The sequence below is a fragment of the Puma concolor genome, chromosome D2 (assembly GCF_028749965.1).
Source record: "Puma concolor isolate L17-30 chromosome D2, mPumCon1.1.hap2, whole genome shotgun sequence".
NCBI classification, from domain to species: Eukaryota; Metazoa; Chordata; class Mammalia; order Carnivora; family Felidae; genus Puma; species Puma concolor.
The window spans coordinates 12041895-12177629 of record NC_141677.1 but is presented as its reverse complement, the minus strand read 5'-3'; the positions used below and the strand labels follow the sequence as shown (position 1 = coordinate 12177629).

General features: G+C 43.9%; 1 protein-coding gene and 1 non-coding gene across 4 annotated transcripts; one reads left to right on the top strand and one right to left on the bottom strand.

Annotated features, from left to right (window-relative positions):
* The first annotated feature begins 61346 nt into the window (after nt 1-61346).
* On the top strand, nt 61347-134190 carry ACTN2 (actinin alpha 2). Of its 3 annotated transcripts, none has more exons than XM_025915083.2 (21): nt 61347-61685; nt 90468-90582; nt 91508-91627; nt 92423-92509; nt 96520-96607; nt 98371-98449; nt 102246-102327; nt 106621-106706; nt 108568-108660; nt 110434-110664; nt 113399-113546; nt 115284-115434; nt 118985-119093; nt 120773-120913; nt 123339-123521; nt 125327-125461; nt 126591-126770; nt 127411-127557; nt 131002-131067; nt 132165-132323; nt 133976-134190. In XM_025915083.2, the coding sequence occupies exons 1-21, from the start codon at nt 61560-61562 to the stop codon at nt 134132-134134; spliced, it is 2685 nt and encodes an 894-aa protein (XP_025770868.1). In that variant the 5' UTR covers nt 61347-61559; the 3' UTR covers nt 134135-134190. The 3 variants fall into 3 exon arrangements, with proteins under 3 accessions (XP_025770868.1, XP_025770869.1, XP_086535718.1); XM_025915084.2 differs by lacking the exon at nt 106621-106706 and adding an exon at nt 105394-105479 and having other exon boundaries at nt 61412-61685; XM_086679592.1 differs by lacking the exon at nt 106621-106706 and adding an exon at nt 105394-105479 and having other exon boundaries at nt 61412-61685; nt 113399-113570.
* Nucleotides 119881-119965, bottom strand: TRNAQ-UUG (transfer RNA glutamine (anticodon UUG)). The gene has a single exon. It is a non-coding gene; the product is annotated as a tRNA-Gln (tRNA).
* Nucleotides 134191-135735: the final 1545 nt, after the last annotated feature.

The following is a 135735-nucleotide window of genomic DNA, read 5'->3' as shown; positions in this document are numbered from 1 at the left end:
CAAGCCAATTGTGTGGACATCCTGAACTTTTTTTTCAGAACACGATTGGGCACAGCTAGTTAACTTCAGGGAGTCTGAGAAGACTGGAAAGTGCCAGAACTTGGAACCAGATCTGTCCACTGGGATGGCGCAGGCTCTGGAAAGACAGGAACAGGTGCACTGGACTCTGAGGGTGTTCAATGCAGCCAACAGGAGACATTGTCCTGAAGGCAAGGGCACAGGCAGCAGGTAGCATTAGAGAGGGACCAGAGGAAACTGTGTGACCCCCCACGGGGAGGTAGACTTTAGCAACTGGTCACCTAGGAGCAGTGATACTTAAAAAACAACTTTATTGAAAAACACAGTGAAAACAGAGCAAAAGCAAGCCAAAGAATAGAGAAACTATTTGCAATGCATATGTCTGACAAGTGCTTAATGTTTTAAAAACCAAACATGTAAAGAACTGTTTCAAATGGAAAAGAAAGACAACCTAATAGAGAAATGGGGAAAAGGCTTTAATAATCACTTCAAAAAATGCAACATCTGAATGTCTAATAAACATATGAATATGTCCTCAGCCTTAATTATAAGCAGCCAAATTAAGGCCACAGTGAGATTTTTCTACGTACCACCAGAAGGGCTAACACGAAAAGGACCAACAGAAGCAGGTGTTGGTAATGATGTGGAACAATTGAAACTCTCTTACACTGCCAGCAGACGTGAACATTGGTACAGATGCTTTACAAATTCGATGTTTCATAATTGCGGACCTCTCAGGTATAAACGCAACAGATACGTATGCCCCAGAGGCTTGTCCAAGAATGTTCATAGCAACATCATTTGTAATAGCTTAATCTGGGAACAATCCAGATGTTTATCAACAGATGAAGGAACACATACATTGTGTAATTGCCACACAACAGAACACCATTAAGAAATGAAAATAAATAAACCATCATTACACACTGATTGATACGACTGATTCTCTCATGCATAATGTCAAGCAGGAAGAAGCCAGACAAAAAGAATACATATAATTCTAGCTACATAAAGTTCAAAAACAGTCAAAATTGACCTGTAATATAGAAAATAATAGTTATTTTTGTAGAGCATAAATAGTTAGTAACTGGGGCTTGGGGAGGTGTGAGGTGAGGGTTTCTGGGGCAATGGCAATGTTCTACTTCTTGATTTGGGTAGTAAGTACATTTTGTAAAAAAAAAAGTCATCAAGCTATACATTACTTATACTTTTCTGTATGTATGGTATAGTTCAATAGAATATGCATTTAATTTTTTTAAAGTTATTTATTTATTTTGGGAGAAAGAGAGAATGAGTGGGGAGGGGCACAGAGAGAGAGGAGGACAGAGAATCTGAAGCAGGCTCTGAGCCAACAGCCAAGAACCTGATGTGGGGCTCGAACTCACAAACTGTTAAGATCGTGACCTGAGCTAAAGTTGAATGCTTCACTGACTGAGCCACCCAGGCACCCTTGTATTTAATTTTTTATTTTTTTATTTTTTTATTTAAAAAAAAATTTTTTTTTAACGTTTTTATTTTTGGGACAGGGACAGAGCATGAACGGGGGAGGGGCAGAGAGAGAGGGAGACACAGAATCGGAAACAGGCTCCAGGCTCCGAGCCATCAGCCCAGAGCCTGACGCGGGGCTCGAACTCCCGGACCGCGAGATCGTGACCTGGCTGAAGTCGGACGCTTAACCGACTGCTCCACCCAGGCGCCTCTAATTTTTTTTTTTTTTTAAAGCAAGAAGGCACGGGGCCTACATTAGGAAAGGTCTGGGCACACAGCAGGGCCCCAACTTTGCGCAGGGTTGAGGAATTAGAACGTGATTCAGGTAAGGGGAATTGACAGACTTCTGCAGTGCTACAGCCCAGGAAGAGAGTAGAGCTTTGGAGTTATGCCGACAGTTTTAACCCAAACAACCTAGGCTCCAGTTCTTGTTCTGCCATTTACCACTTTGGGCCACCAAACTAACATTCTGAATTCAAGTTTTCTCCCTTGCAAATCAGAAATGATGCAAAGCTCTCCAGGTTTGCTTGGTACCAAGAATGGGTTTAATACATATTAGCTGTTAATAATAACAGTCATTTTGTTCTCAACAGGAGCAAGAAAGAGATTTCACTACCATACCCGTGACTGAGTTCAAGCTTTGGGTATTAGGAACAATGCAGAAACCTGTGAATGCAAACCCATGAGTGCAAGCATGCATCTGAAGGGACTCAGATGAGTTCCTGAATCCTGACCAGAGATGCTCAGGATTCTGCAAGGCCTCAGGGGAGTGAATAGGAGGGATACAGAGGGTAGGTTGAAACTGACAGGGGAATTTTTCCCATAAACATGACTCCTAACAATTTCTTCCATCTGGACATGCTCCTCCCTTCTGTTTTGCTTCTCCTGCATCAGTGTTGGTTCTGGCACTTGGTTTGACCAACAGACTAAAAAAGCAGTGATGCTGTGCCTGCTAGTTTGCACTTGGCTTTCTTGGAACCCAGTGGCCAGACCCAAGGCAGTCTGCTGGAAGGAGAGGCCACATGGAGCGGCCCTGGGGGATGAAATGCCACACAGAGAGGGAGGCCAGGTGGAGGAGAACCAAGGCGCCTCAGCTGATGGTCAGCCCAATGTCCCAGACATACAAAAGAAAAAGAAGTCTCCTCTTCAGGAAAGCAAGGCCACCGGCTGAATGCAGACACATGAATGAGATTTGGCCAACAACCTGGAAAGCGGAAGAATTGCTCATTCAACCCACAGAATTGTGAGAAATAATAACTAATTGTTTTAAATCATTAGGTTTGGGGCTGGTTTGTGATTTATTGATAGGTAACAGATACAGAAATGGGTACCTGAACTGGGGATGCCACTGTAACGAAAAACCTAACGTGTGTGCTGTTGGCTGTGGGGTCAGGCAGATGAAGACCACAGGGATGGTGAGGAGCCTGTGGGGGAGGCTGGAAGAATAATGAAGTAGCTACCCTGGAAGCTGGAGAAAGGACAATGCATGCTACAGAGAGCAGAAAGTACTCAGCTAAAACATATACCTAATGTATTTGTCAAGCTTGCCAAAGAGATTTTCCAGCTGAATGTGGAAAGTGCCAGTTGACTTATTTTAACTGTCTGTGATAAAGAAAGGGAAGAGAGAGATGAGCTAAAGAAGGAATGGTTCCGTCTCAAGCAAAAGTTGGGAGATATAGTTGTGATCCAGGAATTGATGAGTTAGGAAATGAAAACTATTTTTTATTTTTGGCAGGTCTAGATGAGCAAAGATTCTTAAAGGAAGAATACTCTTAAGACAAAGATCAAATCCAGTGTACTGCTAATTACACATGGCCTTCAGATCAAGATAAACACGGGGTGCCTGGGTGGCTCAGTCGGTTAAGCATCCGACTTTGTCTCAGGTCATGATCTCACATCTTGTGGGTTTGAGCCCCGGGTCGGGCTCTGTGCTGACAGCTCAGAGCTTGGAGCCTGCTTCGGATTCTGTGTCTCCCTCTCTCTCTCTGCTCCTCTCCCTGCTCATGCTCTGTCTCTCTCTCTCTCTCAAAAATAAATAAATAAACATTAAAAAAAGAGATAAAGACAAGAGTCTCTATAAGACACTTTGTTAAGGTCTCATAAAACTGTAAGGTGATGCCCCTCCTAGATCCTTTCTCTGAGGCTTATGAGAACCATAAGAACATTGCTCCACAGCACCCTGACTGGTAGCCCAAAATGGAGAAGAGATTGTCTTGAAAAGAATTGTGAATGTGGTTTTTGTTTAATGTGATGGATTGTAAGTTGATAAATAAAAGCCCACAAAGAGTTTAAAAGAGTTGTACCTGTTTAGACTAAAGGTGACAGAGACAGTTCAAGATGGAAAGAGACTTTGTAGCCCAGTCTTCTTTGGGTGGGAAAAGAGCTGAAAGTGGGACCATTGTGAGCTCACCAGTGTGAGCATGCTCTGTTACCATGGAAAAGGGAAGACGACTCCGAGAAGAGTCAAGAGCTCAGAGGGCGGAGCTAAGAGCAATGGGAAATACTGGATCAGGTAGTCAATCCCAGACTGCAGAAAGGGGCCGTAAGTGAAGATCTTCCTGTGCCCTTTCAGTCCTGCACTGGAGTCAAGGGAGCTCATGATATGTGCTTGGCTGGATTTCATAATTGCTATGGACCAGAGATTGCTGTGTATCAGACATAGCAACTAACTCTGTCTCACTATTCAATAGTAGATGTATGGGAGGTAGATAACTTCTATCAGTTTATTTATTTATTTTTTGAGAGAGAGAGAGAGAGAGAGAGAGAGCGGGGGCGCGGCAGAGAGGGAGGGAGAGAAAGAATACCAAGCAGGCTCCGTGCTGTCAGCACAGAGCCCGACACAGGGCTTGATCTCACGAACTGTGAGATCATGACCTGAACTGAAATCGAGAGTCAACTGACTGAGCCCCGGTGTCCCGGTAGATAACTTATATGATTCATAGGTATCTAGATCAAGAGGAGTCATACCTGAAGAGCTTCTTTTACATCCAGATATGAAGTAAACCACAAGATAGTAGGCTTCAAGCCTTGTACCATAATTGGATGAGACTTTGAAGAGTATCGGGGGGGGGGGGGAGGAGGCGGGGGGGGGGGGTGAATAGTTGTGGCCAGAAGGAGGACTGTGATAGATGAGTCCTGAAGATTTGTGTCAACAATTTCTCCCAATGATGTATGCCACTCCTCCCATCAAGAAGTAGAATCTAATTGCTTTCCTTTTAATATAGGCAGATAGAGTGGAAGAGACATTCTAGGACTGCTGGTCATAGGACTTATGAAGAGTCATTATAACTTCTGCTTTCACCCTCTTGGGATCAAGTTGTCAAAGAGTAGTTGAGGAGAGATTACTAAATCATGGGTCACCGCATGGAGAGCAAAAGGCCCAGCCGGTCCCCAGCCATCCCAGCTGCCATGGCTGAGGTGTATGGTCCCTGACATACATTAGGGAAGACATCTTTGTTGTTCCAGCCTCAGGTAAGACCCCAGCTGAGCACAGCTGCATGTGCGACCTTCACCAAGATCTCATGGGGTAAGGTCCAGTTGTCCCCACCAAGCCCTGCTCAAATTGCAAAATCATGAGGAAATAAACAGTAGTGGTTGTTCCAAGACACTAAGTTCTGGGATGGTCTTTATGCAGCAAGAGACAACTGGAATGCTGACATTAACCAGCACACAGAAGACAATGATATGATGTTTTCACATTTCTTACCCCAAGGCACGAAGTCCTAAAAGATCTGTTTCCCTGCCTGCTTTCATTACTTTTTCTGATATTACTCCTGTAATTACTCAGGCTGCCATAATTACCCAGTAGCATAAGCTGGGTGCTCTGAATGACAGGCATGTACTGTCTCACAAAATTAGAGGCTGGAGGTCCAAGATCAAGGTTCCAGCATGGCTCGGTTTCTGGTGAGGACTCTCTTCCTTGTTTGCAGATGGCCACCTGTGCCCTCACTGTGTGGCTGTGTCCTCACATGACAGAGAGATTAAACACACAAGCTCTAGCATGTCTCTTCTTATAAGGGCACTGACTCCATCATGAGGGTCTCTCTTTCACGACTTCATATAAACCTAATCACCTCCCAAAGGCCACCTCCTAAATACCATCACACTGAGAGTCAGAGCCTCAACATATGAATTTGGGGGGGGGGCGGATATAATTCAGTCTATGGCACTCCATCTCTTACTTTTCTCCAGTAACACTTTTTAGTTTCTTGAAGATGACAGGCTCATTCTTACCTTGGGCTGTGTAATTGCTGTTGCTTGTCTGGAATGTTCTCTTCCTGGAATGTTCCCAGATGTTCACCATCACCCTCCTACCATTCAGTCTTAGAGCAAAAGTTACTAATGTTTCCTCAGAACGGCCTTTCCTGACCACTCAGTGTAATGTATGCTACCTGGCTATGCTATCTCATCACGCTGTATTGTTTCATTCCCAGAATTGAAAACTCTCAGAAATTATTATATTTATTTACCTCTTTACTTGTTTATTTGCCCATCTCCCACCATATGATGTCTATGACTGTAGGAACCTCATCTGTCAATTTTATGGCTGCAACTCTGGCGTCAAGAATAGTTTCCAGCATGTGGTAGGTGTAAAATTGTTTTTGTTTAATGAGTAACCTATAATTCACCTACATTGTAGAACTGATAAATGATACGTCATATATTTGACTCTGCTCATCAAATACAGCAGTTTGCCATTCAGTAGTTAGGTAGGCATTAAAGATGGTTCAGGTATGTTCTTTGGGGGACGCCTGGGTGGCTCAGTCAGTTAAGCATCCGACTTCGGCTCACATCATGATCTTGCAGCTCATGGGTTCGAGCCCCACATCAGGCTCTGTGCAACAGCTCGGAGCCTGGAGCCTCTTCGGATTCTGTGTCTCCATCTCTCTCTGCCCCTCCCCAATTTGTGCTCTGTCTCTCTCTCTCAAAAAATAAATAGGCATTAAAATTTTTTTTAAAAAAGAAGAAATTAAAAAATATATATGTTCTTTGGTTTTCCAAAAACTTCCCCTTGAATGCATATGTCGCATGGAGGAGGACAAAACATAAACAAAAACTTTAATATAATGTGACAAAGGCTCGCATAGAAATGTGCAGAAGAATGGAAATTCCGTTAGGGAGCAATAATTCTGCCTGGAGGGAGAGGGAGAAGCAGGTCGTGGAGACCAACAGAGAACATTTTAGTTGCTCCTTGAAGAACGAGCAACAAATAGGCAAGAGGCAAAGGGCAACCATTCTGTGCAAGAGAAAGAACATGAGTGAAGACAGAAGTGGTGTGGTACCTTGAATGAAAGATGGGTGCAGGGGGGCGCCTGGGTGGCGCAGTCGGTTAAGCGTCCGGCTTCAGCCAGGTCACGATCTCGCGGTCCGTGAGTTCGAGCCCCGCGTCAGGCTCTGGGCTGATGGCTCAGAGCCTGGAGCCTGTTTCCGATTCTGTGTCTCCCTCTCTCTCTGCCCCTCCCCCGTTCATGCTCTGTCTCTCTCTGTCCCAAAAATAAAAAAATAAAAAAATAAAAACGTTGAAAGATGGGTGCAGGAAGGAGGGAGGCCAGATACAGCTAGGGAAGAAGGGAGCTAGGTTATAAAAGGCACAGGGTCATAATGGAATTTGTACTTGATCTTATAGACATTGTGGAAATAGAGCAAACCCCACTGTGAGAAGGTTCTAACTCTGGACGTCAAGAATTTATGTCTACACTGCTGCAATCCTGGAATTGGACTAAGAACCTCTTGAGTCTATACCACCAGGAGCAATCCCATGGCTCAGGGCAGACTTTGCTGAGCCTTAGAGGCTGGGAAGGAGTGGAGAACAAGGACTGTGGATCCTAAAGAGCAAAGGACTATGGGAGGAGGCGTTGGCACGGAGCAGGGATGGGAGCAGTAGGGCAGGGAGAAGCAGGTAGTGGTGTGGTCCAGGGGTCAGGAGCGGTGAGGGACAGACTGGGCCCCATTCTCTTAGGGTCAATCCTTGCCCTATCTTCCTTATTCTTCTCACCACGGATATGCAGGGGAGTGAGGTAGTGGGGAGGAGAGGGAGGTGCAGGGCTGGACATAGGAACCAGATGAGGGTCTTTCAATTTTTCCTCTCCCCTCTCTATATTCAATACCAGGGACTAGTATTGGTGTGGGAGAAGCAGAGCGGCTGCAGGGAGGTGGAGAGGAAACTCTTTCTGTCTCTGTCTCTCCCTATCTTCCACTGAAGGTCTTATTTCCATCAGATATTCTTACCAGAACCAGGAGAGGAGGTTGGGGAGGAGGTGTCATGTGGTAGACAGGACTGGCTGAGCTCAGACACGGTCCCATGCCACAATGAGCCTGCAATGGCAAAGGAACAGAACAAGAAAGAGCAAAGTATGTGTGTGTTTATGTGTGTGTGTGTGTGTGTGTTGTGTGCGTGTGCATGTGCGCGCACGCACGCATGCACGCACATGCACATAAACCGCTCCAGGGTTATGGAGCAAGGGAAAGGGAATCTCTGGAATTACTCAGTTTGGAGGGGCAGGCACAGATGAGCAGCATAGGTCAATGTACTGCAGGCAGGGGCCAGCAGTGCATGACGGGAGCCTCCCGGCAGACAGGAAGGCAGAGAACCTAATGTCGTGGTTCTATCACAGTGACTTCTGAGGTGCAGAGCCAAGTGCTGACGGGCTCCCATAGGAGTGGCACTGGCCGTTAGTGGGAAGAATGGCTCCCACACGGTGTGACCAAAAGAGTGGCCACAAGTTTGCTAGTCATTTTTTTTAAGTATTAAGAAGTTTAGAGGACATATTTCAAATTTGTTTTCAAGACATCTCACCAAACTTCTAGAAAAGTTCTGCATTGTTTTCCTAAGACAGCACGATAGAGGTTTCGGATTGCACACTCCCCTTCTCCACCACAATCTCATTTTGTTATTATTAGAGGTAACTCCTTAGTCAGTTAAGCACTTGGCTCTTGATTTCAGCTCAGGTCATGATCTTACGGTTCGGAATCAAGCCCGGCATCCAGGTCTGCTCCGACAGGACGGACACTGCTCCGGATTCTCTCTCTCCCTCTCTCTCTGCCCCTCCCCCATTCACACGTGCACATGTTTGCACTCTCTTTCTTTCAAAATAAACATTAAAAAAAAGAAGTAACTGCTTGAATTTAATTTATGGAGTCAATTCAATTATTAAAACCTTGTAACTGAATAGCATGATGTAAAAATAACACTTGTAAGGGTGCCTGGGTGGCTCAGTCCGTTAAGTGCCAACTTAGGCTCAGGTCATCATCTCACAGTTTGTGAGTTCAAGCCCCACATCAGGCTCTGTGCTGACAGCTCAGAGCTTGGAGCCTGCTTCAGATTCTGTGTCTCCTCTTTTCTGCTCCTTCCTCACTCATGCTCTGTCTTACTCTCTCTCTCTCTCTCTCTCTCTCAAAAATAAATAAATGTAAAAAATAACCCTTGTAGATATTTTAAGAGGTTTAAAATATGAAAATGATTTGGTTATGCAGCACCAGTATTTTTTCATAGAATTGAAACACTGAAGTACTTACTGCCTTGGAGAAACCTTATACTTGACCATGTTCTCAGTAAAATTCGCATGTCTTGTTCTCACTTTATTGACAGAATCAACAGCCAAGAAAATCCCCCCATGTATCTCTGACTCAATGAATTTTCCATATTTGCATATCCGCTCTCCTCAGGCCTGGGATGGGTTGCAGGGAATGGTGTGGAAAACTAACCATTTAGGCGCGCCTGGGTGGCGCAGTCGGTTAAGCGTCCGACTTCAGCCAGGTCACGATCTCGCGGTCCGTGAGTTTGAGCCCCGCGTCAGGCTCTGGGCTGATGGCTCGGAGCCTGGAGCCTGTTTCCGATTCTGTGTCTCCCTCTCTCTCTGCCCCTCCCCCGTTCATGCTCTGTCTCTCTCTGTCCCAAAAATAAAAACGTTGAAAAAAAAAAAAAGAAAAAAAAAAAGAAAACTAACCATTTAGCTACAGAGAACCATGAATGGGCAAACCACGAGTTCCAGCTTCTTCTGCTCTGCCAACCCTGTAGAATTTCCTGCAGAATGACAAGGGTGTGTGTACTTACCTTACAGAATCCGCCATTGAGACATCATTCACTCAACTATATAAGGAGCTATAAATAAGCTTATAAATAGGGTCTGTTGATTTTTTTTTGAGCACTACACTTCACTATTTTGTTATACCAGCAACTAATATCTATTAAAAAGAAGGTTCTAGACTCTTTCCCTGGCTTCTGGAATTCTGGGGAGGGGGTTGGGATTTTCTGTGCATCCTGCATAAAAATCACCATATGCTATAGCAGCATTATCTATAATAGCCACCTTATGGAAACAAACTGAGCATCCATTGACTGATGAATAGATAAAGAATATATATATATATTATATATTATATATTGTATACATATATGTATGTATATATGTATGTATGTATATATGTATATATATGTATGTATATGTATATATATGTATATATGTATGTATATATGTATATATATGTATGTATATATGTGTATATATATGTATGTATATATGTATATATATGTATATATATGTATGTATATGTGTATATATATGTATATATATGTATGTATATATGTATATATGTATGTACGTATATATGTATATACGTATATACATATATACGTATACATATATATGTATGTATGTATATATGTATATAATGGAATATTACTCAGTCATAAAAAAGAATGAAATCTTGCCATTTGCAATGATGTGGATGGAGCTAGAGTGTATTATGCTAAGCTAAATATGGCAGTCAGAAAAAGATAAATGCCATATGACTTCACTCATATGTGGAATTTAAGAAACAAAACAAACAAGCAAAAGGGAAAAAAAGAGACACAGAAAAAATCAAGAAACAGACTCTTTTTTTTTTTTTTAATTTTTTTTTTTCAACGTTTATTTATTTTTGGGACAGAGAGAGACAGAGCATGAACGGGGGAGGGGCAGAGAGAGAGGGAGACACAGAATCGGAAACAGGCTCCAGGCTCTGAGCCATCAGCCCAGAGCCTGACTCGGGGCTCGAACTCACGGACCGCGAGATCGTGACCTGGCTGAAGTCGGACGCTTAACCGACTGCGCCACCCAGGCGCCCCAAGAAACAGACTCTTAACTACAGAGAACAAACTGATGGTACCAGAGGGGAGGTGGGTGGGGGGATGGGTGAAATATGGGAGGGGGATTAAGGAGCGCACCTGAGATGGGTGCCAGGTGTTGTCTGGAAATGTTGGATCTCTGTATGGTACACCTGAAACTGATACTACACTGCATGTTAACTAGCTGGAACTTAAAAAGTTTCAAAAAATCACCCTATTCGCGTATGTATGATTTATTCATTTCTACATAACTTACTGATTAGAAGGTACTGTGGCTGCTACGGGGAGACATTCAGCTGTAGAAATCTATATTTAAATGTGGACATGTAGAATAGCTCTTTATGTATATTTCCTCTCCTGCTTGCTTGCAATCCTCTTCAGGGCAGGTGCCATGTCAGTTTTATCTTTGTATATTTGTCTGACTTTAGCACATACCTTGACCATAGTAAAGACTCCATAGGTATTTGTTGATTCGTATATGGTCTGCTGAACAAACATGTTAAAGACAATCACAAAAGAGATGGGTTTGGACACATTTTGCTAAAATATATGCACCCTTTATTTACTTTTTAAATTTTATATTAAAAACATTTTTTTTAATGTTTATTTAGTTTTGAGAGAGGGAGAGACAGAGTGTGAGCCAGGGAGGGGTAGAGAGAGAGGGAGACACAGAATCTGAAGCAGGCTCCAGGCTCTGAGCTGTCAGCATAGAGCCCGATATGGGGCTTGAACTCACAGACCGCGAGATCATGACCTGAGCCAAAGTTGGATGCCCAACCAACTGAGCCACCCAGGCGCCCCAAAATTTTATGGTTTTTTTAGAGTGTAAGAGAGAGAGCATGAGCAGGGGAGAGGGGTGGAGGGAAAGAGAGAGAATTCCAAGCAGGCTTCATGCTCAGCATGGAGCCTGACTCAAGGCTCGATCCCATGACCCTGAGATCATGATCTGAGTCGGACGCTCAACCGACTGAGCCACCCGGGTGCCCCACGTACTCACCCTTTAAACCCATAAACTCTATTCTCTCCCAGGCCACCTTTCCGACATCAAATACTGATGAAGTTTGCAAGCTTTATTTTATTTCCTCCGTAACAAGTAGGCTCGCTAGACTGGGCACTTCAAGCTGGAACAACATGCGACTGCATAACATTGTCCGCGATGCCGTCACGAGCACCTCGTCCCAGTCCGTTTGGCTTGTGTAGCACTGGCTGTGAACATCCTCTGAGGTTACCCTATCACCCAGGCACCCACGTCATCACTTTCCATTCCATCCAGCTTCTAGAAGCTCATTTTAGCTGCGGAGATCACGCGGCATGGCATGTCTGTGTGACTAGAGATATCATGACTGTTTTGTCCCTCCTGTGCACTCCAATACCCCTCTATTACCAAGTGTCACGTACTGTGCGTGTGTGTGATTTAGAAGAGGGTCTACCCACAGGGCTTTGCCTGCAGCAAATGTTTCAAAAAGAAGGGGTGAGCAAGGTGGCTTCTCAGTGTTTGGCAACAATTCAGCCACGGTACCCACGCAGCTATAACCCACATCCCATTTTCCCCAGTGTGAGTGGCTAATAGAATAAAAATCCCCACTCTGAATGGCAAGAGCTCCAATTATCCTGTGAATCTTCCTGCAGAGTCTCCCAGACTGTCGTCTCATCAGTGGCGGCAGGGCTTGTAAGTGATCTGATTTTCCACCCAGGAACATCTCTTGAGGACAATCACTTTCACGTTATTGCCCTTCAGTTCCAGACCCATCAACGTAAAAGAGGGAAATACAGAAATAGAATGGGAGGGACAAAAAAAGAAAGCAGTGGAACAAAATACTTTTCAAACACTACATGGACTCTGTGGAATTTCCTTTCTTAATAATCCTCAGGATCATCAAAAATAGGCTCGGCTGCCCATTTGGGTCCTGAGGAGTCCTAGGTCGTGTGCCCCTTCTGACCCGAACACCAGGCTGGGCAGGTGGGAGTGGGCAGGGTGGGGGTCCCTTACGCGGCAGCTGCACAAAGGCTTTGGGAGCCGAAGTCTGCCTGCCAGGCCTCCGTTAGCCGGTTGCCAGGTTTCTGGGGTGTTAGAATAGTAAACAGTTGTTTTCCAGAAACAGAGATAGGGTTATCCACAACCTCGTCTGCTAAATTTAAATTTAATAAAGCTCTTTCCTAACAGCCTGGATCAGTGATTTCCAAACCACGGTGGGGGTGGGGGGAGATCTGACTCCAGGGGGGCGGGGTAGGAAGCAGCAAGTGCAGTTCGAGAAAGCTCCCCGGGGGGATTCCAAATCCCTGTCTACAAACACCCAGGAAGGCTCTTCACCACAGGGCTGAGAGGCCGACGGAGGGCCTCTCTAGCTCTCCTTGCTATTTGCCCACAGTGGTCTGATATTTCAGCATTAACCTCTAAAGCACTTGGGGGAGATCACACGGAAGATATCGGAAGTCCTGGGCCTGTGTCCCACGTGTTGCCCCGTGAACTCTCACAGGGTTATAAGGGACTGGCTAACGAGGATGAACAGTATAATGAGAATGAGCCGCATATAATTAAATGTTGACAACAGTTGACGGAGAGTCTTAGGTTTAATTCTTGGAGCTGTCGAAGATTTAGAGTGTGAATTTGGGTGTCATCAACCGTGCCTTCCATAATCCCCGTAGAATGGGATAGCTGCATAGACACACATCAAGAAAGCCTGGGGCAAAAGGATAAAGGCAGAAGTAGATTCATCCTTCCGGCGCCCACCTTTCCACTCATTGCCACCTCTTTCCTGGGCTGTGAGCCCAGGAGGGACCCTTACTTCTTGCAGGTACTCCTGGGAAGAGAACAAGCACAGACCTCGTTTGTTTGAGCCCTGACTGAAAAGACCCCATGACCTTTGAAATCTAAATGCGCATAAGGGGCACCAAAATTTTAGCCTGTGTTTCCAGAACTGCTGGCAGGTTTCTGTTTGGTGAGAACTACAAGAAGAATCACACATAACCGGGGAGAAGACGATTCCTGAATTCTGAGACTAACGCCCGAGTTGGCCATTTAGTTCTACAAATAAAAGGCAAAGCTCAAAGTTGGAAATGGGGACCATGGCAGATACTCTTCGTTGGTGAAATCGGGGCTTCTCAATGAATGATCAAGTCTGCACCGCGAGGGTTCTCGAAGTGATCCTGAGACCCTGTCTGGGGTCTGTGAGGTCAAAACTAGTTTTATAATAATATTAGTCGGTATTTGCCTTTGGCAAATGCATCTCTGCAAGTGTATGTGGAAGTTTTCTGGAAGCCTTATGGTGTGAGAAAATGAAACAGATCACAGGACCAGATAGGAGATTCCAATTGCCTTCCATTAAGGTATACGACAAAGAGATGTACAAAAATGCAAAACAATGCCACTGTCCCCACTAATTTCATATATATTTTTAAATGTTTCTTTACTTTTGAGAGAGAGATAGACAGAGCATGAACGAGGGAGAGGGAGGGACAGAGGGAGACACAGAATCGGAAGCAAGCTCCAGGCTATCAGCACAGAGCCTGACACAGGGCTCGAATTCATGAACTTCGAGACCATGACCTGAGCCAAAATTGGACGCTTCACTGACTGAGCCACCCAGGCTCCCCTGTACCTACCAATTTCTTTGGAAATAGAGTTATGTCTCATAAAAATATGTTCTTTGTGTTTAACTGATATTCATGTGTAGCGGGCTTATTATTGTGATTTTAAAACGAAGTAAGATAATTTCTCAGGTTCAATATCTAATATGGTAAATATTAACAGATACCAGCTAGATAAAGAAAAGTTCTTTATGATTCCTCAATTTTTAAGAGAGTACAAGGGGGTGGTCTTGAGACCAGAAAGTGTGGCAACTCCTGCTACCCTGTGAGCCCACGGAGGTGAACAAGGTTGGGCTTGAGGCCAGAAACCACTCGCCTGAGGCTCCGGTCAGCTGCCCTGATGGGTCACTGTTTCTGCACAGTAACTTGTGCCTTGGCCCCCCTGCGGGGGAGCCCTGGGACCCAATAGCTGCTCCCAAACCCCATCCCCTTGTCCGCTTCCCACTGTGGAAACTGGAGGAAACAAGCAAAAACAAGCAGATGTTCGCTTTCCTGGCCTACTTGGTAACCAGAAGTGCTCTTGTGTCTTAGTTCTCCCTAATGAGACATAAAAGGAAGTGGGTGGGAGTTGCTGCTGAGAAAGCTTTTGCTTCCCGGCCAAAGGTAGAGGTGGGAGAGACGACTACCCTGGTGTCACCCCCTCCTCTCCCTCTTGCCTTGAATGCCTGGAGCTGAGGCAGTCGTATGGCAACGGTGAGAGGCCAAGCAGGTGGCCCTTTTGGATGGTGGAGTGGGGAAACCGGCTTAGACAGCACCGTTGTGCAGACTCCCCATTATTTTTGTCACATTATGAAAATAAATGCTATCTGTTTAAGCTCTTGTTAGCGTGACTTTCTGTCCTCAGTGTCTGGAAGCATTGCTAATGGGTACAGTTACCCTAGAAGCTCAGAAAGCCCCGTACGTTGCAGGTGAAGTTTCGTGCCACAGATTCTGGTTGCGGGAGAAAAATGCGTTATTCCCTTTTTTCTCTACATATTCTCAGGGCTATGTGTGCCTAAAAACAACAGCAGCGACAACACATTCGACAACACGCAAAAAGCAAATACGTGCTGCGGAAGGAGTGTGTGTGTTTTGTTTGAGAGTTGGTGACAGGGCAGCTGGTGGGCAGAAGCTGGGGGAGCTGGCTCCCCACCCTGTGGCAAGAGTGGTCCCGTTTGGGCTCCAGAGACAGGCTGTAGGGCAGAGCAGAAGGAAGGGCTCTGGCCCCAACCCCCTCTTCCTCGCGCCCCAGCCAAACCCCAGCCCCTCTGGGAATGGCGACCTTCCCACGCAACCCTACCCATAGAACAACACTTCTGGGACCAGAAGCTCGAGGCAGTCCCTCACATCAGCCTCTCTTGGTCTGACCCTCGGCTGCTTTTGCTGGGACATGTGACTCTGGTTGGTGTCTGATTCTGTTGCAGGATTTTTTACCTCAATAGCCAGGATTCGTTTTCTCTCTCTCTCTCTCTCTCTCTCTCTCATGGCTTTTCGGGAAGGTTGAACTCTTGTGCACCGCATGAGCAAAGCCAAGGAGGAGCAGAAGGGTAAGCATAGCCTGTCTATGCAGACTGTTTTAAATACCGGATCTTTGCCAATTCCAGTGAGACACCTGAGGGAAGAGAGCCGCCCCTGGTGCTTCCCCTCCCTCCACCCAGGTGCTGATCCATTTAGCCTTCCCTCTTGCTTCCTTTCTCCTGGGAAGGTGGGTCTGGATTAAAAGCATGGAAATTAATGGGTCTGACTGGTGTACCTGGGAATCTAACCTAGGATGCTGGCCTTACTTCCTCCCCATGCCCCAGCCACACAAAGAAAAGAGTGGTAAGAGGACGGCAAGGATCCACTGAATTTCAGAACACTCAGGTACCAGCTTCCAGTGCCCTTCGAGGCCTTCCCAAACTCAAACCCGAGATTTATCTTGACCTGAGTTAGAACTGTTTTTTACATGTAATTTGGTATTGGAAAAAGGAAATAGTACAGAGAGGGGAAAAAAAACACTGGACAAAGAAAGGAGATTAAAGGGTTTCTTCTAGGTTGACAGGAGACACAGGCTAAAAGCTAATTCCCAGACCTAAGGGAATATTCTTTTATCTAGAAGGATTACTATAAGGAAGGGAGTCTCGGAACTTGAATACTCCTTTTATTATGGTTAATAATAGTAATGAAGAGGAAGGAGGAGGGAAACGAGGTGGAGGAGAGGGAGGAGAAGAGTAAGAGGAACAGGAAGGAGGATAAAAAGGTAAGAGAAAGCAACAGTAGCGGTGGAAGTGATGTATCTCATGTGTGGGAAAATTATATGTTCAATATAATTAGTAAATATGGTAATACGCTATAAATACATACTCTCGATCGGTGTGTAATTAGAAATGTCATTTGCTAGATGATTTGGTATCTATGTTTAATTAGAAAATATTTAGTTATCATGTATATAATTACATGTATAAAATTAATGATAGCTTTCCTATATCACGGAACTAGTAAAAATGCCATTATACAGAGATATCCTTTCAGTGTACTATTACAATGTACCAGGGGGCGCCTGGGTGGCTCAGTCGGTTAAGCATCCGACTTCGGCTCAGGTCATGATCTCATGGTCCGTGAGTTCAAGCCCTGCGTTGGGCTCTGCGCTGACAGCTCAGAGCCTGGAGCCTGCTTCGGATTCTGTGTTGCCCTCTCTCTCTGCCCCTCCTCGCCCCCACTCTCTCTCTCTTCCTCTCTATCTCAAAATAAATAAATAAATAAGTAAATTTTTTAAAAAGTTATTTAAAAAAGGTTTGCCATGCAAATTCCTCCCTATAGCACAACACTCCAAGCTCAAGTACTACAGTCTGCCTGTGTTGTGGTTTCTTCCTGCTCTGCAGCTCCTTGGGGAGTCATCCTAAGATGTGACTTAACATGTGTCACTTCCTTGGCCCACCTGGTCCAGGAGTTTGTATTTAAGAATTTTAGCTAAGAGGGGGCACCTGGGCGGCTCAGTCAGTTCAGCATCTGACTCTTGGTTTTGGCCCAGGTCATGATCTCACGGCCTCATGGGTTTGAACCCCGCATCAGGCTCTGTGCCAGCAGCACAGAGCCTGCTTGGGATTGTTTCTCTCTTTGCTCCTCCCCCACTCGTGCTGTCTCTTATAATAAGAATAATATAATATATATAATATATAATAATATATATAGTATAAATATAATATATAATAATATATACAATATAATAATATAATAAACTTTAAAAAAAGAACCATTTATATAAAAAAAAATCTGGGGGCGCCTGGGTGGCGCAGTCGGTTAAGCGTCCGACTTCAGCCAGGTCACGATCTCGCGGTCCGTGAGTTCGAGCCCCGCATCGGGCTCTGGGCTGATGGCTTGGAGCCTGGAGCCTGTTTCCGATTCTGTGTCTCCCTCTCTCTCTGCCCCTCCCCCGTTCATGCTCTGTCTCTCTCTGTCCCAAAAATAAATATACGTTGAAAAAAAAAAAATTAAAAAAAAAAAAAATCTGGCCACCCTATGAACAAATGACTGTGGATGGTGATGATGGTAAAGAACATTCTTCATGCTGCACTTTATACGGCTCCTTTTTTCACTCTCCCTTCCTTTTGCAATGTTGCAGCCAGATTTTTTTACGTTTGTTTATGAAAACAACAAAACCATTCATTAGTGGTTCTTTCACACAAAAACACAGAATTGCAATTTTCATTTCAACTCCAGCAGTCTGTTAGGATGAGATAATCATCTCCTGAAAAGCTGTATGCAAAATATTGTTTTTCTCCTTTTGGCTCGGCTCACAGAGACAAGGGCAGAGTCTGGTTGGCACCGGGATGACACGGAAAACAGACTCAACATTCTTCCGGCAGCCTCTGCTAACCCTCTGGGTCTGAATGTAAGAGCAGGTTAAAATCAGCAGGTGACACCACGAGACAGCAATCTGGTTACCTGATACTTTAAACATCATTATAATGAGTTGCATAAGGAAGGCGTGTTTTCAGATATGAATTCTCATTGCTATCAAGGAGAGTAAGAAGTTAAAACTTTTTTCTAGTTCCTAAGAACCAGTGAAGATGGGATCCACCACCTTCATGTGACTTGAGGGTTTAGATTATTCTTGTCTCCCTTCTTTTGAAAACAGCAGACATTGCCTGAATTTGATGTGAACACAGCTAACTTTCCTCTGCCTCCCAAATGACACCACAAAGTCAGCTTGCAACTTTCCTAACATATTCAACCTTTCCTCTGGGAGAACCGGAAGACAGCATTTGCTTTTATTCTCTCAGGAGCTATACACAGGCCAGGTCCTCTGTTTTTTCTCACCCTGTCCTCATTCTCAAATACACTGTCCACGTGTGGGAACAGGCATTGGGCACAATTTGTGAGAAGTCTCCCTTTGGGCCGTCTTCTGTATACAGAGGCTTATCTTTGAGTTTCAAAGCTGTTGCAGCATAAGAACCTTTTTTTTTTTTTAAACGTTTATTCACGTTTTGAGAGACAGAGAGACAGAGCACAAGCAGAGAGGGGGAGAGAGAGGGAGACACAGAATCTGACGCAGGCTGCAGGCTCCAAGCTGTCAGCACAGAGCCCGACACAGAGCTCGATCCCACAAACCATGAGATCAGGACCTGGGCCGGCCGGAGTCGGACGCTCAACCGACTGAGCCACCTAGGTGCCCCTGCTGCAGCATAAGAACCTTTAATGCAAGAAATGCATTGGGTTCTGACTCAGAGGAGACAAAACCGTTACAGGACAGGAGGAGTCAAAATTGTAACTCGTGGCCAGATTTCCCTTTCTGGAGTCTGTATATCTTTGGTACAAGTGATGCTGTTAATGCCCCGTATGCTTAGACATCTTTTGTTTTTTTTTTTGTTTTTTTTTTGTTTTTTTTTTTTGTTTTTATATATGAAATTTATTGTCAAATTGGTTTCCATACAACACCCAGTGCTCATCCCAAAAGGTGCCCTCCTCACTACCCATCACCCACCCTCTCCTCCCTCCCACCCCCCATCAACCCTTAGTTTGTTCTCAGTTCTCAACAGTCTCTTATGCTTTGGCGCTCTCCCACTCTAACCTCTTTTTTTTTTTTTTTTGTTCCCCTCCCCCATGGGTTTCTCTTAAGTTTCTCAGGATCCACATAAGAGTGAAACCATATGGTATCTGTCTTTCTCTGTATGGCTTATTTCACTTAGCATCACACTCTCCAGTTCCATCCACGTTGCTACAAAAGGCCATATTTCATTTTTTCTCATTGCCACGTAGTACTCCATTGTGTATATAAACCACAATTTCTTTATCCATTCATCAGTTGATGGACATTTAGGCTCTTTCCATCATTTGGCTATTGTTGAGAGTGCTGCTGTGAACATTGGGGTACAAGTGCCCCTATGCATCAGTACTCCTGTGTCCCTTGGATAAATTCCTAGCAGTGCTATTGCTGGGTCATAGGGTAGGTCTATTTTTAATTTTCGAGGAACCTCCACACTGCTTTCCAGAGCGGCTGCACCAATTTGCATTCCCACCAACAGTGCAAGAGGGTTCCCGTTTCTCCACATCCTCTCCAGCATCTATAGTCTCCTGATTTGTTCATTTTGGCCACTCTGACTGGCGTGAGGTGATACCTGAGTGTGGTTTTGATTTGTATTTCCCTGATAAGGAGCGACGCTGAACATCTTTTCATGTGCCTGTTGGCCATCCGGATGTCTTCTTTAGAGAAGTGTCTATTCATGTTTTCTGCCCATTTCTTCACTGGGTTATTTGCTTTTCGGGTGTGGAGTTTGGTGAGCTCTTTATAGATTTTGGATACTAGCCCTTTGTCTGATATGTCATTTGCAAATATCTTTTCCCATTCCGTTGGTTGCCTTTTAGTTTTGTTGGTTGTTTCCTTTGCTGTGCAGAAGCTTTTTATCTTCATAAGGTCCCAGTAATTCACTTTTGCTTTTAATTCCCTTGCCTTTGGGGATGTGTCGAGTAAGAGATTGCTACGGCTGAGGTCAGAGAGGTCTTTTCCTGCTTTCTCCTCTAGGGTTTTGATGGTTTCCTGTCTCACATTCAGGTCCTTTATCCATTTTGAGTTTATTTTTGTGAATGGTGTGAGAAAGTGGTCTAGTTTCAACCTTCTGCATGTTGCTGTCCAGTTCTCCCAGCACCATTTGTTAAAGAGACTGTCTTTTTTCCATTGGATGTTCTTTCCTGCTTTGTCAAAGATGAGTTGGCCATACGTTTGTGGGTCTAGTTCTGGGGTTTCTATTCTATTCCATTGGTCTATGTGTCTGTTTTTGTGCCAATACCATGCTGTCTTGATGATGACAGCTTTGTAGTAGAGGCTAAAGTCTGGGATTGTGGTGCCTCCTGCTTTGGTCTTCTTCTTCAAAATTACTTTGGCTATTTGGGGCCTTTTGTGGTTCCATATGAATTTTAGGATTGCTTGTTCTAGTTTCGAGAAGAATGCTGGTGCAATTTTGATTGGGATTGCATTGAATGTGTAGATAGCTTTGGGTAGTATTGACATTTTGACAATATTTATTCTTCCAATCCATGAGCAGGGAATGTCTTTCCATTTCTTTAAATCTTCTTCAATTACCTTCATAAGCTTTCTATAGTTTTCAGCATACAGATCCTTTACATCTTTGGTTAGATTTATTCCTAGGTATTTTATGCTTCTTGGTGCAATTGTGAATGGGATCAGTTTCTTTATTTGTCTTTCTGTTGCTTCATTGTTAGTGTATAAGAATGCAACTGATTTCTGTACATTGATTTTGTATCCTGCAACTTTGCTGAATTCATGTATCAGTTCTAGCAGACTTTTGGTGGAGTCTATCGGATTTTCCATGTATAATATCATGTCATCTGCAAAGAGCGAAAGCTTGACTTCATCTTTGCCAATTTTGATGCCTTTGATTTCCTTTTGTTGTCTGATTGCTGATGCTAGAACTTCCAGCACTATGTTAAACAACAGCGGTGAGAGTGGGCATCCCTGTCGTGTTCCTGATCTCAGGGAAAAAGCTCTCAGTTTTTCCCCGTTGAGGATGATGTTAGCTGTGGGCTTTTCATAAATGGCTTTTATGATCTTTAAGTATGTTCCTTCTATCCCGACTTTCTCAAGTGTTTTTATTAAGAAAGGGTGCTGGATTTTGTCGAAGGCCTTTTCTGCATCGATTGACAGGATCATATGGTTTTTCTCTTTTTTTTTGTTAATGTGATGTATCATGTTGATTGATTTGCGAATGTTGAACCAGCCCTGCATCCCAGGAATGAATCCCACTTGATCATGGTGAATAATTCTTTTTCTATGCCGTTGAATTCGATTTGCTAGTATCTTATTGAGAATTTTTGCATCCATATTCATCAGGGATATTGGCCTGTAGTTCTCTTTTTTTACTGTCTCTGTCTGGTTTAGGAATCAAAGTAATACTGGCTTCATAGAATGAGTCTGGAAGTTTTCCTTCCCTTTCTATTTCTTGGAATAGCTTGAGAAGGATAGGTATTATCTCTGCTTTAAACGTCTGGTAGAACTCCCCTGGGAAGCCATCTGGTCCTGGACTCTTATTTGTTGGGAGATTTTTGATAACCGATTCAATTTCTTCGCTGGTGATGGGTCTGTTCAAGCTTTCTATTTCCTCCTGATTGAGTTTTGGAAGAGTGTGGGTGTTCAGGAATTTGTCCATTTCTTCCAGGTTGTCCAATTTGTTGGCATATAATTTTTCATAGTATTCCCTGATAATTGTTTGTATCTCTGAGGGATTGGTTGTAATAATTCCATTTTCATTCATGATTTTATCTATTTGGGTCATCTCCCTTTTCTTTTTGAGAAGCCTGGCTAGAGGTTTGTCAATTTTGTTTATTTTTTCAAAAAACCAACTCTTGGTTTCGTTGATCTGCTCTACAGTTTTTTTAGATTCTATATTGTTTATTTCTGCTCTGATCTTTATTATTTCTCTTCTTCTGCTGGGTTTAGGCTGCCTTTGCTGTTCTGCTTCTATTTCCTTTAGGTGTGCTGTTAGATTTTGTATTTGGGATTTTTCTTGTTTCTTGAGATAGGCCTGGATTGCAATGTATTTTCCTCTCAGGACTGCCTTCGCTGCGTCCCAAAGCGTTTGGATTGTTGTATTTTCATTTTCGTTTGTTTCCATATATTTTTTAAATTTTTTTTTTTTTTTTTTTTCAACGTTTATTTATTTTTGGGACAGAGAGAGACAGAGCATGAACGGGGGAGGGGCAGAGAGAGAGGGAGACACAGAATCGGAAACAGGCTCCAGGCTCCGAGCCATCAGCCCAGAGCCCGACGCGGGGCTCGAACTCACGGAGCGCGAGATCGTGACCTGGCTGAAGTCGGACGCTTAACCGACTGCGCCACCCAGGCGCCCCTGTTTCCATATATTTTTTAATTTCTTCTCTAATTGCCTGGTTGACCCACTCATTCGTTAGTAGGGTGTTCTTTAACCTCCATGCTTTTGGAGGTTTTCCAGACTTTTTTCTGTGGTTGATTTCAAGCTTCATAGCATTGTGGTCTGAAAGTATGCATGGTATGATTTCAATTCTTGTAAACTTATGAAGGGCTGTTTTGTGACCCAGTATATGATCTATCTTGGAGAATGTTCCATGTGCACTCGAGAAGAAAGTATATTCTGTTGCTTTGGGATGCAGAGTTCTAAATATATCTGTCAAGTCCATCTGATCCAATGTCTCATTCAGGGCCCTTGTTTCTTTATTGACCGTGTGTCTAGTTGATCTATCCATTTCTGTAAGTGGGGTGTTAAAGTCCCCTGCAATTACCACATTCTTCTCAATAAGGTTGCTTATGTTTATGAGTAATTGTTTTATATATTTGGGCGCTCCGGTATTCGGCGCATAGACATTTATAATTGTTAGCTCTTCCTGATGGATAGACCCTGTCACTATTATATAATGTCCTTCTTCATCTCTTGTTACAGCCTTTAACTGAAAGTCTAGTTTGTCTGATATAAGGATGGCTACTCCAGCTTTCTTTTGGCTTCCAGTAGCATGATAAATAGATCTCCATCCCCTCACTCTCAATCTAAAGGTGTCCTCAGGTCTAAAATGAGTCTCTTGTAGACAGCAAATAGATGGGTCTTGTTTTTTTATCCATTCTGATACCCTATGTCTTTTGGTTGGCGCATTTAATCCATTTACATTCAGTGTTATTATAGAAAGGTATGGGTTTAGAGTCATTGTGATGTCTGTATGTTTTATGCTTGGCCTGCCAAGATGCTTAGACATCTTTTGAAAAGCACAAAACTTCAGAGGTGACTGGTGTGTTCAACTATCCCTGTGCTGTAGAATAAAAGCCAACTCTTGGATGGAACCAAAGTAATATCTTGTTGGCTTGGATGATACATCTTACCCAAGTGCAGACGTACTGATATAAATTTTTAATCCTCTTATGACTTGGTTTGATTGAATTTTGATTCTGGCTTCTATTTTTGGTCACCTTCTTTTGGAAAGTGTCTTACATTCTCCACAAATATCGTGTAGAGCCCACCTCCTGAAGTGGCTGTCAGTCTATGCTCCTGCCAAAGCCCTGTTGCTCCCCATGCTGAATTTAGGTGTTCTGCTGGAAAACTCAGAGAATAGTGACTATTTTTTAACTTTAAGAAAATGATAATTTAATGGATAGAACTGTCTAACTTTTTAGGTTTTTTAAAATAATTTTCTTTAAATTTGAGAACTTGGTGGGGGTCCCAACTGGCTCGGTTGGTGGAGCATACAACTCTTGATCTTGGGGTTGTGGGTTTGAGCCCCACGCTGGGTGTGGAGATTGGTTAAAAATAAAATCTTAAAAAAAAACAACAACTGAAGAACTTGGGTTGACCAGCGGCGCCTGGGTGGCTCAGTCAGTTAAGCATCTGACTCTTGATTTCAGCTCAGGTCATGAGTTCGAGCCCTGCATTGGGCTCTGTGCTGATAGCTTACAGCCTGCTTGGGATTCCCTTCCTCCTCTCTCTCTGCCCCTCCTCTGTGTGTGCACGTGCTCACACTCATGTGCTCTCTCTGAAAATAAATAAACATTTAAAAAAAACTTGGGTTGACCAAAACGAAAATGAATAAAAATTTATCAAATAAAAATAAGAAACTATACGCTAAGATAGGTTTCTGTTTGCCTTTGTTGTGTATATATTGTTATAATTTTATATTGCACCTGTTAAATAAAATTATCTTTCCTTTTTGTTAAATTGCCTTCGTTTTGATAAGGGGATTAAATGTAACAGTAGGTACCAAGGCCTACACGGTGTGTGTTGTGGGGCACCTGAGGGGCTCAGTTGGTTGAGCATCCGACTTCGGCTCAGGTGACGATCTTGCAGTTCATGAGTTCGAGCCCTGCATCATGCCAGTACTATAGGGCTGGGTAAAAGGTTGCGGTTAATTAGGCAAACAATGGAAACCACAGAAAAGTTTTGACGGGAGGAAGTGATATCTTTGGTGCTGCTCTTTGGGAAAGTCAGTTGGGTGGGGTTGTTCATTCTCCACAGGAAGTGGGTAGGATCCCACAATCATCCCGGGAGGAAGTAATGATTAACAGTGATTCTATGTTCCTTTGAGTCCTTATTCCACAACCATACAAAGGTCAATATGCGGTAATATTAATTCTCGGCAATGATCTGTAGATGTCACCCCCAAAGAGAGAGTAGCTAAAAGACGTATCTGTCAAAATCTCCGAGAGCCCAGATCCTTAGAGGGGGCCTGTATCTAAAGGCTGGCTAAGTTGTGCAAACACAGAACCGAGGAGGGTCATTTACTTTAGGGCACCACGAGTTGGTGTGCTCATGGGGGACATTTCCTGGTCTATGGCTGCAAAGTGTCCTAAGAAGAGGATCTCTTTTCTAAATCAAAAGTCTCCCTGTATACAAACAGTGGGGCCCTGGGTACACATCCCTCAGAGGAAAACAAGGTTGAATTGCTCAGTATCGTTTTGAGTGCCTTCTCCATGTCAGATGAGAGCTAACTAGTTCCTTCCTTTCTAGTCTGCCAACATCTCACGTTTCCACTAACCCCTCCCTAAAACTGGTGTCTCCACATTGGCCGGCCGTATCACTCCATTCTCAGTGCGTGTCCCCTGGCTACCACTTTGAAACCGAGAATCTTCCTCAGACAGTCTGATAAAATCTTAATTCAGGCCATGGCTCTTTCAGGCTCCCATTCTTTTTGTCTTCTTGGCCAAACTTGGCCAGGTTGTGTGTTTCTAATTAGGGAAATGCCAGGCATCCCGGGGAAGCAAAGTAAATGGATTTTGGGCTTTATACTGCCCTCCACTGCCGACGTGCACAAGGATGGGACCACATAAAACCCGTGTACTATTATCAGCTCTGACCAAAGGAAAACAAGTCGAGAGGTATGTCAGTGTAGGAAATCCCATCCTAAAAAAAGAAGTGGGTGTCTTCATTTTGCTTCCCTAGCTCTGACTCTGCTCTGCTAACGGTTGGCTTAGTTGTGTTGTTGGTCTCACTTGGGTGAACTTTTTTAAGTTAGGCTCCTAAAGGATCTCTCCTCTTATGGGTAAGATCGTGTGGCGGTCCGGTCTCAGAGACAGGCTGGGAAGGCAGCGCTCTGCGTGCTACGATTCAAAGGGCAAAGTCCTCTCTTCTCAAAAAATATGTATACTTAGATAGTGATATTGCTTTCTCCCTGGAGGTATTATTTTGACATGCAGACATTCCTGCTTGAGCCTTTTAAAGTATTTCCGCCTGGGGCAGTGAGGAAAGCCCACTGGGTGTGCAGAGGAATGGGAGCAGAAGAATGGGGAGAAGTCCTAACAGAAGGTGAATGACACAGGACCTCTCACCCTGCCCGGTTTTGGACAAGCCTGACGGCTTACCTGCTGGACTCTCCTGGTGGATCAGCAGACCGGCAAAATGCCTGTAACTAAATGAATAATTTCTTTTTTTTTTTTTAATTTTTTTTTTAATGTTTATTTATTTTTGAGACAGAGAGAGACAGAGCATGAACGGGGGAGGGGCAGAGAGAGGGACACACAGAATCGGAAACAGGCTCCAGGCTCTGAGCCATCAGCCCAGAGCCTGACGCGGGGCTCGAACTCACGGACCGCGAGATCGTGACCTGGCTGAAGTCGGACGCTTAACCGAATGCGCCACCCAGGCGCCCCTAAACGAATAATTTCTAAATAAGCCCGTTTCACTGGGTGTAGAACCAACTTAAAGGTTCTTAGTAGTTTTTTTTTTAATTTTTTTAACGTTTATTCATTTTTGAGACAGAGAGAGACAGAGCATCAACAGGGGAGGGCCAGAGAGAGAGGGAGACACAGAATCCGAAACAGGCTCCAAGCTCTGAGCTGTCAGCACAGAGCCCGACGCGGGGCTTGAACCCACGGACCGTGAGATCGTGACCCGAGCCGAAGTCGGATACCTAACCGACGGAGCCACCCAGGCGCCCCGAAGGTTCTTAGTAGTTTTTAAGGTGGCTTTCCAAAATGAGCCTTGCTCATTCATCCACAGTTTATTTGTAAAACCCAAACTATGAACAGGACCGGCTACATAATTTAGGGGACCCAATGCAAAATGGAAATGCAGGGTCTCTTGTTCAAAAACGAAGAAATTCAAGTGGTTGGTGACAGCAGGGCGCTAACCACGCACGAGACCCTTCGGAGGGAAGGGTGGCCTGTGGGTCTGCACAGATGCCCTTGAAATGGCCAGATTACCGGTAAGCTTTGTCCACCAACTCTCCTTCCTCCAGGGTTTTCTCAGCTACCACCAGCTAGTGGTTCTCAGCTGTGTGAGGTCCCTTGGGGACCAGCATCAGCAACACCTGGGAACGTGTTAGAAATGCCCAATCTTGGACCCCAATCTGTGTTTGAGCAGACCCTGCAGCTGATTCTGTCTCTCGCACAAGTTTGAAAACCACCGCCACGTTTTGGGTGGCAGTGGCCAAAATGGCCAATTTTGGAACGGAACCTGTCTCAGGGGTCGTGTAGCCTAACTATCTCACAGTTTGAGGGCAGTAAGGGCAGGGTGAAGCAGAGTGAGGCCTAGAGTTCACGTGTTCCTCCGTGGAATAATTTACAGAGCTCCAAGTGGTCTATTTCACTAATTACTCATAGTCACCTTCCCAGTAAAGACAGCTCATGTCCCAATTTTAACGATGAGGAAATCAAAATGCCAAAAGTGTTCAATGAGTCGACAAGTGGAGCTGGGATTAAAACCCAGAGCTCTTAAATCCCCCATCCGTGGCCTTTTACTTGGCCTTCAGGTAATGTGATCCAGCTGACAGGTGAGTTAAGCTGCTTTCCACCCTCTCATAGCATCAAAACCCAGCAAGAACCAGCACAGTGTGTGATCGGCCCAGGAAATGTTCAGTTCAAAGTGGTTCAGTCTGGTGTAATGACAAAGACTGATGTTTTTAAGAAGCTGGTATTCCTGAGACACAGCGTATGGACCATGGATCTCAGCACCGTCACAGAACTGAGGCTCGTAGGTTACTACCCTTGTCTAAGCAGCCAGCCTGAGGGTGGATCGTGGCCAAAGTCCTCCGCAATCGAAGGTTCTTTGGGAGACCTATAACACACTCTTCTGTATAGTCAGGCCTGCCCCTTGCATTCCTGTCATTAAGTCACTTTCAAAGCCTTGGCCCCAGCTTATCATTTTTTCCATTCTTAGGCCAAGGCTATTTGTAGTTTCCCCACCTGTCACCATGTGTGTTAGGCTTCAAAGGGCAAGGGCAGCTTCATTAATAGCATGGTACCAGCTGAAGCTCCCTTAGAGCACCATGCTTTCTCTGAATGTTCCATCTGAGGGACCTTTCTGAATCTTCACAGCTTTTTAGCTGTGCACCTTCACTGCGGTTGGGTAATACGTATTGAGCTAGACACATACTAAGTTAGTTTCTTTTAGGGCCTGACTTATTCCGCAGTTGTAAGTGTGGAATCTTACAAATTGCATAATATGCTCAAGGTAAAGAAGTCACTGCACAGGTCCAAACACTACGGATGTTTTAAAAGGATTACTGTAGGAAAAATACCCATGGAAGGAAATCAGGAGAACCTGCGGAATAGAAAGAGGAAAATCTAATTCTCAGAGTGCCATTTATAATGTAAAATAGAGAACAGTCAACAGTGCAGTAATTAAAACAGGCACTTGCGGAGAGTAATACTAATAATAATACCCAGATTGTGTCATAGACCTACATGTAAAATGCAAAAGTGTGAAACTGCTTCAAGATAACAAGAGAAAGTCTAGGTGACCTTGGGTTCAGTGATAAGTTTTTAGATATGACACCCAGAAATACAATCTGTGAAAAGAAAAAAAAAAAAGATAAACAGGACTTCATTCAAATCAAAAGAATTTCTACCCTGTGAAAGATACTATATAAAGATAATGAAAAGACAAGCCACAGACTGGGAGAAAATATTTACAAAAGACACGTCTGACCAAAGACTGTTATCCAAAATATACAAAGAACTCTTAAAACTCAATGATAAGAAACAACCCAGTTAAAGATGAGCAAAATATCTGAACAGACACTTGAAGAACGAAGATACGCATGTAGCAAATAAGTATTCGGAAAGATGTTTTACATCACCTGACGTTAGGGAATTGCAAATTAAAATAACAATGAGATACCACTGCGTATCCTTCAGCATATCCCTTAGCATGGCTAAAACCCAAAGCACTGACAACACCAAGTGCTAATGAGGATATGGAACAACACGAACTCTCCTTACAATTAGGGAATGTCTTACAAAACTAAACGCATTCTTACTATATGATCCCACAATAGTGTTTGGTATTTACTCAAATGATTTGAAAGCTTACGTATACACGAAAACTTGCGTATGAATGTCTATAGCTGTTTTATTTGTATTTGCCAAAACTTGGAGGTAAACCAGATGTCCTTTGGTTGGTGAATGGAGAAACAAATGGCGGACATCCAGGCAACGGAAGGAATATTATTTGGTGGTAAAAAGAAAGGAGCTCTCTGGGGAGTTTGGGTGGCTCAGTCAGTTAAGCGTCTGACTCTTGATTTCAGTTCAGGTCATGATTTTGCAGTTCATGGGATTCAGCCTGTGTTGAGCTCTGCTCTGAGCCTGCTTGGGATTTTCTCTCTCTCCCTCTCCCTTTGCCCCTCCCCCACTCATGTTCCCTCTCTCACAATAAATAAATAAACATTACAAAAAAAGAAATGCACTGGGGCTCCCGGGTGTCTCAGTCGGTTAAGCGTCCAACTTCAGCTCAGGTCATGATCTCACGGTTCATGAGTTCGAGCCCTGCATCAGGCTCTGTGCTGACAGCTCACAGCCTGGAGCCTGCTTCGGATTCTGTGTGTGTGTCTCTCTCTCTGCCCCTCCCTGGCTCATGCTCTGTCTCTCTCTCTCTCTCTAAGATAGATAAACATTAAAAATAATACTAAAAAATGCACCATCAAGTTATGAAAAGACATAGAGAAACCTTTTTTTTTGTTTAAGTAGGCTCGACACCCAGTGTGGAGCCCAACATGGAAATTCAACTCACGACCCTGAGATCAAGACCTAAGTGGAGATCAAGAGTCAGACGCTTAAACTGAGCCACCCAGGTGCTGTGATGTGGAGAGAAATCTTAAATGCATATTGCTTAGTGAAAGGAGCCAATCTGGAAAGTCTGCATACCGTATGACTCTGACTATATGACATTCTGGAAAAGGCAAAACTATTGGGACAATAAAAAGATCAGTGTTCGACAGGGGATTGTGGAGAGAGAGGGATGAATTGGTGGAGCATAGGGCATTTTTAGGACAGTGAAACTATTCGGTATGACACTGTAATGATGACTACATATCATTATACATCTGTCAAAACTCATAGGATATACACCACCAAGTGTGAACCCTAATGTAAATTATGGATTTTAGTCAATAATAATGTCTTAACATTGGTGCACCAATTATAGCAAATGAACCACACCAATGCAAGATGTTAATAAAAGGGGTGATTGGGAGAAGACATTTGCAAATGACATATCTCATAAAGGGTTAGTACCCAAAATATATAAAGCATGATGCAACTCAATACCCAGAACACAAATAATCCAATTACAAAATCCAATTACAAAATTACAGAGGACACGGATGGACATTTCTCCAAAGAAGACATCCAGATGGCCAACAGACACATGAAAAGATGCTCAACATCACCGATCGTCAGGGAAATACAAATCAAAACCACAATGAGATATCACCTCACATCTGTCAGAATGGCTAAACTCAACAACACAAGAAACAAGTATTGGCAAGGATGTGGAGAAAAAGGAGCCCTCACGCCCTGTCGGTAGGAATGCAAACTGGTGCAGCCACTGTGGAAAATGGTCTGGAGTTTCCTCAAAAACTTAAAAATGGAACTACCCTATGATCCAGTAATCGCATTACTGGATATTTACCCCCAAAATACAAAGACACCAATTCAAAGGGATACACGCACTCCTATGTTTATTGCAGAATTATTTATAAAAGCCAACTTACGGAATCAGCCCAAGTGTCCACTGATTGAATGGATAAAGAAGATATGATATATATATACACAATGGAATATTACTCAGTCATAAAAAAGAATGAAATCCATGCAGCAACATGGATGGAGCTAGAGTGTATAATTCTAAGTGAAATAAGTCAGAGAAAGACAAGTACCATATGATTTCACTTATATGTGGATTTTAAGAAACAAAACATGGGAGCAAAGGGGAAAAAAAAGAGAAAAAGAGACCAGTTCTCTCAACTACAGAGAACAGACTGATGGTTACCGGAGGGGTTAGGGTGGGGCGGTGGGGGAAACAGGGATGGGGATTAAAGAGTACACTTACCATGCTGAAAAAATAAAATAAAGTGATCAAAACAAATAACCAGGGTAACTGTTAGGGGCTTAGGTGAGGGAGTTGATGGGAACTCTCTGTGCTTTCATCTCAATTTTCCTGTAAACCTAGAACTGCTCAAAAATAAGTCTATTAATTAAAGAGTGCGTAGGGGTGCCTGGGTGGCTCTGTTGGTTAAGCGTCCAACTCTTCCTTTTGGCTCAGGTCATGATCTCACAGTTCATGAGTTTGACCTCAGGGTCGGGCTCTGTGCTGACAGTGTGGAGCCTGCTCAGTCGGGATTCTCTCTCTCCCTCTCTCTCTCTCTCTCTCTCTCTCTGCCCCTCCCTCGTTCACTCAAAATAAATAAACTTAAAAAAAATTTAAAGTATGTAAGCTTACAGTAGAATAAAGGATTAACTAAGCTTTAAACTCCTACCTACACATTTCTTGTTATGTGGAATATACATTTTCCTTATTGGTTAAGCAACTTCTAGTCGAATTTTCTATTATTTGCAGCTGAAAGTGTCCTGACATAAAATAGCTCTTTGTTTGTTTTTTGGTGGTAGTGTTTCTCAGAATCACACCATTGCCTCACTCTGTATCACTTTAACACATGCATTTTCAGTGAAGAGGTGGAAAGAAGTGTACTCTTTTTATGTAGAAAGCAGAGACACACATATAATAAACAGATACACATGGGGCGCCTGGGTGGCGCAGTCGGTTAAGCGTCCGACTTCAGCCAGGTCACGATCTCGCGGTCAGTGAGTTCGAGCCCCGCGTCGGGCTCTGGGCTGATGGCTCAGAGCCTGGAGCCTGTTTCCGATTCTGTGTCTCCCTCTCTCTCTGCCCCTCCCCCATTCATGCTCTGTCTCTCTCTGTCCCAAAAATAAACGTTGAAAAAAAAAAAAATTTAAAAAAAAAAAAAATAAAAAAAAAAAAAATAAACAGATACACAGATTATCTCTGGTATTTCAATGTCATCGGGGGACAAAAAAGGCTAAAAAAGATTCCGGGTGAGGGGTTAGTAATGAAAATATGGTTGAGAATCACTGCTTTCGCATAAAAGATCTGAAATTTAGGCAACAGAGTGAGGTACTGAAAAGAACATTTAATTTGTATCAGAAGGCCAGCTACATGATCTTAGTTTCAAAGTCACCTAAAACCTGGTTACCAGAGGGGAGGTGGGTGGGTGAAATTGGTGAAGGCAATTAAAACTACACGTGGTTCAGGTTAGGCATCCGACTCTTGGTTTCGGCTCATGTCAGGATCCCTTGGTTGGTGGGATTGAGCCCAGCATCAGGCTCTGAGCTGGTGTCGAGGAGCCTGGGCAGGATTCTCTCTCTCCCTCTCTCCACCCCTCCCCTGCTCATGCTCTCGCTCTAGTCTTAAAAATAAAAGACTACACTTATCGTGATGAGCGCTAATGTGTAGAATTGTGGAATCACGATAGTGTATGCCTGGATCTAGAATAACACTGTGCATTAATTATACTGAAATTGAAAAATTAAAACAATTTACATAAATAAATAAAGTCACCTAAACCCTTTGGCCACAAAAATTTGGGGATTGTATTGTTGATTGTTGATCTCTAAAGGTGTATTCAAGTCCTACTAGTCTGAGATTTTATTTTATTAAAAAAATTTTTGTTTACATTTATTTACTTTTGAGAGAGACAGAGCACAAGCGGCAGAGGGGCAGAGAGAGAAGGAGACACAGAATCCGAAGCAGGATCCAGGCTTCTAGCTGTCAGCACAGAGCCCCACGCGGGGCCCAAACTCACAAACTGTGAGATCATGACCTGAGCCGAAGTCGGATGCCCAACCGACTGAGCCACCCAGGTGCCCCTGAAATTTTTTTTTTTTTAATCTTACAAACGTCAACTTTTCTAGCATCCAAATACAGTGCTTTTGAAAGTGATCACAGGGGCAACAACACCATTTACCTTTATAGTGAAAGAAACAATATAAAAATTAAACAATGTTGCCCACAATGGAAGTGCTAGCTGCCATCAGCTTTCTGTGCATAGGGGCTCTTCAAGACCATGCACTGGAAAACTCGATTCATCTCGCTGACGACGATAAAGTTTTGAGAGCCTAATGCAACTGGTCCCAAGTGTGATAAATGTGTGACAGGGCATTTGGGGTACTCTTGGTTGGCTGTTGCCAGGGAATGTGACAACTTGTCTCTCTCTCTCCATCTCCAACCCCCCTCTCCCACCGGAAATACACACATAGAGACGTAGTCATGCACACAGCAGTTTTCCTCAACTAATACACACCTGGACATTGTAATTGTAACGGAGGTGGACAGAAGAGGCTGTGGTTGGGGAGGGAGCATGGAAAAAAATAAAAGGAAAGGATGAGTTGGCTGTTTAAAAACCGGGGCAGGTGAAGGGGTCTTGAGCAAAAGTGTGAAGTCTTGAAGTTGAAAGATCTCGCTAAGAAAGGTCTCTAAATGCAAGCAGAGCTAAGCGGTGTTCCAGATGTGGAAGCTGGCGAGAAAGCCCATCTCCTGTCTTCTGCACAGACTCGGATAGTACCCAGACATCCCAGGTCCTGGATGTGTTGGGGCTCCTAAGTTGGTGCCCTACTGTCGGGCAACCACTGAAGGTGGATCCAGGGTCCTTCCATAAGACAAGACGCAGAGGAAGGTGAGGTCTGGCACTGCGGGGAAGTGAAGAGAACAAATTACTTTGTGACTACCTGAGGATCACCCCCTCCCCAAAGGTTTCTAAAAATAAGTGTGAGAGTCTTCCAGTGGGCCCAAGATGCTGTTGTTATGCACATGGTGCTGTTGAACTAGTCAGTGTCTGGGTTAAGAATGACATCCTGTTTGGGGCACCTGGGAGGCTCAGTCAATAAAGCATCCACCTCTTCATTTGGGCTCAGGTCATGATCTCTTGTTTCAGCTCACGTCACGATCTCACGGTTTCTTGAGTTCGAGCCCTCATTCCAGCTTGGCACACTGACTATCTGAAACCTGCTTGGGATTCTCCCTCTGTCTCTGCCCCTGCCCAGCTCACACTCTCTCTGTCTCTCTCAAAATAAATAAACTTAAAAGAGAGAGAGAGAGAGAGCATGAGCAGGAGAAGAGCAAAAAGAGAGGGAGAGAGAGAATCTCAAGCAGACCTGTGATCGCAGTGGGGCTGGATCCCATGACCCCGGGTCATAACCCAAGCGGAAATCAAGAGTTGTGTGCTTAACCAACTAAGACACCCAAGTGCCCCTTTTTAAGTTTTAATGCAATGAAAATACATCCTGCAGAAATGCTAACTGCTCATTATCTTGTATTACCACAGTCTCCTTTGTAAATAAAATTAATAAAGCAGAGGTCTGGGGAAGAAGATTGGATTAATATTTCTGGGACCTTCTCATCTGTAACAATGATCTCCAATTTCCTCTAAGCTCTAACCATACCAAGCCTCCATAATTCTACGACTTAATTCGACAGGGCTGTTTGCAAAACAGGAAGGTTGGATGGCTCATGAAGCAAAAATGAAACGGAAATTTTAATTTCCTATTTTATCACTTTGAGTCAGGCTCAGCTGTAGTTGTAAGTGTCTCAACGATCTGGAAGCAGAGTCTTCTAGAAATGAGGTCCCGTTGTGAAGGGGCGAGTTTGTCTCCTGTTCCATTCGTAGTACTTTCGCCCTACCTGGGCAGAACTTCCGAGCCCTCTCACACCTCCCCACCCATCCCCCCGGGCTGATGCCCTTGCCCCCTACACTGGTGACTCCAAGAGTCATCGTCCAAGGACCACGCCCACGAGCCAACGTGCATCTGTGCACTTCAACTCCCTGGTTCCTCCTCCTTAGTGGAGACCCCTCCCAACCCACCCCTTGCCTGTGTGCTCTGATTCCACCCCAGCAACCCCTGCCAGAGACCCTTCCCCCGTTTCCCATTCCCTCCTGGAATCATCACTCTTGCTCCTGGATTCTTTCCCTCAACATTCAGACTTGCCTTCATATGTTCTATTTTTCTGCTTCCTTCCCTTTTTTCTCATCTCTTTATGGATAAAGTATTTTTTCCCTCAATCCATTTTTTCCCCTTTACTACTTGAAAGTTATTTCAGGTATTGTATTTCTACTTTTTATGGTAACTACAGGCGAATTACCACATGACATATAAGGTAACAGCTTCTAAAGTTATACGACATCCCTATCTTCCCACTGGACCGCACAAGGAACATGTCACCTGTTCCTGACGTACACATTATTGTTGCCACGTCTTTACCTTCCAACTTGACTTTTTTTTTTAATCGTGGTAAAATATACATGACATAAAATGTACCATTTTAACCATTTTTAAATGTACCGTTCAGAGGCATTAAGTCCATTCACATCACTGTAAAGCTGTCACCACCACCCATCTCCAGGACCTTTCCATCTTGCAAAATTAAACTCTATACCCCTTAAACACTAACTCCTCATTGCTTGCTCCCCCCAGACCCTGGCAACCACCATTCTATTTTCCGTCTCTGTGAATTTGAACCCGCTAGGTACTTCATATAAATGGAATTATACAGTATTTGTTCTTTTTTTAAAAAAAATTTTTTTAATGTTTATTTATTTTTGAGAGAGACAGAGACAGAATGTGAGTGGGTTGGGACAGAGAGAGAGGGAGACACAGAATCTGAAACAAGCTCCAGGCTCTGAGCTGTCAGCCCAGAGCCGGACACGGGGCTCGAACTCACGAGCTGCGAGATCATGACCTGAGCTGAAGTCGGACGCTCAACCGACTGAGCCACCCAGGCGCCCCTGTTCTTTTTTTTTTTTTTTTAATGTTTATTCATTTTCGAGAGATGGAGAGACACAGAGGGTGAGTGGGGGAGGGGCAGCGAGTGAGGGAGACACAGAATCCAAAGCAGGCTCAGCTGTGCTGAGCCGTCAGCACAGAGCCTGACGCAGGGTTCAAACTTGTGAACCACAAGATCATGACCTGAGCTGAAGTCAGACGATTAACCAGCTGAGCCACCCAGGCGCCCCCTACAGTCTTTGTTCTTTGCGTCTGGTTTATTATACTTAGCATAATGTCCTCAAGGTAACCTATGTCATAGTATGTGTCACAAGTTCTTTCCATCTTAAGGATGAATAATATCCCTTCCTTTTTAAAGGATTAATAATATTATAACTAATTAATTATATAATCGATTAATAATACAATGAATATGTGTCACATTTTGCCTCTTCCTTCATCCATGAATGGACACCTTGGGTTGCTTCCGCCTTTTGGCTATTGTGAATCACGTTGCTATAACATAGGTATAATGAATCCCTTTGAGTCCCTGCTTTCAATTATTTGGGGTAGATGCTAAATCATATGGCAATTCTATGTTGCTGGATGATACAGTCGTTCTATAGTTAACTTTTTGAAGAACCACCATACTGTTTGCCACAGCAGCTGAGCCCTTTTATATTTCCATCAGCAGTACGCAAGGGTCCCAGTTTCTCCAACGTTCGCCAACACTTGTTATTTTCTGTGTGTGTTTTGTTCCGTTTGTGGTTTTGGGTTTTTTTCGTTCATTTCTTTTTGCTTTGTGTTTGGTTTTTGTTTTTGTTTTGTATAGGAACCATCCTAATGGGTAAAGGGTGGCAGATTTGGTTTCCTTTTAATCAACATGACGTTTCCACATTCAAAGTTTGTAAAATGTTAATGATAGGAAAATGTGGTCAATACCAACGTCCCCATTTGAGTCTGAAACTTTTCCAGATACATGGCTGTGTGTTCGTGTGGGCAGTTCAAGTACTCTGGCACTGATTCTCTTGTGACATTGTGGCTGTGTAAGATCAGGTGGCTTTTGGGTTATAAAGGGAAAATGAAATAGCGTTCCAGTTGCTTTTGTGCTTTTTTTAGGGCAGAGGTTGGCAAACGTTTTCTGGGAAGGTCTGGATAGTAAACGCTGTTTGGTTTTGTTGGCTACGTATATGGTATCTGTTGCAACTACTTAGCTTACTGTACTTACAATAATATATTTGTTAGTAGACTTTGTACAAACAATGTTCCATTGTCCGCACATTTTATTTTGACTTTTTAACCATCAAGACATTACTATTTTTGTTTGGTAGTTTTTTTTTTTTTAATTTTTTTTTAACGTTTATTTATTTTTGAGACAGAGAGAGACAGAGCATGAATGGGGGAGGGGCAGAGAGAGAGGGAGACACAGAATCGGAAGCAGGCTCCAGGCTCTGAGCCATCAGCCCAGAGCCCGACGCAGGGCTCGAACTCACGGACCGTGAGATCGTGACCTGAGCCAAAGTCGGACGCTTAACCAACTGAGCCGCCCAGGCGCCCCGGTAGTTTGTTTTTAAGATTACCTATGTATTCGCCGCTTTTGGGGGTGTGTTTTCTTGCTTCTCGGACCTTCTGGCTGAATTTCCTTTCCTTTCCATTTTTTAGGATATCCTTCAGAAAGGGTCTATTGATGACAGAATCTCTTAGATTTTTGCTTTCCCTTAAATGTCTTCAATTGACTTTAGTTGTTCAAAACCAGTTTCGTTGAATATGATTCATGTTGATGATGATGTTCTTATAACACTTTAAAGTGTCACAGGTTCAATGCTTTACCGCACTTTTCTACTGTCTTCTGGCTTCTGTTGTTGCTGTTGAGAAGTAGATGTGACCCTAACTGTTGCTTCTTTGTTGTAATCTGTCTGAGTTTTCTAACTGCCTTCTCTTAAGGTCTTTCTTTCTTTTTGGTGATCTAGAGTTTAACCATGTGTCTACATTATTTCTTTTCTTTATTATACTCTCTTGCTTGAGAGTCAATAAATTTCCAGAATCTGAAGAACAGAATCTTTCATCAGTCAGGGCAATCTTAAGTCATCATTTCTTTGAATATTGCCTTCTTCCCTTTCTCTGCTTTGTCCTCCTACAAGTCCCAAGGGTAATACTTAGATTGCCTCGGGGCACCTGGGTGGTTCAGTGGGTTAAGCATCTGATTTCAGCTCAGGTCATGATCCCACAGCCTTTGAGTTCGAACCCTGTGTCGTGTCGGGCTCTGTGTTGACAGCTCAGAGCCTGGAGCCTGTTTCTGATTCTGTGTCTCCCTCGCTCTCTGCCCCTCCCCTGCTCACACGCTGTCTCTGTCTCTGTGTCTCTCAAAAATCAATAAACATTAAAAAAAATACTTAGACTGCCTCATGTTATCCTCCATATTTTTAAACTTTCTTTCATATTTTCTAGCTCTTTCTCTCTGTGTTGCATTCTGGATCTTTTTCCCTTTTTTTTTTTTCCCCACATCAGTCTCTGGTTATTTACTTTCATTTCAAAATATCCGTATTAGTTTTCTCTTTCTGCCACAGCAAAATACCACAAATTTAGTGGCTTCAAACAAGTACAAATGTATGATTTCACTCATCAGTAGGTCAGAAAGCCATTGACTATGGCTGTTTTCCCCTTGCCCATCTCCCACAAGACTGAAATTTGTGTTGTCAGGAGTGTGCTCCTTTCTGGAGACTCCAGAGGAGAATCTGTTTCCAGCTTATTCACATTATTGGTAGAACCGAGCTCCATGTGGCTGTCAGACTGAGATTCCCACTTCCTTTCTGGCTGGTAATCAGGGATTGTTCTCACCTTCTAGAAACTTCCTCAGTCTTTGGCTCGTAGCTCCCCTGTTCTGTCTTCAAAGCTAAGAGGGTCGAGTCTCTCTGACACTAATGCCTCCCATGTCTCTCTCCTGCTGCATCTGTCTCTGACCGCAGCTGGGGAAAGTCCTGCACTGTTCAAGGCTCAGTATGACACTGGGCCCACCCAGATAATCCTGAATAATCTCATCTCAAGATCCATATCCTTAATTCCACCTGCAAAATCCCTTTTGCCGTGTAACATAACATAGCCATAGGTTCTAAGGATTAAGAAATAGACATTTGGGGGAGGGTATTATTTGGCTTATCACAGTATATTCCTAGCTGTGTCTAACCTGCTATTTAACTCTTTTGGGTTTTAATTTCTAATCATTATATGGCTTTTTAAAAAAGTTTTACTTTGCTTAATTATTTAAAAAATTTTAAAAATATTTATTCATTTTTGAGAGACAGAAAGAAACAGAGTGTGAGTGGGGGAGGGGCAGAGAGAGAGGGAGACACAGAATCCGAAGCAGGCTCCAGGCTCTGAGCTGTCAGCACAGAGCCCGACACGGGGCTGGAGCCCGTGAATTGTGAGATCATGACCTGAGCCGAGGTCAGACGCTCAATTGACTGAGCCACCCAGGCGTCCCTATTTAATTATTTTAGAATAGTCTTGTTTTTATAGTCCCTTGCATCTTCCTTATGTTTTTAATTCTCTTTTATTTCTTTCAACATATTAAGCACATTTTGTTTTATATCCTGACTTTGACAATTCCAGTACCTTAAATGTTAGTGAGTCTGATTTTGCTACCTTTTAAAATATTTTTGTGAGTCCTTTCTTCTGTCTTACTTCCTTATGTGTTTTGTGAATTTTGAACAGGAGCTTACATGCTTGTGGGTTTAATTGGTGGGGATTTTTTGACACCATTTTTTAAGGTGTGTGATCTTCCAGACAGCGTTTGGGTTTACCGCTACCAGGAACACTAGCCATTGATGGCCATTTTTTGGTTTCGTTTCATTTAAAAACTTTATTGAAGCACAATTAACATATCATAATGTACACAACTTTAAAATGTATCACTTGAGGGGGCTCCTGGGTGACTCAGTCAGTTAAGTGTCCAACTCTTGGTTTCGGCTCAGGTCACAGGCTCATAGTTCATGAGTTTGAGCCCCACATCAGGCTCTGTGCTGACGTTGCAGAGCCTGCTTGGGATTCTCTCTCTTTCCCTCTCTTTCTGCCCCTCCTGTACTCTCTCTCTATCTGTTTCAAAATAAATAAAGAAAAAGTCATAAAATGTATAATTTGATAAAATTGCATATGCATATACCTGTAAACCCATCACCACAATTAACAAAATCAGGGGTGTCTGGGTGGCTCAACCGGTTAAGCGTTTGACTTCGGCTCCCATCATGATCTCACAGTTTGTGAATTTGAGCCCCGTGTTGGGCTCTGTGCTGACAGCTGGGAGCCTGGAGCCTGTATCTCCCTCTCTCTCTGCCCCTTCCCTGCTCATGCTCTATCTCTCTCTGTCTCTCAAAAATGAATAAATGTTAAAGAAAGAAAGAGAAGAAAAGAAAAGAAAATGAACATACCTATCACCCCCCAAAGGTTTCGGGTGCTGCTTTGTAATGTCTCATTTCCACCCTTTTCCATCCCCCAGGCAAACACAGATCTGCTTTCTGTAACCACAGTTTGCATTTCCTAGAATTTGCTATAGATGGAATCATGCAGTATGTACTCTTTAGTGCCTGGCTTCTTCCTCTTGGCATAATTATTTTGAGATTTAGCCATATTATTTTGTGTGGATCATGTGTTCATCCCTTTATTTACTGAAAAATATCTTTTTTGTTGTATTAGTTTCCTGGGACTTCTGTAACAAACTGCCACTAAATGGCTCTGAACAACAGAACTGTATTCCCTTGTGGTTCTGGGGACCAAACGTCTGAAGTCTGGCAAGACAACGCCTGCAGGGCTCTGGGGGAGAAATTGTCCCCTGCCTTTGCGAGCTCCTGGTGGCTGTCTACATTCCTTTCCTTGTGACTGCCTCCCTACCATTGCTGCCTCTGGGTCACATGACCTCTGCCCCTCTGCTGCTTCCTTTCTCCTCTGCTCTTATTAGGTCACTTCTGATGGTATTTAAGGCTCATCTGAATAAACCAAGATTGTCTCTTAGCTTCAAACATCCTTAACTTAATCCTACATACAAAGACCCTTTTTCCAAATCAGGTAAACGTCATTCCAGGCATCAGGAATGTCTCTGGGGGGCAATTTTTTCAGCCTATCACAGCCTACATGGATCATGATGATTTTATCCATTCACCTGTTGATGGATGCTTGGTGTATTTTCAGTTTGGGGCTATAACAAATATGGAAATTCGTGCATACATCTTTGTATGGACATATGCTTTCTTGTCTCTTGGGTGGGTATCTAAGAGTGGATTGATTGGAACATATGGTAGGCATACGTTTCACTTCTTAAGAAACTGTCAAACCATTTTTCATCAGCTGTGTATAAGTTCCAGTTTTTCTGCTTCCTGTCCAACACTTGGTATATGAAGTCTTTTTTAATTTTAGCCACTCAAGTAGGTAGGTAATGTTATCTCATGGTGGTTTTAATGTGCATCTCTCTAATAACTGTTGATGTTCGTGCATCTTTTCTGTGATTATTTTCAACCCCTAGGCTTTCATTGATGAAGGGTCTTTCCAATATTGTCCACTTTTTAATTGTATTGGCTCTTCTCTTATTATTGAGTTTTGGAACATTTTTATATATTTTAAATTTTTTAATGTTTATTTTTGAGAGAGACAGAGAGAGAAGGAGAGCAGGGGAGGGGCAGAGAGAGAGCGAGACACAGAATCCGAAGCAGGCTCCAGGCTCCCGTCAGCACAGAGCCTGACGCGGGGCTCAAACTCACAAACCACGAGATCATGACCTGAGCCAAAGTCGGATGCTTAACTGACTGAGCCACCCAGGCACCTGTTATATATGCTAGATATAGTTATTTCACTAAATACTATTTGCAAATATTTTCCCTCAGAATGCTGCTTGTCTGTTTATTCCCTTCACAGTGTCTTTTCACAGGCAGAATTTCCTAATTTTGATGAAACCCGATTTATCCATTTTTTTCTCTTTTGTGGGTAATGTGTTTGGTATTATATCTGAGAAACCTTTGTCTAACCAAAGGGCAGATTATCTCCTAGGTTTTCTTCCAGAATCTCTACCCTTTTGTGTTTTACATTTAGGTCTATAATCCATTTTGAGTTAATTTCTGTGTGATGACATAAGGGATGGGTCAAAGTTTATTGTTTCATATTGTTTAGTTTTAAACTTTCCTTTGCTTATTTTTCATATGATTATTTGTTCCATCACCATGTTTTGAGAAGACTATGTTTTCTCCATGGCATACCTTTGCAACTTGGTCAAAAACTAGCTGCTCATCGGGGCACCTGAGGGGCTCAGTCGGTTGAGTGTCCGACTTCGGCTCAGGTCGTGATCTCACGGTTCGTGGGTTCGAGCCCTGCGTCGGGTTCTGTGCTGACAGCTCAGACCCTGGAGCCTGCTTTGGATTCTATGTCTCCCTCTCTCCCTGCCCTCCCCCACTTGCACTCTGTCTCTCTCTGTCTCTCAAAAAATGAATAAACGTTAAAAAAAAAATTAGTTGCTCATATATATAGGGGTCTATTTTTGGGGACTTTCTACCTTGTCCCATTGAACTATTTGTCTCTTATTATGTCAATATTACATTGTTTTGTTGTTTGGTTGTATAAAAATTCTGGAAATTAGGTAGTGCTTGCTCTCTGACTTCGTTCTTCTTCAATTTTGTTTTGGCCACTGCAGATTCTTTACATTTTTACATAACTTTTGAAATCAGTTTTTCAATTTTTACAAAAAGACTGCTATGATTTTTGACTGGGATTGCACTGAATCTATAAACCAGTCTGGGGAGAAAGTACATCTTGACAACATTGAGTTTTCTGACCTATGAGCACAGGTCAGTATATCACTCCTTTTATTTATGTGTTTTAAAATAAACTTTTATAATTTTCAGTGTATAGGCCTTCTATATCTTTTGTCATATGTATCCCTAAGTAGTGCATGCTTTTTGATGCTATTATTGCCATTATTTTTATTTTTTTTTTAATTTTTTTTCAACGTTTATTTTATTTTTGGGACAGAGAGAGACAGAGCATGAACGGGGGAGGGGCAGAGAGAGAGGGAGACACAGAATCGGAAACAGGCTCCAGGCTCTGAGCCATCAGCCCAGAGCCTGACGCGGGGCTCGAACTCCCGGACCGCGAGATCATGACCTGGCTGAAGTCGGACGCTTAACCCACTGCGCCACCCAGGCGCCCCATTGCCATTATTTTTAAATTACGCTTTCTGATTGTACACAGATGGTATATAGAAATATAATAGATTTTCGTACATCAGTCTTACATCCTACAACTTTATGAAACGCATTGGTAGAATTTACCAGTTAAGCCATCTGGGTCTGGGGTTTTCTTTGTGGAAAAGTTTTCAACTACAATCTCGATTTCTTCAATCGGGCTATTTAGGACACTTATTTTTTGTTGAGTGAGATTTAGTGAATTATGTCTTTCAAGGAAGCTATCCATTTTACCTAAGTTGATGACGTTTAGGTGGGGGCATACAGTTGTTCATGATATTCCTTTATTATTGTGAGATAATATAAAATACATGTATTGGTCTCTCTCCCTCTAGCTCCTGGCACAGAGCTCCTGAATCCCTCGCAATTTCCTACGTGATGAGAACATTAGAAGTATAGCTAGTTCTAATATTTTTCTTTGAACCCATCCTTGACACACGCCTTTTAAAAGCCCTGTAAATTCCTGGGGCGCCTGGGTGGCTCAGTCAGTTGAGCGTCTGACTTCGGCTTGGGTCCTGATCTTGTGGTTTGTGAGTTTCAGCCCCACATCAAGCTCTATCTCCCGCTCTCTGACCCTCCCCAGCTCATGCTGTCCCTCTCTCTCTCTCTCTCTCTCTCTCTCTCTCTCTCTCTCACACACACACTATCTCTCTCTCTGTCTCTCTCTTTCTCTCTCTCTCTCTCATGTACAGGTATGTGCATGCTCTCAAAAATAAATAAACATTAAAAAAACACAGGATTTTCAGGAGGATGTGATTTACCTGTGGGGGAAGTGAAGGGGAAAAAAATAATTACAAACAGAGAGGGAAGGAGGCAAACCATAAAAGACTCTTAAATACACAGAACAAACTGAGGGTTGATGGAGGGGGAGAGAGGAAAATGGGTGATGGGCATTGAGGAGGGCACTTGTTGGGACAAGCAACTGGGTGCTGTAAGGAAGCAATGAATCATGGAATCTACCCCCAAAACCAAGAGCACAGTGTATACACTATATATTAGCCAACTTGACAATAAATTATATCAAAAGAAAGAAAGAAGAAAGAAAGAAAGAAGAAAGAAAGAAAGAAAGAAAGAAAGAAAGAAAGAAAGAAAGAGAAAGAAAGAAAGAAAGAGAAAGAAAGAAAGAAAGAAAGAAAGAAAGAAAGAAAGAAAGAAAGAAAAGGAAAGAGGCTCCTGGGTGGCTCAGTCGGTTGAGTGTTCAACTTAGGCTCAGGTCATGATCTCGTGGTTCCTGAGTTTGAGCCCTGCATCAGACTCTGTGCTGACAGTTCAGAACCTGGAGCCTGCTTCAGATTCTGTGTCTCCCTTGCTCTCTACCCCTTCCCCACTCTCTCTCTCAAAAATAAAATAAAACAGAAAAATTTTTTAAAAAGCTTAGAATTTCAGCCTCACCCTCCATCCTCCAGAGAGAGAAGGGGGATTAGAAATGGAGTTAATAATTAATCATGCTTATGTCAGGAGGCCTCCAAAAAATCCCAGTAGTTCAGGATTCAGAGAGCTTCTAGGTTAGCAAGCACATCCACGCCGGAGGGTGATATACCCCAACTCCATGGAGGGTCCTGTGCTTGGGACCTCCCAGACCTCCCCCATGTATCTCTTCATTTGGCTGTTCATCTGTATCCTCTATTATATCCTTTAATAAATGTTATAATATCCTAAGTGTTTCCCTGAGTTCTGTGAGTCACTCTAGCAAATTAATCAAACCCATAGAGGGGGTCACTGAAACCTCCAATCAATAACTGGTTGGTCAGAAGCACAGGTGACAACCCAGGTTTGCAACTAGCATCTGAAGTATGTCTATGGGATGGGGGCAGTCTTGTGGTGCTGAGACCTTAACTATGTGATCTGATACTGTCTCCAGATAGATAGTGTCAGAATTGAGCTCAGTCAGAGGACACCCAGCTGGTGTTGAAGACTTGCTTATTGTTGAGAAAGCCCCACACACAACTGGTGACCAGAAGTGTCAAAAGTGAAGTGTTGTGTGTGAGAGGAACACACAAGAAAGAAAGACACAGTCTGGAAGACCTGGCTTTTTCCCTTAGGAAACTTTTTTTTAAATTTTCTGTTTCAATTTCTGTTCAATGTCTGTTTTTAATTTCTATTTAATATTTGCAGAATCTGGTATTTGAGACTTGGAAAATGGATGTGAAAATGTTGATACTCTGGTTGCTTTATTGTTGTGAGCAATAAAGTCCTTTATCTCTGATCCAGTGGTCTCATGTCTTCTGCCAGCATCCGTGAAACTGAAGCAAGGCCAGATCATTGACTGGCAAATAGGGTAAAAATCTGCCATTTTTTTACTTCCTGACATCCATCCTTTACTTTTAACCTTTTTGTGACTTTGCATTTAAGGTGAATTTCTTCCATCTTTAACAAAATGCAAGGGGAATCTATGGAATGAGAGACAATATTTTTAAATCATGTAACTGATAAGGGATTAATATCTTAAATATATAAAGAGCTCATTCAACTCTACAGCCAAGAAAAAAATTTTTTTGATTAAAAAATGAGCAGAAGAGAGACATTTTCCCAAAGATACACAGATAGCCAACGGGTCCATGGAAAGGTGCTCAACATCATCATCAGGGAAATGCAAATCAAAACCACAGCAAGATATCACCTCACACCTGTCAGAATGGCTCGTATCAGAAAGACAAGAAATAGCAAGTTTTGGCAAGAATGTGGAGAAAAGGCAATGCTTGTGCACTCTTGGTGGGAATGTAAATTGGTGCAGCCACTATGGAAAAACAGTACGAGGCTTCTCAAAAAATTAGAACTAGAATTACCACATGAGCCAGTAATTCATTTGCTGATTGTGTGGCCCTTTGGAACGTCAACTTTTCAAGGAAGACTCTTGCATTTGACTTTCTCTACCAGTGTCTCCTAGCCTTTGTCTTCTGCACTTTGCGCCCTGCGCGTGCGTCCATGAGATCCTGCTCTTTTCTTCTGTTTTTAGCAAATGTCCTCAGGGTGAAATTTGGCTTTAGATGTTAGTATTACTTCTCATAGCTCCTACTTTGAATTAGTTTGGCCTTCTGGGCATGTTTTACTTTATTGCCAGTTCATCCCTGTGTGTGCAGAGATGTTTTTAACTATTTCATCCAGTCTACTAATTGACTTATGTGATTGAATTTCTTTCAATACCCTGCCCTATTAGAAAAACTTCAACATTTCACAGAAGGGAGAGTGAGGTGGATGGAAGAGGACTTCCATCGTCTCATAAACTTCACTAGACAGGTAAATACCTCTCTCTATAAACAAAACCCATCCTGTCAACTTCTCAAAAGTACCTGTTCTATTACCAATGGAGTCAGGATGATCCCCTTTCTTAAAAGTTGCCTCTCTATGGTACTAAACATTTATAAACATTTTTTTTTTTTGCATATAGTATGTCATTTGCTTTTTATAATACTCCAGTACTCCCGGTAAAACATGTGAGGCAGAGATTATTCATATCTTACAGCTAGGGAGGCGGAGGCTTGGAGAATAGTTTGTCCAGCATCACACAAGGAATAAGCGATAATGCCGAATTCTGAATTCTCAAGTGCTGGTAATGTGAGATGTGACTTCGATCCTTACAGGAAGTAATTTGTGCAAATATGTCTCCAACTTATTTACTTTAGTTTAAACGCATTATTTTTAGTTTAAACACATTACCTGGTTGATAGCATTCAAAGGTTTATGATCAATACTATAGCACAGAATGTGCAAACACAGTGTTTCTCCAACTTTATTGTGCACACATGCCCGTTAATCCTGTTAAAATGCAGATTCTGATTTGTGAGTTCTAGTCTGCCTATGGTTCAGCCTGAGGCTCTGCTGTGTAAGAAGTCCCCAGGTGAGGTGTGGCTACGGGTCCAGGAAGAACTGACCATTCTTGGAGTAGCAGGGGTTCAGCAATGTACGCAAAAGAACAGAAGTTACAGCACGAGGGGCAGAAAAGAGTGGTTACAATGTCCTGGGCTAGCAACCGGGTAACGTTGCCTCTGAGCTTAAAAGAAATGCTTGGCTGCTCTATGCGTGCCCCTCCCATCCTTGTGTCCACCCATCATTGGCCCATGAATGAGGCAGCAGCTCCCTCCTGGCCTGATGATAGGGCGCATTGCATGCAAGTGCAATGAAAACACATACATCAACACAACCAACCAAACAACCAACAAGAAAGCACTTGCAGGATGCTAGAATTTGAAGTGACCATAGAGGTTTTTCGTTTTCTGCATGTATTGAAATCTAGCTCAGAGAGGTAGCGAAAGCTGCCTGCAGTCCCATAGCACAGCCGGGACCCGGGTCAGCTTGCTCTAATTCCAGTTTGTCTCTGCCATAGCACACTGCTTCTCCAGGCGGCGGTGATGGTTAGAGTGGGAGCAGGCCCCTTAATTTCTCGGCCTCAGTATCCTCATCTGTGAAGTGCGAGAGCTAGACCTGATCTCTAGAGTCCACTACCTCTAATTCTCTGAAAGTCGTGTCTCCTTTATTTCCCAGATTAGAAGAGAAGAAGAAATGGGTCCTCCTCCTTTAGACCAAAGGCAATTAACCCAAGCACACAGTGGTGTTGAAAATAAAATTTCAGGTGGGAATGTACTCTTTCTGCTCTTAGAAGCGAGTTTCTGATTCTAAGACTCTATCAAGTGAGAAAATTGCATTGCCTTTTGCCTCATAGCACTGTCTTATTTTCAGCTGAGCTGCCTTAAGGACTAAATTACAGGAGGGACTTGGAACCTAGCTTCTCTCTGTGGCTGAGAAAACAACAAAAACTCATCATCCTGTCCCTTTATTATCATCCAATCCCCCAGGAGGGAACTTTAATAGCTCCTCAGTTGTGGTCTTTCTATATCTTCTCCACTGCCTGGCTTTTTATTTTGTTCAGAATCTCAGGGTCCATTATGAGGGATTGGGAAAGAGATACAGTGTAATGGGTCTTTAAAAAGATGCATTTGAAGATTTCTTTCTGATAAAGGAGATAAAAATTCCTAGGGATTTTATGATTTTTTGAGAAAGCAAGCATGTTTTGTATGAACATTCAGAAAAAACAAATTGCATTACTCAACACCCCATACAAAATAAAGAAAATGACAATAGAACAGGAAAATTTCAGGCTTTCTGCCGAAGAAAAGCAACCAGCCTTTTAGTATATTCAGTGGATCCATAGAACCTGATTAAATGCAGACTAACAATAACTATTTTTTGAATCTCTGCTGGTAAAGGTTGGTCCCACCACTAGGCTGTGTCTGAGCATGGGACCTCACTTCTGCAAACACGCTTGAGCAGGACATTAGCAACGAAGCCTCCCAAGTCTTTCCTGACCAGACCTCTCTCCTGTGTTCCAGATCACAAGCTGAGTCTGACTATTGGACATGTCTTAAGATGAATTCACCATCTTCCCCGCTCCTTCCCCATACCCGCCCCTGTCCTTCCTCTGTTGTCTCAAGGAATAGTACATATACCCACTGACCAAATCAGGAACTAGGAAGGAATCTACATTCCTTTCTCTCTCTTCCTCTGTCTCCACTTAATCCATTAAAATATCTTCTTCTACTTTCCAAATGTCTCCCAGAGCCATCCCGATTGTCACTGTCCCGGCTGCCCCTTGGCTGCTGGAATGATTTTTCTAACAGGATGATCCAGTTATGATCCCCTGGGCAAAATCTCCAGGGGGTCCTCCTGACTTACAGAACAAATCTGCACTGTCCAGTGTGGTACACAAGACGTCACCTCAGGTTTGGACCAGCCCCTGTGCCCACGTGTCCAGTTGTATTTCCTGCTCTGCCCCACACTGTCACCTCACATCAGATTCTCATGCTCAGGGCTCTCTACCAGGGCTCCATACCTTTGCCGGCGTTGTTCTCTCTTCCTAACCACCGACCTCAGCTTCTGTACCTGGGAAACTCCTGCTCATCTTTCACACCTCAGCTCAAACCCAGCCTCCTCTGAAAAGTCTGTCTTGTCTCACCTGAATCCTGTCTTCCCGTACACCTGCATGTTTGCATATATTTCCATTACAACTATTGAATTATTGTACTGCAGCCCTTCTGTTGTGTGATTCTCTCCCCTGCAGTCTGTGAGCTCCTTGGAAGATAGCAATTTGTGTTGTTCTTGGTATCACCAGCACGTACCGTGGTCCTTGATACTTAGAACAGACTCAAAAAATAGTTGCTGAATAAAGAAGTGAACTTTTTGACCTGCCTTGTCCAAATTGTTTGGCTAAGCCAGAGGTGATTCAAAGACAATTTCTGTCTTGTTATACTGGAGTATTCTTAAACTGGAGTGGCCCAGGGAGGTGGGTCATCCAAGAACAAGAGTTGAACCTCCTTTCCCCGAGCACATGTTTGGCAAATTCTTTTGCCTCGGGTTTCCTTGTGCTCTCTTGGGGAGAATCACTAGACTAAATTCAAGAATTGCATCAGAGGATATTTGACCAACCTGGATCAGAATCAACCAGCTAAAATGAGATAGACTCAAAGGGCTAAGAAGTTTGAAATCGGGCAGATATATATTTGAATTCTAACTGCAGTATTTACTACCTGTGCACTGATTTACTCATTGATTTGACAATCATTCCTTTTAATGGTCTACTACATGCCAGAGGCTGTCCTAGATCCTGGGAATAATGAAGTCTAATATTAGTGACGCACTTTGCATGTGCCTAGCATGCCCTTGACATGTGGTCAATATTATCAGTACATCCTTTACTAGTTTTGACATCTAAAATTCAGACACTGACACCCTAAGGGATGAAAAATATGTCAACATGGCATTTAAATGTGGTATTTAGTATGGTGCTAAATACATACAGTTTTTGAGGAATTATTCCGTCACCCAAGTTCCATCAAAATTATAAAACATGCAAAAGTCTTGGCTCACCTCTTTCACTTCCTCCTTGTTCCCTTCTAGCACAGTGCTCTGCCCTTTATCTCACATCCTACATTCCCACCCACCATAGCATTCTCATTTTCCAGAAGTTTAAATTAAATCAGACTACCTAGAGCCTAATCTCAAATTCACCAAATCCATCTTGAACATTGCCTGAATAAAATAAATGGGTGTTTGCGAACAGTCCATCAACCCTGTATATCATCCAGCGTCCCAGCCCCCACGGGAGAATGCCCTCCTGGGGCTAACCTGGATTGGGTGGATTCTGAGGGGCAAGTCTGGCCAGGAGAGGGTCTCTTCCTTAGAGATTCAGATTTGCCAAAATGGAGAATAGGGGAAGTGGAGTCGGATGGAAGGCAGGGAGTCCAAAGGCATTGCCCAAACAAGGGCAAGGAACTGAGGCAGATACCAAGGGTTGGAGAAATAATCCAGGGTGTGAAGGAGCTGTGGACTTGAGTCTAGTGCCTGGTGGACTGAGCAAACGGCATGTGACCTCCAGGAATGCACGAGACAGGGCTGCTGCTGCCCCGGTGCTTTCTGAGCTGTGATGTGAAGGTAATCTGCAGAAACAACATCTACATCCTAAATGGCCCTCCAGTTAGTGGACTATTTGGGACATAAATTTTTGAGCAGATGGAATTCTGATATTCCTTGCCTTCTGAAATTTCAGGAGGACACATATCCTTCCCCTCTCTACCCTTCCTACATACACACAAAGACTGATGGTCAAGAGGTTAAATAAACATTATTGAGACAGTGCTGCCTCTAGGAAGAACGATCTGCCTGAAAGATACACAGAGGTATACGAGATATAGTCTATGGCTGTACCACCCTCAACACACCAATCTTGTCTGATATGCAAGATACAGTGTTACAGTATTAAAAAAAAGAAGTTGCATACAGTTCATGTAGCTTAATCCTATCTTAAGTTTTTAAAAAATAATACTCAGGTTGTGTGAATATGCATACAAAACTCTGAAAAGGTTCCACACGAATCTGTCAACACGAATTGTTCGTAGGGTTAGGGAAAAGCATTCCATTTATAAATGTACATTTATAAAAAACAAATTGAAATACCCCAAAGCACTGTTGAATAGCTGTGTCTGCACCCCACCCCCCTGTCCTTTTTCACTTCCGTGGGGGACTCCGAACCTTGGGCAACTCAAGAAAACTGTAAACATCATCATCAACAGAAAAGAAGATGTGGGCTGATGCACTAACAAATGTGGAAAATGCCAAGGTTTCCTGTTGTTTTACGTCTGTTCTTAACAATAAGTAACAATAATTGTATTGGATTTTATCTTGTGTAATTTTACCCACACGGTTTTCTGGTTCTGTGAGAAAAAGACCTAGGTGTCTTAACTGACGGTAAGTTCAATAGAAACCAGCTGTAGGCGGACAAAAAAAATCAAATGCAAAATTAAGCTGGATTAATGGATGTGATGTTTGGTTCTTGATGGTGTATTGTTCTCTGAGCTGGTGAGAGCACAGCTCGAGCGATACAAGCTATCATTTATTATAAATGTAACATGTGCCCATGGTAAAAAACAAACAGTTCAAAACTCTATGAAACAAATAGTTGAAGTTCCCGCATCTTTCCACCCCCTACCTATTCCCCACGGTTCTCTGATAGGAACAGTTTGGAGTGTTTTCTTCTAAATGCAAAACATTTTATAGACATATATAATTTTCTTCCACAAAAGCCATCACTTTTGAAAATTGCCTTTTGTTTCTAAATCACAGACATCAAAATTGAGAGATTCAGCCTCCTACACACGGACATTTGTCCGTGTCTAAAGGGTAGATTCACAAAAATACAATTTCTGGGTCAAAGGGTATATTTATAATTTTTGATAAGTACTAATAAATCCTTTCCAAAAAGGTTGCATGGAATTCACATTTTAGAAACCTGTACACACACACACACACACACACACACACACACACACACATGTGTTCAGAAAAACAATTAAGAGGGTAATATGACATAGCCGTTGAATGTATGGGTTTTGTAATAATCCACTTCATGTTTGAGCTGTGTGACCTTGAACGAGTTCTACAACCTACAATCACAGCCCCTTTCCTCCTGGGTGGATGAGCAGACTTAATGGACACTTTCTATAACAAGATTACCACAGTGTTTATCACATCAGGAGCCCTTAATAGATACTATTAATGTGGGAAAATCTGGAAAACAAGTGTCACTAGATAATAGAAACAAACTTTCTGTGTGTTGCTTATTGTCTTAAAATATTTGAAATGTGATCATGTGGAATCAGATTAGACATCTTCTCTACAGCTCCAGAAGACAGACAGGGCTACTAATGGGTAGAGGCGACCTCACTTTTCCCAAAAATAAGATGAGTTCAGGGGCCCATAGATTATTCCATTTGGTGGGCCTATGTAAGAAAAAGGAACACAAAATTATGAACACACAATTTGGTACAAAGTCTTTGAAAGGCCATACAAGCAAAGATCTCTGAAATTTAAGATTCAGTGAATCTACTTTTCGATAAGTCACTTTTGAGGTGGTGAGTCTTCCGCGACTAGAAAATTATTTTCCAGTCATACCAGCCATCACATAGGTCTAGAAATAATGCAGGTAAGCAAGTCAAAATTTTTTTCTTTATGGTATTCTCCGGTTGATTCCTATAGTGGGTGGGAGCTGGAGTAGCTAACATCGAATAGATCTGAAATTCCTCAGTTTCTATGAATCTAGAAGTTATTACCCTATATAAAAATGGCCTAAATATATGTATTCAGAAAAAAGAAAGAACAAGTAATTCACAATGTCAGTTATTATCTTATACAATCAGTATGAAATCAGAGTTAAGTTTTTTTGGGGAAGCAAGGATTGTGTGATTGCAGTGAAACAGGAGATTGGAAAGGGGACTGGGCAGGCCCAAGAAAAGATGACAGGAGGAGACAATGGAAGGAGGAAACCAGGAAGGGAGGAAATGAGTAAGGTTGGAATATCATTGGCAGGCTATTTGGATTCTTAAAGAGAACGTGATTCTTGAGCCATGGGATTTTTCGTTAGCTTGAGGTGAGAGAATGGCTGGTGAGAGTTAAGGCAGTTGACCTCAAAGAAGCCTTGATGAGGAGCCTGTGAGAATGGAGACATGCCTTCTCGCTGTGGTTCTGTCGCTGGTTAGTCGATCTCAACCAGATCCCAAGAGTGCCTGGTAGTGTTTAACAGCAGTCCTGGGTTCAACTTCTGTTTCTGACAACTGTTAGTGATACCATCTTGGGCAAGTCACTTAATTTCTCTGAGCCACAGGTTTTCCCTCTGTGAAAGAGGATAGTTATACTTACTTTGGACATAGGTTTTTGTGAGATTTAAATTAGGTAGCATCTGAAACATTCTCCATAGTTCCTGACACAAAGCAATTAATATATGTTGACTGTCTTTATCGATTTTTTAAAAATTATGGACACCTACCAGATACTGTTTTTTGTTTTTTTTTTTTTGTATCAGGTGTAATTGGTATTCCAAACAGTATAAGATAAGTCCTCTAGGAGTATATAATCCAGTGAGTAAAATTATATATTATTATTTGCCATTCAAAGCAGTATTTGTTAGTTACATATCTAAAGGTTATTTAGAATGCAGAGGTGACTCACTTCGGGCTTCAATTAGCAAGGCGTGTGTTAGAGGAGAAGGCATTTTAGATGAGTCTCCCAAAAGGGGCAGAATTTTAAAATTGAAACTTGTAAGATATATTGAAAGAACTACCATTGATAGATACTGAACCAGTACAAATTATTGAGGCAACAGGGAAATACACAGTTAATTTTAATTTTCATTTTTTAAAGTTTATTTATTTTGAGAGAGAGTGAGAGACTGCAAACAGGGAGGGGCAGAAAGAGAGCGAGAGAGAATCCCAAGCAGGCTCCGTGCTGACATCTCAGAACCAATGTGGGGCTCAGTAGCACGAACTGTGAGATCATGACCTGAGCCAAAATCAAGTGTTGGGTGCCTAACTGACTGAGGCACCCAGGCACCCCCAGAAAGTTTTCTTATGCCCCTTGTAAGCCTCCCTCCTCACCCTAGCTTGCATTTTCTGGAATTTTATATAAATGGAATGGCTGAGCTATATGTAGGCATATGTTTAATGTTTTAAGAAACTATCAAACTGTTTTCCAAAGTGGTTGTACCATTTGATATTCCCACTGACAACATAGGAGAACTCTAATTCCTCCATGTTCTTGCCAGCACTTGACATGTTCAGACTTCTTAATTTTAGATATTTTTATGGGTGAAGTGGTATCTCATCATGCTGTGTGTGTAGTTTTTTTTTTTTTTTTTAAGTAGGCTTCACACACAGTGCGGAGCCCAATGTGGGGCTTGAACTCATGACCCTAAGATGAAGACCTGAGCTGAGATCAAGAGTTGGATGCTTAACCAACTGAGCCACCAGGTGCCCCATCACAGTTTTAATTTGCATCTTTCTAGTGACCACTGATGTCGAGCATTCTTTCATGTGCTTCGTTGCCATTAGTATTTGATGAATTATCTGTTCAAGTCTTTTGTCCATCTTTTCACTGAGTTGATCATTTTCTTACTGTTGCACTGAGTTGTTAATATACTTTTGGATATAAGTTTTGATTCAATATATGATTTGCAAATGCTTTTACTATTTTTCCATACTACTGAGTTCAATCTGCTAATATTTTGTTGAGGATTTTTGCATCTGTGTTAACTAGGGAAATTGGACTGTAGTTTTCTTTCTTTTTTTCTTGTTTTGTTTTTGTTTGTTTGTTTCGGACTGGTTTGTTTTGCCTGGATTTGGTACCAAGATAATTCTGGCTTCATAAATGAATTCATAAAATGAAATGTTCCTCTCTCTTCCATTTTCTGGAAGAGATTGTGTAGGATTGGAGTTATTTCATCTTTAAATTTTGTTAGAACTGTCCAATAAAGCCAGCGAGGCCTGGAGATTTCTGAAGATGATTTATTTTTTGCATATTGATCTTGTATCCTGCAGTACTGATAAATTCATTTATTAGTCTAGTAGCTCTTTTGAAGAACCCACTGAATTTTCTACATATTTATTCTGTTATAATTATTATTATAGAACCTATTCTATACTAATATAATAATATACTAATATAATAATATACTAATATAATATACTAATATACTAATATATATAATATAGTATATATATATACTAATATAATATAATATATTATATTATATATTAATATATAATATAATAATATAATATATAATATACTAATATAATATACCAATATAGTAATATACTAATATATACTAATATAATAATCCTATAATAATAATGATTTATTATAGAAATAAAATAAAGAGTTTTATTTCTTCTTTCCTAATTTGGATGACTCTTTTTGTTCTTGACTGATTGCCCTGGCTAGAACTGGTAGTACAATATTAAAAAAAATTTTTTTTAACGTTTATTTATTATTGAGAGACAGAGCATGAGCATGGGAGGGGCAGAGAGAGGAGGAGACCCAGAATCTGAAGCAGGCTCCAGGCTCCGAGCTGTCAGCACAGAGCCTGATGTGGGGCTTGAACCCACAGACTGTGAGATCGTGACCTGAGCTGAAGTCAGACACTTAACCGACTGAGCCACCCAGGCACCCCAGTATTTTGGTTTCTAAATGTAAACTTTTTTGTTGAAGTATAGCATAAATAGATAAAGCAAAGTGCTCAAGTTATAACTATAGCTTGATGCATTTTCACAAAGACAGCACCCTGTTGAGACCAGCTCTCATGTGTCCTAATTACTTTTACTTCTTTTTAAGTACCTTTTTTTTTTTTTTTTAATGTTTATTTGTTTTTGATAGATAGAGCATGAGCAGGGGAGGGGCCGAGAGATGGAGAGACCCAGAATCCGAAGCAGGCTCCAGGCTCCGAGCTGTCAGCACAGAGCCTGATGTGGGGCTTGAACCCACAGACTGTGAGATCGTGACCTGAGCTGAAGTCAGATGCTTAACCGACTGAGCCACCCAGGCGCCCTGCTAGTACAATATTGAATAGAAGTTGTGATATCAGATACGCCTGTCATGGTCCTGACTCATTTTTGTTTTTAAGGAGAAAGCATTCAAGTTTTTAATAGTAAATTTGATGTTAGCTATAGTTTTTCTGTTCTTTTTTTATATGCCCTTAATTAGCTTCAGGAAGTTTGTTTATAATCCATTTTGCTAAGAGTTTTATCAGTAATGGATGTTGGATTTTGTCAAATGCTTTTTCGTATCTATTGAGATAATCATGTGGTTCCCCTTTTTGAGTCTGTTAAGATGGCAATAAATCCATCTGTTTTTATAATCCAGCAATTCCACTTCTGGGTATTTATCTAAAGAAAATGAAAGCACCGATTTGAAAAGACATGTGCACCCTTGTGTTCATTGCAGCATTATTTCCAACAGCCAAGATACAGAAGCCACCTAAGTGTCTACTATAGATAAATGGACAAAGAAGATGTGATACATAGATTTTTAACAATGGAATATTATTCAGCCATGAGAAAGAATGGAATCTTTCCATTTATGACAACATGGATGGACCTAGTGGTATTATGCTAAGTGAAATAAATCAGACAGAGAAAGATACATACCACATGATTTCATTTACATGTGGAATCTAAAATCCAAGCAAATGAACAAACAAAACAGAAACAGAGTCATAAATATAGAGAACAAATGGGTGGTTGCCAGAATGGAAGGGGGGAGCATATACGTAAAATAGGTGTAGAGGACTAAGAGGTATAAACTTCAGCTTTCAAATAAACAAGTCACAGGATATAAAGTATATGGTCAATAATATTGTAATAATTTGGTACGTTGACAGATGATCAACTAGACTTAGCATGATGATCATTTCACAATGTATATAAATGTGGAATCACAATGTGGTACCCCTGAAACTAATATAATATAGTCTGTCAACTACACTTCAATTAAAACAATAAAAATGGATTGATTTTTGAATATTCAAACCACTCCTGAATTCCTGGAATAAATCCCACTTGATCATAATGGATCCAGAATATTCAAACCACTCCTGAATTCCTGGAATAAATCCCACTTGATCATAATGGATCCAATTTGCTAAAATTTTGTTGAGAGTTTTTGCATTTATTTTCATGAGAGATACTGATCCATTGCTTCCTTATACTATTTTTATCTACCTTTGGTATCAGACTAATGCTGGTCTCTAGCATGAGTCGGAAAGCAGTCCTTTCTCTTTAGTTTCCTGGTTGTATATAACTGGAATTCTTTCTTAAATGTTTGATAAAATTTACCACAGAAGGCATGTTGCCCAGAAGAGATTTTATGTGTGTTTGGGGTGGAGTGGGTGAGAGAAGTTTTAAACTACCAACTGAGTTTCTTTAATAGATACACAGCTATTCAGAATTTTTATTTCTTCTTGAATGAGCTTTGATAGTTTGTGTCATTAAAGGAATTTTTTTATTTCATCTAAGCTATTGAATTTATTGGCATACAGTTGTTAGTAATATTCACATATTATTCTTTTAATATCTATAGAATCTTGAATGATGTCACTTCTTTCATTCCTGAAATAGATAATTTGCATTCTTTTTTTTTTCTTTTACAATCAGTGTGGCTTTAAGTGTATCAATTTTATTGATATCTTTTGGTTTCGGTGTAAGCTTACTGATTTTATAAATTTTCCTCTACTGGGTTTCTGTTTTACATGTTTTCTCAATTTCTACTTTGATCTTTATTATTTCCTTCTTTTGTTTACTTTGGGTTTACTCTGATTTTTTTTTCCTAGTTTTTTAAGGTGGAAGCTTGAGGTCATTAACGTAAGATAGTTCTTTTCTTTCTTTTACATTTTTAAAATGTTTTATTTATTTTTGAGACAGAGAGAGACAGAGCATGAGCAGGAGAGGGGCAGAGAGAGAGGGAGACACAGAATCCGAAGCAGGCTCCAGGCTCTGAGCTGTCAGCACAGAGCCCGATGCAGGGCTCGAACTCATGGACCGTGAGATCATGACCTGAGCCAAAGTTGGACGCTTAACCAACTGAGCCACCCAGGCGCCCCAGATCATTCTTTTCTAATATAAGCACTTAGGACTACTAATTTTCCCTTAAGGACTGTTTCAGTGGCACCCCCAAACTTCTGATCTATTGTGTTTTCATTTTCATTTAGTTAAAAAAATACTTTCTAATATCTCTTTTCATTTCTCTTTTGATTTTTTGGGTTACCTAGATGTTACTTAATTTCCAAATATCTGGGGATTTTCTAGAGATCTTTTGGTTACCCATGTCTAATTTAATTCTATTGTGGTCTGAAAGCATACTTTGTAAGACTTGTATCCTTTGAAATTTATTGAGAATTGTTTTATGGCCATGAATATGATCAATCTCACTGCTCATGGCTGGTTTTCCATAATCCCCAAGTTTCACAGATGTAGCCTGTTCCCACTGTGTGAACAGTGGGTTTCATTAGAAGAGAGGAACACTGAACTTGGGGATTCATGACTTTTATAGCAAGAAGCAGCAAGACTGTTCTTTGTTTATGGGTAGACATTACCTCATCTGTCAAGGTTGCTCATTGCAAATACAACCTCGAGAAATGGCCTCGATAAACTGCTGTCAGGGTCCTACAATTTTGGCATACCTGCAAGAATATGTAGGCATCCTCAGGACCCCGGTGGATCACCCCTCCAACGATGTCACTGAAACTCTTTTCATTCTTTTGGATTATTTTTTTTCTCTCTGTATTTTGGATAGTTTCTATTTCCATGCTTTCAAATTCACTAATCTTTTCTTTTGCAATGTCTAATCTGCACTTAATCCCGCAGTGTATTCTTCATCTCAGATATTGTAGTCTTCATGTCTAGAAGTTTCACTGAGGTCTTTTAAAAATATCTTCCATGTTTCTATTTAACTTTAAATTTTTTAAAAATGTTTGTTTCTTTTTGAAGGAAAGAGAGAGACAGAGCATGAGCAGGGGAGGGGCAGAGAGAGAGGAAGACACAGAATCCCAAGCAGGCTCCAGGCTCTGAGCTGTCAGCACAGAGCCCAACATGGGGCTCGAACTCACAAGCCACCCAGGTGCCCCTCGTTAACTTCTTGAATATACAGAACATAGTAGTAATAATTGTTTTAATGTCCTTGTCTGGTACCTAATTTGTGTGTCAGCCCTGGGTCAGTTTTGATTGATTGTTATTCTCATTATCATGGATGATGTTTTTCTCTCTCTTTCACCTGAGGGAATCTTTGATCGCTTGCCAGATTGTGGTTTTTACATTGTTGGGTGCTGGATATTTTTGTATTCCTATAAATCTTCCTGAGCTTTTGTTCTGCTATGTAGTTCCGTTACTTGGAAACAGTTCAGTCACTTGGTAACAGTTTATCCTTTTGGGTCTTGCTTTTGCGATTTTTATGACTGTTTGATGATTTGCTAGTCTGGGTTAGAGTCATGCTCATTCTAGGAGTAGCCAAGGAATAATTAGTTCCACAGTACTGAGACAAGTCATTCCCAAGTACTCTACTCTGCTCCACTGCTCTGTGAATTATGAGTCTCTGCCGTCCGGTGGTTGGAGCAGACACCCGCCTGGCCCTGCGTGAATGCTGCACAGTCTTCCCCTTACTCCTCTGAGATGGCTGTCTCAGTATATCATTTAGTGTAGGGGTAATTTCCCCCCACTTCTGAATACTCCATCTGATGCCCCGTGAATTGTGAGGTTTTCCACTCTGGCTAAGGAAAACAGGAACGACTCAGGCCCTTTATGAATTCCAAGGACCATTGCTACTGGGTCTTTTGGCTGCTCCTTTCCTTGGCCTCAGGTATTTTTCTCCCATGCATTCACTGATCGGACTAGAGGGACAGTCTCTGCAAATCTCCAGGGTTCTCTCTCTTTGCAGCTCTCTCCTCTTCTGTAATTGGGTCTTGCAAAATCTAGCCACCTTGGTCTCTCTGAACTCCCAGCCTAGGGAGACCATTGAACTATGCGTGGGTCCCCTTTTATTGTATTGCACCTTAGAATCTACCTCTAGGCAATAAACTGGGGAAATCATAGTTTTCATGTTTTTTTTTTTTTTATTTCCTTCCATCATCCTCCTTCTTTGCCTGATGACCAACGTCTTGAAAATCTTTGTTTCATAGATATTTTTTCCCTTGATTTTGGTTGTTTCAGGAAGGATGGTAAATCTGGCTTTTATTCCATCTCATCTGGAATCTGAGGTCCCCCAGTTAATTTTTTTAAGACTAAGATGACAGTTTTTGTCATTGTCGATACAGTTTCTAATTGTTAAAGTTTAGTGACAAACTTGTTCAGAGAGTATGACTTTAATGCAAAATATAAGCTTAAAATCTTAAATTTAAATCCAGGCAAATTAGTTCAGTCACTGTTTCCAAGAGTGCTTATTCCTTCAACAAATATTTGAGCACCTACTAAGTAGTAGACATCCTTCTAGTTGCTGGTAATTCCAGCCGTGAGCAAGGCAAAATTTCTGCTCTCATGGAGTTCATGTTCTTTCTAGTGAGTATGTTTCACAAAATGTTAATGCAGCATATATGCTAATTTGTCAAAGTCTTTTTGCAAAAAGCTTAAAATAATAAAAGTAAGTGATGTAAAAATTCTGAGGAACAATGATAAATCTGAGCATAGTTTCAGCTTGAAACATGTGAAGAAACTAAAAGCTTTTGAATCACAAACAGCTATGGAGCATCTGTGGGCAACTTTTACTCAATTTGGACATGAACTTCAGAAGGCACGTTTCCTGCTTATCAGCTCACATCTAGTATCCCAGTGTCTGGATTACAGTAAGCGCTTAATAAATACTCGATGAAACAAAATTTCAACCTGCTTGTCCCAAAGGACCTCACCTCGGTTCCTCCAGGGCATAACCGATAGGGAACAGCTAACCAGAACCACAGGAATGAAAAGGCTTATGTGCAACATATCAAGGCGAGTTTTAAGTGTAACATGAAGCTGGCTGCTCGTCCTCCATTGTCAGTTCTTTTAAATTTATGACTGGCAGCTGAGAGCTGATACTTCCCGCCTTTGGTTCGGTTCCTGACATTTTAACACGGTTGATCCAAGTCCCCTGCCTTGATTTCCCCCAGGTGAGGGCGGGTGGAAGAAAACGAGGGGATTGTGTAGCTGTAGCTTTTAAACTTTACTTTTCAGGCGTGTATGTGCGTGTTATCTATGGAAATACGTGGAAAACGTGAATATGCAAAGGATACATGGAAAACTTGGATGCGTTGGAGGTGGTCAGGGATCCCGACCATGGGTGCCCCCGGCCCGGGCCCGCGTACACCCACCCCTCCTCCCCTCCGCCCCGTTACCGGCTCAGGCGCCCGCAACCGAGCCCGCCGCCAGGCAGAAGGGTAAGTGGGAGGCGTGGGCTGGTGCATGCAGGCTCCGCTCGCGGCCAAGGAGGTTTGCTGCAGCCGCGCGATCGGGGACCCCCAGCCGCCCCCCGTCCCAGCCCGCCAGCACGTGCTCGGCGCAGCGGGGGCGGGGGCAGAGGCGGGGGCGGGCGGAGGGCGGGGCGGGGGCGCGGCCCGGCGGCCACGTGACGGGCGGCGCGGGTATTAAGCGGCGCGGCAGCCGCTCGCGGCTCGAGCTGGTGCTTCGCCCGCGACCCAGCGTCTAGGCGTGCCGCCCCGAGAGGAGCCGCGCGAAGGTCACCCCGCGCCCGCCAGTCCGCCGCCCGCGCCTCTGCCGAGCTCCGCGCGCCCGCCGGCCCCGCCGCGTCTCCGCCCGCCCGTCCGTCAGTCCGTCCGTCAGTCCGTGCGCGCCCCGCCGCAGCCCCGGCCCCCCCGAGCGCCATGAACCAGATAGAGCCCGGCGTGCAGTACAACTACGTCTACGAAGATGACGAGTACATGATCCAGGAGGAGGAGTGGGACCGCGACCTGCTCCTCGACCCGGCCTGGGAGAAGCAGCAGAGGAAGGTCAGCAAGGGCCCCGTGCCCGCCGTCTGCGGGCTCGGCCCGCGCGTCCGTGTGTCCCGGTCCCCCCGCGGGCTCGCCCACTGCGTGCACCTGCGAGTGGGCGCGTGGTGGAGGTGTTGTGTTGTCCAGTGTCATCGTAGCCCGCGTGCCCCGTGAGGAAGGAGAACACGTCCAGGGACGGGCACGAACCCGGGCTCCCTGCGTGTGTGCGCGCGCGCGCGAGTGTGTGTGTGTGTGTGCGCGCGTGTGTAAGTAACTGAAGAGTCACAAAACGAAAAACGTTAAAAGGGGAACAGTGTGTGTGTTTCTGCTTTAACCAGTGTCAGACCAGAACCTGAAAGTCTCAGGTCGGTCTGCTCCCGATCCCTGGAGTCTGTGACCTTCGCCGCAAGAGTTATACTAACCTGCACCACTGTGTTCATTTGCCCCCAGCCCATCTCTCCTCAAATAAAAATGTCAAGTGAACATCAGCGTCAATGGGATAGTCACAGGGCTGCCCGAAGAGTAGATTTGCAAATCATTTCTTAAGTGTTTGGGGCTCCTAAGAGAGGGATGCTGTGTGGACACTAGACATTCACCAATGAAGTAATAATTATTTCACGCTCTATTTGTGGTTCATTGAGGTAAGCACACAGGGACGAGGGAGTCAGCCAACTCTGAAAGCTCCCGGCCCAACTTGGTTGGCGCTGTGGGGGCCCAGTGGAATATTCCACTATTTCAAGGTTTCTTCTTGATCCCCTTGGCTGGAACACGTAGAGAATGTTCACCAGGAGGCTAAACCCACCTCCTGTTTGACTGGGCACAGAACCTGGTGGGGTCAGACATGCCATCGCAGACCTGCGAACCCAACTTTATGATGACAGTGTCATGACAAAAGCAAAGTGCCCTACACTCCCCCCTCCCCTTTTTTTCTGGGGGTGGAGCAAAGTGGATTTCCCTTCTAAGGACCTGCTTTGACGTGAATAACCTCTGTTGACCATATGTGTGCATAGGAAGTGTAGCTGCCACTGTGAGTGAGTGTGCTGTATTACTTGGTGAATTAGTGTACGACCGTGGGAAACACGTACATCTGTACTTTCTCTCCCAGTGAGCAGTGTTAGCGAAGGATCTCTCCTGGAAGGATCTCTCCCTATTTGGATAATTGTCAAATAGCCAAGCATTGTTTTTATATCAAGATTCCTCTTTGGTTGTCTACCCTCTCTGGTAAAAATACATTTACTGTTACTACTTTAAACCTCAAATTTGGCTATATTTCACCCTCCACGTTAGTTTCCTAAGACTTCCACTATCCCCACTTTCTTGGAAACCAGAGAATTGGAAGTGATAAATATAAAGGAAAATAAAATTTCAAATCTTCTACAATTTTTAAATGACATTGTGAGGGAAAACACATGGATTATGAACGTGTCATCTGGACTAGGTGATGCATTGTCAAACAGAAGTTCAAAAGTGACTTTAATTTTTAGCATGAGTGTTTCTCTTTAAAAAATTTCCCCAAAGTTTTGATTGGTACACTTTCATGGTCATGGGTTTTTGTTTTTTTTTGTTTTTTTTTGTTTTTTTTTTTTTTTGTATGGGAAACAGTAAATAGCTAAGGAATGGGGCAGATAGTCTGCCCATCATTTTTAGGAATAATAGTCTGATCACAATGGTTTCTGCTTTTGTTTTTTAGTTTTGGATAGAGCTGATGTCAGTTTCCAAAAGCCACATTGACATATATCTCCTGTCATATTTTTTTTAATGCATTCACAATATTTTTTGATATAATGGCATTGTTGTAATTTTTGTTTTAAGTTTGGGATACCTGCATGAATATAATATGATAATTGGATAGCCCTTGACATACATTATTATACTTCCTGATCCCAATTCAAAAGAATGCTAAGTTTAAAGTGAGAATTTATTTTTATTTTTATTTTTAAGCTAAATCACACACCGATCTTGCGGGTGTGAGTGGGGAATCCACTGCATTAGGACACAGGTCTGGACAGATCCAGAAGAGAACTCTGTTTCTACTTTTGGTATAGAACCTACTCAGGTCAATAAAATAATATCGAGCTGTGAGCTCAGTGTAGCCAGAGCAGTGGCCTCTATTTATGTCGTATGAGACAAACTGTTGGAACAGGACAAGGGTAAAATGCCATTGTTTCTATTGTGGGCTACCTTCTCCACACTTGCCATTTCAGTGATATGCTGGGTATGAGATCTGTCAACAGATGCTGGTAACACACGATGACGTGTGTAGCGTTATAATGGATGCGGTGCCTAATTATATCCACGGTTCAGAGAGTCTCATGGGCTGTGGTAATCCTTGCTCCCTGGTGTGGAATTCTTTGCTACAGAAGGACTTAACATAAGTAGAGTGCTTGTTTTTTTCTTTTTTTTTTTTGATTTTTACAAATTTTGGTAAGAAACATAAAATTGACCATCTTAAGCATGTTTCAGTGTGCAGTTCATCGGAATTAAGAATATCCACATTGTTGTGTTATGCAACCAATCTTCTGAACTCTTTTCATCTTCCAAGACTAAACTCTGGATACCCATTAAAGAATAAGTTTGCATTCTCCCCTCTCCCCAGCCCCTGGCAACCACTGGTCTACTTTCTGTCTCTAAGAATTTAACTCCGCTAGGGACCTCATATAGGTAGAATCATAACAGTATTTGTCCTTTTGAGTCTGGCTCATTTCACCTAGCATAATGTTCACAAGGTTCACCCGTGTTACGGGCTGTGTCAGAATTTCCTTCCTTTCTAAGGCTGACTGATATTCCGCTGTATGTATCTTCCACGTTTTGTTTACTTATCCGCAGGTGGACACTTGGCCTGCTTTTGTCTATTGTGAATAATGCTGGCATAAACATGGGTGTACAAATACCTTTTCATGACCCTGCTTTCAATTTTGCCGGTTTTATACCCAGAAATGAAATTTCTGGATCATGCGGTAGTTCCATTTTCAATTTTTTTGAGGAAGTGTGGTGTTTTTTCCAAAAAGAGGCAATTTAGAAGACACTGAATTTAGCATAAGTATGTGCGGGCATCTCGAAGGCATTTCTCTTTCAGGGGTGTTTAGTAACAGGGGTAGGGATATACATAGTCATGTAAGTTAGGCTGTCTTCAGTGGACTTTTGAAACTCCTAGAGCTTTGGTATTGAGAAGCAAGCTTCTCTTGGAACCAAGGAACACATTCAACCTTCAGTTCAACGGAAGCCTAATCAGGAGGTGACTTGTGAGAACAGCAATGCTGAATATGTGTGCTATCTCTGTGAGCTTGGGGCGCTGTCCTTCACTCTGGGAGCCTCGCACAGGCCTTTTAAGGAAATGGCTATGTGTTTTGAAGTATAAAGGGTCCCTCCATCCTTAATTTGTTTATGGCTAGAGGACGGATAAACTTTCGTACCAGTCGTCGGGAGAATAAGAGAGTGGCTCATTTATTCTGTATTCGGAACCCTCACTGGTTTTAATCATTCTGGAGAGAAAGTCAAGTTGTTTTGCACGTCTGTAATTTGAGGGTCCGATTCACCATTCACCCTGGAGCAAGTCTGCCATCCAGGCCACAGTGTTGCCGTGTCAGCTCAGGCAGCATGGACGGACATGTGTGGGAGCAGCTGCCCACAGGGTCCAGGTTAAACAGAGAGCCCGGGGACCTGAGAGTTCTGTGTTCTGAGGAGAGCAGCTGCTGGTTAAGGGCACAAGGTGAAGGCTGCTCCCCGCTGCGTGTTGCAGTCTGCCTCTGCCTGATTATTTCCCTGGAGAAAAGGCACTGTGTGTTCCAACAAGGTGAATGGTTAATGAAACGCTTGTGAACTTTCTCAGATTGATGAGACCTAGAGGAATCCCAGTGCTCCCTGGTACTCTCCGACCGCGATCAAGTCCCTAAGCCTTCAAGTTTCTGTTTCTTTATCTAGAAAATAAAGACGTGAGACCTTTCTCACCTCGTCATGCTTTTCAAGATCCAGTGGTTACATCAGTTTACGTTGAAGGGGCTTTAGACACTACACATGTTCAAATGTTATTACCTTCATGTGGCAAATATTTGTTTTAGCAACTGGTGTAATGGTGGTTAGCTGTGCCGTAGGTCTGCACTTGGACTGCTAGGGGACAATGAAGCACAGATTTGTTCCTTAGTGACTTTACTGTACTTTTGTTTTTTTATTGCGGAGAAATATATATAATACAAAATTTACCATTTTAACCATTAAAATGTTTTTTTAGTGGTTATTTTTGAGAGAGGGAGACAGAGAGAGACAGAGCACACATGGGGGAGGAGCAGAGAGAGAGAGAGATAGAGAGAGAGAGACAGAATCCAAAGCAGGCTCCAGGCTCTGAGCTGTCAGCACAGAGCCTGACATGGGGCTCGAACTCAGGAACCATGAGGTCACGACCTGAGCTAAAGTTGGTTACTTAACTGACTAAGCGACTCAGGCGCCCCTTAACCATTTTTAGGGGTACGATTCAGTGACATTAATACATTCACATGGCCATGCAGCCATCATCCCCATCCATCTGAACTTTTCCATCATCCCAAACTGAAACTCTGTGCCCACTAAACCCTAACTTCCCATCATCCCCCTCCCCTGATATACATTTTTTTAAAGTTTATTCGTTTATTTTGAGAGAGAATGAGGGTGTAAGGGAGGGGCAAAGAGAGAGGGAGACAAAGAATCTGAAGCAGGCTCCAGGCTCTGAGCTGTCAGCACAGAGCCTGACTCGGGGCTCGAACTCACAGACCACGAGATCATGACCTGAGCCAAAGTCGGACGCTTAACCAACTGAGCCACCCAGGCGCCCCTTGGTGTACTTTTAAAGAGTGGATTTACACACTTGAACACTTAGAAAATAAGACGTTGTTTAACATTAAGTGCCAGCGCTCATTGTGTAAAGAACAAAAATTATGGGAGGTCAAATCAGGAAAGTCATCGTGGGTGAGAATAATGAGGAAGTAGCTTTGTAAAGGAGTAGGACTTGGGCCAGGCCATAATTTAAGTAGTAACTAAATATCAGCTGAGTGGCCAGTCACCCTTTCGTGCTATGAAAGCACCCTCACCCTTTTATTTCCTGGATCCCCCTCACCACCCTCTGACAAAGGGCTAAGGGAACAAGCTTAGAGAGTGAGAGCCTGAAAGGAGAAAGTGGCCAATGTGGCCAGCCTAGGACACCCAGCTCCATATTCTTGGATGCGTCTGCTGCTTCTGATGTGCTTGAGGGAGCAGGAAGAGACAGGCTTAGCTAAAGCTCAGGATGCAGGTTGAACTTCAGAGAGAAGAGAGAGAGGGCCAGCTTACAGGGGACCCAGGCTGCAGGTGATGGAGCTCCAAGGGGCCGTGCTTGAAGAAGCCGACTGTTTGCGGAATGAATCGGATGCAGGAGGACCTGAGGCCAGGAGACCCAGGCAGAAGCCTGAGATGGGACCCGCAGGGTAGAGTGGCCAGGTTTAGATCTAGGGGCTGGTAGGAGAAATGGTGAGGAAGGCATCAATTTGAGAGTGGTCAGGAGGGATTATAGAAGTATTAAATGGCCCTGTGCTGTCCACGGGAGGCTGCTGTATAAATCCAGTTAAGCAGACATGATCCCGCCGTCAGAGCTCCTGGACTGGAAAGTCAAGACCATGGTATTGACAAGGAACAAGCAAACTGATGAGGAGAATCGGTTTACCTGCCAGGAGATAGAAAGTGGCATATTTACAGGACATGTCATCCAGGGCAGGGGGGTGAGCTCCAGGGCTGTGGGACAAGTCATGTGTTCCCGAGGCCATCCATCACTTGAAGGGAGGGCTGGAGTTCTAAGGGGCCTCTGATGTCCAGAGAAGGATGCCGATGGGTAGGCGTGGAAAGGCAGAATCTAGTATGAGCACCAAGACACCACTGACCCCGGAGGGACGGTTGTTCTAAATACACACTTGGTTCGAGTGGTAAGGCAGAAAAGTCACTTTTTGTCTTCAGACCCTCCCCGAGACGCTGGGGCCCCACGCCTTCAGCCAAGTTCGCCAGGGAAGAAACTTGAACTCAAAAGAAGATTCTACAAGGGTGTGGGAGGACGGATATAATTCTTAGCTGGGAAACTTAATGAACGTGGCTTCAGAAAGCTGTCAGAAAGCTGCAGTCAGTGGCTGCAGCTGGGAGACACCTACAGAAAAGGCACAGTCCCCGAGTGGGCGGGGGAGCCACCATGATGAGCAGAGGAGTCGGTACGGAATACGTTGGAGGACAGTCAGAATTGTACCGCTGTTTCCCTGGGAACGGTACTAATTCTTCCAGAAAGAACAGAGAGCAAAGATTAGGGGGAGCGTTTGCTAACTGCTGTGCTAGACAAATTCCAAAGGAAGGAAAAATCTTGAGCGCAAGGGATTGGTCTTTCCAAAGAAGTCTGGGGGAACATTTTCTACACAAACGCACATCTGGGGGCACGCACCTGTCCCCCTCCCCGCAATTTTCCAGATCGGAAACGTTCTTTGCTTTTTTGTTTTTTTTTTACCTGCAGCCCTACTGAAGAGCAAGATCTAAACGGACCACAGGCACGGTCATTCTTTCTTTCATTCGTTGGACGTTTTTCGTGCCCAGGGATAGAGAATTGAGTTGACACCACCTTAGGCCTTAAGGAACTTACAGCCCAGTTCAAGAGACAGAAAGGTCAGTGCGAAGCGCACAGGAAGGACACCCCATTCCACTAGGCTGGTGAAAGAAAGGAGAGAATATTTCCTGAATGTCCCACCTGGGTGGTTTCCTGTCATGGTGAACGGAAACATCTTCCTCCGTGTCACCCAGGCGGGATCCTAGGAGTTATCCTTGGTGCCTCCCTCCCTGTCAACTCTGGTGGAGCCCATCTGCTGAAGTCCTCTGGACCCTGCCCCTTCCTCCTGTTATATACGTTAAGGTCTTCAGAGCTTCTGTGTTTCCTGCCTCGATTAGGGTGGTGGCCTCCTGTGCTGTCACCCTCTCATAGCTCATGCTTCTCTGCAGGCTTTTCTCCATGATCCTGGCAGGAATGATCTTTATAGAACACAAGCCTGGTCATGGTATTTCCTGCTTAAAGTTCCTCTGTGTTTTTTTTTTTTTAATTGCCATCAGGAGAGAATTTAGACCCCATGCAGTGGTTTGTGAGGCCAGGTCTCACCTAGCCTCTGTCTACTATTCCATTTCTCCCCCACAGGTTCAAGGTCCAACCCCGCAAAGTGGTATTCACCCCTTTGCCTTATACCCAGCCCCTACGTCCGTCCTCTGCTCATTCTGGAGTTCCTCCTCCATCAGGCCCCTCCTCCAGGAGGCTAGCCTTCTAGAACATGGGTCACCTGGTAGTGTTTTGGCCTCCCTCTGAGGGCTGTGGGCAGACACCCTCTGGTTCCCGGAGCCCTGCACTGAGCCTGCTCAGACTCGGAACTCATTTGCGGAATGAAAAAAGTTATGAGTTCTATTTCCAAAAGGCATTTAGTACAATTAAAATTTTTAAATGTAATAATTAACAACCTAGTTTTGCAGTCTTTATAACTCCTTGAGCTATCTATGTATTAACTCCAAATCATGCTTACTGTCTAGTGCTTTTAAAAAATATTTTCTTGGGGCGCGTGGGTGACTTAGTTAAGCATCCGACTTCGGCTCAGGTCATGATCTCACAGTTCATGAGTTCAAGCCCTGCATGGGGCTCTATGCTGACAGCTCAGAGCCTGGAGCCTGCTTCAGATTCTGTGTCTCCCTCTCGCCTTCTGCCCCTCCCCCGTTCGTGCTGTCTCTCAAAAATAAATGTTAAAAAAAATATTTTCTTAAAGTGTTTTTCTCAAGTCCTCAACATGATGGAGTTGTCTGACTTAATCCTTAGTCTAAGATTGAGCCTTCAAAGACAAGCTGCTTAATTTAAAAATAATTGGAATTTAGAGATTTTTGAAATTAAACTTTCATACATGCAGATTTATTTAAAGTATAATGTGTCACCATCTTAATGAACAAAGTTTCTGGTAACCTAAATTTGATTTGAAATGACCAGTTTTATTTTCCAGATTGAAAATCTTTACCCACTTAATAAAGAAAATTACAAATTCACTTATGATTCAGATAAGTATAATTTAAATGTGTGTTTTTGTGGTAAAACCAATTTTTTTTGGAAAATGTGCTGTACTTCCCAGTAGAACTGGATAAGAGAGAATAGACGTGGGTGATTCTGAAGAATATATGTGTCCTGGAAAGGACAGGCCAAGTTCAAGACTAAGACGTTAGCATGACTTTGGGTTGTCTTGCTTTGTTTGTTTCTTTTTGCTAGCAGGTAAATTTGTTAGTTATAATCCCCAGGAATCGTTATACATTATAAATAGATTCTTAATAGTATCTGTGACAACCTTTTCATTACAAGGCATGATGTCTTGGAAAAATCTCCTTTTTTAGTGATCGTGAGGACCAAATGGACAAAGAGGTGAATATACACTTATTTGGGGCAAATGAGACCTATATTGAATATGAACCTGTGATTGAGTCTTATATAGACAATAATAATTGAGACTGGCCAACCAAGAAATCCTACCTTTTACAGTCATAAGGAATCTTTAAGTTATTTCATGATAGTCAAATAAGATGTGAAAATAATATTTATTTATTAAAGTTTATTTATTTATTTTGAGAGAGCGAGAGAGAGAATCCCAAGCAGACTCCAGGCTGTCAGCACAGAGCTTGACACGGGGCTCAATCTCATGAACCATGAGATCATGACCTGAGCCAAGAGTTGGACGTTTAACCTACTGAGCCACTTCTCCATGAAAATAATTATTTAGAAGTTACATAATGTCATTGCTCTTTATTAGAATTTTGAGGCATTTTACACGTATTAGGATGAACGTATGAAATTCTCGACATTGACCACTTTGACTTCCAAAAATTGCAATTTCTTCTGTTCAACCCACTAAAACTATGTTACCACTATGTCCCGTTGTATTTGAGATCCTTGACCAATACCATGCAATAGCCAAACCATAAAACTGAATTCTAATCATTTCTGGCCTTATCTCTAATGCCTTTGGTGTTCATTTAGGGAAGTAAAGAGATCATTGGGTTTCATAGAAGGTAAAAATGGGAGGTTTGGATCAAGAGCTTTATATTCAATGGAAATATTAAGGAGAAAGGTCAAGCCTGGAGGTTTAGGTGTAGCAGTTATCTGCTCATAGGCAATGGTTGAAACTATGGGGAGGGGAACATGGGAGAAATCCAGAGAAGACAAGAGGACTCTAGATGAGGGGTACCTGGGTGGCTCAATCTGTTAAGCATCCGACTTTAGCTCAGGTCACCATCTCATGGTTTGTGGGTTTGAGCCCCGTGTTGGGCTCTGTGCTGATAGCTCAGAGCCTGGAGCCTGCTTTGGATTCTGTGTCTCCCTCTCTCTCTGCCCCTCCCTGACTCACACTCTGTCTTTCTCTCTCTCAAAAAATAAATAAACATTAAAAAAAAAAAAAAAAAAAAAGAGGGCTCTAGAGGAAGCAGTGTCATTGCCTGCACCTGGGAGCATTGCTCCTCTGCATGAAGATGGGGACTCATCAGAGGACTTGGAACAACTTGAACTGTCACAACGTCTTTGATTTTCTTCCTGGAGAAATCTCACCTTGGTATTCCAATGGAGCTTCGCCAGTCTGAATGTGGCATTTGAATTGATTTAGTTGCTGGAAGAGAAATGCAGGGATTTGGCACCGTGGGATGGGATATCTTTTAGCCGATGAGCTGAGTTATGCTTTCAAAGGAGGTGAAAAGCTGTAAGAAATTATTTATGGTGATGTGCTCAGGTCTGTGGCATGAAACGCTTACTGCAGTTGAAATGGCCAGTGGTAGGCTTTCCTGAGGAAGACTATACTAAAATGTCATGAGGATTGCTGAAGACAGTAGAATTTGTTTCGTCTTCTACTAAAGGTAGAATTTAACCCCCAGATAGGTTTCCTTTTTTTCTATGTTATCATTTATATAATTAAGGGAGTGGAATGAATTGTTGCCCTCATTTAGATATTTGGTCTTAAGGATTTTAGAAAATATTATTAGTATTTGGGGTTGGGAGAGTATTGGTCAAGAAAATGATGATGGATGTATTCAGAATTGTAATCAGTTTAGAGGTCACCCACAGAGGATAATATTTTTCTATTTTGAAACACATTTTTGAGAGGAGGCAGGGATGAGAGGGTGAGCGTCAGATTGGGCTGGGATGTGGGGAGAGATTTGTTGGAAAAAGGCAAGGCATGCTTTTTACATTTTGCAAACTGTGTAATTTCTATCCTATTATTGGAAATGTATGAAATAGGAAGTGGCTGATTATTTTATCGCATACTTCGATTTATTCTGTTAAATTTTGAAACAGAAGAATATTTACAAAAAAAAATTTGTTTTCAGTATAACACCAAAACAAAAAGAATTCCAAGACAGTAAAAGTGATACTTTAGTATGTGAAAGATTAAGAGAAAGGGTGGGGAAGGGATTTGGTCTGTTATCCTTAGTATCCCAAACTATTCACTGTGCAGGGCAGAGCAGTTATTTATTGAGAATTACTAGGTGCTGTTTTAACCATAGATATTATTCTATTAAATCTTCACAACAACCTTGAGAATGGAGTATTATTATTCTCCTTTTTTTCGGCCAGGGAGGTTAAGTGACTTGTCCAAGGGTTGTTGAGGGTGGGGAAGTGTAGCCAGAAAACACACACACAGCATTCTAGATTACAAAGATACAGTCCTGTCTCACAATGAGAGCTTTGTCAAATGCAGAGATGCTGATATTTTATGGCATATTCTGGTCCACCAGGGACGGAGCTGAGTTTTAGAGCCATGCTGCTTAACTCTGAAGGCTGTGCTCTGAACTACTAATCGTTTTCTGGGGTTTTTCAATTGCTTTGTACTCAGACTTATCGCCTACAACTCTGAGTAGAATCGTGGGATTCTGTATTCCCAATTTCTCACTTACCAATAACCTGTTGCCTTTGTGGAAGGCTGTGTGTGCCTGTGAATTTTTCGTTCCCCAATGTGTACAATTGGGATGATGAAATGAGAGAACCGAGTTTTAGGGCATGGTAGATACTGCCATTCAAGGGTTTTTCTCCAGGTCAGGCTGTGTAGCAATTGCTTTGTCCAACAGAGATACGTACAGGAGGAGAAAAGTCACCACAGGGAAAGCTAACGAAACCCTCTCAGATGGAGTTTAGTGGGACATGCCATTAAGGGCATCCCTTTGGAGTTCACTGCTGGTCTGACTCAGTTCCAAAAAAGCCAGAGTTCATGATGCCTAAGAACTGGAGTCAGCTCTCTTTTGGAACCAGCCAACGAGACTCCAGGAGGCAAGAGCACAGATCAGTTCTCCCTGTGCAGGCGTGCTGTCTTAGTGCAGGAATGCGCTCTAAGATTTGGGTCCCACCAGGATTCAGCATGAACGTGACGTCGCAGTGCCAAGGACTCTCTTTATATTAAAAAAAAATTGCTGGGGCTCTTGGGTGGCTCAGTTGGTTAAGCATCTGACTCTTGGTTTAGGCTCAGGTCATTATCTCAGTTTGAGTTTGAGCCCTGTATTGGGCTCTATGCTGACAGTGGGGGGCCTGCTTGGGATTCTCTCCTCTCTTTGCCCCTTCCTGGCTTGTTCTCTCTCTCTCTCTCAAAAAAAAAAAAAAAAAAAAAAGATTAATTTAAAAAAAAATTAAAAGAATTCTGCTTTTCTTTAACTTCACATTATGGAAAGTTTCAAACATACACAAAAGCAGGGAGAATGCAGAATATAGTGAATCCTTCTGAACCCAACTGGCCAAGAAAAACCTGTTTCGTGGATAGGGGATGTCTGATTCTTCCCCCCCCCCCCAGCTTTATGGAGGTGTAATTGATTGACAGATAAAAATTATAGATATTTAAAGTGTACAGGATGTTTTGATATATGCATACATGGTGAAATGGCTACCAGGGATGTCCACCTCTAAAAGGGAAACAGTTTTTATGTTCAGCAAGTGTTTTATTCCGTAAAAAATTTTTGAAAGATGTCAGCACAAAGCAGAACTTCGAAGGAGGCCATTTGTCACCTGCTCCCTTTAATCTTTTTTTTTTTTAAGTTTATTTATTTATTTCGAGGGACAGAGAGAGTGAGGGGGAGCGGGGCAGAGAGAGAGGAAGACAGAATCCCAAGCAGGCTTCGCACTTTTCAGGATGGAGACTGATGTGGGGTTTGAACCCATGAACCGTGAGATCATGGCCTGAGCCGAAACCAAGTTGGACACTTAACCGACTGTGCCACCCAGGCGCCCCTCACCTTCTTCCTTTAAATGAAAGATTCCCAAGACCTGCCTTTCCAGACATCACCTGCATTTTAAAGGTAACCTTTCTAGATGATAATCCCGTTGTCTAATTCCAGGAAGAACCCTCAGCATAGATTTCAGGCTGACAAGAGGAGAGGCTGGCATGGTGTGAGGCGTTTTGGGCAGAAGCAAAGCCTCTTAGCATCCTGTAAATGTGAATGGTTCACTGCTACGAGTTTGTGCCCGTGTGTCTGTACTGATAGGGTGTGTGCTGTGTGTAAGGAGTCTCTCTCGCCTCCTGCTGCAAACTGATCTGATAAAGTGACCCTATAACCTCTTTCAGGGTTATTGGTCTAGTTCCCTCTTAGTTCGTATGACCTCTGCTTTCACCGCGTTGGACGGTGAGCTTGGATCAGAGACAGGAGGTGGGGAAGATGTCTGAGGATGCTGAATTTGATACATCTGTGTCTTTATTTCCTCCACCACCCCCAGAGTACAGCCGGAGGAAGGAGAGAAGAGACATTTAAAGGGTTCTTGGGGAAAGGTTATTTTTAGGGGCAGTCTTGCCAAGACTGCTTCCGGGGATTTTATTTAGACCTAGATCAGGCCCTTGCCTGCTTACATGTGTGCATATCTAGGGGAGTCCTGGAAGTGATGGGGGGGGGGGGGAGGGTGGCCGCATGCATGCCAAGTCCCAGGCTACCTCACTCTGTGCAAAAACTCACTTTTATTTATTTTATATCCCCCCCCCCCCGCCAGCTTTACTGAGATATAATTAACATAACATGGGAATGCAAGCTGGTGCAGCCACTCTGGAAAACAGTATGGAGGTTCCTCAAAAAATTAAAAATAGAACTACCCTATGACCCAACAATCGCACTACTAAGTATTTATCCAAGGGATACAGGTGTGCTGTTTCGAAGGCACACATGCACCCCTATGTTTATAGCAGCACTATCAGCAATAGCCAAAGTGTGGAAACAGCCCAAATGTCCATCGATGGATGAATGGATAAAGAAGATGTGGTATATATATACAATGGAGTATTACTCGGCAATCAAAAAGAACGAAATCTTGCCATTTGCAACTACGTGGATGGAACTGGAGGGTATTATGCTAAGTGAAATTAGTCAGAGAAAGACAAAAATCCTATGACTTCACTCATATGAGGACTTTAAGAGAAAACAGATGAACATAAGGGAAGGGAGGCAAAAATAATATAAAAACAGACAGGGGGACAAAACAGAAGAGACTCCTATAAATATGGAGAACAAACTGAGGGTTACTGGAGGGGGATGGGCTAAATGGGTAAGGGGCACTAAGGAATCTACTCCTGAAATTGTTGCACTGTATGCTAACTAATTTGGATGTAAATTTAAAAAAATGAAAAATATAATTAAAATAAATACACTACAATTTAAACATAACAACATTGTATAAATTTAAGGTGTATGACGTGGTGTTCATTTCTCAGGGCCTCTGTTCTTCATGAAGGGATTTGACGAAAAGGTGGAGTAAGAGGTAGGAAGCCCACATCCACGTCTGCCCAGAAGGGTCCCACTGGGGGCTGTGGCAATAACCACGTTTCCTCGGACTCTCAGAAGTGGTCCAGGCTAGACGCAAACTCTGAGGTCCCTGTGTTCCGAGGACATACACGTAGCAACCTCAGAGCATTAAAATAACGTTGAGACCCAAGTAATGTATATATAGGATAGCAATGCCTTTTCTCAAAATACGGGCCTATTTCTGAACTTTAAAAAATGCAGATATTGGCGAAGTGAGATTTCTTACGTTTTGAACAGATTTAAATACCAGAGTCTAGTAATTTCCAAATCTTTTAATTCATGTATCTTTTAGAAGGCCAAGCCTTGCAGAGAGCCATGGGGGTGGAGCCCTGTGTGTGGAGGGACATGGGGCCACCGACCCCCCACGGTGGGTCAGGCTCCCCTCTGAAATGCATGCCACCGTGTGCTTTTGGTATTTGATATGTTATCTTTATGGTTTCATCAATACTGTGTAGATTCACACTTCAGACAGTTTGATATTAATATATGCTGTGCTTTAAGAATGCTTATTTTGTGAGTCTGAAAAACGAAGGGTCACACGTTATTTAAATAGGTAGCGCGGTCACCAAAGTCAAATTCTATCTAGCTTTGTTCTTCAGACAATTTAAGTTTTATATATTTATGTTTATATTTGAAAACATATATATATATATGTGTGTGTGTGTATATATATATATATATATATATATATATATATATATATATGTAAACTCTGGGAGTGCAGCAATGATAATAAGTACATTTACTGTGTGATAAAATCATGCTTCCTGTAAAAATTCCCCGTGTTTCTATAATCAGACACAGGTGGGGCTGTCGCTGGTGGAGTCCTTTAAGGACTTGGTAAGGAGGCCGGAAAAATCCTGTCAGAAATACCTGGTGTGTGACAGTGGGTTGTATTGCTGTGACTGGCATCTGGGTAACTGGATATTATGGACTCCAAAGGATTTCTGTTCTGCGATCCTAGAACTTGGACAGCGCGTACCTTCTCCATTAGGGTTTTGAAATGTGATGTCGAAATAGGGATTTTAATGTGAAACTTAAAAAAAAAAAAATCCTGGAGGAGCCCTCCATTGGTTAACTTCAGAAATCTGGGGTTGCTTAATTATATGCAATTTAGGCAGTTTTTCTTTTTCAGGGAGAAATCTGGAGGATTAATGAAGTAAAGCTAGCTTAACGTAATTACAGATAACCAGGATGAAGACCAAAGAATCTAGGCTAACACGTTGTATATACTTCCCCGAGTTCCTTTTTTAAGATACATTTCTGCATAAGTCATACACGTTCCCTACAGAAAATATGGATAAGAAATTTTTAAAAGTCACAGTCTAGAGAAAACTGGTGTTAACATTTTGCCATATCGTCTACTAGAACACTTTATGCTATAGTATGGAAGCGTATGTTTATGAATTTTGTATCATAGCGTGTAATTGTCTGAAATGGCTCACGATATGGAGGCTTCATCGTATATTTTTGTGAACGCTGTCCACTCAGCATGAGCCCTAGGCAAGAACTTTTTGAAGGAGGAAATCGGAGTCTGGTTCCCTCAGGACGGAGTGAGCAGGAACTTTGGAAATGGCCGGCTCCCCTGTTTTTACCCCTTCTGCTAACCAGAGGTTTCCCCGTGTGGAGAGGAATCCTGTAGACGTACCTGATGGGGACTGTTTCTGGTTTAGGACTGCGCTCTGGCCCAAAACACCAATGAAGAGCATGTGGTGTCTTACGGAGAGCTGTCTCGTTCTAAATGAGCACTTTAATCCCTTATGAGGCAGCCATTTATTTGGGTCCCTGAAAGTAGTAACATTATGGTGAACTGTTTCTTCAGTTCCCCGGATGGGCTGAGGAGGGAAACATCAGTTTGCTTTTCTAAAGAAAAGCCTTGCATTCATCCTCAGGAACAGAATAATAAAAGTATAATAAATGTTGCCGTTGCCTAAAACCAAGCAACAGTTGGGTTTGCCCTGTCACTGAGCCACATCTTGCACATAATTACCCAGGCTGCAAGGGAACAAGTTATTTTGGGAAGCATAGCTCAGGATCAATCATATGTAAGGCTGTTTGTTGGGAGCTGTAGATGCTTGCTTACCAGAAAGTCCTCAAAGGAATTCTCCACATAGCTCATGCCAGCTTGGGGGAGGCAGGTGTGACCCCAGAGAACTCCCAGCCAGTGGCTAAGTCAGGCTCCTGGCCCGGGAATTGCTCTGTCTTGGCTGACCAGGCACCTGAGAGCTTTCATGTGGTTCTTTGAGCTTACCCCCACCTCCTTTATTTAAAAAACAAAAAAAACACAAAAAAACCAAAAAACAAAAAACCTTTTAGAGCAAGAATGACTGAGACTCTGATATTGAAGATACTTGATCTGATTAGTTTAACACATGCTTCCGGCCCTATAATAGTTTGGGTAGAATCTGCGTATTTCTAACCTCTGCCTTTTTCCATTCAACAGTTAAAACGGGGGAGTTTCACCAAGATCATTTACTAACGGTCCTTTAGAAGAGCTAGGACTTTTTTTAAATAAAAGGTTTTAAAAATAAGTTTTATAAATTTTTATATAAAAATTTTGTTTCCAAAAAATTCAAAACAATTTTTTTTTTTGTTTCAAAACACGGAGAATCGGAGCAGAGGCGTGTCTGATGTTCTTGCTTGTTACTTTACGTACTTTGCCGATAATAGGAATGTAGAGATGAGTAACTGTAGCTGAGAAATGAAAATCAAGAGCATGAGTAATAAAGACTCCTGTAAGTGGTGATAAAATGTTTGTGGGAAATTTTCTTGAGCAGGGAGGAAATTAACAGATGGAAATACTTTAGCTTCTAGATAAATGTAAGATCTTTATGAAACAGGGAAACGTGCTAAATAATTCAACCCAAATTTAGTATTATTTATGGTGATTCGTATGAGAGGGAACATGGGGACACGTATTAGACTTTAAATGGAGGCTTTGACATGGAAAAGGAATCCAGTAAGCTGAGACTTAGGACAGTTGTCATTTTCACAGGACAAGGGAAGCATACCGTCACTTAAGATCAGCAAATGATAGACTTCGATTCCGCAGATCATTCTTGTCTTCACTGAAATCAATAACATTTTGATCGGAATAACGAATATTTTAGCGTGTTTGAGGGTTGACCTGTCTTTAGAAAATGGACCCTAAAGCCTGAAGTGTGAAAAGACAATTCTTAAATAAAGGTAAAAAGCGTGACTCTCACACAAACATAGAAGTGAATGCATGTTAAAGATGTTATTTAACTCATTAAAGAAAAATGAAGAGGAGTTAACGAGCAGTTCAAGAGAAAATCCAAAGAAGAGACACATTTATAGGTTAGGAATAGCGAGATGAACGTCCACAGGGCAGGAGACGTTTTTCTAAATGGGGGAAGGAGGATGGTCCCTGTACAGAACAGAAGGCCTTTCTTGTCTATAGGCAAGAATGATTTGATTGCTCTCCTTTATCTATGATTTAGGAGTTGGACAATAGCATAGGAGGGGTGCTGTAGACAAGGCACGGGTTTCCTATTGAAGCCTAGACTTTTCCCGATACAAAGTAGCCTTATTAGTTGTCCTTACCCCTTTCCAAATTCGTAACTTTAATCTGTCCCGTCCTTTTCTGGAAGTTGTGGAGGAGAGTCCATATACTGGAGAGGCCATTCCTCAAGCCGGAATCAGTCTGGGCTAGATTTGGCTTTGTGAAAAAACCTAAAAACCATTTTTTTTTTTTTTTTTTTCCTGTTAGCAGCCTTAGGGCTTTACAGAACCTTTCTTTCTGTATTCTGAACAGCCCAGGACCTAAATGGAAGTCAGTCTTAGGAGCCTGGTGACTGAAGCCCAAAATTCACGGTTCAGAATTTCTGATGAAAACCAGACCTGGGTGGAACTATCTTTCCAAGTGCTGGGAGAGCCATCTTTAACCTACCCACTTAAAGGATCATCCATTAGCCTGATTCTATTTTCGGATACCCTCAGCCATGAGGTTGTCTTTTATTTTTTACAAGCGTTTTTTTTTTTTTCCTTCTTTTTTTGGCAAGGTTACAGAGTCTCTTTTAACATTTAAGGATTCCGTAATGAAGTTTGACACGATAATTTTTTAAAAACCTGGAACTTGAACAGATAACAGATTTTAAACTCCTCAGTCTTTTTTATTTTTTCAGTAAAAAAAAAAAAAAAAAATCTGACTGCTTTCGTCTTTACTAACTGTCCCAGAAAGTCTGGCAAATGAGATCCTATTGAGCAAATACTGAGTGCTAGTATGTTCTAGCCACCTGTCAGGAGCACAGAGCAAAGACCCCCACTTATAAGTGTATCACTTACACCAGCATTTTATTTTATTTTAATTTTTTTAATATAATTTGTCCAGTTGGCTAACATACAGTGTATACAGTTGCCCTTGGTTTTGGGGGTAGATTCCCTTGATTCATCACTTACATACGACACCCAGTGCTCCTCCCAACAAGTGCCCCCCCTCAATGCCCATCCCCCATTTTCCCCTCTCCCCCAACCCCCCATCAACCCTCAGTCTGATCTCTGTATTTAAAGAGTCTCTTACGGTTTGCCTCCCTCCCTCTCTGTTTGTAACTATTTTTTTTACGTGGTGTCCCACGTCAGGTATTTCTGACAGTATTTTTTCTGCTTTCCCACCAGGTCCTTAAAGGACTCTGATAGTGACAGCCCCCCTTGAGTTGTTCGTAGGCTACCCTACCCCCTAATTTGAGATTGCCAGACATCCTAACTTTGGGTAGAAGAGACCCCCTGAACGCTGCTTGCTGACAGAACTTGGGGGGGGGGGGTGGTGGGCAGTGAATCATCAGTGGAAGAAGACTTCTTCTTTTTTCCCCACTTACTTTGTCTTTGAGTAATTAAATTTGTATTTCTGAGTATCCCTGGGATTCAAGTTAAAAACAGTACTTTGGGGGCACCTGGGTGGCTCAGTCGGTTAAGCGCCTGACTCTTTTTTTTTTTTTAATTTTTTTTTTTCAACGTTTATTTTATTTTTGGGACAGAGAGAGACAGAGCATGAATGGGGGAGGGGCAGAGAGAGAGGGAGACACAGAATCGGAAACAGGCTCCAGGCTCCGAGCCATCAGCCCAGAGCCCGACGCGGGGCTCGAACTCACGGACCGTGAGATCGTGACCTGGCTGAAGTCGGGCGCTTAACCGACTGCACCACCCAGGCGCCCCAGTGCCTGACTCTTGATATCAGCTCAGGTCATGATCTTATGGTTGGTGAGTTCCAGCCCTGAGTCAGGCACAGAACCTTCTTGGGATTCTCTCTCCCTTTCTCTCTCTGCCCCTCCCCTGCTTGCTCTTTCTCTCTCTCAAAATAAATAAACATTAAAAAAAAAAAAAAAAAAGCAGCGTTTGGTACTGTTGAGCTTCCAGCTTATTTATGACTGGAATTGTCACCATTTCAAGTGTTGAAAATTCAAATAAGTGCTAGTCCTCTCTGTGTGACTCCAGGTATGCCTGCTGGGTGTTGGGTTCTGTGGGTGATACAGAGGTGAGTAAGACAGGACTACTGTGGTCGTTTTGGTGTAGGCTTGCAGGCATATGAAAGTCTGAGAAATCAGTGTGTGTCTGCCATTTGCAATGGGATTTGCCTTTTTTTTTTTTTTTTTAGAGGGAAAGTGACTCATCTTTATGTCAAGGATTTGCCTTTTTATAAGAGTTAATTTTTTTAAAACTTTTTAAATGTTTATTTACTTTTGAGAGAGGAGCAGGCAGAGGCAGGGAGAGAGGGAGACACAGAATCCGAAACAGCCTCCAGGTCCGAGCTGTCAGCACAGAGCCCGACGTGGGGCTTGAACTCGTGAACAGTGAGATTGTGACCTGAGCCAAAGTCGGACGCTCCACCGACTGAGCCACCCAGGTGCCCCTTACAAGACTTAAATTTTAAGGCTCTTTATACTTAGTGTATTTGGAACCAAGTCCTGATGCAAATGTAGCCCTTTATATTAATTGTCTCTTGGGAATACATTAAAAAAAAATTACCCAGGCATAATATTTTTTCCTGCTATCAGCCAGAATTAATGTTCTGAACACCTTGTGCCTTGAGGAAGTGAAGAGATGCTAACGATGTTCTTTGTTCTCTGACCAGTGGTGTGAGTACTTGTGGAAAATCCGGAAAAGATGAAGACCTGGCATTTTTCCGGCTTCTTGGATCCCAGACCTTCTCGCCTCCCTTTTCCGTCTGTATTACTGCAACAGTTTATGAACTGTGCTAAGCAACAGCTTGTTTATGCTTAGTTATTGGAGGTGGAATATCTCTTATGCTCAAGTAGACTGAGATCGTGACTGTAGGCTGTCTGTTTTTCTATGCAATGGTTTAATTCCCTTTTAAATTAAACCCCAAAGCACCTCAGCTCTCTCTGAATTATTGCCATCACTGAGTGCTGTTCTTTTGTGTTTCTACATTTGTGACATATTTTGCGTTCTCTTTAATTCATCACGCATCACAGTCAACTCGTTGAATTAGGTCAACGGTGCATTCCTTAGGGGAAGAAACAAGCCCCAGGAGAGAGGAGCCGTCTTGCCCACACCAGATGCTGAGCCGGTCACAGAGCTAGGCTTCAGATTTTAGGGCTGCTGTTCTTCAGTGACTGCTGACCTGAGCTGTTGCACGCTGTGTTATCTAGCAGGATCTTGGAGCTCTAAGCCGAGGACTGCCCACTGTGTGCTTAAGTCCCTGGTTAACATTAGGGCTCTGTCTTGCAATTGGTTGTAGCACAGGCAGAATCCTTACAAGTAACCCTTTAATGCTTACATACTTCTTTCTCTGGTTACATTTTTTTGTAATGTTGTGTGAGTATGATGTCGTGTGGCAACCTTGAAGGTTTGGGATTTTTTTCAAGATCAGTTGATTATGCTGACAAGTCAATATTGTGAGTGACTTCTGGGTCCACAGCACTTCCTTAAACGTTTTCCAAGATGGTTATGTGTCTGAATATTTAAATGTAAGGCTGTGTTGCTGATTTCTGATGTGATTCTGGAGTGGCCCATCGTATGGATAGCCAAGCGCGTGTCCTCACGTGGTGTGTGGACTGGAATCTCTCTCTCGGCTGAGGGGACGGTGAAGCTTTGTGGTGAACCAGAACGTTCTGCCTCTGCAAGCCACAAGGGGCAGGAATTTCTGCCCTCTCTGTCAGTGGGCTCCCTGCTCTTTGTGAGGGTACTGTCTCCTTTTTAAACACTAAAGCTGAAATCACGTTTACTCCAGAGGAACAGCTCTGACCTCCTCTCCTGCATTAACCGGAGATTTTATAAATCTGTGCAGCTTTCTAGATGCTCCCCACCCCTTACTTTTCAAATATTAAAACACACACACACACACACACACGAAAGTGATTAGAAGAAATCTTGGCAAATTGGGAGTCTATGGAGTGGAAAAGAACACACCATTAAAGTGATTATTGTAAATAGAAAAATAAATGGAGCATTTTTAGAAAAATCAACTTAAACCACAGAGTGGTTTCCGGTAGGTGTACATGAGAGTGTGTTCAGAACCAGTGTGGTAGGTAACGCTGGCTGACCGGCTTTCACAGTTCTTCTCCTCCTGATAACTTTTTCAACAATTTCATAGAGTTGATCGTGACAATTATCCCGTGTTTTTGTAGCTGGGAAAGTGTCAGGGCATGAAGGACAAACAGTTACATGGAGTCAGAGTCAGAAATAGAATCTGAGTTCTGAGCCATGACTGCAGGCTGGGCCGGGCTTGACCTCCGCCTCTCCTGGGGCCCACTGTCCCCGCTTACCTGGGGCCAATTCGTCCCACCCCACAGGATGCGGGCCAGGACGGACACGGCGAGCCTCCCGGTGTCTCCACTCTCTGGGGAAAGCAAGCTATCGGCAATCTCAAAGTCACAGAGCGCTTTGACAGTGCCCCAAACTGATTTGGATCTGACAACAGTACTGTTTCATAATTGGTGGTCTTGAAAGCTAAGACCTTTCTACCCCCTGAGCCTCATGCAGTGGGCCTCTGCCCAAATGTCCCAGCCCTCAGCGGGCCCTGTTCTGTTTCATTCAGAAAAATCCCGTAAGCTTTTCTGAGTGCCCGTTTCAGGAAATGTGGTCTGAAATGAGTATTTTATGGCATTATCATCAGTTAAAGCTAGTTTAACAAGAATGAAGGAAATGTATAGGTGTTGTCTTGCCATATTTTTGTTTAGTAAATTGAACAGTTAGTCTTACAGGAGGCAGGCCACACCTAGAACCAAATTGCTGAAAGAATTAATCATTAACTGATAGCATGAAATAGACTGCTATGCAGACAACCGTGTCAGACTCAAGGTGGATTTTTTTTTTTTTTTTGGTCCTTATCTGGGTAATAATCTCTTCCAGGTAGAGATATGAACTTGTGTTATGTCAATAACTGTAGTTATTACGCATCTTGATTAAAAGACCTTCCCTTTTTCTCTGTGGAAAAGTCTACAATATAGGTGTTTATGTCTATAGGCTTAATTCATTGAAAAAGAAACCAAATGCAAATGCATAGCCTTCAGTAACACAGGCTTATCTCAGCATTTCATGTAGTACTTTTTTTGTCATTGAGCACAATGTGCTGATTGGCATAGAATTCATCTTTGAGAAAGACAGTGGTCAGTCTTATAGTTCTTGTGGACTTAAACTAGGGGCTTTGCCGGTACATTCTTCATGAAGAAGGAGTGGCCTCGCCCACTGCTGAATGGGACCGACAGTTCTTGGTAACAGCTACTCCTGGGAAACTCCTTCAACAGATATTATTCTCAGCCACCATGTTTCAGGGGTTAAAGAACATTTTCTGGGCCTCTCGATTACGTTTCAGAATATAACAGAGGAGGGACTGCTGATAGTTTGAATATCCTTCAGGCTTTCTGTGTGAAGACCTCCTCCTACAAGCCATGGGAACACAGCCTTCACCTCTGGGCCCTTCTCCTTTGCACCCTGTTTCTGAAGAGTTTTTATGCCATGTCCAGGGCAGGTCTGTACTCAGGAAGATCAGTCTGTGCCCCTAGGACTGCCCATCCTGGCCGGTGCCTCACAGGTGGTGATTCCTTCTCTTTTGGGAAGAGATGCTGATATTTGCTCCTGTTGTCTCAGGAATATACATGTCGAGACAGTGCTTTCCACTGCCTTCCCGCCTTTTCCTTTTGTTTTCATGTGAGCTTCTTTGGAAGGTAGTAAGGACTTCAAATACTATCAGCCTTTCCTTTCTGGAGATACGGATCTTCCTTGACTTCTGATGGGGTTACATTTGGATAAACCCGTTGTAAGTTGAAAATACCATAAGTCAAAAATGCATTCTCTACAGCTAACTTCCTGAACATCATAGCTCAGCCCAGCTGACTTTCAGCGTGCTCGGAACACTTCTGTTAGCCTGCGGTTGAGCAAGAGCTTCTAACACCATGCCTGTTTTATAACAGAGTGTTGACTGTCATGTAGTTGAATACCGTACCAAAAGTGAGAGACAGAAGGGCCATGTATATGGGTGCAGAATGTTGGTAAGTGTATCAGTTGTTTACCCTCGTGGTCCTGTGACTGGCAAGGAGCTGCTGTCCCTGACCAGCGTCACAAGAGAGGACCCTACCACATAGCACAAGCCTGGGAAAAGCTACAGATCCAAAATTCCAAGTATGGTTTCTACTGAATGCGAATGGCTTTTATGCCGATAGGAAGTCAAAAATTAGAAGTCGGACCATCGTAAGTCAGGAACATCTGTAGATGGTTCTGTGGTTTCCTGTCTGGTTATCTTTGGATGGCCCTGAAAGTTTTTTTTTCACATGCCTGTCTTTGAGCTGCAGAAAGCATTGGTACTTATCGCTAGGTGTAGAGGCGTGGGGAATGAGCTGTTCTCCAGGAGGGAGGTAGAGGAAGCAGGAGAGGAGGTTGGAGAACCTCACCTGTGACTGAGCAGTTTCTGGGTTGAGCTGTGACCTGTGGAGACTGTGGCCTGTTTCCTTGTTGGACTCTGTCTAGTTCACAGAGCATCGTTTTTCGTACGAAAGGACATCTGGCTTGGTAGTCTGGTTTGACCCAAGGAGCCTGCCTCAAAAACCGTGTGGACCTACCCTCATTCCACGCTAGTCCTCCAAGATTTAGTTCCCACAGACTTTAAAGATGTGCGTTGCTATCGGCCAGCAAGACAAGCCACAAAGAAGCCTTCGGGTAAGATGTATGGGGGTTTGCTCTGGCTGTTGTTGCTCTGTCTCCTCCATAATTAGCAGGCTTTTCCGAGAAACCGAGGACGATTGGAAATGCATTAAGAACAGTCTCTATAGACCGTGGTAATTAAAACTGTAAATAGAGTGAAAATTAAATGTTCTAACAAAGCTTAAAATTCCTTTTCAGAGTGCACTGGCCTCTTTGCAAGCTATTATCTCAGAGCTGTTGGGGTCCTTTCTTCACATTCCAATTGGTTAGTTACCACCTTTATTGGCTCCTTGGAATGCTCATTAAAGATAGGGACCCTTCATTAGACTTAACTAAATAAATTGACCTTTTCGATTAGATTCATTCTCTGGATTTGCACAAAGGAATAATTACCTCTGGGAAATTACCTTCCCTGTTATGTATACCTAAAAAAGGTAGGATCAAACAGACCTCCACAGTGTTGCATAGCGGGATCAGGAAGCTTGCACGGATTTCATGAGCAGCTTTGGGGTTCTATCCGGGAGTGTTTCTGATACTTTTATTATGAAAGGACTTAAATCATGTGGTAACAGGATAAGGTAATTTTCACCAGCAGTAGTTGCTCATTTTAAGTTGAATCTGAACAAAAAGAACTCTATAAATATTTTAGGTCATGATATTTTTTGCCTGTCAATTCAATTTTTAAAAATCATGACCTACAACAGACACATGAAAAGATGCTCAATGTCACTCCTCATCAGGAAAATACAAATCAAAGCCACACTGAGATACCACCTCACATTGGTCAGAGTGGCTAAAATGAACAAATCAGGAGACTGTAGATGCTGGCAAGGATGTGGAGAAACGGGAACCCTCTTGTACTCTTGGTGGGAATGCAAACTGGTGCAGCCGCTGTGGAAAACAGTGTGGAGATTCCTCAAAAAATTAAGAACAGATCTACCCTATGACCCAGCAATAGCACTACTAGGAATTTATCCAAAGGATAGAGGAGTGCTGATGCATAGGGGCACATGTACCCCACTGTTTATAGCAGCACTTTCAACAATAGCCAAATCATGGAAAGAGCCCAAATGTCCATCGATGGATGAATGGATAAAGAAGATGTGGTTTATATGTACAATGGACTACTATTTGGCAATGAGAAAGAATGAAATCCTGCCATTTGCAACAACATAGATACGGAACTGGAGGGTATTATGCTAAGTGAAGTAAGTCAGTCAGAGAAAGACAGATGTCATATGTTTTCACTCATACGTGGAATTTGAGAAACTTAACTGAAGACCATAGGAGAAGGAAAGGGGAAGAATAGTGTCAAACAGAGAGGGAGGCAAACCATAAGAGACTTTTAAATACAGAGATCAGACTGAGGGTTGATGGGGGTGTGGGGAAAGGGGAAAATGGGTGATGAGGATTGAGGAGGGCACTTGCTGGGAGGAGCACTAGGTGCTGTATTAAGCAATGAATCACGGGAATCTACCCCCAAAACCAAGAGCACACTCTATACACTGTATGTTAGCCAATTTGACAAAATATTATATTAAAAAAAATCATGGCCTGTTTTCTTGTACCTGTCCCAACAGGTTAGATATATGATTAATCTCAGTATTTTGAGTTAAAAAAAAAAAAACAAAAACGAAACCATGTTTAAAGTAGTTTTTCTTGCTGAAAATGGGGCCTGGGATGTGTTTTACTGAAGGATAACTGTCTGGAAACAGCTTAACTGTCCATCCACAGGGAGCTAGTTACATAAAGTATGGTATATGCACTACAGGGAAATACTATGCAGCCATGAAAAGGAATGATCTGTACTGATGCAGAATGACCCCTAGGTTATATTTTTTAAGTGGGTAAAAAAAAAATCCAGGTACAGAACAATGCGTATACTCTGATTTGTATTAAAAGGACAAAAAACGATGTGTGTATCTGTCTCTATATCTGTCGAAGATCATTGAGGAGATACACAAACGAATGTGTGTGTTCCCTCTGGAGAAGAAAGCTGGGTTGGGAGTAGGAAGTAAGGGATGCTTTTCACTTCATACCCTTTTGTACCACTTGAATTCTTTTTAAGTTTTTTAAATTTATTTTGAAAGAGAGAGAGCGAGTGCACACGCACAAGTGAGGGAGGGGCAGAGAACGAGAGGGAGAGGGAAAATCCCAAGCAGGCTCTGCACAGACAGCACAGAGCCCGATGCGGGGCTTGAACCCATGAACCGTGAGATCATGACCTGAGCCAAAGTTGGATGCTTGACCGACTGAGCCACCCAGGTGCCCCTACGTGAAGTTTGAACCAAGGAAATTCATTACCTATTCAAAAAGTAAATAGGGGTGCCAGGGTGGCTCAGTTGGTTAAGTGTCCTACTTGGGCTCAAGTCATGATCTCATGGTTTGTGAGTTTGCGTCCTGCATCAGGCTCTGAGCCTGCTTCGGATTCTGTCTCCCTCTCTCCCTGCCCCTCCCCCAACTCATGCTCTGTATCTCTCCCTCTCTCTCTCTCTCTCAAAAATAAATAAACTTAAACTAAAAAATAAATCGCTTCTCGGCCTTTTGGCTAAGATCAAGTGTAAAAAAAAAAGGTAAATAGATAAACTAATATTGAAATAAATAAATGATGGACTCTTTGTAACAGTCCTAGTTTCAAACACCAAAGTTGGGTTATCTAGAGGAACTCTGTCCCATAGAGCTTTCCATGATGCTGGAAATGTTCCGTATGGGCACCATCCAGCTCAGTAGCCACCAGCCACAGGTGGCTTTTGAGCACTTGAAAAGTGGCTGTGCCCAGCAAGAAGTTGCTGTGGCTGAGGTCAGAGAGATTATTGCCTGTTTTCCCCTCTGGGGTTTTGATGGCTTCCTGTCTCACATTTAGGTCTTTCATCCATCTTGGGTTTATTTTTGTCTGTGATGTAAGAAAGCGGTCTAGTTTCATTCTTCTGCCTGTTGGTGTCCAGTTCTCCCAGCACCGTTTGCTAAAGAGGTGGTCTTGTTTCTGTTGGATACTCTTTCCTGCTTTGTCAAAGATTAGTAACCAAGAGCGCGCTGTGTACGCTGTATGTTAGCTAACTTGACAATAAATTCTGTTTTAAAAGATAAAGAAAAGAGAAGTGGCTTGTGCAACTGAGGAACTAAAATTTTAATTTCCTTTAATTTTTATTAATTTACGCTTAAATAGCTACACATGGCTAGTGGCTGCCCCATCGACTGGGGATAGATCTAGAGTATATGGTTTCAAGTTGTTCTTCTGTTTAAAGCTGACTAAAGTTTAGATGTGTTTTGGGAGACCTAATTATTACTGTAGGCTCTCCGAGTAAAATGAATTCTTCTAAGTCCAAGAAGACGCCTACATTTTTGCCCTTGAACTTAATGCCATCACATATTTGTTGAAAAAAGTGACAATCAGGTTTTTAAATTTTCTTTATTACTCAGGAAAATCATTTTTATGGAAACTGTGTCTTTTTGTGGCGTTGCACGAAAGCTGTTTATTTTTTAGGTATTCATTTTGTCATCTAGAACACAGACCCTATCTGCGTGTCTCCCCACAGAGTAACGTGCCGGGCATTTTGTTCTCGATCCCCACAGCTGTTGTGAGACAAGGGGACAGTTTGCATTCTTAGCCAGCAGCTGCCAGAAGCACTTCTAAAATGGTTTTGGCAGGAAATCGTGCACAAGTGGAAGCCAAGTTAAATGCGGCTTGAAAAATAAACAGAATGACTTTGGATGTCACTTCATATATAGTCCATCTTTCCACTGAAGATTGTCTTTGTAATTGGTTAACCTGACTAGGCTGTATCTAATGGTCTTTGAGATGCAGGGTCTAGCTCAGGGCCTGAAATATGCCAGCCAGTAGTAGGAAGTTATTGTTACTATTACTGTTAGCATTATTTTTAATGACTGACTCTACTGCAAATCTGTTTAATTAATTTAGTTACTGGCTTAACATTGTTGTGCATTCAGGATAAGCTAGATGTAGGTAATTAGTGGTTATGGGTCCCCTCCTCTCTTCTCCTTTCTGCGACACAATACCGCCCACCCTCTGCTCTAAAGCAAGACATTATGAACATTCCTGAAACATTATTTATTCGTCCGCTCTGCAAGCAAGCTTATTTTTGTTGTATGCAGGGAATAAGCACACTCTAATGTAGTCTGTATTTCCTACAAAGTAAGAGGTTTTCGGAAGGCATAGGTGTGAACATGGTACCTTTTTTTTAAGTCCATTTATTTTGAGAGAAAGAGCACAAGTGGGAGAGGGGCAGAGAGAGAGAGAGAGAAAATGCCAGGCAGGTTCCATGCTGTCAGTGTAGAGCCAGACACAGGTCATGTGAGATCATGATCTGAGCTGAGATTAAGAGTCGGATGCACATCCTCCTGAGCCACCCCAATGCCCCTGAACATGGTACCTGTTTGTTTGTTTTTTTTTAATGTTTATTTTTGAGAAAGAGACAGAGTGAGCAGGGAAAAGGCAGAGAGAGAGAGAGAGAGAGAGAGAGAGGGAGACACAGAATCTGAAGCAGGCTCCAGGCTCTGAGCTGTCAGCACAGAGACCGACACAGGGCTTGAACTGACCAACCGTGAGATCATGACCTGAGCTGAAGTCGGATGCTTAACCAGCTGAGCCACCCTGGCGGCCCTGAACGTGGTACTGTTTTAAACAGAAGGCACAAATTCCTCAGGCTGGCATATCAAATAAATGATTTTCTTTTGTCCCTAAAGGGGAAACTAACAAAATCTTACTTTAGTCTTTCAAGTCGTTCTTTCCACCAAATTCTCCCCAGAGGAGTTCCAGCCTCTTAGACTCCCCAGAGTGCATACGATGTCAAGTGTTGTCTGCATGGAGGGGGGCTGACCGCTGATGGGTCTGTGAGCAGCAGTGTCTGGTTCTCGTTGCAGACCTTCACGGCCTGGTGTAATTCCCACCTAAGGAAAGCTGGCACCCAGATTGAGAACATCGAGGAGGACTTCAGGAATGGCCTTAAACTCATGCTGCTTTTGGAAGTCATCTCAGGTTGGTCCTGGATATTGCATAGCCGTCCTACCCGAATCCCGTGCATCCGCATGTGAGCACTAGATATGCGTCTAGTTAGAGATGACTGTATCAGAAATTCCCTTTGAACCTGGCTGGGCAAGAACATGGTATTATTAGCAAAGAAAACCTTTCCAAAGAGCAGTCTGCCTGGACTTCTTTTTCTGCCCTGAATAAGGAGTAAATTCTGCTTAAAACTGACTAATTAAAATCATGTTTGTACCACCCACCTCGAAACAAAATAAAAGAAAAAAAGTGACGTTTATGTGACTACCCACCAAGCTGCCCTCTCTACTCTTAGCCCAGCTAGCGCATCTCCCAAATGTTGTCGTTCATGCAGCCAGCCGGTGTATGTGTTGGCGTAACTCGGAAAACATGAGCTCAAATCCCAGAGGGGTTGTGTTTTGCCCTGAATTTCAGTTGGCTGGATTAGAGTTTGGATGAGAGGAGGAATCACCCTTGAAGAAGTGTGGCTGGGAGGGCGATGGCAAGTCTGCCCCGATCCATATATCTTCATAATCAGGTGTCTCAGCCCTGGCAGCCACCGCGGTGATTTGGACTAGGCGCTCCTGACTTCCTCTAATAGCTAGTCGGCGGCTCCAGACGCTCCCAGGATACCAACCAGCTTTTCTCCGTTCTCCTTTGTAAGTTGGCTCGTATGTGGACCAAACTGGAGTCTCCCGGCAGATCTGAAAAGCATATGGCTCCACATCAGTCCATTGGTCTTGAAAGTTTTTTTGGTCCGTGTTCCTCTACACTGTGATTTACAGAAGCCAGAGACCCATCAGAAATAGTCAGATACCGTGCTTTCCATTTAAGGAAGCACCGACTCTGAATGTTGGCATCTTGGTTCCACGTCAAGGAATTAGTTTCTCTGTGCCTACGCTCTTCTTTTTTCATGTGACAGGGGAAAGGCTGCCGAAACCTGACCGAGGAAAAATGCGATTCCACAAAATTGCTAATGTCAACAAAGCCTTGGATTACATAGCCAGCAAAGGCGTGAAACTGGTGTCCATCGGGGCTGAAGGTAAATGAGGTGTGAGAAGAATAACCTTGGCTGCCACACTGATCTCACAGTGGGGGGCAGGTGTGCCTGCTGCCGGATGAATTCTTCCCTCCCTCCCTTCTGTTGCTTGTGTCTGCTTCACGTCAGGCTCTCTGGTAGGCTCTGGTGTCTAGAGATGAGAATAAAAGGTAGCATGAATGGGACAACAGGCTCCGAGATTATCCGTAAAGACGAGAGTCAAATATAATGCTGTCTTCTTCAAACCGATTATTGGCATGAGAAAGACCTTAACCTTCCCAGTCACTCTTAAAAAGAACTAATTAATAGGAGGAAAGTGACCTCTTCATTCTCTGGGACATTGGGAACCCTGGAGAGTTTGGTAGGAGCTGAGACTCCCCTGCTTCTTAGTTTACACAACTGAATCCTGTGAACCTGCCACCTGGGGACCACTGGAAGGATCGGGGTCTAAAGAACAGCCTGTGTTCTGTGTATCTGTCGACTTAGAACCCTAGCCCATCTAGTCTTTACACTTTGGAAACTCTTGGGTTGTTTTTGGTGATTATGCATTCGCAAGATTTGTGCTTATGATTAACTCAGAATTCATTTAATCTAGAGACATTTGGTTATGAATACTGTATTTATAACTAGACACGCTGCCACACTTACAAAAACATCCACTGGTCTTTCTGCGTATGGATGTAGTTTCCGATAGCTCAGAAGTCAAAGCTTAGGGGAAACGTACAAGTTATAGGAGAAGTTTATGCACCGGTTATGTTATCACGACACTAATTTGTTGTTGTGTTTTCTCACCTAAAGAAATTGTGGATGGCAACGTGAAAATGACGCTGGGTATGATCTGGACCATCATCCTTCGCTTTGCTATTCAGGATATTTCAGTTGAAGGTAAGAGACATGGTTGAAGATCTGATGGTAATAAGATACTTGGAGTGATTGTGTAAATTGAGTTCATAAAGTCAAATTTGAATAGGGCTTTTAAGCTGGAAGTGCCATTTACATGATTTAAGGAAAGATATGGGAGTTGGGTTTTCACAGGTTTTATATTTGTATGGGAAAAGACCCCAGCAATACTGTTTCATTCACGGGGGTGGAGTCATTTGGGGAAAAGATGAGCACGTGTTCAGAACAGAAGTCGCTTTTTAAAATGAGCATTTTTTTGAGCTTCTAATTGCTTATTATACTAGTAGGTTCACAACTAGAGCAGTGCTGTTAAGACTTAAAGCTGAAACACTTTTTTTCAGGTGCAAAAAAACGGTTGCAATCTGAGTTCATTCATTCACCCTCCCTCCATCCCTCCCTTCCTCCCTTCCTCCTTTCACTGTCTGTTTCTGTCTTTCTGTCCCTCTTTCTGTCTTTCTGTTAACAAAATCTCTATTGTTATTGTATCTTTCGGCCCAACAACTGTTCTGTCACTATAATAGAATCGTAATCCTTGGCGTTCCACCGAAGATGAAAATCTTTAGTCTTTGACGCCCACTGTACTCCTAAATATTTTGATGAATTCAGCACTGTTGAAAAGTGTCAAATTGACATTCTCAAAATTAGAACTTGGCCTGTTTAGGCTTCACATCACAAAATGTATAGCCGCAGAACATATTTAAATAAGGCGGTGTGAATTGTCCAGCCAGTCAGCATCCTGTCATTTGTCACCTGACAGGTAACCAGGTACCTGCATGGTGAGGGGGGCGTTGTTTATAATTCTGCCCAGGATGGAGTCCCTGTTGACGCTGGTTTTTCAGATGACGTCAGTTGCTAATCAACCAACAAACGCTAAAAAACCACTAATTTATCTACTGCTGGACCAGATGGCATGAAGCCTATGGTATTTACCCTTAAGGAGTTTCTTACCCACTTAGGTTATTCCCATCTGGCACTGAAGCCCCGCTTGTGTCATCTAAAAATCCAAGTAAGATATGATGTATTAAAATCTCAATAATTCAGGCTCAGAAATGACAGCCAGCTTGAATTAATAAACAGCCTGAATTTGAAAACTTCCATAAATGTACTTTTATTCAAGCACATTTCTTTCATTCCGGCGAAAATAACAAAATGCTTCTTAAAAGTTCTCACTGTGGGGGCGCCTGGGTGGCGCAGTCGGTTAAGCGTCCGACTTCAGCCAGGTCACGATCTCGCGGTCCGTGAGTTCGAGCCCCGCGTCAGGCTCTGGGCTGATGGCTCAGAGCCTGGAGCCTGTTTCCGATTCTGTGTCTCCCTCTCTCTGTGCCCCTCCCCCGTTCATGCTCTGTCTCTCTCTGTCCCAAAAATAAATAAACGTTGGGAAAAAAAAAAAAAAGTTCTCACTGTATTAAGAGGCGGTAACTCGTAATAACTTTACCAATTTTATGTACTTCCAGATATACATATTTAAACAGTTAAACCCACCTTAAAGAACAAATATGAATTTTTTGGTTTTACTATTTTAAAAATGTTTACTTATTTTGAGAGAGAAAGAGAGAGTGTGAGCAGGGGAAGAATAGAGAGAGAGAGAGAGTCCCAAGCAGCCTCCATGCTCAGTGCAGAGCTCAGTGTGGGACTTCATCTAACTAGGAGATTATGACCTGAGCTGAAATCAAAAGTCAGACACTTAACTGACTGAGCCACCCAGGTGCCCCTATTTTTATTTATTTTTATTTTCTTTTACTTTTTAAATGTTTGTTTGTTTTTAAGAGAGAGACGGCACATGAGCAGGGGAGGGGCAACGAGAGAGACGGAGACACAGAATCCAAAGCAGGCTCCGGTCTCTGAGCTGTGAGATCATGACCTGAGCTGAAGTCGGATACTTAACCGACTGAGCCACCCAGGTGCCCCAGTGACTGGCAAATTTAAATTTCCATAGCAGTTGTGAGATTTTATTCATCTACTTTACCTCTGTTTGCCTTGCTAGCCTGTACAGTACATTATTTCTGTACTGGCGTACTTTTTCTTATTAGTTCTATTGGCCAGGACCACTAGATAGGGAGTTTTCCTTTGACACCAAAGCAGGAGACCTTCTTTGGCAGAGGTTTCTGTAATGACAGCCAGCATCTGTACAGCATCTGTACCAATTAATATTTGAATGAGGTCTTAGAACTTTCAGTTGCTTTTCCAAACAAGAATTTTCTAGAGAAGAGATGTGAACAGGAATCATTCAAGTTATTCCATAGCACATGAAATTTTGGGAGTGTGTTTATTTAAACTGGGTTATAGGTCAAAAGGAAGTCAGAACTAGAATGGATAATTTAAATAAATAATTATGGAATACTTATTTTGATATTAAAAAAAATAAACTTGAACTCTAACTGAAATGGGAGGCCAAGTTCCAGTGTTAGTCAAGAGTCCGTGTGTTTACAGGGGTTTTCTAAACTGTTAACACTTAAATACAGACAGCATCCTAGATGTTAGGAGCGGGTTTGAGGAACTGTTTGGATATACGTAACTTTGGGTTCTCCAAGAAGCAAGTGCCAGGTGGGTATTAGATGCTGTCTTAGTCTGCTCAAAAACACCATAGACTGAGTGGCTTGAACAGCAGAAATTTATTTTCTCATGGTTGTGGAGGCTAGAAGTCCAAGATCAGGGTGCCACTGTGGTCAGTTTTTGATAAGGACCTTCATTTTGGCTTGTAGATGACCACCGTCTTGCTATGTCCTGTATCTCTTCTTATAAGGGTGCTAATCCCATCATGGGAGCCCCACCCTCATGACCTTATCCAACCTTAATTGCCTCCCAAAGGCTCCCTATCTAAATAAGTTCAGTGCTTTAACATCAGAATTTTAGGGGGATAGAAACATTCAGTCCAGAACAGACATGCAGGAGATTTGGGGGGCTGGGGTGGGTGGAGGGGAATGCCTGTGAAGAACAGGAAATGGCCAGTGCGCTTGGCCAACACCCATGCTGGAGAAGGGAAGGGAAGGCTTGGGAGAGAAGAGTCTTACCTGCAATGTGGTCCTTAGGTCTGTTCACAGGCTGGCGGGGAGCCCTTATGCCTCAGTTGCTCTTAGAGGAGCCCCACATGCACAGGATGGCCCAGTTCTAGGGTCCCTCCCTCGCTCAGTCTTTGGCTGGAGCAGCTGAGGAAGTATGGCCGCTGGGGAGTGAGGGATGGATTCAGAGTGCCACCTGGGACCTCTGTGAGCTGCCCTGTGCTCCCAGCAGCAGGACATCGGAGCCGCACAACTTCATGGCTACCACAGGGGGGTGGTGTCATTTCCACTTGGTCAGAACTCAGGTGGCCAAACCTGAAATGCACTAATGAAAGCCTTTCAGTATTATAACAATCACTGGGTAAGGGAGTAAATCTGAGACACTGTGGCCTCTAGTGAATTCCATTTACCCAGGATTCCAAATGGTAAGTGAATTGAATGACAGGTTAGTGAAGTCATAAACTACACACAGATTTTAAAGTTTCCTTTAAAAATGGTAAATTGCCCAAATCCCTGAAGTCTGGTTGTTTGATACTTATGGTATCATAACTTGCAGTTGCTCCTGCATTGTCCTTTTCAGGTCTCTCTTTTTATTGTTTAAAGTTTATTGTATTTATTTTGAGAGAGGGAATGAGGGAGGGGCAGAGAGGGAGAGAGAATCCCAAGCAGACCCCACGCTGTCAGCATGGAGTCCAACGCAGGGCTCGAACTCATGAACCGTGAGATCATGACTTGAGCCAAAAATCAAGAGTCAGATGCTTGACTGACTGAGCCACCCAGGTGCCCCTCCTCTGCAAGTCTCTTAAGTGTCATCACAAGGCAGTCCTTGGGCACAGGGTTCTGGCTCCTGCCCTTCTATAGAGACCACAGGAAGAGAGGATGTGTTTGATGGTTGCCCCCCCCCCCCCCAGGACGTCTCCTTTTAGAAAGTGACTGGGAGTTGGGTGCATTAAGTAGTATTTCCATGCGGACACTTTTTCCTGGCTGTCATTACAGAAACCTCTGCCAAAGAAGGTCTCCTGCTTTGGTGTCAAAGGAAAACCGCTCCTTATAGAAATGTGAACATTCAGAACTTCCACACCAGGTAAGCAGCCAGGGCCCTGGGTTCTTACATTCTTACTGGGATCCTTAGATGGCAGGGAGGACAGTGGTTCCTTATACTGGTGTCTTCCTGCTCCCGTCTGAGCCATGTTTTATGTATGTAAAGGAACCGAGGCCATAGAATCTCTAATGCTTAAGATCTCTCTGGGGGTGGGTGGGGGTGTCTGATTAAGGTTTGAGGCGCTGGTAGAACAGCTTGGTATTGATAAGTGAATACCTTGCAGCACCTGAATGGGGCTTCACAGTTTGGAGGTGTAGGACTGCACCTCACCGTTGCCTTCACCTGGTGTTGGGAGGAGGTGGAAGGCGGGGCTTCTCGGTGAGAAGGCCACCGAGGCAAAATGCGTGTTCCCACAATGGATCGTCTGCACACCGATGCCTCCCTGTGTTCGACGGGGAAAGACGCTTCATCGGCCAACTTCGTATGCTGGGATTCGAGAGAAGTAGAACACTCACATTTGCAGAATGACAGGAACCTGGAGAAATGAAAGCTAAATGCCATTCGAGAGCACGGTTTTGTCACGTGCTTCAGTATTCTACCTCATGCACCTCATGCAGGTCTTCTGTCATTGCTATCTGTGGGTAGACGAGCTGTCTGTATTGTCGCCCTTTATACCGTGGGTTACCTATGAATATAAACGAGTCCCCAGCCACTGTGGGTAATCAGAGAAATGAAGGGTGAGGATGAGCCACAGGGGAAAATCGGGGAGGTTCTTCTGGGGAGACAAGTATCAGTAGAGTGTCTACCAAGTGTCAGGCACCGAGCCTTGAGGGGCAGAGGTGGGAAAGAGGACTTCCTGTCCCTGTAACACACAGTCTGGAGGGCATGAGGAGCCACCAAGGGCTGAGACCTTCTGCCAGCATAAAAGTCAACCAGTTCCAGACTGGCTTTTCATTGACCTTCTTGCTTTCCTCCTTGGGCCCAAGATTGGCCCAGGCACTTCAGCTGTGTTGCCCCTGGGGCTTCCCTCCTGCCCTGCCTCCCCTTCCTTCCCTGGAGGAACAGAACTCCAGCTCCCAGCCCTCAGTGAACCCCTGGTCATCGCTGGGAGGCTCACCGCCCTAGGTTGTCTGAAGAACGGTTAGCGCAGGTGTCTCTGGGGAAACAGACCGGAAGCCCAGGTCCTCCTTGCTAAGCCCCTCAGGTGCTCGCTTGTCTTTGCCTTTTTAAAAACATGCAAAGAACCTTATGGGGAAAGACATGGGAGTACCTGGGAGCTCATGGTGACTTTTCAAGTATACTAAGAATCTTGGAGAGAAGTATGTCGTGGACATTTCGGGGTAGACATCCTCATGTGTGTTTATTGGGTAGACCCTGGCACTTGGATCCACATGGGAGACTTGGAGGAGAGGGAGGAGGGGTTTAGGATGGAGGGCACTGAACCGGGAGGAGAGCAAGACGCAGTAGAGGGGCATCTTCCTTCTCGTCACTGCCGGGTCTCCCAGCCCAGAACCAGAGTGGGCTGGCGGGATGGGGAAGAGTCCTGGGCCCGAAGCTATAAATGAAGAAGAACCGAGGACCCTAGAAACCCCCTGGAAAGAAGACTGGTGTTCAAGGAAGGGACCACAGTATACTGGGTTGGGTAGGGAGGGAGGTACATGGGGCCTTTGGTGCATTAAGTCAGACAGAAGGGCGTTAGGGGCCATGCGTCCCAAATTTCGGGGCTCCATCTGACCCAGGGCTGACCCTTGCTGCTGCTTTTTCTCCATTAACACGTGTTCCTGTTCTTCCTGACCATCATGCAGCTGGAAAGACGGCCTTGGACTCTGTGCGCTCATCCACAGACACCGGCCCGACCTCATTGACTACTCAAAGCTTAACAAGGTCATTCTGGGGACCTGGCATGCAGCGTCCCCCCCCCCCCTCCCCTCAGCATGTTGTCCTGAAATGAGCACATCAGCACTGAACTCACACGAACACCCAGGCTGCCACCAGCATCGTGTCCCCAGCTAGCCTTGCACGTAGTGCAAATGGGAAGGGGAGCCAGGAAAATCCTTTTATTAGCGATTAATTAATTATTAATGTTAAATAATGAAGATGGGACAAGACCCAGAGCCACATCAGCCTTTTGGCCCAAATTAAGATATGTTCGTCCATTTGGCTTGATTTACTTTGAAGCTTTTTAGAGATGTGTCTCAGAGATTTTACGCTCCCAGATTGTAAATATGAGAAGTGAAACATCTATGGTTTGGGGTAAAGAAGGGTTCAAATACCCTAGGCCTTCCTTTCAAATTCCCTTTACCTTTTCTGCAGGGTTGAGCTGCAGACATTCTCACTCAGAATTGATTAATTTCTCACACAAGGGACACTCCATAATCATCTTGCCATTGACAGAAGGTATTAGCCGTAACCTCGGAAAAGGGTTTCTGTCGTTCAGTTTTGCTCTCTTTAGAAACTTCAGCTGAGGAAATTTTAATTCTCTGTTTAAGCTTAAGCTTCAGTTCGCTTAAGTTTCCATTAGTGTCAGAATCCTTTCTTTAACAGTGGTTTAAAAACGTGAATCTGTGACAGAGAAAAGAATGCCAGGCCCCTTCTAAACCTGGCGGTAGGTAGTCCTGCTGCCCTAGACTTAACAGTGTGTGAAGATCGAGGGCTAGAGGCGTTGCCTGCCCCGAAGATGTTCCCCCAAGTGATGGTTACGGCCCAGTTCCTTCCGGTTGCTGGTGTGCTTCGTGGCCTTCACGTTGAGTCACGTGTTTTGCTGTGGAACTGTTTCTGCTGCATGCTGCCCTCACCTGTGTGGTGCGCATGGTCATGGGAAGAGTGTCCTGGCTTTTGCCACCTTCTTATTACTTTTTTGCAATTATTATTTTAATGGTTGTTTTTGTTGTTTGTTTTAAAAAAAAATTTTTTTTAACATTTATTTATTTTTGAGACACAGAGAGACAGAGCATGAACGGGGGAGGGTCAGAGAGAGGGAGACACAGAATCCGAAGCAGGCTCCAGGCTCTGAGCTGTCAGCACAGAGCCCGATGCGGGGCTTGAACTCACGGACCATGAGATCATGACCTGAGCCGAAGTCGGCCGCTTAACCGACTGAGCCACCTAGGTGCCCCTAATGGTTGTTTATTTTTGAGAGAAAGAGGGCGCCAGCAGGGGAGGGGCAGAGAGAGAGGGAGACACAGAGTCCGAAGTAGGGTCTAGGCTCCGAGCTGCCAGCACAGAGCCCGATGTGGGGCTTAAAGTCACGGACCGTGAGATCATGACCTGAGCCGGAGTCTGACACTTAACTGACTGAGCCACTCAGGTGCCCCTGGCACCTTTTTAGCTGTCACCTGCTCACTGCCTCCCTCCCGGCCTGTCTCCGATGACAGCTACTCCTGAGAAATTTACTTGTACCGTAATGGAAGGTTGCCTGAGTGCCTCAGCTTTTCAAACACATTCTCTTATTCTGGAGTTATTTTGAAAAGTTTCAGACTTGGAGATAGTGTATATTTTTTTCAGTGAATTTCTATCTTGTTTGCAAAATGAAGAGATTGTTCTAGATCCAACGAGTTTCATTAGCAGTTTACGGTGGTTGATTTTTATTACCAATGGTCCACAGACCTGTGGTAATTTGCCATGTCTGATGAGTGAAAAATGATAGCAATTAACAGTAGCAGTTAATAGTTACACAGCTCTAGATTAGAGTCGGTTATAAATAAATACGTATATTTATTATACACATACGTATGTATTAATATGTAGGTTGCACATGCATAGATATCACACATATATATATTCATACATGTACTAATATGTATATTGTGTATATATATTATTTTGTGTATGTTACATATACATACATAGTCATCCAATACAATGCACAGTAAAATATAATGCACTGATGAAGTAGGTACTATTATTATCCCAGTTTTATAGATGAAGGAAGTAATGGAATTCAGAAATCTGCCCAAGGTCACATGGCCAGTAGCTGAGCCAAGAAAATACTTAACTGCCACATTTTCTCTCTCTCAATCACAGTATAAATGAGGTGGTTTTCACAGAGTCGCAGAATCATTGTTGTAATTTTTTTGAGAGCGAAAGAGAGAGAGAGAGTGTGCAAGTGAGTGAGGGGCAGAGCAAGAAATGGGGCTTACACGATGTATGACTTGAACTCATGAACTGTGAGATCAGGACCTGAGCTGATGTCAGGTGGTTAATGGCTGAGCCACTAAGGCGCCCCATTATTCTATTTTTAATACTGAAATTTTTCTTACGTGTTTAAAACAAAAAGAAAGATACTTTTACTCAGCGATTTGGCTTTATAAATAGATGCATAAGATACACAGGTAAGACTCACTTGGTGATAAGGCTGCTTTCAATGAAATGATGATATGCTTTGTTAAAACATTTACTGGAAAAAATGTTTTGCCTGAACTGTATACTCTGTGAGGCCAGGAAGCTTACTTGGGTTTCTTTGCTGAGCCTCGTGAATGTGCTTTTTGAAGGCTGCCCTTCTAAAACCGCTTCAGCATTTGAAACTCATTCTGCTCCTGTAAACCATTGCAGTTTCTAGAATGTTTAAATGGCTTTGATGTTAAAATTCATTCAAGCGATCCCAGGACTAACACTACTTTTCAGTTTGATTTTCTGTCTTACCTACCCCCATCCCATTTAAGGTTCCTAATAATCTCTTAAGTGGATCAAAACAAGAAGTGTTAAATAAGTCTTTAAATTTTTCTATGTTTTAGATATACACCTCTGGTTAAATTTATTTTGTTATGTTATAAATTAACACACACACACACATAATTTAACCAATCTTACTGTGAAGGTAAATGTAATCTTAAGGACAAAAATTTCTTCACAGTTTTCATAATTTTAGTCTTTAGCGTCCCAGAAGCATACTTTTTTTTCAAATTTTTTAATGTTTGTTTATTTTGATTATTTATTTTGAGACACAGAGAGCATGAGTGGGGAGGGGCAGAGAGAGAGGGAGACAAAGAATCCAAAGCAGGCTCCAGGCTCTGAGCTGTCAGCACAGAGCCCAACACGGAACGCCAACCCACAGACCATAAGATCAGGACCTGAGCCGAAGTAGGACACTTAAGCGACTAGGCCACCCAGGTGCCCCTAGAAGCATAATTTTTGCTCTTGGTAGCCATCTTGCTCAAGGGTAGCTGCCCTTGCTTCTTTAGGGATCCAGATGTTTCACCGGCTACCATGTTTTCGTCCTCTTTACCCCTCAGCTTTCTTACATCTAAAACAAAGGTGTTAGACATTCTCCATGATGCCCTTCCAGATCTGGAAAGTGTACGTTTCATGATTTCTTCTGGAATCATTTAAATGTTGTCATCAGTAGACTTGAAAATAAGCTTGGAGGTCTTCAGGGTTCTTTCCGGTCCGTGAGAGAATATCTGTCAACTTTTCTGCCTACAAAGCAGTTGGCCTCTTCATTTGGCTCACATCTTATGATTTGCAGTGTGCATGGCTCGTGTGGCTTTCACATCATTTTTGGTTTTTCGCTAAATGTTTGGAGGGATTGGGAAAAGATAAGAAGGAATATTACTTACACTCTCATGGTTATGCGGTGGGCATGAGAAAGTCTCCTCTGAAAAGTAAGGTATGTAAAAAACATTACTCGTAACCCCTGTCCAAAAGATACTTTCAAAAACTGGCTATGCTGTGTTTCACACAGGATGACCCAATAGGAAATATTAACCTGGCCATGGAAATTGCAGAGAAACACCTGGATATTCCCAAAATGCTGGATGCTGAAGGTAAGAGGAAAATTGTGTTTACCGACTCACATAAAATCCGTGGACTGTGCATGCTATGGCCACGTGTGGGGGTTTGTAAAACTTTATAGCCAAGTTACATCTGGAGTACTTAAGAATCTGAGGAAGTTTCTGTCCTTGGCCACAGGAGGGTTAAGGGAATTTTCCTTGTACCTGGCTCTTGAATTCTTTTTAAAAATCCTGCTCAAAACCACATAGCAAAACTATAGTGAAAATAATTTGATAAAAGGTTCAGCTTTGGCAAAGAAAAGGCAGAATGCTTTGCTTTGTGATTTGCTTTGTGATTTTTATTTTTGTAACAACACATTGTTATTTCTCTTAACAATGGAGACAAGTTTAGCAAAGAAATCTTGTGAAGTGTCAGGACTTCACAAGGGAAAAAAAAAATCCTTCCAGCCAGAAGAAGTTACAGAATCGAAATACACAATACTGAACATTCAGCCATCAGTGTGCCTCTCAAGCTTCCACGTTTCATTTTGGGTCTAAATTATATTTAGTTAGATCTGAAAGAAGCTAACTTTCTCAGCAGTTTTTCAGCTGAGCACCATTCATGCTGGGGACTGGTTTCCAGTAACTTCTGTGCTCTCTGCATGTGATGAATTTGTGTGCGTTGTACCTACGGCACACCATTGAAAGGACAGATATGTGGAGACCATCCATTCAATTCACTTGTTTGCGATTCTCTTCTCACTCAACAGATGTGTATCGAGCGCCCACTGTGTGCAGGACCCTGCTAGGTCCTGCAGGAGATCACGAGGTGTGGAAGGCAGGGTCCTACCCTCAAGGAACTTCTATTACTATGTTTGTTGTTGATACTATTCTTCCCTGATGGTCCATTTCTTCCCCTAATTGACATGGTTGGGGGAAAGCAAAGAACTTGATTAGAGGCAATTGTCAATCTTCTGATCCTCCTTATTTTTGGTGATTGCATTTTGAATTATAAACTAGGTGGCTTGAAACAACGCAAATGTATTCTTTCATGGTTCTGTAGGCTATAAGTCTGGAATCGAGCTGTTGGCAGCCTCATGCTTCTTGCAAAATCTGGAGAAGAGGTGTCTTCCTTCCTCTTCCAGCTTCAAGAAGCCCCAGGCATTCCTTGGCTTATGGTATCATCCATCACTCCAACCTCTGACTTTGTCCTTACATGACCACCTTCTGTCTATGTCTGTCTCTCTATCTCTTTCCCTCTTCGTATAAGGACACCAGTCATATTGGGTTAAGGATCTTCCCTACCCCAGCATGACCTCATCTTAACTTGAGTATATTAGTGAAGGCCTACTTACAAACAAGGTCACATTCTCAGGTATTGGGGGCGGGAGTTAGGACTTCAGTATATCTTTTTGAGGGACACAGTGCAACTCAAAACAGTGATCTTTGAAGTAGGGTTCTAATTTTACCCACTATTTGAGCATTTAAAGAAATGTTTATTCATTTAGAGAGAAAGAGTGTGTGTGTGCGTGAATGGGAAGGGGGGAGAGAGAGAGAGAGAGAGAGAGGAAGAGAGAGAGAGGATCTCAAGCAGGTTCCATGCTCAGTGCAGAGCCTGACACAGGGCTCAATCTCATGAACCTCAAGATCATGACCTGAGCCAAAATCAAGAGTCAGATGCTCAGCCGACTGAGCTACCCAGGCGCCCTTTAATTTAATCATTTTATCAAACACCCACATTATTGGGTGTTAACACTTGAATATACTCCTCCGAATCTGTGTACGGTTTTCAAAAGCTCTTCAGAGAGAGAAAGTAATAAAATAATGAAGTAGCAATGGAGAACAGTTGCTTTTCCTTTTTGTCTGTCTGTCCTCTCTAAGCCAAGTTTACATTTGTGCGATATCTCCTTGGACCTTTCCATAGAGTAAATAACTACCCAGAGTTTACCCACTTGAGTTAATAGCTAGAATACTAAAGGGAGGAAAAAACAGGAGACATTTAGCTAATTAATGCCTCCTTAATACACTGCAGTTGAGGGTGAGTTCAGGGTCACCATCATTATTCCTCTGGCATGCTGACATGCTTCTTAGTCGGTAGATTTTCCCCCTTCGTTTCTGAGTCCTGGTCTGGGCGTGTATCCATCCTATGTATCCTTCCAGGCCAGTGAGACGTCCTGGTACGCCTTCATTTCCTCCTCCCTTGTGACACATCTTAGTCTATTCCTTTTCTTTTCCTTTCCTTTCAAATGGTTCAGAAAAAGGCTTACATACTATATTATTTTCTTTGTAATTTCTCACAGGAATCTTCTGGCAGCGTCGTGAACTTGACTGCCTTGAGTGTGGGGCATGTTGTGATATGACTGCCCAACAGGTCCCGGGCTATGTGACCGACCCTTTGTCCTTGCTACCTGCACTCAGACTTCTCATCACCACAGCACTGTATTAGCATGTCCCTGTTTTGGCCACAGCACGTGCTGGCCACCTCCTCTCAGAACGCCCACCCCTCTGGTGAAGGCTCGCCTTCCTGCCTGCTGCTGCTGACCTCACTTCCTGTCATTTGTGTTGGTCTCCAGACACTATGTGGGGATTTTCCAGTGACTACTTGGGTCTCTCTCCCATGAACAGGTTACCTGTAACAAACACTGGGGAAACTTTTCTAATCTTACCCGTCTTCCCTGCTTTTAAAACATCCTGGAAGTTGTTTCCCTATTTTCCTCACAAACCTTTCCTTAAGGTGAGCACCAGGCTTCGATTCGTGGGTGCGTATGTTCTGTGTGGATCTCGGTTGACCATGGGGCCCTCCTTGCGTACCGCGGTAGAGAGTCTCTGGGAATGTGCTGTTGTGTGCATTCTGTGGGATCCTGGAGTTCTGACTCTGGCTGTGGATGTGACTGCCTTGCCAGTCTAGGGGTCTTCTGCACTAGCCGTGTCCTTCTCTTTGGCAATTCTCAGAAGTATACAGAGAGTAACGACTTCTTTGATTAGAGCCAAAGTTTTGACAACATAAGTGTGTGGGGGTGAGGGGGGAAGATTCATTGCTTTGGCTTCTCTGAGGCCGCACTTGGCAAAGCCTGTGGGTACTAGAACATCCGAGTAGTTAACCTTCTTTTCTCCACACAGATTTAGTATATACTGCCAGACCCGATGAGAGAGCCATAATGACTTATGTTTCCTGTTACTATCATGCTTTTGCTGGTGCACAGAAGGTGAGGATGTAAAACATGAGTCACCACTCACCCTTCACCTTCTGTGTCTTAATTTTTTTTTTTTCCCAATCATTTTTCTCTTTCCCCCTCTCCTCTGAGTAAGGAGACCTGTCTGGTTCTGAGAAGGCAGTCATTTGTCTTTTTTAGTCTAGTTTTCTTTGAAACTTCCTTTCTGTCCATGCAGTAGTATGCTGTTCGTGTTTGTTTTCCAGAAGATTCCATACTGTTACACAACCCCCGCATCCTTTCTATTAATACCCTCTGAAAACCCAATGACTAGGTTTTCACCCTTAGGGAATTACAAGGTATCTTTTTTTTTTTTTTCTTCAATTTCGTTTTGTCCAGTGACGGAATGGAGTTTACAGGTAAAAAGCAATTCAGAAAAAAAAAAAAAAAAAAAAAAATGGTGTTGCCAAGGTGAAGGAAGAAAGGATGTGTGTTCACACGGTTCTGTTTTCTCTCTTCCTGTTGGTTATTTCGGCAGCTAATGCAAACGCTAGCAAGAGTCACAATAAGTACAAGCCGCGTATATCCTTCTCTTTAGATGTTTTATTACCCATGGTGATTTCTGTAAATGGCAAGGTAAGTACGCGCAGAAAGCATTAAAAGCCATGCCCTCTCCGGTGAACATCCTCCTTACAGGATCCAGAAAGCCAGCAGTTACAAAGGTGGGGTGGGAAGGTGGCAGGAGAGATGGGGGCTCGGAGCACTGCCCGGATTCACAGCATCTTGTGAGGTCACATGCGTCGCTCAGAGCAAAAGCGGCAGATGACCCGATGTGGTCAAAAGATGAGCGGACGTGGGCCTCACACGTCATTAGGAAGTGATAGCAAGCCCTGAGGTGCAGCACCCAGTCCCCCCCAGTTAATGGCTCAGCTGTACTTTTACAAGCTCATCACGGGGCAGGGGAGGAAGAAAGGCCCTCCGTTGGATTGTTTTAAAGCCATGCCGGTCCAAGTCGTTCTGTTCACAAACCACGTCGGGGCTGGAGAGCCTTCCTGAGCGCCGGCACTGTGGGCCCGAGAAACACACAGAAAATGGATCAGTGTAAACCGATTTGTTCTTCCCTTTGTTCACCCTGGTTTCTACTCTTCATCTGTGTGTGTGTTTGTTCTCTGTGTTATTTTTTCCCTCCCTTCAGACATTGTGAACACTCCCAAGCCCGATGAAAGAGCTATCATGACATACGTTTCCTGCTTCTACCATGCGTTTGCGGGCGCGGAGCAGGTATTCAACACGTGTCGATCTGGGCTGCTGTTCTGCATCGGTTTTAGTTGTGTGTGTGTGTGCGCGTGTGTGTGTATGCGCGTGCGCCTACCTGGGCGTGCATTTGTACGCTTCACATCTTACCCTGGAATCCTTCTAAGTGTTTTGTAATGACCTAATATGGCAAGTTCCAAACTGGGAATTGTTTTTGGTAATAGCTTTAACTTTAGACAGTTCCTGAAGGTTTTTTAAATTTTTTTTTTTTAATTTATTTTTATTTTTGGGACAGAGAGAGACAGAGCATGAACGGGGGAGGGTCAGAGAGAGGGAGAGAGGGAGAATCGGAAACAGGCTCCAGGCTCCGAGCCATCAGCCCAGAGCCTGACGCGGGGCTCGAACCCACGGACCGCGAGATCATGACCTGGCTGAAGTCGGACGCTTAACCGACTGCGCCACCCAGGCGCCCCTTAAAATTTTTTATCTTTCCTCCTTTCTTAAAAAAAGTTTTTTTTATCGTTTATTCAATTTTGAGAGAGACAGAGTGCAAGCTGGGGGAGGGGCAGAGAGAGAGGGAGACACAGAATCTGAAGCAGGCTCCAGGCTCCCAGCTGTCAGCACAGAGCCTGATGCACGGCTTGAACCCACGGACCGCGAGATCACAACCTGAGCCGAAGTCAGACGCTTAACCGACTGACCCACCCAGGCGCTCCTATCTTTCCTTCCTTCTAAGCTCCTGCTTTTATTTCATTAGTAAATTGTGGGAAACATTTGTGCTTTAGGAAAAAACAGGTGCCTTGAAAATGGTGCCACATTCATTGAACAGTGAAGGGGACGTTTGTTGAGGAGAGACGAGCACCTTGCTGGTGTCCCTTATTCTCCTCTGCCTAGAGACTGCCTTCACTGTTCAGTGATCAGTTCTGACATCCTTCAAGACTAATCTTAATTGAAATAGCAAAAGGATAGTAAGGTTAAAACCTCAGAAAAATCCACATTTCTTAAGACACACGTTGTGGGTGATGGTCCCTCAGCTACCTCCATATGCACCTGTCTCTTGCCCCTTCACCTGTCTCTGCTTGGAGAAAACCGATGGATTGTAGTGACAACATAGTATTGTTTTCTGTGATTTCTTTATGACTGTCACCAGCACATGATGCTAATGCAGATGGGCCCTATGGCGGGCTTTAGAGGCAAGGCTTTGGGACAGGTTGGGGGGCCGGGGGGGGCAATTTGGCTCTTCTTGGTTCATCACATGGTCATGGTTCGGGGCACTTTGCCACTCCTGGCCCAAGTGCCCCTCCACAAAGTGATGGCCGAGAATTATGTACACCTCAACCACTTCTCATGTACGTTAAACAAATCTCGCTCTGTGGAAGGTTCCCACCTAGCAAGATCCACATATTTATTTTAGGACAAGAGGTCTTCTGTTAATTCGGTGCAATGCCAATATATATTCAGGAGCCAATTATTTTTTGCTTTGATTTCCAAAGGCTGATGGTATTTAGAGAGTTCTCACCCCACTGTCAGGAGGTCAGTAGAGTACTCGGGTGGACATTCAGGGACGGGAGAATTTGGCTTCCTTGACCCATTTATTTCTGTCACTAACTTGCTTGCTGTTTTATGAAGCTTCTGTTTTAGACTAATGGTATCTCCCCGTTACTCCCCACAGTACGTTCAGCCTGCCGTGTAAGTCTGTGTAACAAAAGGTGTGAAACGATCCATAGTGTTAAACAGCCATACCCTCAGCCTTACTCCACCCTGACTTTGAATCTGCACTGTTTACAGCACGCCATCACCTCATCCCCTCTCCTGCCCTCTCACGCTCCGTTCTGTGCATGCGCCTCCCTGTCACAGAGCTGTCCTGTTTACCTATTGTGTTTTACAGGCCGAGACAGCAGCTAACAGGATATGTAAGGTTCTTGCTGTGAATCAAGAGAATGAGAGGCTGATGGAAGAATATGAGAGGCTAGCAAGTGAGGTAAAGGAAGCGGGTGACCGGCAGTCCTGTCCATTCCCACCCAGAGGGTGAGGCACGGAGGGTGAACCCCGACTGTCAGTGTTGCCTTTCTTTGCATTTTTCATCTCAGATGGAATCAAAAGTAGGGAGCTACACTCGATCTCAGAGGTGGTTCGTCTCGTAACAACTTACTTACTGGCCCAAAAGCAATCCTGATGGGCTTCCCAGCCACCCCGAGGCATAGAGGTCGTTCGTGTGTTTTAAGAAGGGGGGGTGTGTGATGCCATTCTCAGCTCTGCACCCCCAGGGTCGGACGCCCCCCGACGACTCACTTGCCTTACTTGTTTTTTTTCTCCCTGCTTCATTGGTTACTGACCTCACATAGGGTACCCTGTGTTATTCCAAAGCCCTGCTCTACACAGTGACCGAGCATCATAGGAACTGTTGTGAGACGAGGCTCAGCCTTGTGTTGTCTATGAAAACCTAGAGGGAGACGTGGGGGAGACAGGGCCCTCCATCCAACGTCCTTGCACATGAGTTTCCATGATGCCTCCTGCAGCTCTTCAGCCAGACTCTCGGTTACAAAAGCACTTTCCACGTCGTTCTTCTTTCTGTTCTGATTTTGGCCGAAGTAGCAACTTGCACAGCCTCGTCCTGCCGCGACGTGGCTTCTCCCATACAAGGGACGGGCTGAGTGCCGTGCACGGCCACATACCCCTCTGGCTTGATCTCCGTGACAGTGACGCATTATCACAGACCAAATCATTTTCGCTCTGACTGAATTTAGCTGATACGTGGTCCGTCCTGGCAAAAGTGTCGGGATCCTGGGAAGCAGTCTTCCAAAGGAGTGTTCATGGTAATCCCGCCGGATGGTGCCGAGTTTCTATTTCCCTCCTGCTGCGATGGGAAAATTCGGTTTGTTAGCAGTGTTTAACCCCAGCAGCCCACTTCAGGCACCACCGGGATCAAAGGACAGATACTTCTCAGCAATTACATCCTTCCTTTTCTCCCCTGGTCCTTTGTTTATCCTCCTCAGACCCTTAGACTGCCGGTGTATCACCGTTTTAACTAGCTTTCATTCTCACCTGCTGTCATTTTCCGAGTGATCATAAATGCAAATTATTAGTGGCCTTTCAGCTTGTCAGTAACTTAAGAGAAGGGGGTATATCACTTCATGCTTAGAAATTCACTACCATTTTCACTTCGACCATGTGGATTTCCTTGAAAGCTGGATAACAAATCAAAATATACATTGGTGGGGAGTCGGTCCCAGATTGACAGTCCATTTCTCTGGTGAATAGCTTCATTAGATTTGAGCTTATTCAAAAGAGAGTTACATTTTTAAGCCAAACCCAAGTCTTTGCTGATTTTCCATTTCACCCTGTCAGGTTTTTGTTTTCCATTTGAAAGCTCCATCCAGCATTTGTCTGCTAATGTCCGGTCCCCGAATTTCCTGGTAACGTCCCATTTTTGTGGAAACATGACTCGTGCTGACTCTAAGTTTCCGACCTGTGTGTGGCATCATTGGGGTGATCGCCAGTGGCCACGGTGGGAGGGACATCGAAGTTTTCATTCATGCCACTGTGCGCTGGGGTGCCGTCTTATTTTCTCCTCTCGGTCGGGAGTTACTGTGTTCGTAGTCTGTAATTTGAGGAACGTTGGGTGAACCCGTGCCAGTTGTTAGGTGCTTCTGTTTTTTTGGTGTTGTTGTTTTGGGTTTTGGTTTGGGTTTTGGTTTTTAACGGGGGGCAGTCTGCTGGTGTTTCCAGCAGCGTTTCTGTGCTTTGGGAGCAGCTGTTGGAATGGATTCGTCGCACGATCCCCTGGCTGGAGAACCGGACCCCTGAGCAGACCATGCGCGCCATGCAGCAGAAGCTGGAGGACTTCCGGGACTATCGGCGCAAGCACAAGCCGCCCAAGGTGCAGGAGAAGTGCCAGCTGGAGATCAACTTCAACACGCTGCAGACCAAGCTTCGGATCAGCAACCGGCCCGCCTTCATGCCCTCCGAGGGCAAGATGGTGTCGGTGAGCGCCGGGCCGGGTTCCCCCTCTTGTTCAGGGAGCCTGTTCTCTGATGGGCCGCCCACAAGGCCGCCCTGACTTCTCCGGTCCTTGCAGCTACCAGACACAACTTTGGCCCTGTAACCCCTTCCTTCCGGATGTCTCCGACCCACCCGCATGCAGGTCTCTACCCCTCCCTGCTCCAGGTGCAGGGCCTTGCCAAGAGCAGCCTCGACCGCTCTCCTCCCCTCCCTGCCCTCCTGCGACCTGGCCCCGTCTTCCCAGGCCTCCTAGCATCTACATCTCGTTCCCTCTCTTCCCCGTTCTTTCGACCCAGGCACCTTCCCGGAGCTGGTGCTACATGCGTATCCCTCCCTGCACCTTGGCTTCCCGGCTCTGCTGAGTCACTCACACCAGCACACGGGGGACTGGAAAATCCCAGATGCCACCGCCTTCGCCGCCTCCCTGTAGCTCAGGCCTGCCCTCGGCTCCCCTCGCAGCAGGCAATCCAGAGGGAGCTGTCAGTGGCAGCCCTTCTCACCTCCTCGCTGCTTCTTTACTCCTTCTGCCCTTCACCACACGGCCACCCGGCGTGTCCCCTCCTGAGACCGTTCCTGTGCAGCTCAGTGGCGTCCGTGGTGACATTCCGGTTGTCACTTTTATTTTCATACTCTCTGCTGCTTTGACCCCATTAACCACACCTCCTCCTTGACACTCTTTACGCCCTGTTTCCTTCCCACTCCATCCAGGGCTCGGCTCAGAGCTTGGCCGCCTCCTGCCCCCTGCCCCGGGGTCCATGGGAGGACGTCTCTCGGGGGTGGGGCTGACCCTCTTCTCCACCTCCGTACTCCCACGCGATCTCCCCCTTAGCACCTGAACGCCGTTGCCTCCCAAGCTGTCCATCTCGAGCTTCGATTCCTCCCCGACATCCAGGTTCACGTACCCACATGGACGTCTCAGAGCATTTTCAAAGCTGACCTGTCCCCGAGCCCCTCTGTGGCGTGCTGTCTCAGCAGATGGCATCACGACCCCCTGAGTTACTGATGCCCCAAACCCAGGCCTCATCCTGGACTCTTCCTGTCTGTCACCTTCTCTCAGGCAGCTGTTCAGCAGTCCCACCGGCTCTGCATCCAGGTTCCAGATTGTATCTTGTCCGTGCCCTGGCCTGCACCTGCACAGCCATGCTGTCTGCTAAGCCACCTCTCTCCCTTCTAGGGCCCCCCGTGGTCCTCCTCTCCCTGGCCCCTAACAATCACTTTCGGCACAGCAGCTGCTGGGCTCTTTTCAGAATGTAAACCAGGATGTGTCTCTACTTAAAACCCTCCAGTGACTTCCTAGAATATTTCAACTAAGGTCCAGATTATGTTATATATATTACTATCTGGACTAAGGTCCAGATTACATTATATATAATATATAAGATCCCATGTGATCTGACTCTCTTCCCACCCAGCTGATCCCCACTCCATGTTGTGTCACGTGCCCTTGGTGCTGTTCCCTGCACACAGGGCCATCCCCGCTTCAGGCATCAGTGCTGACTCCCACCTCTTCATGTGACTGGCTTTTTCTGTCATTGAGATCTTGGCTAAAATGCCACCTCCTTGGATGTGTCTTCTCCAAGTGACCTACCTGAAGGAACACCGCCTCCCCCCCCCCCCCGGCTAGTCTCTCAGCATCACTCGACCCCATTTTGTTTTTTACCTCACAGCCGATCACTTGTTTAATTATAGTTGTCCCTTGCACAACACAAGTTTGAACCAAACAGATCACATGGATTTTTTTTTCCAATAAATACAGGACAGTACTGTAAATGTAGTTTCTTTTATCTTTTTTTTTCTTTTTTTTTTAATGTTTATTTTTGAGAGAGAGAAAGAGAGCACACACAAGTGGGGGAGGGAAGAGAGAGCAGGAGACACAAAATCTGAAGGAGGCTCCAAGCTCTGAGCTGTCGACACCGAGCCCTACATGGGGCTTGAACTCACGAACCGCGAGATCTTTACCTGAGCCAAAGTCGGAAGCCTAACCGACTGAGCCACCCAGGTGTCCCTCCTTTTGATGTTCTTATAACATTTTCTTTAGTGTGCTCTATGGTAAGAATATAGTATATAACCCACATGACATACAAAATATGTGTTAATCAGCTGTTGATGTTACCAATAGGCCTTCGGTCAACAGTAGGCTATTGATGGTTAAGTTTCGGGGAAGTCGAAGTTTGTACGTTGGTTTTCACCTGTGCAGGAGGTTGGTGCTCCTGTGTTGTTGTTCAAGGGTTAACTGCACTCACTTATTCTTTCCTTCCCGACAATCATGAAAGCTACTTGGGGCAGGGAACTTCACAGGTGTCGCTTACTCTTGTACAGAAGTTTCTCCCTAGTGCCTGGCATGTGGGTGTTGTCCAGGAAATGATTGTTGGTGGCTGGCTGGCTGATTGAGCACAGTCACTGAGTAGTAGTCAATTTGAATTGAGTCACCCCGCGGCTTCATGTTTTTCTAGCCAGTAAATTCAAGCCCTGTAAACCTCTGTCCACATCTGGATGAGTGTCGGGCATTTACTGGCTGATACGAACAACCATATGGGTTGTAAAAGGCCCTGGTGAGAACGAAGACGTTTAAAAGCCAAAGCAGTTGAACAGTTAGTTACTTGGCGATAGGGAGGGCGGGTAGCAAGGAGAAGAAAACGCTGTCGGACTCGTAGCAGAGGGGATTTTGTAGAGGAGCCCAGAACGTAACCTGCGTTTTCATCCTCGAATGCCCCCAGGATATCGCCGGTGCCTGGCAGAGGCTGGAGCAGGCGGAGAAGGGCTACGAGGAATGGCTACTCAACGAGATTCGGAGGCTGGAACGCGTGGAGCACCTGGCGGAGAAGTTCAAGCAGAAGGCTTCGACGCATGAAACGTGGGCTTACGGCAAGTACACTAGCCTGGGGTTGGGTTTGTCAGCACCCGGACAGGGCCACACTGTGCGGTCTCTGCTAACCCTGTCCCTAATGCCAGTGACCCTGTGGGCAGGTGTCCTCACCTCGCCCCACCCTGCTGTCCCAGTACTAAATTTCTTCGGGAGGTGGGCGTGAAGGCGTATTTTCTAGTTGAGCAGATAATGTACTTTTTCACAAAATGGCACTCAAAAATGCATTCTTCCCACGCTTCCTTATGTAAGTCCTGGCCTCCTTCTGTCTTCCCCCACTTTCTTTCTGTTTGATCCATAAGTATCTGTTTATTCCCTGTCGGTCAGACAGCCCTGGCCCAGATACTGGCTCCTGCCACAAAGCAACATAATTTCCCATTTAGAAGATCTGCTTGGAAGGAGGAATGCCAGGGATCGGTTTCTGTAGTCTTAGCTTCCTGATTTCACTGGATTCATCTATTTTCAGCCCTTGCAAATCTTTCCCCAGCCGTGACACCATGATCATAATTTTGCTGAGGTAGAGGAACAAAACCTTCTCCCCATAATCTATTTGGAGAAAGGTCAGGGAGGTTCCCCTCACCCTTTGGTTCCTTTTGCTTTAGTGTTGTTTGATGGTTGATGTCGCACAGCCCGATGATTGGAGGCGTGGGCCTGGAGGCAGGGAGGTGGGAGTCCCCCCTCAGACACTTCCCAGCTGTGCGCTTTGGATGAGCTCCCGACCTATCAGTGCCTCAGTGTCTTCTTCAAAGTGGAAGGGCAATGATGCCTCCAACACAGGCCTTTGATTTAATGACAATTTAATGAGTCCACATTATAAAGTATTTAAATCGGTATCTGGCGCCTAGTAAGTGCTATGTTGTCACCGTTAAATATATGAACATTTGCTTTCCATTTGTAGCTGTATAGAATTAAATTTGTTAAAAAGTTTTTGTCTTATTTATTTATTTTGAGAGAGACAGAGACAGCGTGAGTGGAGAAGGGGCAGAGAGAGAGGGAGAGAGAATCCCAAGCAGGCTCTGTGCTGTCGGCACAGAGCCCGATGTGGGGGGCTCGAACTCATGACACTGCAAGATCATGACCTGAGCTGAAACCAAGAGTCGGATGCTTAATTGACTGAGCCACCCAGGCGCCCCTGGAATTAAATTCTTAAAGGTCATCAACTGGGGAATAAATGTGGGTCCCATTATAACCGCAGCAGTTGCTTGACTTAAGAAATACTTGTGGGGAAATAGGTGGAGGTTCAAAGAGAAAAGCTTCTCATACTATTAGGAAGGAAACCACAGGTTATATTTAACCAGAGAAAATGAGGCTCTTAAGCATAAAGAAGTGGGGTCAAGGTTAAACCCGAGGGTGGGCCAGTAGAGTACAAGTGTGTCCAACTATCCCAGGTAACTCTTGAGCACTAATCATCGCTAACTTAGCCGAGCATCACGATGCACAATCAGTTACTTGTTACTCAGGGTTATGGAGAATGTGGACCTGTTAGTGTGGACTCCACATGCTTCCCCCTCTCTATGTGTAGACATGAGCTTTTAGAACACAGAGGGGCTCGGGCAGCAGCATTAGCACAGCTACAGTCTGGAAACCGATTGAAACAGCACCTCTGTGTCTTCGGTCCCGTCATTCTCGGTCCTTCTCTTGGTTCTTTGGAGCCATAAGGATCGCCGAGAACTTTGCAGGTGCAAGGAAGCCGATGCGTGACATCAGAGTAGTCATATCCCCTTATGCAACCTTTGCAGGCAAAGAGCAGATCTTGCTGCAGAAGGACTATGAGTCGGCCACGCTGACCGAGGTCCGGGCCATGCTGCGGAAACACGAGGCGTTCGAGAGCGACCTGGCGGCGCACCAGGACCGGGTGGAGCAGATAGCGGCCATCGCGCAGGAGCTCAAGTACGTGCTGTGCGTGCTGTGCGTAGGCGCGCTGCTCGCGTGCAGCGGTGCAGCTCCGCCGGGGCCAGGGGCGCGCTGGGAGGATTCCACCAATAGCTTCCCCCGGGGGTTCCTTCCTTGTGCTCAGTTTAGGGGCAACAAAGCTGGAGGCCTCTGTGTTTTTAAACAGATAAACAGGCTTCCCCTGGGGTTCCCTGGCTGCGCCGGATCCCGGTGCCCTCCCGGCCCCTTCCGCAGGCGGCTCTGCTTCTCAGAGGAGGGAAGTGAGTGGGGGGCGCGGCACGTCCAGACACCGAGACAAAACAAATCCCTGCCTTACCTCCCTGCCTTACCTCGGAGGAGGAGACATGATGGCCCCGCTTTTTCTTTGTCGACACATAAGTGCTTTCTCATTTCCATGCTTTCTGTTTTATGGGAGGGACCCAGCCTGATTTAAGTCTCGAGGCCCACGTGCTCCCGGGTGCAGCGTCTGTCTGTGGCCGCCCTCTGGGGGAGACCCCTTCCTGTAGTCTTTCTAAGCCTTTTTTGGTTTTTAATTTTTTTTTTTAAGTTTATTTCCAGAGAGACAGAGACAGTGTGAGTGGGTGAGGGGCAGAGAGAGGGGGAGAAAGAGAGAGAATCCCAAGCGGGCTCCACACTGTCAGCACAGAGCCCCATAGGGGGCTTGAACTCATTGACCATGAGATCATGACCTGAGCTGAAGTCAAGAGTCAGACACTTAACGACTGAGCCACCCAGGTGCCACGAGGGGGGAGGGTCTTTAAAGAAGTCTTGGAAAGGGGCACTTCTGTGGCTCCGTGAGTTGAGCCTCCAACTCTTGATTTCGGGTCAGGTCATGATCTCGCGGTTTGTGAGTTGGAGCCCCGAGTCGGGCCTCTACGCTGCCAGTACAGAGCCTGCTTGGGATTCTCGCTCTGTCCTCTCTCTGCCCCTCCCCACTCACGTGTTCTCTCTCTCTCTCTCTCAAGAATAAACTTGAAAAACAAAAAAGTGAATACACTAACTCTCTTGATTAATAAAATATTTCATTCCCTACTCCGGTCCCACTGATACAGCTGCAGAAGTTTGAGTGCCTAAAATCACATAATGATAACTGTCACAAAACAATTTTTAAAAACATATAATAAACATTTACTACGTTACATTTTTATGACTTCCGTGTTCCTCACAACTCGTTAATTACCAGAGACGGCCTCTTTTAAGAGTATCCTGTTTTTTTAGCCTTGGTAAATAAACTCTTAATTATTTGTGATCTTCATAATCCAATTTTTATGCTGTATTTGTGGTCTTGATGTGATCTTCTCATGGTTCTTGAAGATTGGGTGTATGGCTGCTTGTTAACAATTACAATTAAAATAAGTGAAAGGAACTCAAGCTATGTAGTGCCCTTTAACCACTCCTGTGAGTCATTTGGAATGCTTTTAAGTGTTGCCCATAACATTTAAGTAGTAATTTTGTATCATTATTCCTGGTATCCCCAGTGACTGTTTCTTCACATGGTCAAAAGAGGCAGCACGTATAAAATTTAAATCTGCATTCTTCTTTTTTTTGTTAATTTTTTTTTAAAGTTTACTTTTGAGAGAGAGAGAGAAGAGTGCAAGTGGGAAGGGGCAGAGAGAAAGGGAGACAGAGGATCCAAAGCAGGCTCCGCACTGACATTGGAGAACCCGATGCAGGGCTTGAACTCATGAACCACGAGATCATAACCTGAGCCCAAGTGAGACACTTAACAGACTGAACCATCCAGGTGCCCTCGTGTTCATTTTAAAGTATTGCTTCTTTGTCCTTTTTACCTTTCCTAAAATAATAAAGTGTTTGTGCAGCTCTCAAAGTGTGTACAGTTATGCAAACCCCTCACTCCTTGAGAGCAGGTATGTATGGAACTCTTACGAATGAATTAGGAAAAGGAGAAATGTATATACCCCTAAAGGTAATTATGGAGAAGTGAACATTGGTGTCTCCATCATGGGGTCTGTAGGATTCAATGTTTCGGTTTTTGTTCTGGAAACCTTTATTCTCTTTAATATTTGCACTTTGAAGAGCCATAGCCTTTTCACTTTGTATTCAAGGCTGTGCAAATTGGTGGTGCATTTTGGGGTTTTTTGGGTTATAGCAAAGAATACAAGAAGTTAAGTCTGTCTCAGACTGGTGACGTGTATGTGTATGTAAAAGGCTGCTTGTAAGAGCTGGACAAGCTTTACCCACTGAAAAGAACCCTCAGATCACAACCACATGCATTCAGTGGCAGAGGCAATAACATTCAATAAGGACAAGTTAATATTATTTAAGAGGAAAAGAAAAGCACAGGGTGAACAACCATTGCCTTAAGTTAAGGTCAAAGAAGAAATAAACAAGCTTAAGTCTCAGGGAAATGAATTTGGCTGGAGGGGAGGAATTTTCCTTAAAGCTGTCTTATCTTGGACTGTTCATGACAGAGGAGTCCGCTAAAGGTGTCTTTAAACCTCTGTGAATCAAATTTTTATCTTAACTGAAAGGGTGATTACATTTTATACATCATTCCAACTTTTTATCCCCAGCAATACTAGGTTAACCTTCTAGTTTGAAATTTGTTTTAATGCTAAGTTCAGGGGCGCCTGGGTGGCTCAGTTGTTCAAGTGTCCAGCTTTGGCTCAGGTCATGATCTTGCGGTTCATGGGTTCAAGCTCCGTGTTGGGCTCTGTGCTGACAGCTCAGAGCCTGGAGCCTACTTCTGATTCTGTGTCTCCCTCTCTCTCTGCCCCTCTGCTCACACACTGTCTCCCCCTCCTCTGTCTCCCCCTCCTCTGCTCATACACACTATCTCTCTCTCTCTCTCTTTCTCTCAAAAAACCAAAAAACATTAATCCTAAATTCAAATTACTTCACCTTACAAAGGAGAGGGGGTTGGCGAGGAAGAATAGTTATTTAGCAAGAAGCCATTTTGTTCTTACTGTCACACGGGTGGCATTAGACAAGTCAGAACTTTTGTCTGGAAGAGGAAGGGCTGTGTTCTGCTAGTTTTTCAAAGTCCTTGCAATGCTAGATAAAGTCACAGCGCCCCTTCTGGACTTGGTGCTCCATCCCAGCAGCAAAGCCTGTGCCCTTTGAGGGGAGCCAAGGACACAATGGGGTGCAAGCTGATACCTCCCTCCCCCTTGACTCACTTTGGTGTTCCAGTCACCGTGGCTTCAGGCGGCCCACAGGACTGGCCTCCAGGTCAGATGGTTGGCTTCACTTACAGGTACATCGCCACTTAAAAATAATACTCTGGGGGCCTGGCCAAGAAAACCAAGGGAGAATGGAGTTAGCTTGGGGCACTGGGAAGACAGCATTTCTGTCTATTCAGAAAACTGTTTGACCAGCAAGAGTTTTACTAATTTTTCTTGTAGTCCATCAAAGAGTAATGATCCTGTTTGCAGTGGTGGCAGTTAATAAAACCCCAAAATACCCTGCCATTTTTCTATCAGATCTTTGATATTTAAAAAAAAAAAAAAAATCTGTTTATTTTGAGCCCATGTCCATTTTCCTCATAGCCTCAGGGAAAGTTAATCATTGTTTTCACTTCTAACAGTGAACTGGACTACCATGATGCCGTGAATGTCAATGATCGGTGCCAGAAAATCTGTGACCAGTGGGACAGATTGGGAACGCTTACTCAGAAGAGGAGAGAAGCCTTGGAGGTGAAGCCTGTTGACAGGAAATCTTTTCTTAGAAGCTCTTAAGATCCTGTTTTTGTTTTTCCGTGGCGTGATGTGTGTAAAACACAACAGGTTGTCTCATGAAAGGAGCCACCACAGAGAATATGAAAAATAGGAGAAAGTGGGAAATGTACAGTTGGCGGCTTTGTACGGTATTTATCCGTATAGCAGTGAAGCGTGCTTTTTTTTTCCCCCCGGGGAGGCATACTTTCTATTTCCAGTGAAGCATTGGTTGTTTTTGTTTTTTGTTTTTTCAGTGAAGCATACTTTTGAAGTAAAAAGAAAAATCCAGGGGTAATACGATTATGGTATAAACCCATTTTGTATCAGGGAGTGATTATAGTGAATTTCCAAAGGGCCTTCTCTAAAGAGCAAATTGAGCTGTGATGGAGTCAGGGAATCAGGAAGAACTTCACTTGCAGGTGGGCAAAGGGAAAATGGCAACAAATGTTGGAGGATAGAGGGAAACGAAACAGATGCAGGATGAACTTGGCCTTATTCAAATAGAAGACTTGGATAAGCAACAGGAAGTGGCTGGTAGGCGGCTGTGCCCCGTTGTCTCTCCCCACGGAAGACGCACACGTACGCTGCAAAGGAAGGAAGCGGTGACCAGTTTTCTGAGTCTGATGAAACTTTTATTTTATTATTATTATTTTTTAACATTTTTTAATGTTTATTTTTGACCGACAGAGCATGAGTGAGGGAGGGGCAGAGAGAGAGGGAGACACAGAACCCGAAGCAGGCTCCAGGCTCTGAGCTGCCAGCACAGAGCCCGATGCGGGGCTCGAACCCACGCACTGTGAGATCATGACCTGAGCCAAAGTCAGACGCTCAACCGACTGAGCCACCCAGGCGCCCCTGATGAAAATTTTATAATATGTGATATCAAGCTTCCTAGATGCCAAATGGCTGTTAGCATATCCATCTAAAGAAAGGAAGGTTGAGGGAAGAAGCATCAGGCAAACAGAGACCCCTCCAAGATTTTAGGGCAGGAGGAAAAAATGAATAACTATGGGACATGTCTAGAGAGGGCATGCTTGTCTTCCCTGTCTGCCCCCATCATCTCTGTCAGATGAAACAGTTACAGTGTTCTCTGTGGCTCGAAGCCAGGTGCTTCCCCATGCCCAGAAGGGCAAAGAAGATCTCTGTATTAAATCCCGAATGAAGATTTGAGGACATTAAATTGTAGTTCTTCTCTCGTCTTCACTTAGGCAGGTGACTTCTGGGAAAGGCGTGCATCTTCTCTGCACACCGTTGTGTATAAAATGAGGAAGATGCCCTGAATGTTCTGGTTAACATCGTTAGGGAATCAGATCTAACCTTAAAGGTACTGCTTTAGCTGAAAGCAAGTTACTATATCCCCCATGCGGATTCTCAGTTTTCAAAAAAAGTAGCACTTAGCAGAGCATTCTTTCAAAACAAGGCTGCGCTGGCTGTTATTCAATCCTTTTTTGATTCGGAAGGCACTTCAGAGACCTGCAGGGCTCAGTCTCCTCCTTGGACGTTGGCTAATCTTTGGGGCGCACGAGCTAGTGGTGAGAGCGTGTTGCGATGAACACGATGTCAGAGGAGAGTTTATTGTCCTGGAATGCATGTTTGTGTCTTCGGGGAACAGTTTTTTTATCAATCTACGATAACACTCCTATTTCACTGATCTCCAGAGAACTGAGAAATTGCTAGAAACCATCGATCAGCTTCACCTGGAGTTTGCCAAGAGAGCTGCCCCTTTCAACAATTGGATGGAAGGAGCTATGGAGGATCTGCAGGACATGTTTATTGTGCACAGCATCGAGGAGATCCAGGTAACCGAACCCCCTCTCCCCCTCTCCCCCGGACTCCTGCTGTACTAGAAATTAACTGCAATTTTAAAAACTTAGAATTCTTTTTTGTTTCGTTTCTTCTTCTTTCTTCTTTTGTTTTTTGTTGTTTGGTTTTGTTTGTTTTTGTTTATTTTTTTCCCCTGAGGAAAATGTAGCTAGGAAGCCAAAATTACCCCTTGATCTTTAGCTTAAAAATGGGTATACTGCTATTGGCTGCAGCTAAATTCATATCAATCAGACAGTGGTGAATACATCTAAAAGGGCCTGTTTTTAAAACATACTGTGGAATCATCGAGCAAAATAGACCTATACGCTCTTGGGAGGTATCCACGGAAAGTTGTGAGTTTATTGGCTGCTGCGTTAAGTACTTTCTTAATTTTTTTTAACATTTATGTATTTTTGAGAGAGAGAGAGAGAGAGAGAAAGAGTGTGAGCCGGAGAGGGGCAGAGAGAGAAGGAGACACAGAATCCGAAGCAGGCTCCAGGCTCTGAGCGGTCAGCACAGAGCCCGACGCAGGGCTCGAACTCACAGACCGCGAGATCATGACCTGAGCTGAAGTCAGACCCTTAACTGATTGAGCCACCCAGTCGCCCCAAGTACTTTGCAAATATATCCACGCGACTGTTTATTAAGATCTGTATACTTTTGCTGGGTCATAAAGCAAAAGAAACCATGAAGCAGCACCTCCTGTCTCCCACAGACCAAAATGTTCTGCTTCTGATTTCTTCTGGAACTTCAAAGTTTGTAAATAAGACTTTTCAGGAGTCACGTGAGGGAGGAGAGTTACTCTCAAATAGCCAGGACCCAGTTTATTGAGAGACCAGTGTACCATGAACTTGATGTGCAATGGAATAGAAAGGGAAATACTTCCAAATTCTTCTTTCTGTAAAATAGTCATCAAAAAGAATCCAAATATAAAGAATGCTACAGGTTGGGATTTGGACCCACCTCTCCCCGCTCAGGAGCGTTCTAGAGTGTTCTATTTGCACCTGGGTGGAGGGGGAAAGAAATTTGTTGAACATTGCGTTTTTTGCATGAGCTCTGAAGCAGAGGTTAGCAACCTGAAATCCTTTATTTTTGGAATAAGTGAGATTTCTAAGTGTCATGGAAGCTCTACCTGATGCATGAAGCAGTTTCTCTGTTTAGTGAAAGGTCACTCTACATTGCAGCACCTGAAGCGACCGTTAGCATGGCAGACAGTGGTTTCCATGGCACCTACAGACACCAGAACCAAGGGGCTGAGGTCTTATACCTTAGGGCCAGAGGAGAGGCTTTTTTTTTTCTTAATTTTGAAAGAGAGACAGTGTGAGTGGGGGAGGGGCAGAGAGAGAGGGAGAGAGAGAATCCCGAGCAGGCTCCACACTGTCAGCGCAGAGCCTGATGCAGGGCTCGAATGCATGAAACCGAGAGATCGTGACCTGAGCTGAAACCAAGAGCTGGGTGCTCAACTGGCTGAGCCACCCAGGCATCCCCATGGAGGTTTTTAAAGACATAGAGGAACAAATTGGTTTTTGCCACCTTTTCTTTTTGAGAGATTATTTCCTGGTGGTCTTTTTTTTTTTTTTTTTTTAATTTTTTTTTTTTTTAATGTTTATTTTTGAGACAGAGAGAGACAGAGCATGAACGGGGGAGGGGCAGAGAGAGAGGGAGACACAGAATCGGAAGCAGGCTCCAGGCTCTGAGCCATCAGCCCAGAGCCCGACACGGGGCTGGAACTCACGGACCGCGAGATCATGACCTGAGCTGAAGTAGGACGCTTAACCCACTGAACCACCCAGGCGCCCCTCCTGGTGGTCTTTAAATAGAAAGACAGCAAATGTTATGTTCTCTTGTTGGACTGCAGAGGTTAGGAAGGGCAGCTAAGTTCTGTTTGTCAGTGGAGGGTAAGACCTGAATAGTAGTTGGGGAAGCAGAAGTGATGGTTCAGCTGGTTAAGCATCCCACTTCAGCTCAGGTCATGATCTCGTGGTTTGTGAGTTCGAGCCCCACTTTGGGCTCTGTGCTGACAGCTCAGAGCCTGGAGCCTGCTTCAGGTTCTGTATCTCCCTTTCTCTCTGCCCCTTTCCCACTCATATTCTGTCTGTCTCTCTCTCAAAAATAAATAGACATTCAATAAAATAAAAAATTGTGAACGCAAACATGATTTTTGTTTAAAAAGAAAATGATGGGTTTTTTTTTTTTTTGAAGACTTTGGATTACTAGCCATCACTTCATCATCCTGGTGTCTTTTTTCCATTTCTGAGGAACTACCGTGCACAAAATAGCATCTTTAAAACATCCAGAATTTGTTTCCCCGCAGAGATTCCTGCAATTAAAAAAGGCATTTGCATGTTTGCAGAAGGGAACGTCGCAGCCTGTAACATTCACGCTGTAATAACATTTTCCCCGCTTTTGTCTCCGGGTTAGAGTCTGATCACTGCCCATGAGCAGTTCAAGGCCACGCTGCCCGAGGCGGATGGTGAGCGGCAATCCATCATGGCCATCCAGAACGAGGTGGAGAAGGTGATCCAGAGCTACAGCATCAGAATCAGTTCCAGCAATCCCTACAGCACTGTGACCGTGGATGAGCTGCGGGCCAAGTGGGACAAGGTAGGTGACTGAGGACCGGCTGTGGGGCAGGGTGGGCACACCTGAAGCCGAGGCTGAGGGAAGAGGTAAAAACTTGGGGGAACCAGAGTGACTGATTTGCATCATGATTGGGGTTTTCCTTTGCCCCGAATGTCACAGATGTGTTTGAAGGTAAACTGAGGCATAGTAAAAATTTAAGAGTTTATTTGAGCCAAAATCGATTCTAATCCTGCAAACATCCCATCCAGCAGCTACAAAGGAGCTCTGGGGAGCTGTACCAAGTGAAAGACTTTTGTGGGCAGAGGGGAGCGGGAACAAGGAAATTATACTAGGCGAAAAAAGCTGGTTGGTTATTGCAAGGTTACTTTCCTTCAGGGGATGGTGGGGGTCTGTCTGTCAGCCGATGACCTCACTAGTGCAGATCAGGTGATTGACCAGTTTAAGATTCCATTCCTGGGCAACCTGAAACTGTAATTGAGTTCTCCAGTTGGTGACATGGGGCTTAGCCTAAGTAACTCCATTTTGGGCTAGTTGTCTTGTTTCTAGCAGATGAAATAAGTTAAACTCTTAAATGCCACTCGGCAGTCTTAGGTTTGTAAGGAAAGAAAGCAGAAATGTTTTTCTTTAAGGAAAATCTTACAAAATGTTGGCAAAATCAGTATAGGCCAGGATGCTAATACCATAAGGGAAACCATTTTTAAAACCCCAGCTGGAAATTGGGTGCACTCGAGCTTGCCTACCGTAAGAGAACTTCATTAAAGAATTTTTAGAATGTGGGGTAGACATTTCCCAAATGTGTGTGAAATTTTAAATGCAGAAAAATTGCTCAGGAAACTAGGGAGGGAAAGTATTCCTGCTAACTTGCAGCCCTTTAGATTTTGGGAAACTGTCCACAGATTTAATTATAGTCCAAATGGGATCCTTTGAGCCTTTTTGTCTTACTCTTAAGAAAGATTTATTTTCACGGTTTAAACGATAGCCCAGCTATCTGTGTGTGCCACTACGTGGCCTCCAAGGAATAATTCCACCAAGTGGATCTGAGGTGGCTTCGTACAAAAACATGCGTACGACAATTGTGTAGTTATCAACAGTGCAAAAGAGGAGAAAAACAGCTATGGAAAGGAGAGCGTTTATCTGGGAGACAGGGACTGACTTCACATTTAGCTGCAGCCTTCTGACAGCCGACACGGAAAGGGAAACATGTTGAGCTAAGTAGTTCCCCTGAAGAGAAGGGAAATCTGTCATTTCTTCAAGTGGGGCAAACATTTCTCCCAGCGCGAAGTTAAAAAGCAAATTGGACACATGGATTTTTGTGAAAGGGACATTATGAATGGTAACGTCTGTGGGAGCAGTTTTGCAGAAGACCCAAAAAAGACTTCTGAGGTAGCTCCTTTGTGGATTCACAGAGAACTCATGTTATATGAGAATGTCTGTGATTTCTACTGTGATCAAGTCACAGTACTGCTAAATACTACTGTGGATTTGCTGCCCACATTCGTAATCGAAGGAAACACTAACTTTCAATTAGAGATAGTGAAAATAAAGATGTCTGCTCTCCCTCAGTCAAGTTCACAAATCCTCTGCAGAGAGCCCCTTGCTGGAGGAATGTCCATGTCCCTAATGCAGATGCACCCAGGTTTTCAGCAGGCACTGGGGGGGCCATCAGGACTAGACTGAGCTCTCCCTTTGGTTCCTGTAGTGGGGGCCCCCACTCCCCCCACCCTCTCTGTTTCCACCCCTCCGCTCTGGACTATTAGCACATATCTCGGTCACTCCTGTTGGAAGAAAGATGGCGTCTTATCCCCGTTGCCCTTGGTCCCTGACAGGTGAAGCAGCTTGTGCCCATCCGGGATCAGTCCCTGCAGGAGGAGCTGGCCCGTCAGCATGCCAATGAGCGTCTGCGTCGCCAGTTTGCTGCACAGGCCAATGCCATCGGGCCGTGGATCCAGAACAAGATGGAGGTAGTGTGGCGCCCTTCACAGAGAGCTTTTCCCCAGCCTCAAAATTAGTCCCTGAGTTGACCCAACGATGACACCTCTTCTGCTCCTGGTTGCTCCACTCAGGGCTGTGAGGGCCCTTCCTGTCATGCTGGGCTTTGCTCTTTTGGGCCCCTGAGCTTTTGTGGCCTGTGGACACTGGTGCAGTGTCGGGGGGCACACTAACAGGGACCAGGCTGTTCTTGCTGCCATCCGTTCATTGTGTCATTAAAAAGGATGATGGGGCTCTTTCTCAGTGTTCAGCTTCTACGGGACCTAGATTTTAAACCATCTATCCCCAAGGAGGACATGTGAAGAGTCACAAAGACTGCATTTTCAAGGGCACCTGGGTGGCTCAGTTGGTTAAGTGTCCAACTCTTGGTTCAGACAGATCACAATTGCACGGTTTCATGAGTTCGAGCCCTGCCTTGGGAGCCTGCTTGGGATTCTCTCTCACTCCCTCTCTACCTGCCCCTTCCAGATTCATGCTACCTCTGTCTCTCTCAAAATAAATAAACTTAAATTTTTTTTTTAAATAAAGCAGATATTTTGCATTTTCAGAACATTTAAGGAAAAGTGATCTTTGAATGACACTGATTTCTGGGTTCATTTTATCCCTGAGAACAGCCAAGAGACATATATTGCCCTTCTTGTGTTTCTCCCAACCTCCCTTATGGTGGTAAATTGTTACCTTCTTTCTTAAAGGGAGAACATATAAAACTGTAAGAAATTCTTTTGACTCTCCAGTGGTCTTACATCTGTCCACAGCTCGTTTCATGAAGAACATCACACCGCCGCCTCCAGAACAGGGCAGCGCTGACCCAGGCAGGCTTCCGTCTTTGGTGGAAGGAGGCTGAGATAACGCTCACCCCTCTTCCTGCTTTGCTCTTTCGGCTCTCGGTTGATTTTTCCCCACCCTGTAGATGAATCATAACCAGAGCTGCTTTCACACTGTGGTCCTGCCCCGTTTCCCACCCCACCTGAAAAAATCCCGTGACTCTGGCTGCAGCTGAATGCCAGCATGGCGTCTGCAGCAGCATCAGGAACTGGGACTCCCACACGGTCGTCATAGAGGCCCACTCACCCGTTTATTCCCTCCGCTTGCCTCCGTCAGGAGATTGCCCGGAGCTCCATCCAGATCACAGGAGCCCTGGAAGACCAGATGAACCAGCTGAAGCAGTATGAGCACAACATCATCAACTACAAGAACAACATCGACAAGCTAGAGGGAGACCATCAGCTCATCCAGGAGGCCCTGGTCTTTGACAACAAGCACACCAATTACACCATGGAGGTACAGCGGCCACACAGGCGGGGGTCGCTGTGGCTTTTAGTTGTGACCATCTCACCTTCTGTTGGGGTGTTTCCCCCCCCCCCCACAGTTGTCTGTGTCTGTTCCTGTGAAGTTCTGCACGGTGGAAGTTAGGGATATTCAAGCCTTCCCCGTCACTATATGTGAAAAAGCTTTGTGAACTAGATGAAGCACTATAAAATTGTTGGTTTCCACCGTCATCACCACCATCACCATCATCATCATCATGACAATGAATCCAGTGCACTGCTTTGAAAGCCAAAACATATGGTTAACATTGCTACCAGTTTGGCTCAATTTCCTGTCCTTGGAGTGAGCAGGTGCAATCCAGGGCCCTTCCTGCTATTTGGTAAATGGAAAGATATTTGTAATGACAAATAGACTCTGTATTGTATGTTTTGCTTACAAAGTGCCAGTCACCACCGTTAGAACCCCCACTCTCACTTCTGAGCACTTCTTACTACAGAGTCTTAGGAAGAGTGAAAAATTAGAATGGAATAATGAAAGTTTGGTAAGCCCTACTTACCTCCCTTTGAGTCTGCTCTCCGGCTATGAAAATGAGGAGGCAAGATTGATGTGCTGATAAGACCCAGGGCTGATCATTTCCTTTTTGCTTTGGTAGCACATTCGTGTTGGGTGGGAGGTGCTGCTGACGACCATCGCCAGAACCATCAATGAAGTGGAGACCCAGATCCTGACGAGAGACGCGAAAGGCATCACCCAGGAGCAGATGAATGAGTTCAGGGCCTCCTTCAACCACTTTGACAGGGTACGTCTACCTCTCCTTGTAGTTACTCGAAAAGCAATACTGGGGACGTTAAAAAGTGCATTTGAAATAATATTCGTGCTATTAGTTTAAGTGTTAATGCCCAATAGATATTACAGGGAAACCAGATAATTAATGCCAAATGAAAACAGCCACCAAAGATGATGTGCTAGGCTCTGATGTTGTTCAAGGTGATTCGAAGTCAAGGTTCACATGTGCCTTTATGCAGACCACCTGACGGATGCCTTTGTAGTTGATGGCAAAGCTAGATGTGTTCCAAGTAAAAGTGTATCCTTGATGAGATGTGGTTGTTGGACTTAGATCTTTTCTAAAGACTCAAAGACAACATTCTGAGATACTTTTCCTAAGTAACTACTTAGATAAAGCGCCTAATGAAAACTTAACCTACCATTTTGACACATAAAACTTAATTTGTTTGCTTGTTTTAATTTTTTTTAATTAATAAAACTGACTCATGACATGTTTTAAGGAAAATGCACCAACAGAATGATGATCATTTGCATGGTACAGGCATATAAAAAGTTAAGTGCTGTTTCTAAAATATTACCTCATATTTTATTTGAATAATAGCGAGTAAAACCAATTATAATTTTTTAAGGTTTATCCATTTATTTAGAGAGAGAAAGTGTGAGTCAGGGAGGAACAGAGAGACAGAGAGAGGGAGAAGGAGAGAGAGTGAATGCATGTGGGGATGGGACAGAGAGAGAAGGAGAGAGAGGGGATCCCAAGCAGGCTCTGTGCTGTCAGCATGGACATTGACAGTGGCTGGAACCCACGAACTGTGAGATCATGACTTGAGTGAAAAGTCTGACGGTTAGCTGACTGAGCCACCCAGGCGCCCCTAAAACCAAGTCTTTATAAGAAAATTCCCAGTTTGCTTATCGTAATGGCTAAAAGAGACTTCTAAGGCCACATTTTGTTTGGTAAAAATCCCGTAAAAAAGGATATCCCAGTACTCTGAACAGGACTCTGTGTATGCTTTACAGTTTTCAGTAGATGGTTCTTAAAAATGCCTCTGGGCTATGCCCCTGTCAAAGAGTTCAGACTGTAGACCTGTGATCGGGGCCTGAGGCATAATAAAGAGTGAAATACAGAGATGAGTACAGAAGTTAGCATGTTGTGAGCGCTGCTTTATTGCGTAGGAACATGTTCCACCGCTGACCCGATCCATACATTCAAGTGCATGTCAGGGATCGCTGTCCCCGCACAAACCCAGCCGGGCTCCTTGGAGGACCTCTCTCCCTCACTGGGGCCACCTCACAGGAAAAAGCACATTTATTTGAATCCAAGATAACGAGATTGTCTTTTGCAACTAAAGTCCAAAGGAGGGCAACACAGGATGTGCCAAGTTTTTTTTCTTTTAAGGTTTATTTGTTTTTGAGAGAGAGAGAGAGAGAGAGAGAGAGAGAGAGAGAGACAGCATGAGCAGGGGAGGGGCAGAGAGAGAGAGAGAGAGGCTCCAGGCTCTGAGCTGTCAGCACACAGCCCGTCGCAGAGCTGGAACTCCCAAACGGCGAGATCGCGACCCGAGCTGAAGTCGGACACCTAACCGACTGAGCCACACAGGCGCCCCAGGACCTGCCAAGTTCAAAAGTTCGTGTAAATGTTAAGAAGTGTATGTCCTGGGGGGAACGACGTTTGCTTGAACTTGGTGGGGAGAGGTGTCAGGAATGTGGACCCACTTGGCTGCGTCCTCTCATTGAATAGTAAGGGTTAGGAATGGCAGAGGACCCAGCGGATGTGCCCTGAGGAATTCTTGCTGGGCTTTCAGAGCACAGACGTAACCTGATCGTGGCTGTGCTTCAGAAAAACGTGCCTGGCTGCAGTGGCTACGATGGACTGCACTGGATGGTAGGGGGCGGGGAGTGGAGGCACAGACCGGAGGCTCTTGGAGAAGGGAGAGGAGAGGAACGGGAGTCCCTGGGCGGGGGCATAGCAGAGGTACACGTGAGGACAAGAGGGCAGAGCTGAGATTCGCTGAGACAGAAATCGGGGAGGACGGAACCACAGGATTGGGGGGCGGAGCAGAGAGAGAGATTACAGATAACCTGGATATTCCGAGCCTGGAGGGCATGAGAAGAGGACTGCCGTGCCAGTGGAGTGAGCGTTATATGAAGAGGTGCCCCGGCCAGCTGGCAACCCAGTTAGGGTTCAGGGCTGAGCCCTGCAGGGGTCCCCACGTGCTGGTGTTTGTGGCAGGACAGCCTGGAGAGCAGGAAGAGGGAAGGGCCCAGACTGTGGGGAAGTAACTGTGTGTGAAGGAGGCAGAGGAAGCAGAGAAAGAGAGCTAAGGAAAGTCAGCCTGAAATAAGTGTCAGCGAGGTAGGAAAGCATTGCACGAGCGGATGTCCCCGGGAGGGCAGGTCAGTGACTGAGCCCCAGGCACAGGCATGAGAACAGACACGTGCAGTCTCCATTCATAGGAAAACAGAACTTGCCATTCGCTTCTGGGACGGGCCATTTCATGGGCAAGTGAAAATATCAAAAAATAACCTTAAAGGTGTTTTCTTATTTTTAAGTTCATACTGATGCTGACTCCTCAATACTTGCAAGAAAATCTTCAGCACGGCACGCACTTCCTATCACACCCAGGGCTTTGTGGGGACACCTGGGTGTCTGTAGAGTTGAGGGCACTGTTTGTCCTGACCCGGCCTTTCCTCGGCTGTGACAGCCCTCGTCCCCTTGGGCCTTCTTGCACGCTGCTCTGGACAGACGCCCACTGCATTTCCGAGCATGGCTGTCTGATGCGTGGGAGGGCCGCTCCATCCTGGCCCACGAGCCGGAGAGTGGTTTGGGGGTCGCTGTGCCATTGTGGGAGTCCTAGGAAACCTGGTGTCTTCCGGGAGCTTCACAAAGAGGACCTGCTGGGGCCATGAGAGCGTGATAATTTCTCTGGACCATTAGTGATCTGTCATCAGTAGGTGGCAGTAGTTAGTTCCTGACCGGGCCATTCGGCACTAGGTGGTTTTTTTCCTGCTGCTTTCTTGCATGTGTAATCTCCTTTAATTTTTGTCTGGTGGTTATCCCCCTTTCCTCTTTTTTTCCTTTTTTTTTTTTTTAAGTTTATTTTGAGACAGAATTAACCGGGGGGGGGGGGGGGGGGTGGACAACAGAGAGAGAGAGGGACAGAGGATCCGAAGCGGGCTGACCAGAGAGAGCCCGACACAGGGCTCAAACTCCCCGAACCAGGAGATCATGACCTGGGCCGGAGTCAGACACTCAGCCAACTGAGCCACCCAGGCATCGCCCTCCTTTTTCATTTTTAAGAAACTATTTTGTAACATTCCCGTGTTAGCCCCATCCCCTGATAACTAGAGTGACCTTTACAGTCTCTTCGGCAGGGCTCAACATGGCCCTTCTCTTACTGGATTCTTATTTGATTTGTCCCTAACGTTCAGCTTCTCTGTTTATTTTCTTTGTTGGCAGAGGAAGAATGGCCTGATGGATCATGAAGATTTCCGAGCCTGCTTGATTTCCATGGGTTATGATTTGGTAAGACAGAAGTGAAAATTTTACTAAGATTTGATATTTTATTGACTTTGGACTTCTAGGAGGTGACTCACTTAAATTATGACGGCACACTTGGGATCAGTGCACTTTCATTGTATAGGATATTTTTGAAGTCTTGCCTGCTGCTATATAAAAAGAATTTCACAGAGCCAGAATATGTGTGTTTATTCAGGAATTGGTCAGGTTTTTATTTTCTAATAAAAGAAGAGAACATGAAGTTTTCTGATGATTTTTTTTTTATTCTTTAAAGTTTTTTTTTTTTTAAGTTTATTTATTTGAGGTGGGGGGGAGGAGTTGAAGGAGAGCATGAGCAGGGGAGGGGCAGAGAGAGAGGGAGATGGGGAATCCCAAGCAGGCTCCACACTGTCAACACAGAGCCCAGCATGGGGCTGGATCTCATGAACCATGAGATGGAGACCTGAGCTGAAATCAAGAGTCGGATGCTTAACCGACTGAGCCACCCAGGCACCCCTTCTGATGATTTAACAGCCATGTTGAGATGTAATTCATATACTGTACAGTTTATCCTTTATGAAGTGTATACACTTGAATGGTATTTAGTAGCCTGATGATTTTCAAAGTGCTTTTCCCACTAATATCTTAGAAGGTAAAAACTTTTTTAGTAATAAATCAGCTAAGAAAATCTTACATTTACAGTATACCCCGGCTTCTCTATTACCCATCAATGTGGATTTTGAACATGAGCTACTTTGGTTCTTCTCAGACCCTTAAAATAAAAATCGTGAGAGCCACGTTCTGAACTGCCTTCCACTTAGCAATGTTACTCTTGTTGATTGATTGGAGTCCGAGAAAAGGCCCATCTCTCTTTCTCTCTGAATTCCTCTTCTGGAAATGTGTTAAGGCCTGAAGGCTACATGGGTCAGAGGGAGGAAGGAATTCTGACCTTCAGCAGCTTCTGGCTTGATGCTACAGCAACTTGTAACATCATTTCATGGCAATAAACTTAAGTCGCTATTTAAATTTTCAGACGCTAAGGAATTTGCATGTCGGGAGGTAGAAAGGCCTCATTGAGGGTTGTGTCTCGTTGAATTACATGTTTCTTTGCAACCTTGCCTCAGGGCGAAGCTGAATTTGCCCGCATCATGACCCTGGTGGATCCCAACGGACAGGGCACCGTCACCTTCCAGTCCTTCATCGACTTCATGACTAGAGAGACGGCGGACACGGACACGGCCGAGCAGGTCATTGCCTCCTTCCGGATCCTGGCTTCTGATAAGGTCTGCAGTGACAGATTTCCTTCTGCTTTTGTGGTAGTCCGTGCATTGATCTGGTAAAACAAGAAACAGCGTTGCCAAGTAAAAATCATTTTGATATTTTGTATCACATCAGCACTGAAATCAAAAAGCAGCAAGTAAACCTAACGATGGCAAACACAGAACGGAGAAAACACAGACATTCTGTTCCTGGCACTTTGTGTGGGCCTCACCGTGAATTTGACAGAAGGAAGCAAGTGCATATTCTGTAGAGTTTTTTTCTGTGCTTCACTGGTTAAATGCCATTTCACATTCTGGGTCAGTAGATGCCCCACAAATCAGATACCGTGGAACCGGGAACCTTTTCTTAAGGATCAGTGACCTCAACTTTGTGCCCAACCACGGGAGCAAAGTTAAATATAGCCATTCGGTCATTTAAAATATTGGCAGGCTTTTCATTACACGTGGGCTAGAAATGAAGTAGGAGTTTAATTGCATGTGCAAGATTTTTGAATCTCATTCCCCAAACAATAACATCTCAGTATGTATAAATTCAATGTGGGACATGATTCTTTTCCTCTGTGTTCTGGCTGAGAGGGAAGAGGAATTTAGGGTGTTAAAACATCAGCATGGCCATGCTTATTACCTTAAAACATCAGATAAGTTAAACTATCCTGAAAACAATAATGCTTATTTTAAAATCCATCCTGTTCTCATGAGAGTGGCGGTGGAGGGAGAGGAGGTAATAAAGCAAAGCTCATCTAATGCACCCACCCCGTAAGAAACCTACTATAAGTTACAGTGTATTTGCTATTTATTTTTTTGACTCTCACCAACCAGTGTGGTTTTTAAAAATTTTTTTTAATGTTTATTTATTTTTGAGAGAGAGAGAGAGTGTGAGCAGGGGAGGGGCAGAGAGAGAGGGACACACAGAATCCGAAGCAGGCTCTAGGCTCCAAGCTGTCAGCATAGAACCCGATGCGGGACTTGAACTCACGAACTGTGAGATCACACCCTGAGCTGAAGTCAGACACTTAACCAACTGAGCCACCCAGCTGCCCCCAGCCAGTCTGTTTTACTAGAATTATGCTGTTTCCTGTTGGACATTTGACATTTACCAAAAAAAAAGAAAAGAAAAGAAAAACAAATCCATTGCTAATGTTAATTTTATTTTGCTTTAGAAAGAGGTTTTCTCCAGTGGCAAAGTTAGCTTTTTAATAAACTGAGTAGGAAAATGACTCCATTTCCTAAAAACACAATCACATACGTTAAAAAAAAGAAAACGTTGATCACGTTAAGTAACCATCCCTATATTCTCATCAGTGTGTGATATAAACCAACTGTCCCTTTATCTTTCCAGTGTGAATCTTAGGCTGTAGTATTTTCCCCTTGCATTATGGCTCATTTTGAGAAATACTGGTGATAGTCCTCCCTCTGCCTTTATGAAGCGTATTACGATTTCCTGCTGGCCACGAGACAAATCACCGTGCACATACGCTCTCAGGAGTGAAACGCAGCCTTCCGTCCATTGTCTCCTACCGCCCCTGTTAGACCCCCCGACTTCGATCCTTTGTTTAAATCCAACAGATGCAGATGATGTGTGAGTATCAACGCCACTGACATTCCTGTGTTTTCTGCCACTGATCTTAACCGACACTTGTGTGTTTTTTTTCCAGCCGTACATCCTGGCAGAAGAGCTCCGTCGAGAGCTGCCACCAGATCAGGCCCAGTACTGCATCAAGAGGATGCCCGCCTACTCCGGGCCGGGCAGCGTGCCCGGCGCCCTGGATTACACCGCGTTCTCCTCCGCCCTGTATGGGGAGAGTGATCTGTGATGCTGGGGCCCTGTAACCACTGATCCCATCAGAACGCAATAAAAGCTGAAGTCACAGTTGGTTTCTTGGAACCTTTGACAAGCTTTATTAAGTTAGGAGAGAGAGAAAGAAACACTTTGCAGCTCAGTGATTGGCAGCCGTGTAACTTGGCTGAAATTAAGTTTCTACAGTGTATGAGGTAGTGTGCTTTGTAAGTAGGTTTCTTTATTTCTGGATTTTTAGGTAAATACAAGGAGATAGCAGGTTTTTCTTGTTTTCTTTGATAAAGCAAATTATTTGTGTAGTATGAAATTAGGAGGCCCCTGGGACAGAAGAAAAGTAAAAAACGGGAAATTACAAAATAACCCAGGATTCAAGATCGGGGGGGGGGGGAACAAAATCACGAATTAGGTAAACATTTGATACTTTAAAAAATATTCTTCATATTTAACGTGTTTACGTGATTATCCCTAGGGGAATATATTTGGGCTATTAGCGTTTTACTTTACTGCTCATCCAAAGATTAGGTATATTTGAATTTAATACTGTCCAGGGAACAAAAACAAACGACCCGAAAGATCTCTAGTACTGAAAACTTTTTAAGTAGAGATTATAGTCAGTTCTTCATTATTTAGGATTATGTAGTCAATTAGTGGGTCTCAATGCCTTACAATCGTCCAAACTAGGGACCTCCTCAGGAAATACGAGAGTCAGTTTAATTGCCAGAGAGGAAGGAAAAAAAGCACTAGATAAAATGAGTTTTTAAGGATTATTTATTGAGTCCAGGTTTCTGTGCTCTTTCTAGAGCTTGTGAGTACAGGTCCTCCATCCGTAAGTGCTCGGTTTTTAAACAAGTGTCTGTGGTAGCAGTTCATAACCGGGGACAGGTCAGAGACTGGAACCCTTCCAGCTCTCCAGGCCGAACTGCCTTATGCCTCTGGTTTTACGACCTGGGAAGAAGGAGTTCGTAGGAAAAAGTAGCAAAGGCCTAACTCTCAACAGGGGCAGAGGTAAGTTCTTGCATTGCAGAAGCTTTACATATCTTCGGGTAAATGCATTCTGCGCAGCAGGTGTTTCCGCGAGCCCGTGGTGTGCATCCACCGCTGGGATTAGATGTTACATCCTAACGGGTTGGGAGTCTGGCACTGTCTGCATCTGAAGCCTCCTCACAGAGGACACCCCATGTGCGCCCAGCACCGCCTTGGTTTTGTCGATGTTCATCCATTTTTCTGCTTGCGCTGCGGTATGCTGTCACTCCCCCTCTGCTCCTTCCGTCTTGTTGATAGCTTCTAGAGAATAAAGCAGGAATTCTTGTATCTCGGTCCTCAACGATCAGGAAATGAGTTATAAACAAGCAACAACAGTTGCAAACAGCAGTTAAAGTGTTACTAGAAAAGCAGTAATGTGCTCATTACCTACAGTCTGTTTCCTCAGATTTTTATAGACTTCCATCAACAGAAACATGGTATTTTCCATTCATAACTGTCTGGTAACTTAACACTTTTACTGCATTGGCCCATTTAGAACCTTCAGCCTTTATAAATTTAATTGGATGGGCTTCGTTTTCGTAGGTAGCTGGTAGTTTGCAAATTCCTGAAATATCTGAGTCCATGAGTTTAATC

Excerpts from the sequence above, each read along its gene's own strand:
- ACTN2 (XM_086679592.1), top strand. The coding sequence starts at position 61,560 with ATGAACCAGATAGAGCCCGGCGTGCAGTACAACTACGTCTACGAAGAT. Across the intron at positions 98,450-102,245 it reads ACTACTCAAAGCTTAACAAG|GATGACCCAATAGGAAATAT; the intron begins GTCATTCTGGGG and ends TGTTTCACACAG. Across the intron at positions 102,328-105,393 it reads CAAAATGCTGGATGCTGAAG|ATTTAGTATATACTGCCAGA; the intron begins GTAAGAGGAAAA and ends TTCTCCACACAG.